This window comes from Pempheris klunzingeri, chromosome 20 (assembly GCF_042242105.1).
Source record: "Pempheris klunzingeri isolate RE-2024b chromosome 20, fPemKlu1.hap1, whole genome shotgun sequence".
NCBI classification, from domain to species: domain Eukaryota; kingdom Metazoa; phylum Chordata; class Actinopteri; order Acropomatiformes; family Pempheridae; genus Pempheris; species Pempheris klunzingeri.
Window position 1 is genome coordinate 16,598,662 of NC_092031.1, and position 101,160 is coordinate 16,699,821.

The 101,160-nt window shown below is 43.7% G+C and overlaps 6 protein-coding genes and 1 non-coding gene across 7 annotated transcripts; 4 read left to right on the top strand and 3 right to left on the bottom strand.

The window, feature by feature from the left end:
* Positions 1-25,615: 25,615 nt before the first annotated feature.
* LOC139220213 (solute carrier family 2, facilitated glucose transporter member 11) lies at positions 25,616-27,229 on the bottom strand. Its single transcript, XM_070852283.1, has one exon. It carries the CDS (start codon positions 27,221-27,223, stop codon positions 25,616-25,618), a length of 1,608 nt encoding a protein of 535 aa, XP_070708384.1. The 5' UTR covers positions 27,224-27,229.
* A 533-nt stretch (positions 27,230-27,762) lies between these two features.
* LOC139219742 (RNA-binding protein with serine-rich domain 1-like) lies at positions 27,763-31,441 on the top strand. Its single transcript, XM_070851685.1, has 8 exons — positions 27,763-27,782; positions 28,163-28,306; positions 28,539-28,715; positions 28,881-28,983; positions 29,779-29,932; positions 30,108-30,249; positions 30,460-30,567; positions 31,021-31,441. Coding segments are annotated over exons 1-7 (822 nt in total). The 5' UTR covers positions 27,763-27,780; the 3' UTR covers positions 30,560-30,567; positions 31,021-31,441.
* A 5,118-nt stretch (positions 31,442-36,559) lies between these two features.
* cox19 (cytochrome c oxidase assembly factor COX19) lies at positions 36,560-37,909 on the bottom strand. Its single transcript, XM_070852331.1, has 3 exons — positions 37,649-37,909; positions 37,461-37,572; positions 36,560-36,828 (listed from the first exon to the last, which is right to left on the bottom strand). Exons 1-3 carry the CDS (start codon positions 37,728-37,730, stop codon positions 36,732-36,734), a joined length of 291 nt encoding a protein of 96 aa, XP_070708432.1. The 5' UTR covers positions 37,731-37,909; the 3' UTR covers positions 36,560-36,731.
* Positions 37,910-39,115: 1,206 nt separating this feature from the next.
* Positions 39,116-65,589, top strand: LOC139219754 (arf-GAP with dual PH domain-containing protein 1). The gene is made up of 11 exons (XM_070851703.1): positions 39,116-39,454; positions 48,963-49,090; positions 53,043-53,134; positions 55,695-55,777; positions 59,235-59,347; positions 59,482-59,628; positions 61,341-61,424; positions 61,645-61,707; positions 62,776-62,847; positions 62,928-63,156; positions 65,479-65,589. The coding sequence occupies exons 1-11, from the start codon at positions 39,364-39,366 to the stop codon at positions 65,505-65,507; spliced, it is 1,131 nt and encodes a 376-aa protein (XP_070707804.1). The 5' UTR covers positions 39,116-39,363; the 3' UTR covers positions 65,508-65,589.
* Positions 64,168-64,240, top strand: trnar-ccu (transfer RNA arginine (anticodon CCU)). Its single transcript has one exon. It is a non-coding gene; the product is annotated as a tRNA-Arg (tRNA).
* Positions 65,590-70,663: 5,074 nt separating the features above from the next.
* LOC139219569 (transcription factor Sox-8-like) lies at positions 70,664-74,224 on the bottom strand. The gene is made up of 3 exons (XM_070851481.1): positions 73,653-74,224; positions 71,819-72,069; positions 70,664-71,712 (listed from the first exon to the last, which is right to left on the bottom strand). The coding sequence occupies exons 1-3, from the start codon at positions 74,060-74,062 to the stop codon at positions 70,934-70,936; spliced, it is 1,440 nt and encodes a 479-aa protein (XP_070707582.1). The 5' UTR covers positions 74,063-74,224; the 3' UTR covers positions 70,664-70,933.
* Positions 74,225-75,046: 822 nt separating this feature from the next.
* Positions 75,047-97,635, top strand: lmf1 (lipase maturation factor 1). Its single transcript, XM_070851672.1, has 11 exons — positions 75,047-75,257; positions 75,781-76,090; positions 77,688-77,698; positions 79,190-79,338; positions 87,396-87,461; positions 93,408-93,575; positions 93,973-94,153; positions 95,472-95,625; positions 95,909-96,092; positions 96,386-96,498; positions 97,163-97,635. The coding sequence occupies exons 1-11, from the start codon at positions 75,047-75,049 to the stop codon at positions 97,347-97,349; spliced, it is 1,734 nt and encodes a 577-aa protein (XP_070707773.1). The 3' UTR covers positions 97,350-97,635.
* Positions 97,636-101,160: the final 3,525 nt, after the last annotated feature.

Here is a 101,160-nt window from a genome sequence, read left to right on the forward strand (position 1 = left end):
AGCTGCTGGTGATAACGCTGCACTTCTTGCTGACCAGTGAGCTACAGCCCATCGATACCGAGAAAAACGTACATTATAAACCAGAATATACCATTCTGTACGATAAATCCCTTTACGTGCATAGCTGACAAATTATTTGCTCCGTTGTGGACCTAAAACTTGAGTAAAGCCAGCTCCAGCTATAACACAGAGCACGGAGGGGTTTTCAGTGCATCATAAAACACTGTTAATGTCACATGTTTTAATGCCACTCACAAAGATGTTCCCATTTCTAGATGACAGTTTTCTTCAAGAGTCTTTCAAGTGAGGCAGAAATCATCCCAGAGAGCTGCAGGGCAATCTACAGCATCCTAGAAGGTGACTGGTTCATGGCAGTTTCTGTCCTTTTGAAACCATCGCTTATGCTGTTCAGTCCAAGAATAGCCTTAGGTCAGGGGCACATTTTGTGTTATTTTTTATCTTTCTGATTGTTTTTTCACCCACGTATTTGCAGTTGTATATCTGGGACTTGTGCAAATGCAATAGAACTTAAGCAACTATGATAACCTGAAAGCTTGAAATTACCTTTATAGTTCTTCATCTGAGGGATTCAGTTGTTAACCCTCAAGTCTTTTTGCTTGCTTCAGTCACCTTCACCCTGTACCAACATGTGCGAGAGTTCTGCTGTTCAAAGTACAGTGTCTACATTCCATTGGCGGCTTTTGAAAGTAAAACATATGTATAACATTCAGTTCTGATTTATTTTTCAATTAAATCTAAATACATATTAAAAACATGAAATGTTTTAATTAAGTGTAATTAAAATAATAATGATGCATATAATGGCTTTGATTTCTAAAATAGGTGCCTGATACACTGGGGAGCTTCCTGCTGTTCCATTTCACTTCTCTTTTGTTTCTTGGCTAGAATGAAATCAAGGTGGGTGCTGCTTCTCCCTCCTTCCAGTTCACTTCTCTCCTCCATCTCCTGCCTCCCAGCCTCTTCTAGCCCATCCTCATTCTCCCTCTCTGCTTCATCTTCCTGTAAATAACAAACAAAAATCAATATTATATTATATTCCATATCATATAACGTGGTCTTTTTATTTTTCAGTGCCCCAACACCACACATCATTGGAAAAAAAATAGCGAGGGGAATCGAGGAGCAAATTGCCTTGGAGATTTGGATGGGAAACACATCACCATCATACTTCCACCATCCTCTGGCTCAGCGTACTACTGTAACAAGCACAGCTTCTCCATTGTGCTAATGACCCTGTTTGACAGAAACTATAGATTGCTATACACTAATGTTAGTTGCAATGGCTGAGTGTCAGATGGGGGGTGGTTCCGGAGATGCTCACCCCAGGAGTCTCTTGAGCAGAAGACTAACAAACTTCCAGACCCCACACCACCTCCAGGAACCCAGCAGCTCTCACCATATGCCATAGTTGCGGATGAGGCATTGGAGCTGAAGGAATACAGCCTCAAACCGTACCCCAGCTGAGATCTCTCACAAGAGCAGAGAGTCCTCAGCTACAGGCTGTTACAAGCACACAGGGTGGTGCAAAAGTCCTTTGGCACCGTGTTAAACCATAGCATGTCTTTCTGGCACACGTCCACCGTCATCCTGGCTTTTTGCACGCTGCACAACCTCCTGTGATACAAGTGTGGCAACACCTACCTGCAGGTCGCCTCTGATAGCTCAAGCGCTACCCTTTCCCAAGCTACACTATCAGGCTGCACAAACATTTCGACCCAGATGACCTCACTCCGAGCTGATTGGCTGTTGAAACAGGTGACGTGCCTTAAGGTCTAAAACCAGCCACTGGCGAGTTGACAAGCTGAGTCACTGGTGACGGCATCAGCTGGTTTGAGTCGAGATGACTCAAAGTTCACCAGTTCTCTGCAACGTTTCCCTGCAATGTTAAAAAAAAAAATGGTTTCATCTCATCGCTAATCTTGGGTCAGAACTGGTCTTTAGTGATCAAGGAATTGGTTTATTGGTTGCACTCAGTGGTACCACTGTATAAGTACACTACCTAAATACCTGCAATGTGAAGGCAGCAGGACTGCCTTTACTACCTTGTTGACTTTTCTCCAGGTTAAACGGACGTAAAGCAAGGAGCTTTCCTTGAATTAAATGTCAAAACCTCAATGACAAAGTTACCAAATTAGAAATGGATTAGCTGTTAGCTCCAGGCAATCACAGAAAGTGCTCAGTATTAATAAAACAATAATCAGATATAGTGCTACTTGACATTTCCTGTTATTCATTTTTGCAAATTATGAGGCTGCTGTTCATATTAAGTACAATATTCCCAAAAGCGTAATATATTCAGTACAAACCTCTCTCTCCTTTGCTTGCGTTGGGGCTTCAAATGCACTTCTGTCTTGTGGACCCATTCATTGACGTCAAGCCGACAGTAGTTGTAGTGATGCCCACCCACTGCCGTCATGACAGCATTAAGACCATTTGTGACTGAAACCATGTCTTGCATTAAAGAACTGGGAGTAAAAAAGCAGGGTGAGGGTATTATAAACTAGTTATGGATGCGGATATTTATCCTAACGATTGCCTGACTCAACCAAATGGACCAGTAAATGAAAACAAAGAGCTGACTGTGGCTTAAAGCTGCAAGGCTCTACAGACTTTGATGTTGATTCTCAGTGTGAATGGTAGTAGCTAGCAACCCTTAGCTATGTGCTGTATTAACCACACAAGGTGTGTTCAAAGGCATTATCACTAATTATTATATCACTAACTAAAACACAAGTTGCAAGTCTGGTTGAGGGAAAGTGTTTTTGCCAAAAAAGTTATCGCCACATTTAATCATAAAACATAACATAACATCTGTAAACTTTAGGGTTATGAATTGGTTAGTGAATAGCCTGTACACGTCTATCACTACAGAAGGAAAGATTGTTGCTAATGTATTGTCTTTGAGTGCCTGTTGCTTGCAGTTATACACTGCTAATTCTGACTGCATTTAACTTTTGCTAAAATTATTGTTGCGCTTGATTTGTTGCCAATAAATTCTAGTCAATATTACATAGTCGTTTTTTTTTTATTTTTATTAAAGTCCGTTTTTCTTGTAATGAAAGAGTTTTAACCAAATGCTGTTTATCCTCCTATTAAAATCTCACCAACAAACCATGAGTGGTTTGGCTGTAGTAGCCTGCCAATAGATTAATTGTATAAAGTAAAACATTTCTCCAATTTTCCTTCCTGTCTTGTTGGCCTTTAAATTACATTTGCTATTTATTTATTTATTTATTTGTGGGTGTAAAAGTCTGGCATCAGAGGTTGGATTTCCTCTTTAAATGTTCAATGGTAGTTTTTCAGTAGCTATTGGTGCACAAGTGTGCTATTCATAACCCCCCCCTCAAGCGATGACGGTGATGTAAGTGATGACGTAATTTCACACAGTCAATAGAAATTCAGAAATATAACTGCCTGCTTGAGTCAAATATAAGTCCTATTGGACCATCTGGTGCCTTTCTGTTTTAAGAGCTGTTCAAAAGGTTGAAGTGGGAAGGTTGCCATGGATCCACCAGTGTGTCCGTGTATCCAGACCTCTCTCCCCACTTCTTCTCTCTTTTTATCTCCACAAAAGTATCTCCCTGACTCGTTAGGAGGCCCTCCTCTCTTGTTTTTGGTCACTTCCTCTTCATTTTTCTCCACGTGATTCTGATATACTCCTCTCCGCTGTGACCTTCCTCTGACAGCCAGTTCCATCCTCTGCTCCGGATATGACAGTTTACCCAGGAGGAGGCCACAGGGGTCAGTGCCTGGTAGCTAGCATCTGTGTTGTGTGACACACATACACACATCCTGGCATATGGGCAGAGTGTGGTTCTGACAGTATATTGTCTAGAAGGCTGACCTCCACAGTCTGCAAATAACACACCAGATGCATTCATAACTTTGAGTTTGTACGACTGTGCTGTGTGGAAAGTGTGGAATTAAAGAGAAGCCAATCACACAAGCATGCCAACATATGCAGCAGTTATTGCCGTGGTGTTTGCTTTGACTTATAGTAGTACTGATGTAACAGGACTACTCATTGCTGTAAGTTTTGACCCACAAAAGAGAGCCAGCTAATGCCAGCTACCTCCCCCTCCTTTGTATAATATGGGACAAACACATCGCAGTGTGTTGGAGCTGCAAATTGCTGGTGTTTAAACAACATGAACAGAAAGTGAAGTCTAGAAAGAATTCGGTGACATAAGCTTCCAATTTCAGAGCAGAACCTAGTTAGCTTTGCTTGTTACGGCCCATTTTCCCACTGAAATGCAAAGATAACAGCAAAATATTAAGGCTAGGCACTAGACCAGGAAGGACCCAAATGCAAGACACTGGATGCTCTTAGACAGGTGAACACTTTAATCAGGACTGGCAGGCAAACAATACTTACAGACTTGGGTAATGACGAAATACGTAGCAAGATACAAAGAATTCCTATGGCTTGACGAGATAGTCGGCAACTTGAACGCATGACAGGACAAGACGATCTGGCACAGGGCACAGGGAGACGCAGACAACTTAACAAACACGACGAGACATAACACAAAATAGCCCTCCCAGATGTTCAATGTCGAAAAGGGACAATCACAACTGTGCATAACTAACTCTAAGTGGTACGAAAAACATAGATGATTTCAATATTTGTAGACTTCATTGTTTGTAAACTACACCACGTGGCAGTCAGCTGCACACTTCGGAACTGATGAGAGTCTCCTAGCAACAGCGACTCTCAGATGTCAGTCAATGTCAGTCATTTTAATGTTCAAAGGGTTTGTATTATATTATCTGGTTTCATTGCAGGCTTTTTTTTTTTAAAATAAAGCTCCGGTGCTACATGTCTGATATCAGCTCATGTGACACTCTATTTCTATGAAAATGTCACACTTTATTACTTTAATTGCACTTTTGCTTCGGCGTAGATCCGTGCACACACTCAGGCTGATGTGTGGGTGGGTTGGATGTGTATTCCTGGTTTGTCTGGAAAAATGTCACAGGAGACAGAAAGAGGAATGGAGAGGAGGAAACAGCGCTGGGGTTGACATTGATCTTCCTTTTATACTGATGTATATTGCATGACTCACTCATTTGCAACGGGGCGTGTGCGAGTGTGGGTGAGGTGTGTGGTCTTGTTTCGTTTTCTTTGTGCGTCCACTGTACAGGTGTGTGTTAGCGTTTAACCTGATTTTGTTGCTTATTATATGTCTAGTTTCCTTTGAGGTTTTCTTTTAATCATCTCAAGTGTCTCCCCTGAGCTTAGGTTGTAAACGTGTTCCATCTTCTGCAGAAATTAACTTCAGTCTCAGGAGCAACATGCACACCTTGTGAGTACTCAAAATAAAACACAATGAAAGGATGTGCGTGACCTTAATGCTTGCAAAAAGAGAAAAAAATAAAGTCAATAGCCTCTCCACATTGAGCTGAAATTCATGAAAATGTCCAAGAGCTTCACGTCGTGCATGCACAACCTCATTGGACCCTTCCATACACTGATCTGGAGGGAAACTGTGCAGGTCATTGGCGAAATAAACCACTGTTGCTTATTAACACAACAGAGTTTGAGTAGGCTCCATCTCATGTGTACATGTGCGGAGGAAGGTGCTGTGTGAGTTGTGTAATGAGAGCACTTTATTAAAAAAAAATGAAGTAGAACAAATCTCCTTTCTTTGTCTGTCATGAAGTACCCTTGTCTCATTTGCACCTACACTCTCACTGCATCATCTCATGCGGCAGAGGGGAATGGCTTCCCTCATGGTCCTACAGCGTTCTTAGCTTCTTCAGTGGGCCGCCCACAGCCGCTGAGAGCAAGGTGTGAATTAACATCAACAGTCATCACCACTCTGGTCCCATTCTGCCTGGCCAGCATATGTGTCAGATGGTGCCTCCATATGCGGAGTGTGAGCAGAATCGAAGGAGAAGTTGTTTGTGAAACATGGTGGCTGTCTCACTTTTGTGTGGCGATGGGGGCCGTGGAATGTATGGTTCAAAAAGTTGCATTTCTGAGTCTTCTAGACTAACTTGTAACTGGTTTTGGCAACAGCAGAGAGATATAAACATATTCTAATAGAGCCCCAAATTGTGTAAAAAACTAAGGACGAGGCTTTCAATCTGCCATGTTATCCGGGTGAGGAAAAACTGGAGTTAGTGAAAGGTGTAAATGCATAGTGATCAGGATGTGACTTGCCCAACCACAACAGGAGGTAGTCTGTATTGCATTTTGTTCAGATCCTAAGTGTGAATTAAATCCATTCAGTGTGCTGGTATCTGTACCTAGATCATCACTCTGTCGAGACACCCGCCTCAGGCAGCCACTGCTGTCATCTTGCAATAGAAAATTGCTGTATGTGCCAACTGTGCCTTTCTATGTATGCTGATTGTGCCTGTATCAACTGTAGGTAACTACAGAAGGTGGGAATAAGAAATAGACCCACTACAGGAGGACTGTAGTGGGTCTTATTTCTACCCAAACTGTACTGATAAGATGTTTTTGTGCATGTCCTGTTGATTAACCCCACACACCGTGTTCTATAAATATCTTGTGTGTGAGACTCTCTGGAGCTCACACTTCAGCAGAGACTACTGTCTCTGTGTGAACTGTCCGCTCTTCTTGTGCAAGAATAAAAAGACAGTTTGGCGTTTTGCTGCTTATTCAGAATACGTTTTTCCACAGCAAACTTGGCCACGAGGATGGGATCCTGTGAGTGATCGTCTTGGACATCGGACAGAAGGTGTTTGGCCAACCGGAAGGCAACAAAACCTTCAGCCTCTACCCCGACCAGAATTTAGTGAGGAGAGGACCTTTGCCAGTGTTCAGAACCCTTTGGGTTTGAGTCCCAGAGGTGTGAAATAGATGGCATTCCTGGCCTGTGAATTATAACTCGCACTTTTTTGCAGCCTCCTCCAGTGCCTGCTGCTCAGTCTGCTTGTGAGGGGACTCAGTGGGCAAGTTGGACCACGTACAGGCCGGCCTCTTCCAGCGAAGGCAACACATGGTCCAACACATCTGTCGAGTCCCCTCACAAACAGCGGCGACAATGAGAGGATGCAGGGAGAATGTGCTTTTTACCAGAAACTGACGGACAGAACAGTTCTTTTCAGAGCCAACCACTGGATAACTTGTCTGGATACAGATTGCATTTTTATACCAGGTGTAAAAGGGGTCTAAGTGATCACATTACTTGACTTAAACATGCCCAACACTGCTTTTGTATCACAATACAAGCCTGCCTCAACGAATATTGGATCAGACAGTTAATCCTTTTATTTACCTATATTTATTTAAGGACCAGTGTTCTGTGTACACATACTCTTATTCAGTAACTTGGCACTACTGCTGCTCAGTTTAACCTTTTGCGTTCTACTACTGATGAGTGGCTGTGAGCTATCCTCTCATATCGCTGCCTCCTCCCCACCCACTCCCTCTGCTTCTTTGTGATACCTCAAGTAGCTCTTATGACCTGTGAAGGCAGGATCATTTGTCTAAATGGTAAAGCCAGGTGTGGGAGGTTACCCATGGCACTGAAACCTTCTTTGTGCGGCTTCATTACACTCATTGTTGAGTCATATCTCTTGTCCTTGTTTCTGCCTTTGGTTTTCATTCAGCCAGCGAGGGATCAAAGGTACCTGCATGTCATTAAATGGACACTTTCATCCAGCGTGAGTTGTATGATGTTTGCAAAATGTAGGTAAGAGTCATTTGAGCTGGAATTGACCTTCTGTGCACTTAAGTCAATGGATTGGCGACTCAGTGAGGACTCGAGCAAGCTTTTGAATGGCAGTCTTCCCCATAATGATTAATGCTCCTTTGGCATGCACATAGACTACTCACAAAAAGTTAGGGATATTCAACTTTCAGGTGAAATTTATGGAAAATGTAAAAAGTGAATGCTACAGTGATATTATATCATGAAAGTAGGGCATTTAAGTAGAAGCATGCAATGGTAGTTTCTTCATCTTAAACAATTTATTGAAAGAAAATCTAACAACAGTGGTAGGTAAACCACAACAAAACATTTTCAGTGTCTCAATAAATTGGGATGTGGCCAAATGACGTCCACTCCTCTCCTTTCTGTGACTCTTCCAGTCTCTGTATCACTGTTCCAACCTCCTGATGACACTCTGTGACCCTCTAAGCTCAGTGAACACCTCCGTCTGAGGACTTCCTGTTTGAAGCCTCCAGTGTTGAGGTGCTGCTGATCAACTGTTAGGTGTCGTCTTGGTCTCATGATGTCAGAATGTGAACAGCAGGATGAGGAGGACTGTTTAAATACCAATTCTAACTGAAGCAGGAAATGTATTGGTGGATTCATGGATCAAACCTGTTGTGAATGTTGCTGTTAAGCTTCTTGTTAGAGAACAGCAACTTGTGCAAAAAGTACTGAGACACTGAACAGTTGGACATGTGCATTCAAAGGTTTAGAGAAGGTCACATTAAGTTCACCTGGAAAGTTTAGAATGCATTTTAGGTTCATCCTGAAATTTCACCTGAAAGCTGAATATCCCTAACTTTTTGTGAGTAGTGTATAACACATGCTAGCTACTAAGACTCAAAATATAATATAATAACATTTCATTTTTAGACTTATCCAGACTCTGAGGGAGCTCTCAAAAATCCAAGCAGCAACAAGGACTCTGCTGGGAGAGCGAATCTGCCCACAAAGGCATGCATGTACAATAGATCAAGAACGCAACAAGCGTCATCAGGGACCTCCAGCAGCAAGCGGCATTCACAGGAGTGTTTGAGAAGTGTGCCAGTTTATATAGGCTGCATACCAGAATGATTAGGACCAGTATGACAGTCAGCTTGGCTATCCGCATGAGTCACTGATTGTGGAGCATAAATGAAATAGCTAATGCCAATTAGTTAATGCAAACATGACCCCTGTTCTCTAACTGAGCCAGAAACATACCCCCTTAAACCAGTCACATGGCATCAGTAATGTTGGCAATGTTCCTAAAGTACATATGTAAATGTCGAGGAAGTGAAATCAGAGGGTGTTTGAAATCAAGGTTTTTCCAATTTGGTTGGGATTTAATTGTCATTAACACAATGAAAAACAGGAGCTGCAAACAAATGGTCCGTCTGGTGTTCCAGGTGAGGGTGAAAGAGAGAGGGAGGAGGAACAAAAAAAGATAGAGAAAGCAGTTGGCTTTGTTAATCTCACCTCCTTCCCAGTAAGACGAATAAATATGTGACCAGGCTCAGTAACAACTGCAGGCTGCTTCTCCTCTCTCCATCATCTACACCCCTTTACTGTCTGGGGCTCCTTCTCTCTCTTTGTTTTGTTTTCTCTTCTTTACTTTGAAAGGCCTAATATGACAGGAGAAAATGACGAATCTAATATTAAACCCAGGCCTTAACTCTAAATCTTGGTCTTCATGTTTAACTAGACAATCTGAGAGGATAAAGCCAGAAAAGTGCAGTCGCAGGATGTTGTTGTTGTTTTTTTTTTTTATTACCACAGCCACAGCTTCTCACTATTATTAATTTCCTCTTTTTTGTCTGTGACAAGAATTGGTTTTGGGAATAGATTTTGCCCTGACAGAGACATACTCAATAAAAGAGAAAAATAGAAAATCAGAGACAGAGACATTTTTTTTTTCTGCTCTTTTTACCAGATGCCGTGAATAATTCATTAAAATGGTTTTAGTGTTCTTGCGTGTGAAAGGAAGAACAAGAGAGTGGGGATAAGGGTCGAGAACGGGAAAAAGCTGCATGTGCCCGTTCCCCTCGCCCATTCTTAACGTAATGTATTATCAAAGTGTGAAATCATGCACAGGATTGGACGTGGTCATTGTGTTGTGCCAGCACAGGACGTGCTAAATAACATCCGTCTGCATTACACGTGTATATGTATCTACTTACATACAGAGTGTGTTGTTTGAGTAAGCCTCTTTTCACATTATCTTTTCCTGAAAGCAATTTCACATGCGGGATCTGTGCATAGGTTTCTGTCCAGGTCATTCTATGTGAACTAAGATGCACTGAAATGAACAGACAGCCTGATGAACATGAACTTTGAAAGCAGTATGTGGCAAAGCCTTTTCATACAAACAGACTGGACTGGATCCTGGAATTTTTGGCCCAGACCAGCCCCCCCACCGTCAGTCGAAGCCTTAAATGTGCGTTATGTACTTCCCCCCCCCAAAACACTACAAGACCGAGTAGGAAGTGGTGTGTACAAATGGAACAGTGTCCTCACTCGCTCTTGACTGACTCCCTGGTTAACAGAGGTGACACTATCTATACTCAAGTATACTTTGACAGGGGAGGGCTCACAGAAGGGCTAAGAATTCGGTGCTACGTCCCTGCTCCCCTCCCTGCTGCTCACCTCTCGGCCCTCCACCTGTTGCTGCATAATGGCGGCTCCTGCCATGGATGATGAAGCAACACATCTGTGGTTGTTCCACATCTGGTGCATCTGCATCTAGCTTCATTTTCTTGGCCCAGAACTTCTCTGCAACAATTGACAGAGACGTCCTCCTTCGTCTGCAGATGTTTGACTCTGAGTCACGGCCCATTCAGAAACGTGACGGGGCCAGCCTGTTGTCATTATAGAAAACAAGTGGGCCACTGCCCCTCAGCGCTGGACACAAAGGAAGGCCTTTGTCGACAAAGAAGTAAAAGCAGCACAAACGCATTTGCTGAAAAATGTATGAAACAGCCACCTTTGTAGTTAAAGGCTGTCCATCCACCAAGACATCCCGGAAATGTTATTTGCGCTGTGGCTCACATGAAAGTCCCCATCGTGGTTGCATTATGGCAAAGTGCATTTCCTCTTTGATCTTTAGACAGGATGAAGAGAAACATTTGCTTCAGCGCATTGCCTTTTTGAGAAAGGAAGCAACAGAGTTTGAATAAACACTGCATGTATTCTTTGTGAAGTAACATTTTAGCATAATGTGTAAGATTCATTCGGGATTCATAGAATATCTCGCATGGGTTTGCATAATATAGAGCACTCTCACTAAAAAAGTGAGTGTAATGTGAAAGATCCCCAAAGATAATTGTCAACAGACTCTACAGTTTCCCTCAGCTCTGTGGAGCTGTTCAGCATCTTTCATGTCATTGTTTTGGGTCTCACCCGATGCCAAGCTTTCAGTTTTGGTTCTCAATGCTCTCATCAGCATGGTTTTACTACTTGCTGCACTACCCACAAGTGGCCAGAAAAATCACTTTCTTAAACAGAGATCTTCTGCCACTGCATGTTATTAAAGATACTTTCATGTCCACTGAACCCATTCTCTACACAGCCCCAGCAGATTTGAATGCATTATTAAAATGTCACTGTCTTAGAAATGCCACTGTCTTATGGGGACTGGTTGGATGTTAAACTTATGACTTTCCAGTTGGTGACCATTTTTTGCATTACAGAGATGGAAAATAAAATTGTTTTCAACCACTGTGTCAAGGCAAAATGCATGTTGGTTTCACCAACATGTATTTTGATTAATTATTCCAGCACATTCAGAGGGTTAGAGGGCCCTTTTAGGCCTTCCTTTAACACAGGGCCAGGACAACCGACTCTATGTTCCCTGCTGTAGGCAGCACTGACTGCTCCACTGGGGAGACCGTGGTGCCAGTCCTCTTTTAAAATACCATGTTAGACTGCTGCCTCTAAGAAACTGGGCCAGCTTTGTTTCATTTATCTTAAGTTTATTTGAATAGGGATGCATTATGTAGCATAAACTGACAGATACATGCCAGCATTTATAGCCGAAGCTAATCTGCAGAGCAGGAGGTTATTGCCTCCTGCCCTTAAGAGGCTCAAAGATTTGCTCCAGTGCTTTCTGTCCTCCTTGAACCTCACTGACTGGAGCACAGAGATCATTTTGTATAGAGCCTGATGGACATTGCTCTGCTCTGCTCACTATGTCAAGTAGAAAACCAACAAATCTGCCCTGAAATGCTGAAGGACTTGCTCTTTTCGAAATATATAGTGTTTGAATCAGACTCCCTATAAAAGCCTGCAAAGAGTCTCATTGATTTGTAATGCATCAGCGGTCTGTCTTTTTCCTCTGCTCCTCTCACTCAGTGTTCTCTTGCACACCCTTGCCCTCTCTATTCATATCGCCATGGAAATTCAAAGAATTCAGCTAATTACATCGCCAATAAAATGAACTGAACAGGATGATGAATCCATTATGTGTCTACTTTGCCCAAAAAACATTTTCAACAAAAAAACAACTGTAAAAATAATCTGAAACAGAAATTTGAAGGTTTTCATGGTCATGGTTTTTGGTTTGTCAATATATTTATCTCTTTGGTGGAGTCTGAATAAACACACACTATTTATTGGCTTATCAAGTTGCACCAGGCTGGTTGGTTGAGATGGGTTTCACGCTCTGTTTCTATTTCTACCCATGAGGGAAGAAAACAGCATGTTCTCCAACCCATGTTAATATCCAGTATTATTTTCTCTTTTTTCGATGGATACAGCAGCAGTTTGGATGCAGGTACATCGACCTCTTCTGAGCTGTGATGATACGTTTAATCACAATGTGCCTTTCTCTCCATTCTCTTCATTACCAACTCATATAGAGGAGCATAGTGTTAGTGTACTCAAGTCACGTTTTCGTTAGCTAATTAAACCCCATCGAAGAATGTCAAAACACATGAACGTTATCAGGTCTGTGGGATTCTGGAAACAGGATGCACTATTTCCAACATACTTCCAGCGATGGCATAGTATGCTAGCACTGGACTTAAATATTTTGAGGTGCAGATTTGGTACACAGGTAGGCAGTCGGAGAGAAGGCAAACAAATCCAGGAGGGGCAAGGCAGAGACAGAGTCGAAGGCAAGAACAGGAATCAAAAAAACAGGAATATAGTACACAAGAAAAACTGCTGGAACGCTTGTCACTGGGAACGAAGACAAACTGGCACAGACGCCAGGGGAGACACAGACTAAATAGACTGGGGCAGGCAGGTAACGAGACACAGGTGGAAGGGATGGAGACACAATCAGTGGTGGCGGGAAAACACACAATGGGAAGAAGTGAGTCTACCAGAAACGAGGGGAAAGGGAAGAAACCAAAATAAAACAGGAATTAAAGGAGCAAGAAGGACAAACAGCAAAACCCAAGGACGGGTCATGACAGTCTACAAGAAAATGAGCCTGCTTCTTGATTTATTAACTCAGTAAACATTTTCCTAATGAGTTTATGGTCTCAATTTGTAGTTTAAAGTCTTCTTCACTACAGCATGATGGCCATTTAGTAAACTACGGTCGCATTTAGAAAAAAATAGACAATAAAGCAGGGTAGGCTTTAGGGCGGGACTACCCTTGGACTAGCCAATCAGAGGTGGGTCACGCCTAAACCTAACCAATCAGAGGTGGGTAACGCCTTAACCTAACCAATCAGAGGTGGGTAACGCCTTAACCTAACCAATCAGAGGTGGGTAATGCCTAAACCTAACCAATCAGAGTCTTCACAGAATAAACGTCTGCGCTGGTTTGGAAACCAAGTTGGCGACGGCCCAAATGCCAAACTCGAGGCTTCAAACCAGCAGTCCTCAAACCAACTGGTGACATCATGGTGGCAACGTCCACTTCTTATATACAGTCTTCTGTCTTCTGTTATTGATCTGTCTAACTTCCACTTTGCCACAGCCATTCATTTCATTCACCACCTAATCCGCCTCACTATGCGTTAGGCCTTTGTTAAATTTGGTTTAGCTGAGCTACAACATTTCTCTATGTCTTGCTTAACAAGCAATAAGCTGTCTCAGGAGGATCCCAGCTGCTGCTTGGATTCTTCAAGAGCTCCTTCAAAGAGCAGAGCCTTTTCCCCTAAATCGAACTGCATAATCATTCATTCAAATGGGTCAATTCCTTCACATAAGTGTCTCCGACTGCAAAGGTTGCTAATGGATAATTCAACCTAATCTGTGCACAGCTTTTTAATAGTGTTTGCAATTGTAATGAAGTTATTCCAAATTAAAGCCCTTTTCCACACGGTGATCAGATTTGTTTTTGTCCTCCTGCTCCATTTCTGTTTGTTTGCTTCGCAGCAGCACATTTCGGTGTGTCCTCAGATATACTATACCAGGCAGTGTTTCACACATCAAAAGTAGTCCCTTTTCCATCATTTTTATCAAATTTCTACCCGCCTTTTCAGTGCAGCTGAAGGATGACAGTGGAATTAATGAATGGCTTTCTGGTGACTCATCCCAGGACTTCACGAGTGTTGTTTTTTTCCCCCTCAGCCGCCTCATCCTCTCCCTTGTTTCTACATCGATGCCCAACAGAACAGGCTAATTTCTCATCCCCAGTCTTTCCTAGTCATTACTTTCATCCCTCTCATCACTCTTTTTCCCCTCTGCGTCCCTCAGCCAGCCTCCCACTTTATCCCTTGCTCGTTTCTACCATCTCCTGCCCAAGTCGGCACGATGATATGTCTAACAGGGATAAATGCTTTCAAAGGGTCCACAATGACACAGCGCATGCTCCTCCTGGAGGTCACTGCTAATGCATACCAATGGTAGTGGAGGCCAGATGGCCAGTGTCTGGGCAAGGAGGATGACACAAGGGCAACAGCAATACACAAAACCTGCAGACAGCCTCTGCTCAGTGAGGGTCGAGAGAGAGGAAAGGGCAGAAGGAATAAGAATAATTACAATTGCTATGAACTGAGACATTTATAAAAAGCCTTTTAACCCACCATATTAACAAAAAAGAACATGAAACAAGGCCTAACTCCAGAAGATAGATGATTTTCACAGGACAGAACTTTTGTCTATTTTAGCACAGCTTATTCATTATAATGTAGAGTTAGAATAAACAAAATGAAAGTTGTTATTTCATTTTATCTTCAGACTGAACAATAAATACCAAATGTCATTTTCTGACAAACTGCTGTGTCCAATCTGGGACACTCTACATCTGTTTACAGCTCATCCTTAATGCTTTAAAAAAAACACTGAGTTTGTTCACATTGACGTGAGTGTACTGGTTATACATACGGCTCATGCAGGTTTTGATCCTAATCTTGGTTATTCATATCTCCGTATAGATGATAAACACTGATAGATACTGATTACTGTGTGCTATTTGCAAAGGTTGCTGGGAAAACAGGCAATTTTGAAATCCTACATGTTGGGAAACCAGTCGCCTGTAACCTGTGGACTTGAATAGGTATATTTAACTCTTTCATTACTGACAGAGGACAGTATGGTGGTGCGGTGTGGTGTTGCCTCACAGCAAGAACGTTCCAGTGTACTGGTTCTGTGTACTCCGGCTTCCTCCCGCAGTCCAAAGACATGCAGGTGACTCTAAATTGCCCGTGAGTGTGAACGGTTGTCTGTCTCTATGTGTTGGCCCTGTGATCCTTTGGGATGAGCGGTATAGACAGTGGATGGGTGGATTACTGACATGGCTCCAGAAGTGAGACGCTTTCGCTGCCACCACTGTTTGTGTTTCTGTTACTGCCCACGTCATCAGCAGCGGCCAGAAACCTGGATGAGATGTAACCATGCAACAGTCGCCTGACTCCTCTCGGAGTGCCGCATAGTGCTAGCATATTCGGGTCTCTCTTAACCAGTATAAGTGCTTATCCAGGTTTCTGAAATCAGGATATGATGTTTACACGCACAAAAAACAGAATACTTCCAAAAAACCACATTACACTAAGCCTGGTATATTTTTTTACAGCGATACATTTACGATTGTATCAGTAATCATACCACCGGGTGTAACAGCCTGTGCCAGCCGGGGCTGATAGTTAGATGAGAGGATTGATCCAGCGGTTTGAGAATAACAAAAGCATCTGTCATTTCAGTAAATGGCCAAAAATGGTCCTCTCAGTCTTGAGGCTAAGGTCAGCCACGTTAACCAGCTGCTAGCTGAAGCGTCATAACCAACATACAGACATTTGAGTGGTCTTGATCTTCATTTACATCATGTCAAACGATTCCTATTATTACCTCAGCAGTTCATAACAAGTAATAAAAGCTAATCAGCCGCTGTAACTTTTAACAAGCCAGTCGTCTCCTTTGCACAGTTCACATAATGAAAATATACAGTAGATGGGCTGAGCAATGAGTCACCACATCTAGAAAAACTTATCTAACTATGTCTTTCTCACTTTCTCACAGAGTTAAACAGAAACCGAATTCCCCATTTCCTGTCCCCCTCAATGGGAACTGATTAGCTATATTGCTCCTACGCATTTCATCTCTTTCTGGTTAGATGTTTTGCGTAGATTTGATTCTTTCATAATCTCATAAAACAATGCAGCGGTGCAGCGATTCGACACCCGGGCCACAATTATCAACACAGTCATGGTGACAAAGGTGATTTAAAAGTTTTCGTGGAGTTTGTGGGAGACGGTTAGAACCAAGAAATAGATGTGAAGGAATTGAATTTCTTCATAAAACAATTTAAGTAAATGATGACTGTAAAAAATACAGACAATGTTCACATTTCAAGATGGCTTTAATTTACCACACCTCATCTGAAGCAGCGTCACATGTTGTACTTGACTCTCTGGGCCCTATTTTAAATTACCTGCAGCGCATGCTCTTAAGTGCACGGTTCAAGTATATTTGGGACGCGTGCAACTCCACTTAGGTGGTTATCCAGCACATAATCTGGGCCCAAAGTAAGGAACAAAGTGCTTACTATCTGAATAATTCATTCATGAATAGCTGAATAATAGCAGGAAAACACTGTGCTATTGACTTTAACCTGGTCTAAAGCCAATGGCACAGTGTTTCCCTGCTATTATTACTACAACTGCTTGCTCTGCTGCCTCAACACAACCACCACCTCATTTTTAGGAGTATTACACACAGAGATGGGCGTCTGGACATTTACTGCCTACACAATGTGAGCACAGGGTGTGAAAATCATAACTGATTGATCGGGAGCTTGCGCTCACATTTGTGCTGCACCGTGTCCCACTTTGCTGAGGGTCTATCTACATGAGACCCATTTTCTTTTGTCAGTGCACCGACTTTTAGCCTCTCTAGCCGAGGGTAAATGTGACATTTCAATTTTGTGATATTTCAGCTTTAGATTTGCAGCATGTCCGCTCCACTCCAACAGGCTCCAATTTCCCTCAAGGTGGTGGGTTTCATTTTATATCTGTTGTGTTTGTTATTCGAGGTGGTGAGCCTAATAAAGTCTCATACTTCTTCTGCCCATAGACACACTCCCTCTCTCTCTCTCTCTCTCTCTCTCCCTCTCACACGTCCACTTATTTTCTCTCTATCTCTCTGTCCTCCTGTCGACATTCACGCCATCACCTATTGTATTGATTCTCTTGCATATCGAGGCCTTGGAGCTTTTTATGTGAAAGCATTTCGCAGGCAGAAAGAAAGTTTAAGCATCAGGCCAATAATTCTTGAGTGATGTCTTCTGCTATGAGGTCATATTATACCTCCGTCGGTGCATACTGAGTAGTAACTGCTTTGTGCCACAGCTGGTTGAGACAAACAAGACAGAAAACAGTCCCACTGCTTGCACTGGTGAAAGATTTTGATCAGTTTTTAAGCTCATTACTAACAAGGTCAGGGTGGAATTAGGGTGGAAAAATGCTCCACCCATCCATTGTATTCCTCATCGTGGATCATTGTCTGTAGTGGAAATGATAACTGTGAAGAATGATTGCGTTTTCAATAATAATGGTTCGATTTCCAGTGGAATTGCTTCCTGCTGTCACCGACAAGAAGATTACAAAAATGACAGAAAATCCTGATTATGATAAAACCCAGGCTGAGGATTCGCAAAGAAAAATGTCATTGTTTTCAGGGCTTGAAGTTCTCAGTCACCGTGCCTGATTTCAGGCATAGAGCAGCTTTAATTTAGTACAATACTTAATTCAATTCATCGCTCATTGTGCCTCCTGGACAGCTTCTCACGCTCACAAATCTTTTCTTGCTTTAAGCCCACTGTACTGTAAACCTACATTCATTAATATTCAGCTTCTGCCTCCACTAAATCTCAATACCCTTTCCCCATGTTGTCACTGTCCTGAGAAAAACCACCCAAGTTTTCATAAACTAAGAAAAACAACTATTCTCCTGTTTGCAGCTTCGAATTTTTCCGTGTAGTCCAAATGGGTATTATTGGTTTATTCACTTTAAAGGTTCAGTGTGCAGAATTTAGTGGGACCTAGTAGTAAAAATTCAATATAATATTCATAACTATGTTCTCAGTAGTGTATAATCACCTGTAACTGAGAATCATTGTGATTTCGTTAGCTTAGAACGAGCCGCTCAGATCAGGGAGCAGGTCCTCTTTCCGCCATGTTGCACAGGTATGTTTCTACAGGAGCTCAGAACGGACAAAAAAGGACCTTTTGAGTTTTTACATTGAAGTTGCGAAAGGAAGACAAAGAAGATGGAAGAGGAATACCACTTTGTGTTGTGACACAATGGAGGATCCACTCCATTATTTCGCATGAAATACTTGATCCCACGCACTGGTCATCGAAGAAGTAGCACAACTTTCTCACCCCATGAACACTTCCTATATCTGAAATATTCATCCAAACAAACAATTTGCAATTGCCCATCCAACTTTACTGCCGCGCCTCCCAAGCCATCTGTTTTAGCACGGCACATATACAGTTTATGATGAGCACAGCGGCAGATTTATCACTGCGGAGTTCTCAAACAATCGCTCCTCGAGCTCAAACAGATGTGAACAAAAGCAGATTCTCATTTCTGGTCAGTGACATTCAATCCGTCAGCTGAAATGAATTTGGCTTGAGCTGCTGGAGTGTAAACCATCATGAAGATTGTGTTTTATATGTCCCACCCTTGACGTCACAAAATAAAGTATTTTGAATTGCGCCTTTTCCAATACACTATACAGATGGTGGTTAGTTAGCTGGACATGCTAACATTTGTGGTTTATTTCAGAGTGGACACGCATAATGTTTAATATATGCCTCACAATCTTACACTTGCTATACCAAAGCGGCCCCCCAGCAAACGCCCTCCTCACTCTGTGCAGACATCCGACTCTCCATAATGCTGAAATGATGACAGCTACGAACAAATTGGATGAAAATCTGCCATCAGAGTACTTGCCAGTTGCCAGTTGCCTCATTATGGCGGCTCTTGCTCACCGCTAAACGTATTCTCTTCTGGTAAGAGAAAAAGATGAGGTGATCTTTCTCCATCATCCAGTCATGATGTCCACAGGACGGGGGGGGTGGGGGTGGGGGGTGGAGTGCCCAGAGGAGCTGCATGCTTCCTGTAACTTCCCCTTTCATGGCTGCACAGCGTTAATCATGTCCCCAGAAATGCCCTGGACCTCCCCGGGGTGTCAGTCATGTTGTGAGGATGAGTAAGCGCTGATTCAACCGCCTTTCAGTAGATTCATCCGCAGGTGACATTTAGGAAAATGTCTTTTTTATGGATTTTTTTTTTTTTGGCCAGTTTATTTCCTGTTTCATCTTTATTTGTCTTCCTGTGTTTATGTATTGTTATCTTGTTCTCATCAGAGGTCGATAAAGCCATCAGGAAATTGACGTTCTGGTTAAATAAGATTACATTTTCCCTTCTGTCCCTGAGTGATGCCTGCTGACACATCCACAGATCAGGGCGACAAGGAAAGAGATCTGTTGAAGTGTCTCGCTCTCTCCCTCATGCACAGACACACACATCACACGTTACAATGGCAATAGAGGCGGGGTCAGCCCTGTGTTCCCACATTTCTAAGTAATTCATTAGGGTTAGAGGGTTAGGGTTAGATAGGTAGACACACACACAGACACAGACATACTTTTCTCTATTATATAGTTGCATTACACAACATAGAGCTGTGGGAACATAGACACGCTCCTATAGAGACGATCTCACCTGCTTTTACAGGGAGTTAAACATCAAGACCCAGCAGCAGAACGCCTTGCAGCTAAACTGACTTCACTGATGCAAACAACAGATTTTTTTTTTCCAGCAACTACAACCTGCCATCTGCTGAGAAAGACTTTAGGTTTGATGTCAAATGGTATATGAGAAAATAGATAGGTTTCACTAAAATCCTTCATGAAGACACCACTTTTAATCTGCACTCAGAGCAGCCCGGCTGATTAGATTATTCCATTAATCAACATAACAGAAACTCACCCAGCCAGGCAAAAGAAAAAGAAAAGATAGTAGTATGTAGCTCACTTGTGTAGTGACCATAGTGTGAAGCATTTTCTCTCTCTCATACCCACTGCTTTCCAGGAAACCTTATCCATCACACTACAGTTTAGACACATCTTAGGTTTTATTTGATGTGGAAAAGCAGCTCATTAAGCTGAACGGCAGAGAGATGGAATGCGGTGGTGATGTCGGCTAATGACAGATCCTGTGGCTGCTCCCTGTAGACATTAAATAATGAAACTGCGAGCGCAGCCACGGTGACATTACCGCAGTACTGCCACATTTCTCTATATTAATCCGGGCACACTTTCAGGGTTTCACTACAAGCCTTGTATTCAGATAAGACATATTTTGTATGTGGTATCTCAAACCCAAATCTCTTTGAGCCCACAGGGTCAGACAGTGAAAGAAATGAAAAGTGGAATAGCATTAGCTAAAAGTTTTCTATTAGATGATACTCAGCATTCAGGCAGTGTACTTTACTTTATTCGTTAGTCATCTCATATTCAGATATTCCCAGAGAGAGGATACAGCTGCTGCAGCTCCGGGCTGAAGACTGGAGCAGACGAAGCCAACGTGACGGCTCACGTTAATTTGTGTACTCTCGTTTTGTGGCCTCGAGTTTGGCATTATGGACATCGGCATCTTAGTTTTGTAACCAGAATAGACGTTGGTTTTTTCATTTTGCAAAGACCTCTGCGTCTGATTGGTTTCGGCATGACCTGCCTGTCCTAGAGCATGCCCTGCTTTATGGTCTATTATATACTAGATGAGAATTGTGCTGTATTGAAAAATTACTAGTGATAACTAGTGATTTAGACGATGAACTTACTGCTAAGGTAATAAATCAAGTCAGAAGAAGGCTCACTTTCTCATAGACTTCCATACAGTCTGACTAGATTTTGTAACTAACAGAGTCGCCCCCTGCTGGCCATCACAGGGAACGACATGGGCTTCATTTTCAGACCAGGCAGTGTCAAACACTGAATGTTAAAAGTAGCAGCTGTTTCTATTGTTTTGTTACTTGTTGATCTTTCTTCCCACCTGCCATTTGTATTAATTTAAAAAAAACGTAACAAAAAAGAACAATTAGAAGCGAGATGTGAGCTTTCTGCAGGAGAAATCTAGCTGGGAAAACAGTGATTCTTCCCTCAGACCGAGTTTCACGTTCATATGAAATAACATAAATATCAGATCAATGGAGAAAAAACCAACTGTAACCCAGTACCGTGCACTGAGAGTCTGACAGAGATGCAGTCACCTGTCCTTTTCTGGACCTACAGCTGAGTGCTGATTGGTGTTGGCGGAACAGTCACACTGAAGCTATGATTTAGGATGCAAATCTCAATTTTGCACATTTTACACTTTGTTTTATAGAATAATAATAATAATAATAATTTGGGTTGAAGTTACTGTTAGTTTGCGATCCCACATTTCTTTGCATTCTTGTTCAATGACAAACTTAGCCCCATAGGTTGTTAAAGGAATAGTTCAACATTCTGGCCAATGTGCTGTAGGCCACATGCTCTCTTTCTCTGAGCAGAGTCAGGTGATAATGATAATAATTCTCAGTGGGAACCCCCCTTTCACATTTCCCTTAATTACATGATCCATTGTTAATATAAAACATATTGATTGGCAGCTTCACAGCACAGACATGAGATTGATTTCGAACCTCATTTCACACGTGGACAGAAATCAAGTGAGCATCTTTCCCAAATCTAGCACTGGGCAACACTGAGAAAATATGACACCAAAGTGCCCCCCCCCCCCCCCCCCCTTACTCCCTCTACACAAGAGGTCAAACAGTAATAATGACACAGTTCTTCCGTCTGCTCATATCAGAGGCACATAGAAGACAATGGTGATGATAGCCAGGCTCTCCAGCAGGTCCTCTGTGCCCCGCTGTCTGCTTCATAATAGCACAATCAGCCTGTTTTGTTGTGAAGGGGAATACAGACCGCACCGGCTTTTATTATGCAAACTATTCTTGTCCATGGCATACGTGTGTAGACAAGAGGTGGGGAGACAATAACACCTGATATCTGCAGTCTTCTCTCTTTTTGTGGACCCATGAAATCTTCTCAGTTTCTTTGTCTCCTGCACTCAGGTGCTTGGCATCGTTGTTTCATGTCATCATGGAAACCAACAAGTGCAATTCAGGCTAGTGCTCTTAACTGCCCCGGTATGTCTGCACTCCACTTCTGGTTGCCAAAGGAAACCTGCACTCTTCAGGGGAGGAAGACGCAAAACAATCGCACCGACGTTTCCTTTTACCAACCACATCTCCAAACCTGCTTTGACCTACAAGGCGACCAAAGACCACTTGGGGATGCGAACGGGCGAACCTCTTCGACCGAACACATCAGCAATACATTAAGAGGGCTGAATGAGATGCATCGCTTTCATGTAAAATGCATGAACCTTCAGATCAGCATAATACAGTACTGTCTGTCATGTCCAACACTGACAGAACCATTTCTCCATTTCAAAAATCCCTGGACCAACATCCTAGGCACACTGCCTCGCTGGGTTTTCCCGCCCTCAAACAAATTAAACAGAATATATGGTCTCACCAGTGGTTAGCATGATAATTCACTGAATACATTAACATGGACACTAATATTTTGCTTTTTTCCTAATACGGTATAAAGGTCATGGAAACACTTGGGTATTCCAGACTGTGCCTTCTTCTGAATGCAGCATTTTGTGATTTAGGCACGTGGTGACATAATTCAGCTTTTAGGAGCATTCTTTAAACACATCAAATTAGGTTTCCTCCTCCGTTTTAAACACACGGCCTCTGTCCTGTTCACGGTCAGCTCTGCGTGTTGCAAAGTCAACCAGCCAACACTTTGCAAGGCCGGGGCGGAGAAAGAAAAAGCCCACATTTCTGGTCAGAGGGAGAAACACACCTACTTTTAAAACATTTTGAAAGACTTGGATGTCAGCAGGTTTTTGGATATGTGCAAAAAGGGGCGAGGGGCATGCAAGGGGCGGACACAGCAGCCCAGCGCACAGCTGTTCCACTGCCACACATTTTAATATGGCAAACGACACGTTAATTAGAGTACGTATGTACGTAAATGGGAATATTATTGGAACATTCCTTTTCAGTAGCCGTGTAAACAGCGCAGTAGGAATATCGTCTCCTTCAGAATAAGGGCACAGACCAGAATAATTTGTGCATGTAAAAGCAGAAATATTTGATATTTTTACACCAATTCTCTTTCATACACACCCGGGACTTACTTGTCAGATGCACACACTTGAATATAGATCTCTTTTTTTTTTTTCAGTCATGCAAGTTCAAACAGCCAGCTGCTGCTGTAATTTAGAAAGAGTCCAATGAAACGGCGCACTTAAACTTTCCCCCCACTTTAGAGTGAGACACTCTCAAACGAGCACATCTTTCCATAAATAAACAGTACTTATCACGCTTTTAATAGGAGCAGTTTGATTAGAGTGCGGAGGAAGGAAGGAACATAGGATGATTAAATGTAATTAAGAAAGCAGCTGGATCAGCCCGGCGGAGTGAGTCAAAATAACCCAAATACAGAGAAGACGCTGGCGTAGGTCAGCACTTTTACTTTTTATTGTTGTGCATACAATAGTATTTCTCTTTCAATAAATATAGTGGCGTATATAGTTAAATAAAGCCTGAGCGAGTGCAGTTTTCTTTTGGATTGTCATAACATGCTTTGGAAAGACAGTGCCATACAATAACAGTGCTTCTATCAGCTTGCAGCATCTTCAATGAGAAATCCAGCAGGAACAGAGACGTCTTCATGGTAAATGAGAAGGTGATTTGAATCAAAAAATTCATATGCAGCGTTCAGAAAAAGCATCTTAAATGTACAAAAATAAATAAAAATGAATAGCTGCCGCCTCTTGAAGACATAATCTGAAAGGGGAACATACAGAGGCTGTGACAGATGGTCAACAGAAGGCTTGCAAGGGTTGTGAGCTGACAGCTGTTGAATTTTTAAAGTGTCATTCTGGCCTGGGTGTTACATCTGTGACTCACTCTGACTTGATGCAGCTTTACAAGGGGGGGGGGGGGGGGGGGGGTGCACAGAAAGCAGAGCAAGCCTAAAACCACAGCAGCGGTGACCTCTACTGGCCGCTTGTCAGAGCTAAATTCATAAACTCGGTGGAGGACCATCACTCATGCTGTTAGCAGCACCAGCAGGGAAAGATACATCAGCTGGGAGTCAGTCAGTCAAATACAGAGGCTCGTCGTCTCGTGGAAACAAATGAGTAGAACACGACGCTAAACCTGCCAGAGTTTCGAGGGGGGATATTCCCACTTGGATCACAGAGCAGGAAGAATATACACAAGCATGAATCACTGAGCTGGAAAGATGTGTGAACAAAACAAACAGACTAATCAGATTACACAAGCAGACATGCGCTCTTATCTACCAGGTGCAGAGGTGTTGAACTACAGTGGGTTCAATTCAAGTCAAATACTTACTCACTGTACTGCAAACACCTCCGTTACTGTCAAGACCTTCAGAGAATCTGAGCGGGTATGAATGGGAGCCATGTGTCTACATTTAAGGGTTATTATCCTTCAACTGCTTCCTTCTGACAGGAACCATGCATTAGGGTTCGACGTGTTCACTTAGTGCAGGTCTCAACGTTTCGCTTATATGCACATATTAACCACCTTTGCTGTACAGTGCTGATCCCCTCTGGGGACGAGAAAGTCTCATCTTAACTTAATAAAAGTTCTGTAATTCATTACTGGCATAAAGTCACGTTTAAGAGTACAACAATTTGAATAACAATAATAAGTAAAAACAGCTGATTGAGGTAATAAAAGATTGAATTATGCAACTAGTACAGGATAGAGCATTATGGATGACTCTTAAAGGCAGTGGCCCGAATTCAAATCCAGGCTGGACCCCTTAGCTGCAAGTCGCCCCCCCCCCCCCCCCTTCACTCCCTTTCATATTTCTTCTTTTACCTTCGTAAAGCAGAAAATGCCTAAAAACTAATCTTCAAAAAGGTTTGAGGAGGATGTACTGAATCAAAGACAGATGGAACCGTACAGTATTCAGTGCGTCCTCTCATTCTGAGTGGACGTCTGCATGCTACTCCTGGAAAGGCAATTTCATATTCAGCGGTTATGCTACGAGAGCGCCTTCTTGAAGAGGAAAGATCATCCTGTCATCGCTTCAGAGGGCATCCATTAACTGTCAGGGTGCCTTTTCTGTGTGGCTACACTGTGGTAATTAACACAGACGTCTATAAAAGAGCATCTTGAGCTCTTTTAAGCACGAGTTAACTCCCTCTTACCTGAGCAGAAAGTTAAGTACAGCGCTTCTGCTTGTCTTGGAAATTCTTATACTTTCCAGTGACTTGCTTCATGAAACCGGAATTAAATTAAATCATCATTCGTCACAGAAGAGACCATCTTTGATAAATAGCTTAGATTTCACCTAAGGAGAAATCTGAAAGTGCATAAAAAGGCAGCAAAGGCACAGCCTGCTTCCCCTCCACTTTTACTGGATGCCGTCACATTTAATGTCATTCTTAAGGTCAGGGCCGGGGTCTTGCGTTAGGGTAGTGAAGGAGCAGGCTTTACCCAGCTGGTACTGCTCCCTGATGGGCTCCTCCACCTGCACGTCCGGCCTCTCCGTCTTCCCTCCATTCTTTCTGTCAAACTCTGCCGTGATCTCAGCCAGCGTCTTGCCCTTCGTCTCTGGCAGGGTGAGCCCCAAAAAGGCAGCAGCCACCAAACACACGGCCAAGAACGGCAGGAAGCAAAAGTTCCCCAGGACGGTGACGATAAAGGGGAACAGCATTCCCACCAATAGCAGGCTGATCCACATAAACGAGCCAGCGACCATGTAGGCCGCCGGCCGAGCCCCCTGGTCGAAGATCTCCGCTGGTAAGATCCCCGTCACCCCTGCTGGGCCCATGCCAAAGCTGAGGATGTAGGAGAACACACATGCCATGCTGAGGTAAGCCATCCCAGCCACTCCCCGGCTCTGGAGGCTCAGAGCTACTGTGAAGACCACGGACCAGAAAGACATAAAACTGTACCCTCCCACAAGAAGGTACCTGCGGCCCACGCGTTCGATCAGCAGATTGCTCAGTATAGAAGCCGTAAACTCGGATGCCCCCGTGCCGATGGTGGCGTACTGGACTTTATCTGGAGGGATCCCTGCTTCAAGAAAGATGTAGGAAGCGTAGAAGTAGATGGAGTCATTGCCGCAGAGCATCATGGCACTACTGGCAGCCATGACGGTTCTGAGCTGGCCTCGCAGGTCAGGATTCTTGAACAGGGACCAGGGCGTCTGGACGGCCGCTGCAGACCCAGAATTTAAGGCCTGCTCCTGGAGCATCTCCTCCATCTCCAAGACGGGAGCCTCCCCACCACGAAGCCGTCCAAGCGCCCGCATACACGCTTCCCTGTCTCCCCGGTCAATGAGAAGGTATCTGGGGCTTTCAGGGAACCAGGGTAGGGTGAGGAGCTGGATCAACCCCGGCAAAGCGTTACTAGCTAATAAGTACGTCCAGAGAGGCTCTGTGCCCAGCAGCGCAGTGAGTCCCACCACCTGACCCAAGAAGATCCCAAAAGCAGTGAAAACAGCAGAGGAGAAAGCCACAGCGCCCCGCAGGTGTTTGGGAGCGCTTTCCCCAAAGTACATGGGCTGGACGTTCATGCTCACTCCCGAGTTCATCCCCACCAGGAAGCGAGCGAAGACGATCATCTCAAACGATTTTGCCGCCCTGCACGTGAGCACAAGCACAGCACCAACAAACAGGAAGGAATTGTTCAGAAGCAGCGACTTCTTCCTGCCAAAGCGGACTGACAGAGGACCTGCTAGCAGGGCTCCGAGCAAACCGCCCATAGGGAAGGCTGACACGATGAGAGTCCACAGCAGGGTCACTTGAGGGGTGTCCAATCCGACGCCCCAGCGCTCCAAGTAGGTGTCATTGATGAAGCCCTGGATGTAGCTGGTAGGGGCGTTGATAATTGAGATGTTGTAGCCATACTGGAAGGTGCCTCCAATTGCAGCAGAGCAGACGGTCAAAGCCAGGGTCCTGGCACTGCCTGAGGCTCTGCTGGTTTCATCTGGTCCACTATCACCTGTGGCGTTCATCTGGAGGCTGGCTGTCTCTGAGGAGGAGCTCTGTTTCACCTCTCAAACACTCACACCTCTTCAAATACTTGGCTCTTGTAAGCTTTAGATTAATAGATTACTTTTTGGTTCAATGATATATGGCACATGGACAGTGTCTTCACTGATTACTCGAGCTAATGTTTCCTGAGGTTTGAACGGAAGAAAACTGTCATTCAGCCCGTTAAAGCCGGGTACGATTATGTATTTTTATTCTCAGTTTGCCTGTAAGGCATTTGCCTGCTCTCGTCTCCAAGACTTTAGCTTCACTAACCCAGCCTACATAACCAAGAAAACTGCATCACATTGTTGTTTGCCCGCATTCAGCTACTGCCATTCAGCTTATGAGCAGAAAAAAGTATTCAAAGATACAGAAAAATATAAAATACAGAAAAATTACCCTGCCAACCTTCACTGAGGGAATACAATTCCTGTCGTGCCTCATGTCTCAGCCTGTGTACGTCCAGGCTTCTGATAGGTTTACGTCAAGGTTGCATTACGTCATATCTGAGCGACTGTTTTTGTCGCCGGTTGGAAAGATGTAAGTGAGCGCTGTAATTTTGTCTTATGTGACAGATATTAATGTAACGTCAATGTAATACTTATGACCAATAAAGACCGACGCCATAACGTCGGAGTCTTAAACAGCTAAAATAGTCTGCTTTTTAACTCGTGCACTTGAATATCAGAACACCCTAATGAGCCAATATTAGTCGCAAGCTAATGCTAACGTTGGCAGGTGTTTATGCTAGCTAACCGTTACGTCAAAACTGCGCAGTAATTTAGCAAGTTTTTGGTTTAGCGAGTGTTTGCAAACAGCATATGCAATCAATGTCAACACGTCGATTTTTGCGTGTTATTTAAGTGTCAGATTTCCACTGCTTTAAATCCTGACCTGTCTACTGTTTTCTCCCTCAACAGGGCGCCTTCACCTACAAAGAGGAAGGAGGAGGACAAGAGTAAACAGCGGGGCAAGGAGAAATCAGGAGCAGTAAAAGAAGGAGCTGAAAAAGGCCGGGGCCGAGAGAAGAACCGTGCACGGCGTAGTGCCTCCAGTGGGAGCAGGTCAGAGCCAACACAGTATAGTTTTATATATATTAATAACACTACGTGCTGTCAGGTTCCAATTAGCTTTTCCCCTGTCCTGTGGCTCTCTGCCAGTCAACACCCAGATGCTCTGTGTTGTGTTTTACATTCAGACTTTGACAAAGAGTCACATGAGTCTTTATCCTTCTCATCTACTTTGGATAAACCAGTTCAGCCACTCCTTCCTATCCTAAAATCTGCTTTCGTTCAGGTCCAGCTCCAGCTCCAGCAGCGGCTCAGGCTCCAGCTCAGGCTCCTCCAGTGGCTCCAGCTCCTCTGCCTCCAGCCACTCTGGCTCATCCAGCTCGCGCTCCTCCTCCTCATCCTCCTCACCGAGCCCCAGTCGCCAGCGCCACAACCACAACAACAGACGCCGATCCGGGTCAAAGTACGAAATTAGTCGCCGTAGAAGTTTTTGAGAAATTAAGCAAATGTCTAACTCAAGAGTTTTTGAATCGGTTACACTGCAGTCAGGGATTAAACTTGTTGTTCCAGATGAGAGCATCTCATTAGTGGCTGAAACATTGACTGGCACGTGAAAATGTCATTTAAGGTCAAAATCAGCAAAGAAGGATGACCGGGACCGACGACGTAGGAGCCCCGCAGCCAAACCCACCAAGGTGTACCTGGGCAGGCTGACCAGAAATGTTATCAAGGTGAATGCTTAACCACACTACGAACCTCGAGGCACGTTTCTATGAACACCAGACTGCTGCGGGTTTGTGCTGCTTTACAGTAGTGGTTGAAGCTGCTGTGCTGAGTGCATGCTGTTCAGGGATCAGATAAACCCTCTTAAATATTTGTATGATCCATATAGGCGTGGTGCATCAGCGCTAGTATGAGGAAACAACATTTTTCCTCCTGTGTCTTTCTTTTTCTGTGTTATTACACTGTTCTTTCTCAACTAGTATATTACCCTCATCTGGTTATTATTCAGTTATTGCAGAGTGGCTCCAGGTTCTTAAAAAGTAAAATCACATTAACTAATTAAAGGCCTTAAAAAACTTAAATTCTTCTTTATAGTCTTATTTATTGAAAGTTGTGAGCTTGATCTAAAATTCGCTCCAAGAACAAAACACCTGAACATTTAATCATTGATGAAGTCAGTTGAGTTCACTAGAACTCACAGAAGTGCTGTGCAGCAGAATGTGTGTTTTTTTGCTATTCATATTTGCAAAGGCCTTAAATGTAACTACCTGATCGATGTAGACACCTTGGAGTGCTTGTTATATTCAGTTATTATTCTTATCATTGTCCGCAGAAGTGCATCAGAAATATTTAACATTCTATTTGAGCGATTTAGACCATTTCATGATTTACACTGCAAATCTACCCGAAGCTGTTCTCATGCGGTATAAATTCCCTTCAGCAAAAAGAGACGGAATAACGATCCCCTTTCTTCATATAAATGTGTCTGAATGTTGTGGCAATTCTCTGTTGTGCCTTTTAAGGACCACATCCAGGAGATCTTCTCCACTTGCGGTAAGATCAAGATGATCGACATGCCCATGAACCGCGTCCACCCCCACCTGTCCAAAGGCTATGCCTACGTGGAGTTTGAGACGCCCGAGGAGGCAGAGAAGGCCCTGAAACATATGGACGGAGGTAAGAGGATGTGGAGCAACAAGAACATGGACCACTGCAAGTGAACATTTCACATAACGGTCATATTGTGGACGAACAGTCTAGTAAGATGGATGAGTGATGGTATAATGCACTTAGCACTGATGTCTCTTGTTGTGTTAAAAATGACAAACCTTCGTGGTTTTGTTTCTTTCAGGTCAGATCGACGGTCAGGAGATCACAGTCACAGCAGTGCTGGCTCCCATAGTGCGCCCTCCCCCCCGCAGAATGTCCCCTCCACGCAGGATGCCCCCTCCACGACCAATGTGGCAACGCACCCCACCTCGAATGAGGAGAAGGTAAGCAGTGTACAATAATGTGGATTATCTACTGTGTATCGTAGTACTCATGAATGGGCACTGAGAACCGGCTCCAGTTCTGAATCGTCTGATCAATCAGAGTCGTGCACATTTGACTGTATCACTTCCTTTTATCCATGCCGACGTGTTTTTCTGACGCTTTCACATTGCTCTCCTTTTTTCTGTCCGTCTGTCTTTCTTTCCTCCTAGGTCTCGGTCTCCACGGCGACGCTCTCCAGTACGTCGCAGGTCTCGGTCGCCTGGCCGCCGTCGTCACAGGTCACGCTCTAGTTCCAATTCCTCCCGCTAACATAAATGGTACCCCCTTTCTCCTCCAGATCTGCTCACGTGCTGCGTCCTCAGTGTAAATTAACATGACTGTTAACCATCAGCCATTGAGTGATTTTTAACACATTCTTCATATAATTGACGATTAACCAAATGTCTGTTTCCATCGGAGTTGTTTTCCCACATTTTTCTTTTTATCAGTACGCCTCAGCCAAGCATCAGTATTCCAACTTTTCCCACGCTGGTTCTTTTTTTTTTTAATGGTTATGCATAAAAACAGGTGAATGGGAACACACTTTAATGTGTTACACTCACCTGCGGTCATTTTGATCTCACCAAGCAATTCATCTACCGGGATCACGTGATCGGGTCTTGCATCTTCGCTCTCACAGCTGAACCAGTATCGAAACAAGTCCGACAGCAATCATTGTTCTCTGAAATCACACTTTTCATGCTGTCCAGTGCAATGAATCCGACCCATAGATCTGAAATGGTGCTACTGGTCACAGTTTAGGTTTAAATCAGAACTCCCCTCCGTGACCTTCTTCATTTGCGACTCCAGCATCACTTCTCACAGTCGATCACGAGCACAAAGGCAGCTATTCCAGTCATTATTACGTCATCAGGACAAAGACATCAGATGGTTAGTGAGTAATTTAACGGCTCGTCAGGAAAAATCCACCTGATTTTTTTGTGTAACACTACGACCTTATGATCCAGAAGTTTGTGGTTTGAGTATTTGGAGAGAAAGTTGTGTTAATTTTTTCTCATCAGTGGTGGACTGATGCAACCTGCCCAACTTTGTGTGTGTGTGCGCGTGTGTGCGCATGTGTAATTTTTCCTTCAAATCCTGTTTTGTATAGTTGGCTTTGTGTGATTCAGTGTATGGATGATAATAAAGTTCATGGTTGAACTGTAAAAAAAAACCTACTTTTGTCTGTCAGTGATCTAAAAACATTACACTATTATTCAAGTCAGTGCATCTATGTAAACTGTATTTTTAGGGAGGGACATTGAGGTCTCAAGGTATCAAGCCTGGAGTGATCCGTCTCAGCGGTGAGGAGTGTGTGTGCCCTCATCTAGGCTGCGTCTATATGAAAGATTTTCCACCGAGAAGTCACGTCCTTGCTGTTCCTCCTCAGTGAGTGTCGGGGCAGTTAGCGTTCAGAACATTTCCATGACCAGATCTCTATTGTGCAGAGACACAATGTTAATCTTGGACCCAGGATGCATTTCTCCATTCGCAGTGGATTGTCTTTTATGTGTAAACATGCTGCGTTTACGTCCAGCGAAAGGTGAGTGTGACTTTGGCTGCTAAAGTAAGCCTGATGTGACAAATGATGCTGTGTTAAGGCACAGACTGAAGTGCAAACACACTGCTGAATTACCCCAGTTCCATTACTGGCTGTGTGTTTTGCATTGTAGGGCAGCTTTAGTGTGCCGTGCCCAAACCCTCCATTATAGAGCAAGTGGTTCCAACCAGCTGTGTGACAGCCCCTCAGGGAAGCCATCAATCAATCACACATTTCCTTACTGTATCATACATGCTTACAGGTAAGTGGAAGTATTCAATCACACAAGAGCTTAAGTTTCTGTCTCTGCTTGTGTTGCGGTGTGTCCGACAGATGATCGGGAGCAGACGGAGCAGAAATTATGCATGGAGGAGTTTCAAATCTAAATGGCGTGTTTTCACACACATTTACTGAAAGATGGCTCAGGAGAAAAATAATGAGGACGGCCTTTACTCAGTTTGACAGTCTGTAGACACAGCGGGGACACAGTTTTTGCTGGAAAGACACTAAAAAGGGCATTTTTCATATTATAGGACCTTTGGAAGCTCGTGGAGAAATACACGTGATATATTGTGTAAAGACCTTTGGGGCAAATCAAGAGCAGATGTTGCTGTGGGATATATGGTTGTCTGCAGGCTGCACTGTCCTCCTTAGGGTGAGGATTTTCTCACAGCGAGCTTATAGATACAAGGAAAAGAGCGTGTTCCGTTGCTCTGGGGAGACGCTCGAGGAACATCAAACATCAAGTCAGCTGGGAGCTGTATGAGATTAGGCCACAGAGCACCCTCTGGTCTCATCTTACTCCTTTTTTATTGTTTTTGGAGGTTGGGTCATGCTCAAGTCTGTAACTGCTAGTCCAGATGTTTGTGTTTCTTGGCAGCCGTGCAGCAGATCATCTTATGTCATCTCCCTGAGCACACTCCCCTTCTCCACGCTAACGCTCCGCAGTACAACTGTCTTCGCGCGCACGATTCAACAACAGTTTGTTCAGTGACTTTCCAGAATCAGGCTCCCACATCTCCGCCGCACAGACTCACACGTGGACCCAGGATGCCTCCCCCCTCCAGGTGTGGACTGTGTCTCATGTATCTGACTGCGCTGCTGATCCTCCCTGGACAAGGTGAGCGTGGCTTTGACTCCTGGCGATTACTGAAGTCTTTTCTAGCTGAGAACTGCAAACTGAGCATGATACAGCAGTTACTAAGGCACAGATTGAATTTAATACCAATGAGAACTTTTATCACTCCAGTTGCATAGGTGAAATGGTTAATAAGATCATGTGATCATATAAAAAAAGTGGATGATGAGGTCATCACCTGTTGGGGCGCAGGCTATTTTCATATAGTTACTTTAGCTTTAGTGAAATTCACATGTAGCTGGAGAGAAAATGAGAAATTTCAAATCACTAAAGATCCATTTGAGTAAAGGATTTGTGCTTTTAATGGGCTTCATGCATCTGCTTCATAGACATGCAGAGACCGTATGTATACAGTCTCACCCAACCCCTACTGAAGTGGTATTTTGTGTTGAATTTGGAGAAACCACCTGTAATATTAGAGCTTGTTTGAGTTCATTGAACACAGCTGAAAGTTTGTAAATCTTGCCAACGCATCTAATTTACAATGAGGGGTTGAAGAATTCCGAATGCAACTGTAAGAAGCAGGCGTGGCCACCGTGAACTGCTGCTTTGAAGCCTCGAGTTTGGCATTTTGGCCCGTCGTTCGTTCGACGTGGAAACCCCTGCGTTTGATTGGTTAGGTTTCGCAAGACCAGCCCCTGATTGGTCAGCCACGAGGTAGGCATGGCGCGAAGCAACCCACATCTATTTTACTCTAAATGACACCATAATTTACAAAATGAACATCATGCTGTATTGAAGGTGACATGAAACTCGCGAAATGACTCCATGACTTCATTGGGGAAGTTTGTACTGAAGTAATAAATCAAGTGAGAAATAAGATCATTTTCTCACAATCGGACTAATTCCTGTTACCAGTGGAGTCCTGCTGGCCTTTAGAGAGAATATAGATTCAAGGCACTTCAGCACTGCCTTCACTGTCCTCACGTAGAGGCTGCATCGTTCTTTTCTGCAGTCTATAGGGGGGTGGCTGGTCATTGTAGATGTACTCAGGTGGACGAGCTGTTTTCCCTCATTCAGTCTCAGTCATGTTACTAACGTTGTTCTGTGCGTGTGCTGCATGTTAGTGAGTCCTCAGTGTTACAGGCCGTTGCCCAGGGCTCCACACGTCTTCCCTCCCTGCTGCCCGAGAGCCTCCAAGGCCCGCATTGGACAACCTGTCGTTTCCTGCATCGAACAGAGGGAAAACACATTTTCTCATTGTAAAATCCGTGCATTCATGTAAGTAAAAGTATCAGCTGTACCTCAAGCATCTTTTTTTTTTTGTTTTTTGTTGTTGTTGTCTGTATTTGGGGGTGTCAGACAGAGTGACACACAAAGACAGTGATGAGCAGACAAACCAGGAGTGATGTGAAGAACAGAGAGCTTTGGCACAAACACCGTCCTAAAGAGAGAAATGGCAGCAACTGTCCTTTAATCTGCTTAAAACCAGTGGTCAGGGTTGGGTAGCAATGGATCACTAATCGGGATTGTGTAATCAGATTCTATTATTCTATTATCAGCCCACATGCAATTAGATTGTAGCTACATGGTCAAAGATCACTTGATTACATTACTGATTCTATCTTTATAATGTGGCCGGTTTAAAATGAATCATTTTACCAACCGTGTTTCCAGCCGCAGCAACTTTTTTTTTTTTTACTGAAAATATATAAAGCCATCGTACATCGCCTGCACAAACAGCACACAGACAACACAGCTGAGCCTGGTTGAGACCAAAACAGAGTTAAAAAATGAGTGAATGTTGGACCTTAATCGGCCAGATAGCCAGACGCACCACTCAGACACAAGATAATACAAGATAACCATTTAGAGATCTGTGTTCACAGTTTGATCCTCCACGAGCTCAAAAGAATCCAAAACCTGCTCTTTAACGATGCTGCTCTTTCCAGAATGTCATTGCCTCACAATTTTTTTTTTAAAAATTATTATTAATACTGTTTCAGGATACATGTAATTGTTTTTGTCTTTTCTCTCTGTGCAACTCTACAGCTTTACCACTGTGGACAATACACACTGGTGTGTGGATCCAGCAGCCAAGTGGCTCACAGGAAAATTCCAGCTGTTAGAAAAAGTAAGTCTGGAGGACACACTGCCTGATAAACAGTGATAGAAAATCTGCTTGTTCCATCTAGTTTTACCCCTTTAGGGTTAGGGCTCTGACTTTATTTTAGTCAATTATTCCGTATTCCCATGATAACATTGACAGCAAATCCAATGCAGCATGATCAGGGGAAAATGTGAATTCCTTAAATGCGGGGATTTAATCTTCCACCAATGAGCCCGACTGGTTTTTCCCCACAGACAGGAGTGTGCTGCTACCGCCTCTGACGGGCCTTCAGCAGCCACAGTGAAGATGATGCAGCACGAGCCTCTAAGCAGAAATCTCCACATTTCCACCATTTTTATTCCTGTAATTTTCTTAATTTACAACTTAGATAGTCTACGTATTTTGTTCTTAATATACATGGAGACATTCACCATGTCTTTTTACATTTTAAACTACAGTAATAATCTGTATAGCTACAGGAAATGCAGTCATGGTGCCATTGGTGTATAGATAAAACCATGAAAATCTGTGAAGGGTTTTGGCATTAGGAGCAGTACAATAAAGCCTTAATATTTGGAAAAATAAATGTCTAGGCAGCAGCTGTAACATTTTAACTCCAGGATAAGACTGGTGATACTCTATAGTTTTCTAATGATGGATGAATCCCGTGAAAAGATGGAGCCGACAGTGAAACAAGTGTTACCCGTGCAGCCAAAACCTGACATACGTCTAGTCTATTCCTCCACTGCCACAGAGCTCCAACTGTCATCCTAAAACAATTAAAGACACACACAGGAAAGGAGGCACAGCGGGGCACTCGGACATGTTCCTTCATTAGGATGATTACCCTCCTGCTGCTGTCAATGCTCGCTAGATAAACCAAAGCCGCTGCTGAAAATAGACCCTGACAAAAACACAATTTCCTCCTATTTGAGCGACGTTTCCCTTCTCACTGCAGTACCCACGTGTTCCTGGAAGATACAGCACCTTTTTACAAATAAAACTTTATATTTGTGACCACGTTTTTTATTTTTTACAGCACCTATTGACAGTGAGAAAAAGATTATTAGTCCGACTGTCACCTTAAATTTCACCATTTGGGATCTTCTAATGACACAATCTCTGGAAACGTTTTTGCTGGTTCAAATCCAAACACCTCTGTGATCTGCCAGCTAATGCTCAGGTGTGGTTTAATACGAAGAGGCATCAGCATGTCACTTTAAATCCCCTTTGATTGGATGCATTCATGTCACCGCAGCAAAGCAGCATCACTTGTATTCCTCTCCCATACAGATGCAATACCAGTAAGTGAGCAGCAGATGTCACCAAATGCCTTGAAACACATTTGTAGCAATATTTTTTCTATTGCTGAATGTAATTTACTGTTGTGTCTTTTGTTGGCTACATATTGTATTGACTGCAGCTGTGTGTAGCACCATTGCCCAAGCCCGCCCCCCCCCCTCAAATAAAAAATAAGAAAAAAACGATGCAGGTCAAGTGTTGAGCTTCCAGCAGCTCAGAGGAATAAAGCTACACACACAGTTTAGTTTAAATACAAAAGATTTATTACCGCCCCACAGCAGCATCTCCATATATTATACATTTTATCTTATGTACACAAAAGGATTGATACAATTCTTGCACACCCGCACTCTCAAAGTCTTTTCACTCTCACAGCAGACCTTTCAACGCTGCTTTTGAACGCCTTGTGTCGTCAGGGTTTAGTGTCCCCGTCCTCAGGGCTGGGAGGAGGAGGATCCATCAGGTCCCTGAATCCCAGTTTCTCCAGAGGCTCCTTGGCCATCAGCTGACTGGAAACCACAAGATTACAGGAATGTTTAGCTCTGATGGAAAAATCACAATCAAATGCAGCCACCAGATGCATCCTTCTGAGACCCGGCTGCTCATATTGGTCCCCTGAGGCCTTTAACTCAAACACCATGCTGTCTGTGGGACTTGCTTCTTCTCTTTTCCAACCATTTCCCACACTGCAGGCAGCAGCACTGTGTGAGGCACAGAGGATTTGGTTGAGAACGACCGAGGGAGAGTCAGACACTCTGCTGTCAGGAGATGAGGAGGAGGAGGAGAGCAGTACAGTGATCGCTCAGAGGGGGACAGATCAGCTGAGGAGGAGCCTGAGGAAGAAATTATTGACACCGTGGCCTGTTCTGGATCGGAAATTGCACATCAGCTACAGTTCTGAAGGTTCCCTTATTATATGAGATGATTCAAGGGAGGGTAAACAGAGATACACACACACACACACACCATCATCACTACCGAACTGATGCATTGTTACATACTTTTTGAGGAAAACGGACATGCAGGAGAAAAATGGAAAGAAAAAACCTCATATAATAATAATAATACTCATTTCTTTCCGGGTCTCAGGACGTAAGGGATTGTGGGAAGTGTAGGCTGTCTTAGTAAAGAGGTTTCTCACTTGTCCATGCGACACTCCAGGTAGGCTTTGGACTGCAGTCGGCACTTGGCGTTGTCGAAGCTGTTTTCTCTGAGGCATTTCATGAACGTCTCCTTGAAGGCTTTACACTCTCCTGAAACAGAGTATGAGTGAGTGCAGAATGAGCGGAAACTACAGAGTCTTATCCAACAACCCCGGTCCCGTCTTACCCAGATGGTCCAGAGGGAACGCGCCTTTTTCCGGAGGCCGAGGTTTGAAGCTCTTCGAGCCGAAGTTCATGGCGGTAGACATGTTGTTTTTCTCAGTTTAAAAATAAAAACAACAGTCTGTATCTGTGTGGTATGAAGGAAGCAGCAGTGGTCCGTCCTGACCCTGTTGTCGCGTAAATATGACGTCGTGTTTTGCGGCCGTTTCGGCACACAGACGTGAGTAGTCGATTCAGGTACATTGATGATCGATTCAGATTTTCGATTAACTCCGAATCAGGACAACAAATTCCCATCATAAAGGAATCTCAAGAATCAAATCGGGTTTAATTTTGCTCTTTATGAATATAACAATAAACTAATAATTCTAGAAAACACTCGTATGAAAGAAAAGCAGATGATAAGAAATAACCTCATATGAATAAAGGGAAAATCTGCTAAAATGCTCATTGTGACACAACATGGTCCAAAGATAAAACATCATACTGACACCGTAGGAGGAAAAGAAACTTAAAAAATGGCGTTCCATATAAATGTTAATTCTAGTTTAGTGAAAGCCTACTGTAAGACAAAAATAACCACACTAACTAATAACCAACTTTTTGTTTTATGTCACCTCGATAAATCCGATACGTCTCACATGTGTTTCCTCTTGTGCATTAGTCTGCAATTGTTGTATCCAAATTGTATATTTGGACTGTTTTTATTATCAGACGTCCAGTCACCCAGTGCACCTTTAATTGCACTGTTTTTTTTAGCACAGACTCTGGGGATTTCGAATTAAAAAACGATTAGTGCAAGTATAGTGTTGTTACAGGCTGTGGCACAAAGTAATTAAGTGCATTTACATTGAAGTATTGATCTTAAGTACAATTTTCAGGTTCTTCCATTTGATGACTGGCTTGTGACCCCTCACAAAAAAAAGCCTCTCTTCTTCGCCTGTGTGTTGTCAGTGAATCCCCTCTAACCCCATCACACAGTTCCACTTCACAAAGAGCTAAAAAAAAAAAAAAAAAAACTCACTGCTTTGCATTAGAAAATAGAGTCTCTCCTCTCCCACTAACCCTCAAACTGATCTTGTGACCCACTGGGGGTGTGACTGTGTATTACTGTGCTCCACAAGGCTGCTTACACGTGAATGCATCAGTATTAACAAACCAATAATGTCTGATATTTCACCCACAGAGGACTCCAGTGGGATGGTGACTGCTTCTGTTATTAGTGCTTTTACTTGAACAGGAAACATGAGGACTTCTTCCACCACTGCTGAGGGATGATGGTGATGATGGCTAATTTTTTTGGTGACTGTGTTCTGGCAGTCCACCGCTGGATGTCTCACTTTCATAAGATTGGATGGAGGGGAGAGAGAGAGGGAGGGAGGGAGGGAGGGAGGAGGGTGATGGTAACATATAGGCTTGATTATTATGCAGTGAGTGAGACTCGGTAATAGAGCTATCAGTGAGGGGGGAGAGAGAGGGAGGGAGGGAGAGAGAGAGAGAGAGAGAAAGAGAGAGAGATCGGATCGTTCAGTCTCGTCCAGCCTTTTCTTCCTCTCCACTTCAGACTGGAGGTGACAGGTGATCGGTCCGTCTGTCTGCCTCCCTCTCTTGTCTGTCTGCCTGTCTGCCTGCCTGCCTGCCTGCCTGTCTGGCTCCAGCAGCGGATGTTCTTGGACAGGCTCCTTCCCACCGCGGTGAGGCTGGACGGATAAACTCACCATGGCGCTGGAACCGGAGGGCAACAACCGGCTCCTGCAGGACGTGCTGGCGAGACCGGGCAACGAGTCGTGCGCGGACTGCGGCAATCCAGGTAAGAGACACCCCCCCCATCCTCCCATCCTCCCTCCCAAACACACACACACACACACACACACACACACCCCTCATGTAAGCCGGTGCACAAGGTTTGGGGTGGGGAGTGGGGCTGGGTGGGGGGCTTCAAAACCCAACAAGTCTTGAGTGAACGTGGTCCAGATGGAGCAGGAGAGGCCTGGCAGGACACAGGCACCTGAAAACACCCTTTTTTTTTTTTTTTCCAGGTTTAATAACCTCTGACAGGATAGACTCTGGACTTAGTCTGAGCCATAAACGCATGAAACACTGTGTGTGTGTGTGTGTGTGTGTGTGTGTGTGGCTGTCAAGGTGTGTGAGGGCGCACAAAGACGTGCCAACTGTCCCCTGCACAGCTATTATGCTTGTTACTGACTGTTGTGTCATCCCGTTCTTCTCTGTCAGCAGCCTCCTCAGTACTTATTACTGCACTGAGTGTGTTTCTCTTCTACATGTTTGCTGGTCGTCTGCAGGCCCCTCACTTCACCTGGTGGATGTTGCTCTTCTATGAAGCAGCTTCATCCCTTCTTTTCTCCTCTCCTTTATATCCATGTATCAGCCCCCCCCCCCCTTCCCCTCCTACTGCCCTCTCTCCTCCTTTTTAATCCCCTCTCCTCCTTCTCCCCCCCCCCTTCCTTTCTTCTTCACACCAAAATGGCAATAAACCAGTGAGTGGCCACAGAGGCTCCAGTTCGGGCCGTGCGCCCAGCGTTTGGAGGCGAGCCCACCCAAGGGTGCCTGTTCCTCCTTCCTCCCTGGTTACGGCTCCTCTGAGGACCGGCCTTCTCTTGGAGCCAGGGGCGTTCTCGCACAAAATTAGACAGCTTTGTCTGAGCAGTGGACACTCGAAGAGGGATTTCATTTTGACTGGAGGGTGTTATCTTGTTGAGGAACAAGCTCTCATCAGCTGCTTGAAGCTCTGTGTGTGTGTGTGTGTGTGTGTGTGTGTGTGTGTGTGTGTGTGTGTGTGTGTGTTGAGCTTTAAAAGTATCTGAAATGTTCATGTGGCCTTTTGCTTCTCTGTAGCACCAATTTACAAAACACAATTCAGCCTATAGCCGGCTCAGAAAACACTAAGACATGGTTTTATCTGCTGATTGGTAAAATTCATATTCCCCAGAGGCTGAATCCTACCGACTGTCCCCTCACTCATCCTGTAGCGCCACAAAACTTGTACGGACACACGCGGTCCCCAGAGGATGAATCTTACAGTGAATTGCCACAGTATGGAATTTGGTCCAGACATTCAGGATGAACATGAACTGTAATAACTTTAGTGGTCCTTTAATTGGTCCTCTAATGCCATCATCACGTCCAAATTTGAATCCGCTCCAAATCCATCAGCGCGTTCGCATCGTCAGTGTGAGCACGCTGGCAGTGTTAGCGTTAGCATTTAGCTCAAAGCCTGCGTACGGAGTCTAAGAGCCGGTTGCAGACACACATGGCTGCAGTCTCAGTGCTGTTTGGGGAATATTTCCAATACTTACACAGCCTTATTCCACCCTCGGGATACATTGTGTGCCGTGGTCTCCTTAACCCTTCAGAGTCTGGGGTAAAACGGCATTTTTTTACTACTTTTCATTTTACCTTTGTGTTTCCCATTAAAACTGCTTAGCTTGCCTTTCTTTGTGTCTTTCTTTTCAGCACAACCTCACCTATGTGATTCTACAAGTATTTATTTATTCTGACATAATATATAGACACACTGTATGTAAAAGTGCAAACACAAAATCCGAGCAGGAACTAGTTGGATCTTTGGAGGAGCGGGGGTCTGCGCGGACACCTCCTCTCGTTCGGCTTCACGCGCAGCATCCACTTCATCCTCTGAAAGAAGTCTTCCTCAGAATCAGAACGTTCTTCCCCAGATTCAGCATCTTCTAAGTCGTAGAAGAGCTGTAGTGCGCGACTCTTCATAAATTTAGTCTTAATAGGCCGATCGACAAAATTCAAACACTTGTAAAAAGTTTGAAGTGTCCGCTTTCCAACAGTCTTTGAACTGAGCACCTGGGTACTTGTGTCACAGCTTTACGTTTTCAAACGTGCGACATGTGACTTTGACGCCGTGTGGCAGTCCTAGACTCTGAAGGGTTAAACCGCTCTGTAATGATCCCCAGTGCCAAGAGGAAATATTGGCTCTGATTGTTCCCTCGCTGAGATCGTTCGTCTGTTTTGTGTGGGCAGATTTCCCACCTTCACCCTTGCAACCATTACATAATCAAATGTAGCCCCGGTGAAGAGAAGGTGGGACAGATGTTCTGCGTTGTGCAGCAGTTGCTGAGGAGTCAGAAAGGCTGGTAACTGCAGAGTGACTGATTGATCACAGCCAGGCGAACCTCGGCTGGCCGAGTGACTCATGCTGCATCCGCTGTCACATCGCCCAACAAGTGCTGAGATTCTTTTGAGCAAGGAGCTCAAGAGGAAGCAGCGCAGCGGTGGCCAGCAGGTGATCCAACGGCGGCTCGGAAACGCCCGCGCTCATTTCATTTAATTTCAGCAGAGCACAGATGAAAAGTGTTGGGATAGCCATCCATCAACCAAACCATTATCCCCCTCCTCTGTGCTACCAGAGCAGGCATTCCCTGGCTCATAACTCACATCTCATAATGGTCAAGGTATGAATTATTGATGCTGGTTCGGCGGCTCCTTCCCAGATGGGGACAGCATCTTATCCCAGTGGCTTTTTCAGAAAAAAAAAACAGTTTCATTACAGGTCAGAATGCCACGAATCGTCTCCAACACAGCCAAGTAAGCAGACAGAGGAGTGGAGTAGGTGTTAGCTAAGGTCACTTAGGAGGACCTAAGGAGGATAGTTAAGTAGGATGTAACAGGGAGTGCAGGCCCATAGATAAATACTGGAGACTGATAGATAAGACAAATAGATACTAGGTAGGTAGACTGGTATATGATTTCCAATGAATCGGAGGGGTCTCTGAATGGTTAGTGGCATCACCACAAAAATAATAAATAAATTATATCGTATTGTTTGATATGTTTGCCTCTATTTGATCGAGCTCACAACTCATAGACATGCAACTTGTTACATGGCTTTGCCTTAAGGTGTCACGAGCAAAAGGTTCAGAACACTTCATGTCCTTTTCATTCCACTAAAATGAGTCAAAGTTAGAGGTGACAGAAACTTTAGGTGTAAATGAGCATCGCGCGAAAACATAAAATTCCATTTATTGTCCCAGAAAACACAGTTCTAGTGTGAAATGGAGAGAAAAGGCACCATAATGGTGACATGGTTAGAGATACGGCTGCTGGTTTGGCGCTATCGAGGCACACATTCAGTCAGATTTATCAGCTCGAACATTTTTAGTTACCGTTCAAACCTCAATGCTGGAAGTTAATCAGTTTCAGCCAAACAGGCAGTAGAAAGCTGAGGACCTCCAATGCGACTGCTGCATTCCATCACATCACATGAAATCCCTCCATTGTATGTGAGTGTGCAGGCTGACAGAGTAAAGACAGACCATCCCATCGTCAGCAGGGACCTGGCAGTCCTCCATCACCCCTGTCTTATCGTCCCATCGCAGAGACAACATCCACCAAGCAGACAGAAAGCCTGCTGTAGTTGGTCTGAAAAGTGTGCAACACTGCTTGTGCGTTTTAATGCCTAGTCATTCTTACTCTGCCCTTCCTTACCTTTGCGTTTATTTTTTAACATTTTTTTGGCTCTATCTTTTCTCCTCTGGTGTGCTCAGATGAGACCGCCGAGAGGCTGAGCTGGGAGCTTATACAGCAGGGTTTCTCTGTAGCTCAGCAGCGCTGTGGGTTCTGCCCTTCGCTAAGGACACACAAAGCGAGTTATTCCCTCCGGAGAGAAGCCTCAGCAGTCCTCTGAGGTGTGAGGAAGGTGTTTGTCGATCAGCAAAAACAGCGGGAGCTATGATGAGGTAGCAGGGGGGTTCAGGCTCCTGTGTCGGCCCCGCTCGTTGGCTTCACACGCTGTTTTTTTTTTTTTTATCTGGAAAGTTGGAGAAAACAAAAACTTTTCTAGTTTCATGATAAAAAAAAAAAAAAAAAAGGAGCAAACAAGAGATATAGCCCTCGCCAGCTAATTCAGTATCCACATATTTGTGGGCATATGTTATGCAGCCATAGCACCCCCACCCTCCCCATGTGGTGCACTGACAGATAGCTCTTGCTCAAAGCTAGCATTTCATACCATTCTTATCTCCATGATGCATGGATTTAGTGAGTTAACAGAATGCTTCAGGCGTCCTCCCTTCTCTTCAAAGCTAGAGTAGCAGGTTTTAATGACTGTGCCGCGCACCTCTAGGAATATGATTGGACTTTTTTTTTTTTTTCTTTGTCAGCGGGGCCATTTAGGGTAAAGCGTGCACGAAGCAGCCGACGCCAATCAGCTAATGCAAGCATGACTTCAGCACTTTGCCCAGTGCAGTAGTCCATTTAAGCTTCGCACAATCTTGGAGATTGTATGATGGTGCTCGAGTGATTTAGTATTCAAACATACTTCACGTATCAAAAAAAAGAGGCTTTTCAAACCACCACCCCCCCCCCCGTCGGTACAAATTACACCCCTACAAACAAAACATGCTGTTTGGAGTCGAGGGTTAAAGGCGGTAATGTGCATGAAAGAAATGGAAATCTGAGTTCTGATGACAAGCGGCGCAGCAGACAGCGACACGTTATGTTGAAGAGCGTGTGTCAGGGTGCAGGATAGAGCAGGTGACGCTTAAACACACAGGTGAATTTCAGCTGTTTGAATAGGCCTTATTCACGGAGGTCGCAGTAGGATAAGCACAGGCGTAAATAATCAAACGAATGAGGGCTGGATTCCATTTAGCTGCTTTGGTTTCTGGGTACTGGCATTGTGCGCGCTGGTTTATTGTCATGACTTAGTGGGACTGAGCCATCGTTCATGTTAGCAGTGACACCTGTGCTTTCCCTAGTATGACAAAGTCAAAATGTGCATGCAAATGCGGGAGCGAAGCGTGGACACACATCATTGTGAGTCAATTAGGAAACACTGGGAGCACATATCCATTAACGATTAACCTTTCCTCTCTCTCTGTGGTGCAAAAATCATTCCCTCTGAAAACATCATCCTCGAGAAATGAAAAAAACTTGATGGTTTTCTTAATAAAGCCTCGGGGCATTCGGGATATTCTACAAAACCAGGGTCCAGCTGAAGTTAAACACAAGTTAAGTAAATCTGCTGCTGTAGCAATAAAATATGGTGTCTGAGGGGTTTAGTTGAGACATGAGAGAGTCCCAACCACAGCTGGCCCCCCCGCGGCCTGGTCATCAAGGCCCGGCCGTGACGCAGCCGCTGTGTGCACACATCCAGACGTACGAACGCTGCAGATGCAGAAAGAAGTCCCCGCAAATGCTCACGGGCACAGGGGAAGCCATTGTGTACATTTTCCCCCTTCGTTCGTTCGTTCATTCATCCCGCGTCTGCCCCGCAGTAACGCCACAGGCGCTCCTTTCTTCAACCTTGTGCGGTTGAATCAAAAGCCCTGTTGTCTCTCTCTCAGCCAAAGCAGCCCCGGGACCCCCTCCTGCGAAACTCAGCTTTTCTTCGCAAGGCGCAGACGAGGTGCAGCAGCAGAGTCACACCACGTCAGGAGGTTTCCACCACCTGGTCGCCACGGCTGTGCATCTGCTGTTGTTCGCAGTAATCCTGTTGAGAAACATCTTCCACGTACATGCGGAGGGGGAAGCCCTGTACATTTGTGTGTGTGTGTGTGTGTGTGTGTGTGGCTAGTTAGTCATGCGGCCACTGTAATCTCCATGAGTGCTGTCTGCTTCTCTGTAAGGCCTGACTCAGACAGCGATGACCTCACCGCTCCATGGCTGGTCGTGTGTTTTTGTGTCAGCGGGGTGGTGTGTAGGTGGCGTGTGCTTGCGTGTCAAGAGGATAAAGAAAAGCAGCTTCTCTAGTGATTTGTGCTCGATCACAACCCAGAATGATTAAAAGATGAGTTGACATTTCTAAAATATCTGCCTGCTCGTCCGGTTGCTTCAAAGAGATAAATCGAAGGCAGATTATCGTAGATGGCCGTGACACCCTCAGGGGATCTTGCACGCTCGCGTCATCTTTCCGCACGCTCTTCCTCCCTTGCCTCCCCTCCTCCTCCTCCTCCCCCCCCCCCATAACTTGTCCTCTCCTCCACTGCTTCCCGGTCAGGCTCCGTGGCATCTCCACCTATGCTCTCTCCAGCCTCTAGAGAACAGAGAAATGCAAGAATCTCTCTCTCTCCGTTGGCTTTCGTATGATTCCCATGAGGACTACAGTGCACGCTTTGACTGCGTGCGTGCGTGTGTGTGTGTGTGTGTGCTCACATGGCTGCGGCGCACCACGCTGAGGGCCTCCTTGTTCGAGCGCCGGCAGCTGCAGAGAGCGTGAATGTGGTGACTTTTGAGTGCTGCCCGGAGAGGACATGGTGCTTCTCGGTCGCTTGTGACCAAGAATACGTTACGCATGCTAGCATGTGTGCAAATAAAACTGTACAATACACACACGCACACACACACATTCCAGCATTATGAATAGACCTCGACCGCACTTTTACCGTTTGTCAGCAGAAATACCAAAGATGTGTCTGATTCGTCTGATTAATGACGGCCATTATTCCTCTTTTTACCCGTTAATAAAACAATCCGCTGCTTCGCTTTCACCTTCGGCAACGACAATGGCGGACAGTCAGCCTGCTGCAGGGCTGGAGGAGGTCACGTGATCAACATATCCCCTCATGACATCACAGATGGAGCCTAATCTAAATGTAGCGTTTTCACACACGTTTAAGTTGGAAAAAACATTTTAAAGAATGCATTTTGCGTAATATGGGACCTTTAATATAGAGACAAAGACGTGCGTATGTACATATCTTTGTCTCAGTATTAAAAAGGTGCTTATCAAAAACGTTTATATGAGCTGTTTATGTGTAAAAAGAAGGTTATTAAAGTTAGATGATCAATCAAATGAGTCAGATTAGTAGATGGGATCATTATTGGCCCGTGGAAGTACACAGCTCCATTACTTGAGTCATAGTGGAGATTCCTGGTCAAATAGTACTCCTTCAAGTACAAGTGAAAGCTGTTTAGCCCAATTTTCATTTGAGTTAAAGTACTCGAGTATTTGCTTTAAAAAAAAAAAGTGTTTAAAAGGACGTTTTCATTTCCCTTACATCAGCGTGTTGTTGCCACAGTGCTAATGACTCTGAAACAACCCACCGAATGAACTGACTTGCTTGCAGAACCTGCAGAATAAAAAGCTTGTAGAACGCGCTATGCAGCCAAAAGAAGTGCCTGGAGACAGAACGAGACCCCGCTGGGCAAATCCATAACAATCCATAAAAAGCCACTGGAGCAAACGTAGCTTAAAAACTGCCACTACTACAAGCACACAACTTTGGTTAGAGGCTTTATGGGGAAGTAAACACATTTTTTTTTTTTTTTTACAGACGTCAGCACGCTTTCTCAGGGTCGACGGCAAACGTTTAAAACCATATGACTCTCTCTTCATTTTAAGCATCTCAGTCGTGGACTTCAGATCCGGCCGTGGGTGCTCTGGTGAGGAATCTCTGCTGACTCCAAAGCTTCAAAGTAATGAATAACATGAGCCTTCATAGAAATGCAGTGGAGCCCACCACACAACATTTGTCTTTCAACTGTAGTAGAGCACATTTTTCCTAAGTTTCCAGAAACTGTAATACTAATACTAACAGTAATAATAAAGTACAGGTACTGGTAAAATCTACAGTACTCAAATAAATGTACTGTACTGCAGATTATGAACCAAAAACACTAAAGAAGACACTTGGCCTGTCTGTGGATATTTTCAAGTCCATCCAATATTTGACATGTTTCAGTTCAATGTGGTGGATGTGTGGCTGTTCTGCTAATCTTAGCGTAAGGGCTACGCAGAAAACACTTTATCCACAACACAGTCGAATAGTCGACGGTGAGGGTGGTTGTTTTGTTGCTGTAGGGGCAGCATCATGATTTTTGGTAACTTTGCCTTCGTGGAAAAGTGTTAAGTGTAAAGTTGCAGTAAAGAGCAGTAACACCGGGCTGGGTGTGGTGATCCAGACGTGGGTGTTTTATGAATTTTCAGCAAAATTTACCACAAGAATATTTTAAAGTCATATTAGAAATGATATACTAGAATGCTAGAATTTGAAATAGCAAGTTACTAAACTGTGCCACATGTGTTTTTGATATTATAGGACTGTTATAGTGATATTATACAGGGCTTAAAATGATCATTTTTATGTCATGATTTTAATAATAAAACTCAAACATGAATCCCTTATACTTTGATTTGATTTTGAATTTCTTTCTATTTACTTAATCATTTAATTGTTTCATCACTAGCTCGTTATATTTTGACCAGGATGGCTTCTCATTTATTAGTTCCATTTAAGTGAGTTGTGCTCCAAAAAAACGTTTGTGTTTTACACACCCTCTGAGCTTTCATATCCACCAGTTGGATTATTTCTGCCTTCAGTGTAAAAACTCCAATCTACATTTTCATCTCTCATCACTCTCCTTCTCTCTCTCTCTCTCTCTCTCGCTCATTTTCTGATGCTCAGTTCTCGCTGCGTCTTTGCCCTCGACGGCTCGGTTTGCATGGACAGAATCAAAGTCTGCGTGTGATACAATGACTCAAATGTGCCTTTTCTGAACACCCACGGATGCTGCTGCTGCTGCTGCTGAATCACGATGCAGAGAGAGAGAGAGAGAGAGAGAGAGAGAGAGAAAAAAACTCTCCTTTTTTCTTCCCTTTCTGTGCACTCTTGTCTGGCTGTTGATGAGGCTGTTAGTTTTTCTCGCGCTTTAGCCAAAGTGTGAGTTTAGTCACATGCTCGTGTTGGCAGTGAGCAGCATATGGCCTGTTTAGAGATGATGCATGTTTTTGTGTATGTGCAGGCACATCTTGTCTCCTCTAAAGCATCAAATATTACATGGGCATCCAAATGTGAGTGGGGTTTGTTTTGTGCATGCATGTGTGTTCATTTTGGATTGGTGACCTGATAACCTGATAACTACCTCAGCTGAGTTCTGATCAGATCTCAGGCGGTCTGTTTCCTGTCAGTACGCTAAATAGGATTTCCCAGAAATCACATTTGGCTGCCCCGCTCTCCTTTACGATCAGGGACACACTCATCCAGAGTCCCTTGTAATATTTGCTTCATTTACTTCGCTCCTATTACCCCTTGACAGCACCATCATCAGCCCTTCCAGTATTTACAGCCTGAACCTTGAGCTGCTGTTCTCTTTGTTGCAGCGCATTTCTGACAAGATTTTCTCACCCCTCCTCCCTTTATCTCTCTTCCGTCTCCATCACCGCTCTCTCTGTCACCCTCCTGCACTGCTTCTGCCCAATTTCATTTCCTCCCTTGTCTCTCTCTCCCAAAACTCACTTCCCCTCCTTTCACCTCCACGCTCGTCCCCCCCCCCCTACGTCACCTCTCCCCCCCTCGCCTCTCCCTGCCCTGTCTTTCTCTCTCCTGCAGAGCCGGACTGGGCGTCGTTGACTTTGGGTGTGTTTGTTTGCCAGGCCTGCTCGCTGCTTCACCGGAGCATCCCCCACATCAGCCGGGTCAAGTCTGTGCAGGACACGTGGGATGCCAGCGAGGTGGAGGTAGGGCAGTCGTAACGCACATACTTTGTACTAACGTCTCAAAATCCCCACCTAAATGTATATGAAACATGTGCACATCCTAAATAAAACTGCACTTCCCACGTCTCTCAGTGGTATCACCTTACCCACCGTGTTCCAACAGTGAAATGGATATGCCAACATTTGAGATGCTTGTGCAACATCCTTTTTTTTTTTTTTTTTAAATCATTTTCTGAGGTTTCGCTTGTACAAATGCTCCTATTCAGATTCTCTCTCAAGTGCACAAGTGCGTTTTATGATACACTAGGACCTATAGTGTATAAGTGACACCTAGTGACTGGGTGCAGCAGAGGATGAGAGGATGAAGCAGCTAATGGAGTGAGAAAAGTTTTGGTGAAAACGCCGTTATGTTCTACTTAAAGGAATGGTATGACATTTTGGGAAACGCACTTAACCCGCCTTCTTGTCAGAAAATTAGATAAGAAGATTGATGCTTTGCAAATCTGAAGTGACAGCCATCAGCCCGTTAGCTCTTAGCTTAGCATGAAAATTAGAACAGCCAGCTTGGCTCTGTCCAAAGGTAACAAGACGTTGCCCACCAGCACCTCTAAAGCTCACCGATTAACACGTTACATCTTATTTGTTTAATCCGTAGAAAAAAGCAAGTGGAAAAAAAAAATGATATGTAGTTGTACGGGGGGGTTATGTGCCAGATTGTTTCTCGGGTGAGACCAGTTGCCAGGCAACCAGCAGGAAGTTGCTGGCATCGAGCTTCTTGTTTAATTCACGGCAAAGGAAGAAAGGGAATAGGCGTTTTTTCCCAAAATGTTGAACTATTCCTTTAAGAACAAATGTGTTTGCATAACGGGTTCTTGCATGAGGCCAAATATGGTGACAAAGTCTGTGTCCAAATTCTTATTCTTCATCGTGGGAAAATACCAGTGTGTGCATATTTGGTATGTGAACGGTATGAATATGCATATGATAGAGACCATGGTAACACCAGAGTCTAAAACTGTACCAATATTTTTTTGTTGCTATGGAAACGACCCAGTCAGGAGATATTTCTTTAACAATATGACAGAAAAAAAAGCAGGAGGTGGTCAAATATGTCACTGAAATAAAGGAAAAATGATGGCTTTACTTTTTGCTCCATACTTCAACGCCACTGAGGGGGATTTTGGAAGCTGAGGAACAACTTAGTCTTAGGCTTAGTTCAGGCAAAATACAGCCACCATCAGTCAGTTAAAAATCCTTTGATTTGGCTGTGATATCAGCACCTCAAGACAGGTCTAGTCCTCATGCAAGATGATGGTCTTTTATCTACCCAAGAGCGCTGCTATTCTGTTGAGCCTGACCTCCGACCTCCCTTTGGAAGGAGAGAATTTCCTCAGAGGGATCAATAACGTATCATTCCATTAGTGAGACTGTTGACACTTTCCTTGTGTGTGTGTAAAACGAAGCGGAGCTGTTAAGTACATTGCAATCATGCCCAAGAAATATCAGCAAGAAATATGAGGCCTGTGCAAAATTGTGAACATAGAAACGCATATTTTAAGGGTTGCCGTTTGTAAGACGAATCAAAACTGTGTTCTTTTCTCTGCTGTGGAAGAGTGAAGCTGTCCTTTGTATGGAGCTTGTCAGTGATTTAACACCACCACTGGGTGACAAAAAGGACTTTTAGGGAGGTGATGTGGATTATGAGTCATGAGGACATACGGAGGGGGGGGGGGCTGAAGGTGTGGGAGCACAATAATTGGGATGTAATGGAGATTTGACTTAAAGCGGTGGCTCGGATTATTTGAAGTGGGGTTGCATGAGGTGCTTATCCCTCGCCCCATCCCTGGTGTAGTGCATACAGTAGATTGTAGTTGGCGTGCTCTTAGTTTGGAGGAGCAGGCAGGAGAATGTACTGCAAACATCAGTTTGATTGTATTATTTAGAAAATATCTATAATATTGTCATTTAGAATATTTGCACAGCTTAATGTTGCTGTCAGACAGCCATTTCAATAGGGAACTGTAGCAGTTCTCTCTTTTTCTTTGCCTCCTCTTTTCTTTTTTTACTTACTTGACAAAAATAGTTATTTTACATTACGGGTCACAGGAGTACGCTGCACTACCAGCAAGCTAAAACATTAGTTTGCATCTGAACTAACCATTTAAAACACCAAAGTGACTCAATAACACAAGCAAACTAACATATCAAGGCAATCGTAAACTAGCAGCTCTCATTTTCTGTGAGGTAAAATTACCGTTTTTGTGAACAGAGTCTGGTAGCTTTGAAGCGAGCAAAGAGAAAGAGAGAACAGCCACACTTCGCTGCCAACAGGGCTCTCTGACAGCAGTGTTAAGTGGGGAGAATGTTGTAAATATAGCGTAATATAGCTCAATCTACAGCACACTAACTATGGATAAGTACCTCATACAGCCCCTCTTCAAATAATCTGAATTATCCCTCTAAGAACAGAGTGAGGAGGTGGTATGAGGCAAAATGCAAGAATAAAACTAGAGCATTAGATGATTGGGTGACTGGATTTGATTGCAGGGTAGGAAAGATGGTGGTGCTGAGAGCTTTGTGTCGTCTGTGGTAAATCTCCTCCTCTGTAATCGTTGTATTGGGAGAGTTTAGGGGTGATTTTGAGATGCCAGAGTTTATTGGCGGGACTTCCTGAGCTGCCGTGATCCTCCAATAAACCATCCACAATCAGACGAGCCACTCCTGTCTGATTCACTTTATTAGCTGTACCTGGCTGATGCTGGGGAGGGCCGTCTTGAAGTTAACACATATGTCCTGCGGGGGGTCTCGCTTCATATTGACTTACAGTGGTAACGTCACTAAATTCCCGTTTTAACCACCTTGTTTGTTACTACATTTGTCGACAACATGTAACTCTACATTAAATATTTAAATGTATGTGGTTTACCATATGCCTGAATGGGCCTGTGTGTGCCATGGCTGAATGTCATGCTCTGCAGATGCTTTCGACTCGGAGCACTTTACATAAAGAGAGTTTACCTGATAAACTGGATACCGAGCAGAGCTGGTTATACAAAATGCAGAATTTTCTTCATCAATGATACTAATGTTCTAAATGCCACATATGAGGTGTCAGGCGCATCGCATGCTGGCAGCAGACGTGTCACATGTTAATTTCTGTGACTTTCTTCAGAGGTTTGTATTTTGTTTGAATTTTCTGCTGCTATTTGACCTTCACAATAAAACGCAATGGAGTTGCATCCCTTTCAGAGCCCCTCAGAGGATGAGAGAGGCGTGTTGAGGGATTCAGCCAGCTCGACTGGGCTCAGGGATTATCCTTGGATGAAACGCACAATGGAGGGAACGAGGGCAAAAGGCAGATACGTCCCATTGCAGTGTAGCCATTTCCATGATTAATCCTGTAGTAATGCAGGGGCCTTAAATTCTGTTAAACTTAAGATTTCCTGTGCTTTAGCCTATTTGTTGTCTCATTTAAAGTAAAATGTTATTTTCTGGTTGCCTACTGGTTTTTCCTTGAAATGTCACATCTGCTGGTTTTGATGTAAAAAGTTTTTCCTATGCAAAGATGCAAGGATGCAAAGTTGGTGCTCTTCTGTATTTAATCTGATTTTATTTTGAAATTCGAGTGACAATACAAGGAAAGGAGAAACATTACTTTATTAGGATCACTTTCTCTAAGACTATAAAAATATAGTCCGTTAGTATTTCATATCACTATATTACTTGTATGTTCACACGTCCCTAAATTCACCTACATCGCATTATTTTACTTTATAGGGGGATCTTCAAAGTAAAATACCTCTAAACTGTGGATGGCTAAATATGTTGTTTGATCACATTTATCTGCCTTCTCATTTACACTGGACATCCGAAATGCAGCGTTGTGGAAACTACTGCGTGTTCAGTTGAAGTGAGTATTGAACTGTGAACAGTATTTAGATGACCAGGTTGTGTTCTTTTGTCTCCCTTTCAGTTAATGGCTGCTATGGGAAACAATGCAGCAAAGGCGAAATATGAGCAGAAGGTTCCTGCTTTCTACTACAGACCAACACACACTGACTGCAAGTGAGTACTCCTTCTTTCAGGTGTGCCTTTCAACACGGGAATACTGGAGGTGCAGTCATATACAGCACAGTCCTAATGGGAATTTTATACAAACTGAGAAAGAGAAACAAAAAAAAAGAAAATACATTGTAAAGACAAATAGTGTTACAGGCAGTACAAACAATTCAGTGCAAAATCTAACTTATAACAGTATTCCCATTACTCATAACTATCTTCTTTTTTACAATGGTTATTAAATATTTGGCCAGTCAGTTTTCCACTGAATTTCCATAACAGCACCAGTATCACTCAAAGGTCAGTGTTTGTGTGTGTGATATAACCTTTCTTCAACAAAATATCAAAGGTGTCTATTAAGTTCACTTATATTTTGACTACTGCAGAGAAGCTGCACAGTCAGGTGCTTATTATCTGTAGGTAAGTCACTAGAAGAGTAAACCCTTTTAATTTGCACATATTCATTTGTTGCTAAAGGGAAACTTTGCCACATTTCATGTGCATGTCCAATCATTATTGTTGGTAAAAGTAGTCAGTTAATGAAATGAATATCTCACTGTGTGATATATTGCCTGAGAAAAGTGAGATCTACTGCAAAATCTTTTTGTACTTCCTGGTCAGCAGTCGCTGGTGACCAGGAAGAACTACAGGCTCTCTCAGCTCGGCTAATCGGCCCGTGCTGCTGCAGTGAATTTCAGCATGGGTGGTTTTGGAGTCTTGTGTTTGCTTTCTGTGGCCAGCCTTAACCTAGAGAGAGTGAAGAAGAGAAGAATTGATAGTTGGGAGTCAGAAGCTCATGCGCAGTGTATCTTGGTAAATGTAGGCACTGCCAGGAGCAGGATAACTCAGCTTTCTCAGTTAATGTAGCACCTGCTAAGGTATTTATTTCTTCACTGGACTACCTTTAGCATGAACACTGACTGGACATCCACATGAGAAGTGGTTAAATTCCCCTTTAGAATAAAAAACCATAATAATTGATTAGTGCAGCTTTAAAGTCTTACTTCTTTGTGTATTATTGGGCCTGATTGAGCGCCACAGCACACGGCCTGCAGCTCGATGATAAGAAAACGCTGAATGCAGAGGCAGTTGCAAGTTGCGAGGTGTGAATGTGGTGCAAACGCCATGTGCAGTGGAACTTTGCTATTGTGAATCAAGATATAAAATACTGATTCACACCTCTTCCTGTGTATATCACTTGAATATCACTTCCTCTTCCTCTTTGTGTGTAAAAAGTATTAACACCCGTGGACTATCTCATGTTTTATTGTTTTAGAGCAGTGGATTATTTGAAGCATAAGCCTTTTTTTTTGTAAGCATACATTTGAATTTGAATAAAGGCTGCACACTGTGCAGTACAGGCTTTACTGTACCGACACATTTCTGAACCTGCCTCCACGACCGCTTCTTGTGTTTTTTTTTTTTTTTTACAAGCAGAAGTAATGACTTCTGATTCTTTGGACATTTCGGGCTCGTCCATCTGTCTCCCCGCGTCGGCCTCCCTCCAACAGAATTTGATTAAAACAGACAGAAACAGGGCTGAGGTAGAGTGAGAGAGCTCGGATGAGACAGAAGCGTCTGTCTCGGTGTCTGTGCCACGGTGTCTGCTTGTGTTCGCCCACTCTGCTCCCCTGAGAACCACGGGGCTTAGCTTTTAAGATCCGCTGTCACCAGAAGGCGTCATTCAAAGAGACATCTTGGCAGAGTACGACATTGTACCTGATAGCGATAGGATGGTTGTTTTATTTCTATATAAGGGGCAAATAAACTGAGAAATGGAGAGGATGAAAGCGGTTCTGCAGCCTGAAGGGGAGGACTGAAAGGTTGGAGACAGGTTGAGAAGGAAACGGGATGAGAGAGATTGTTGGCATGGTGATGTGCCAATCGTTGCCATTTGTTTGTGCTCACACTGAAGAGGAGCGAGGTCTAAAAATTTAGATCGCTTCCTTTATATGCAGCTTTGGTAGAAACTAGAGACAAAGGCAGTGATCATGTTTGACACTGAATGAGTGTTGTCGAACATAAGCTCAAGGGCTAATCCATTACTCAGTTTAATCAAGGCTAGGTAGGAAAGGCAACGTAACAACAGGGATAGTTTCCCCCTGTTTCCAGCCTTTACTCTAAGCTAAGCTAACCAGCTGCTGGCTGCATCCTTATGATAACTGGACGGATGCGAGGGTGCTATTGATCTTCTCATCTAACCCTTTCCACGAAAAGCAAGAAAGCATAGAAGCCCCAAGAATTCCTTTAAGAAGCTGAGTGAATAAATCAATCAATAAATACTAACGTGTCCATAATTATGGGTGATTTAACCCTCAAATATTCTTTGTAGTTGTTAATGACAATTTCAGCTTTCCTCTATTCATCTCCTCAGGAGGACACATCATGACATAGGGTACTTACTTTAGGTCAAAATATAAGTGCATATTGACTTGACACCGGTTATTTTCATGTCATTATTTGTGTGCAGTAAAAAGTGTGTGTGTGTGTGTGTGTAGATTAGGGCAGTTAGTGAGTGTGTAGCTGATGTGAAGGATAAGCGTGTCTGTGCTTTGTGTGTCTCCAGGCTGCTGAGAGAGCAGTGGATCAGAGCCAAGTACGAGAGGAATGAGTTTGAGTTCATCGAAAAACAGGAGCCCTACTCTGCAGGTACGCGCACACTTACATGTCTGTGTTGTGTGACACATGTGACGACCCTCATCCGGGCCGACTTCACCCCCAGTTCCCCATCCGATTGAAAGAAAAAGCTGCCTACGATCACCTCTAAAGCTCACCGATTAACCATATACCTTCTTTTGAACTATTTTTTTTGGCCTGGCCTACTTCCTAAAATGCATGAAAGAAAAATGTTGACATTTCATGTAAATGCTCAGCATCCGGAGACATGACAAAGCCTAAAAAACACCGTTTGCAACAGTTCAAAGATGACCGTGAGCAACAGCGAACACCAGTGAACACCAGGAGAATATGCTCACTCATCCTGTCTTCATCTCCTCCACTTAAAGACTGCAACTTCCACCAATGTGTGGACATCTGGCAGTTCACTTTTTCCACACCGTTTTCATTTCACAATTGTAATAGTAATAGTAATTAGCCTGTAAATATAGTGAAACATCTCATGTTCATCATCATTTTCTGAATACAAAGACACTGAATATCAAACGGAGACAGTGTCACCTTGTTGCTACATGACATTAACACCACTGTCCTCTACTGTCGCAAGCTCCAAATGGGGGGAAAAAACGGATGCAATTGGGGGGAAAAAAAAGAAACTCTGTCATGTACTGTTGATGTGATAGCGCAGTTAGAAGTAGAAGAAGAGCACAAACACACGCAGTGACTCATGCATGCACTAGCACCCTCATTTTCAACGGTTTTTTTTCAGTCTGAAAGAAAGCATAAAACGGCTAGTCTGTTGTCCTGTCAGTCTTCTCAGTGTTGTTTACCCCTCGATAAGCAGAACCTTGAAAACTCCTCGGACAAACATTTCCCAGTGGATGCCAGTAGCTGGAATTCAATTATCCAGAAACATCCATCGCCGACTTCCAAACATTCATCTTCATCCTTCTTCTCATAAGTGGTTGGATGTGTTTGCAAGTTTAAAGTGCCGTCATCATATTCAAGCAGTGACATTGTAATTGTCACTGCCTGAGAATAGACCTGCCATTAAATCAGTAAGTGTGTGATTGGTTGGTTGTGTGTGTGTGTGTGTGTGTGTGTGTGTGTGTGTGTGTGTGTGTGTGTGTGTGTGTGTGTGTGTGTGTGTGTGTGTGTGTGTGTGTGTGTGTGTGTGTGTGTGTGGAGGACGAGTGCACAGTATTTGTGTGTAGGCTACATGTGTGTCCACTAATATACATTACACATGCTGTTAAAGATGGAGAGTTCTGATTGGCTCACAGTGACCTCATCCATTTATTGTTACAGTGGAGAGCCGTGCACACACACACACACACACACACACACACACACATGCAGACAGAGTGTAATAATATGAGTCATTCTGTCATCTCTATTTGTGCATTCATGCTCTCTTCATCACTCTTCATCACAGTGAGCTGCATGACATCTGTGGACGTGTGTGTGTGTGTGTGTGTGTGTGTCGGTGGGTGGGTGGGTGGCTGAGTTTGACTAACGGCAGTAACCTAGCCTCCACGTCGGCCAATGTTAATATTGATCCAGTATGCAAAGGATAGGAGGAAGAAAAAGAGTGACGGGGAAGGAGGCAGGGGTGGGGACAAGGAGGGCGATTGATCGATGAGGTAATGCCAGTGTAGGTGAATGTTTCATGTCAGAAAGTCACAACCACAAAGACGCACACACACACACACACACACACACTCACACGGACCGGAATGAATGCAGAGGACAAGATGACAGAAGAGAGGTAATCAATGGCAGTGGGCAGTGAATAAGGAGAATGTAAAAGAGAGCATTAGAGTAAAGAAATTGTGCGTGAACATGAAAATGAGGGAAGTGAAGGATTAAATTATTATACAAGGAATATTGTATTTGCACATACTGTAGGTTACAGCACAGGTTTTGGCTTGTGGTGCTCTTTAACAATGCCAACCCCTCACACGAGTTCACACTGTGTCCACAAGCACTGGGCGAATATCACCTTAAAGCTGCACTAAACAGATATTTTTTACATCAACAACGGTCCAAGTGACCACGTGTGATGCCAAAGTAGTGACAATAGTGACAAAGTGCTCATAGTGACAAACTCTCAGAGAATCATCGCCTAACTCTGCAGTTCTTAACTCTAGGGAGCATTTTAGTGTCTTTTTTAGCTCACTGTTTTGGTTTGAGGGCCACACAACTTTTGTTTTGATTCACTCTCACTTCTCTCATTTATTATGTTTTAATAAAAAAAAACAAAAAAAAACAGACAAAGTGACTAACTGGTGAACACGGTGGAGCATTTAGCAGCTAAGGAGCCAGATATTTCCTCAGGAACTGGTGGAGACTAAACTGGAGCGCAGACCTCCGCCAAGACCAATAGTGTAGGTCCAATATTAACTGCTTAATGGTGAGTCTGATCTGGATCCCTTCCAAAATCTTCCATGCTTCCCACCGAGTTTCATGAAAATCGGTCCAATAGTTCACAGAACACATAACCTCCTTGACGGATGTACTGAATGCTAAAGCGTTTCACTGGATGTATAAATAGGCAACTGTTATCAGGTTATCACATGTCAGTGTTGTGTGTGCAGCTTGTCCTGTTAGCCCCAAGTGGCTTCTCTGTCAGCACAGAACTGGACATCTGATGAGAAAATAAAACAAAAAACTGTCTCCAGTAATGGATACCACCTGAAGTATTGTATTTGGGGGCGAACCGGCCCTTTAAGATTGTGTTACTTCATTGATCTCCCCTCTTAACCGCATCTTCCTCTCATAAAGATGAGAAATCTTCTAAATGTATTATCAAATTTCCCTGTGAACCCCATTCTACAGTTGGCGCTCAGTATGATGTCATCATTCAAATGTCTCAAATGTAAAATTAGTCACGTATCTGGAGCACCACCTGATTAAGCTTAGACATCTTTCTCCCACTAAGCCACAAAAATAGATCCAGATTAGAAAGAAAACACTCCACAGTGGGACTGTGATAGAAGAGCAAAGAGAGAAAGGGAGGCAGTGTGGGCAGAGCGTTTCACCAAAATAGACTGAAGAAGAAGAAGAAGACATTACAGGCTATAAATAGACCAGCATATCATTAAGATGGAAAAGAATATTCTTTGGTACAGAGACAATAAAATCTCCCAGTGTGCTGTCTCATGCTGCTTTTCCTTCAAAACCCTTCCCTCTCTGGTGTGTTTGCTTCTTGGATGTTGTGTTTTCTCTCTCTCTCTCTCTCTCTCTCTCTCCGGCTCCTTTTTTCTCCCTCCTCTTCAAAATGAGATTTGAAACGATCTTTGATTTCGGCTTAACTGAAGTATCACCTTACACCAAGCAGTTACAACATCGCACCGTTACCGTTATAAATGCCTCCTCCGCGTAATCTCTCATCCGCTCTGATGGTTTTTTTTTGTTTGTTTTTTTTTTTTATACCAGCTCTCCAACTGCACACACTTTTTTTTTTTTTTTCTCCTCTCTCTCTGCCCAGGCTACAGAGAGGGGTTTCTATGGAAACGAGGAAGAGACAACGGTCAGTTTCTCAGCCGAAAGTTCATCCTGTCGGAGAGGGAGGGAGCGCTAAAATACTTCAACAAGCAGGACGTAAGCGGGATGAGGCAGCTGATTTTACAGGGCGCAAACATTCCACTGTGGTAAAAAAAAAAAAAGGTGGCAGTACTCGGGAATGTGAGACTTTTTCTGTGTCCTGTCTGTCGTTCATGTCCTCCCCCGCCAAGGCCAGGGATCCCAAAGCGGTGATGAAAATCGAGACCCTCAATGCCACCTTCCAACCGGCCAAGATCGGCAACCCCTGCGGCCTGCAGATCACCTACCTGAAAGACAACAGCACAAGGAACATCTTTGTCTACCACAGTGACGCTAAGGTACGCTGTCAAACACCTGCTCGCACACACACACACACACACACACACACACACACACACACACATACACACACACCTGTGCTCCATGTCAAGTGTCAGATTACAGTAATACAGGTTTAGTGGCACATTAAGCATGGTGCCTGCTTTACTATACATACTTGGACTTGGACATGTGCTTTAATAATTCATTTCCTTTGGGCTTTTTCTGTAACTCTTCATTTGTCATGTCGGCGCTTTCAGCAGCTACACTGCAGTCAGATTTTTATTTTTTTTTCTTTGGGACAGTGACACATTTTCTGCTGTTTTGACTTGAAGACGTTACCTTGAGATCACCATCGTGCGAGAATCCGTCTTGCCAGGCTCCCTGGTCATGTGCTCACGGCCGAACCACGGCGGTTCTGACCAATCAGCGTTAAGGTTCGGTGGGGTTGAAGTGCGACCTCAGCGAAAATCGACTGTTAGTTGGAAAACAGATGCTGCTAAAGCACCGGTGACATCTGCACCGGAGAGTATTTCTTCACTGAAAGAAGAGCAAAGAACAGCACTTCTCCAGACTGGCTTCGCTAAGAGTTTTAGCTTCATTACTTGGTTTGTTGATCTGATTGGCTGAAATTAGTTAGACACCGATAGACAGATGGTTCATCTGATCACCTGCTATTATTTGTATTATTCGTACGGACGACTTCCCAGATGGTTCTGTGTGACAAATGAACCTGGGCTATCAAAGACATAAATGACTTTTAGCTTTAATTCAAGCGTGTCTACATCCACGTTCAGTGAAAAGGGAAGGAATCGTCCTAATGTTCAAAAATCAGGGTGCCATGGAAGAGAAGCAGGGCTGTGATCGCTGCAGCGTCCAACCAGTAAGAATAACCTCAAAAGCTGAAAGTCAGCACTTAAACCTCACAGGCTTTGTTCCATTATTATCGTCACTGCCCGCTCTCTGCTGTGCTGAGCTCAGTGCTCCCCTCGTGGGGCGTGATAAAGTCAGAGCCTGGATGCCAAATACCAGGGCTGTACATATTCTACCCTGACATATCAATAAACGAGCTTCACATGAGCTGGCTTTTATCAAAACTTCATTCTGTCCTCATCTCCACCGTAAAGCAGCGGTAAAAGCATTTCATTTTATGGTTCCTGTAATTTCCATGTGATTTTCTTAGAGATTTCCCAGAAAGATCATTGTAATTTGGTACTAATGGTGGAGAAAAAGAGGCTCTGAGCCAAAGTACCCACCCGAGACTTTTGACTTTTGAGAAAGTTGTATTTTGTAGACTTTTACTTTAAAAAAAAAAAAAGTCATCATCACTGAAAAAACTGATCGAGATCTACTTCAAGAGACATCAGAAATGAGAAGATCAGAAGAGGGAGGAGACAGATATTAATAGCGTTTAGGAGAGAGACAGTGGAGACTGAAATGGCGCTGCTCCCTCTGCTGGCTGAGCCGCGCCACTGACGGCTGTGACAGAGGGAGTTCACCGGGTTCAGTCTGTGTCACCGTCACTCCCGTTCTGTGGAGGAGTTATCGACAGCGCTGCAGCATCCGCGCGGCACAGACGCCTTTGGCTGCACCTTCGGTGTGCAGAAGAGACACCTTCACCGGCACCAGAGGGGAGAAACGACTGTGCAAATACCACAATACACACTGTGAATAGATGCTGTGTGAATGAAAGCAGGACACGGTACCACTGAGGATGTCTGTGTTTTTGCAGGAGATGGTCGACTGGTTCAATGCTATCAGAGCGGCCAGGTTCCACTACTTACAGGTGGCCTTCCCTGGAGCAAGTGACGAGGAGGTGAGGACGCCTGATTCAATCACACAACACACCGTCACAGAGCTTGTTGTTAAGAAATTGCTCTGAAATTGCTATTGATTGTTCCCAAAATTGAGGAGTAACTAAAGATGACTCTGAGGGGCTGACCTGTGAACATTCCTTCATCTTAAATGGCATTATTTTCATCATGACGTGCGCGCTTTCATCTCACATGTTTCTCTTTTGACTCTCTCCTCTCCAGCTGGTGCCCAAACTGACCCGAAACTTCATGAAGGAGGGCTTCATGGAGAAAACCGGTCCAAAGGTGTGTGCTGTTGTCATACTCACTGGACCCTGCCAGCCCCTCTAAAGTAAAATCAGGAATGCTACGATCGTCACACCTCAGTTTCACAGTTACACATGCCCCAATCCACCCAAAGTGTCTGCAGGTCAAGTGTAGTAAAACGAAGCAATGTAAACCCTCAACACGTTGCACTGCGTGATCCCTCCGTCTCACGAGGTTCCTACACAGGATGGAAAAGTATGGAATTTGATTTCAGTAAGGATAAGTATGGAAAAATATTTCCAGACTATTGGCCCTGTTCTTTTTTCTAAAATCTAAAATTCAGAATTTCTAAAAAAAACTGAACACACAAGCGGAGTGTTTTTCACGGTGCAGCCAAAGCTCGTTCATCGATGTGTGAGAGCGCAGGCCGGAGCGTCACGACAAGAAGTGCGATCAGTCGTGCAGTGATGTAGTTATTACAGAAGAAACGGACTCTTTTCTGTGGAAGGAAAAGCAATCTCTTATGGCCGCATTCACTTTTGTTTCCGTAGATAAACAAGGCTTCACAAACGGTGTGTAAATGAAATTATTTGATATTTTTTCAACTCATTATTAGCTCTTATTTATAAAAGATACCACTCAATATTGAGGAGAACAATAGTATAATCTTATTTGTTAGTGTGACCTCCTGTTCAGGCGGTGATGTGATGGAGAGGCTTAACAATCCTAAATATAAAAGCCTGTTAACAAACATGTCAGCAGTTGGATTTTAAAATCATTTATATAATACTGTAATACTTGTACTCAGATGTCGACCGTGTTCTGAAAGATCCACTGAGAAGAAGGAAATTTGGATGTGCACATGTATACAAATAAATTCACTTTGATGAATTGATGCCTGAAAGGGAGAAAAGAATTTGATTTGGTTTTTGTTTTAATGCTCATTTCCACAGCCAAGGCACTGATATTTAATTCTTACCTACATTAACAAAGAGGTAAAGCTTCAGTTAGTTAGACACCCTGCGAACCTCCCGGACAAAGGATCCCGTCCGCAGTGCCCTGACTCTCATTCGCTTTCTCTCTCCAAACTGTGACCGCCTCTCCCAGCACACAGAGGGCTTCAAGAAGAGGTGGTTCACCATGGATGACCGGAGACTCATGTACTTCAAAGATCCTCTGGTAAGAAGACACCACGACCTTCCCTTTCCTTCTGATCGATCGCTTTAGTTTGCTCCCAGGACTTCCTCTCTGTCTCCCAGGATGCCTACGCCCGCGGTGAGGTGTTCATCGGCAGTAAGGAGAACAGCTACACCGTCCTGTCCGGCTTGCCCCCGTCCACGCAGGGCTACCACTGGAACCACGGCATCACCATCGTCACGCCAGACAGGAAGTTCCTGTTCGCCTGTGAGACCGAGGCCGAGCAACGGGATTGGATAGCTGCCTTCCAGAGGGTCATCAATCGACCGATGAGGCCGCAGGAATATGCAGGTATGGAAAAGTCCAAACATTTGAATACTGAAAGGGTTTATTTGAAGCAAGGCAGCTCTTTTTTTTTTGTTTTGTTTTTAGTATTTGTACGTACACGTCTAAAGGTACCTTGTGGAGTTTTTGACCACTAGTAGAACATTAGTAAAGGACACTTCCCTGCAGGGCTACCTACATTGCCCTTTACACATTCTGCCTTTAAAAATGGTGGCTGAATTAAAATGCTGCATGCACCAATCAAAATCAGCGCTGCGGGCCCTACCCAGAAGATTCCTGTACTGTGAAAAAAGTACTACCCTGCCATAACAGGGACTTTTCGGGAGGGTTAAATAAAGTTCCCTGAACTTAGTTTAGACCCCAGTCTCTGCGGTCGAAACACAGAGTTCCTGCAAAGGTTCCTAGTCTCTGGGGAAAGGGAGCGCTCCAGGAAATGTGGCTATAGTCCACATTGTTATGCATTAGATGTCGTATCTATTCCTCCGTTTGTTAGATGCTCTGTTTTTAAATCAGAGTATAAATGGAAAGGCAGGAACAGTAAGATGAATTTACTGACCCTTACAAACATGTATTGCTCTTAATTACTTGTCACTTCATCATTAAGTCAGTACTTTTGCCCCTGTCAGGATCCTGTAGGAATGACCAGTGTGATTGGTCAGGTGTCTGATTGTTGCCAGGTTAATCCCGCTGGTAAACCATGCAGCATAGGTTAGCATTCACTGGTTAAAAGTCAGCCAACTATGGGATACAGGTTAAGCCCAAAGATATCTGACTAACCCTCTAATCTCTCTTCATGGGAGAATGTTCTCATCTACTTCTAGTGCTTCTGTCACAGTTTTTCCCTCTAGTTTTCTATGCTGTCAGGGTTTTCCTGTGTCCCCATGTGTGGAGGGGGGTGGGGGGGGGGCTCTTTGTGTTCCTCTTACTGCTACAGTAGCATTAGGGGCCTTTGTTATGTGAAAACCACACATTGTGTTTCCCTTGTTGTTGCAGAGCAGTCAGAAACTGTGGCGTGAAGCCCCAGTGGCCTAATGGATAAGGCACTGGCCTCCTAAGCCAGGGATTGTGGGTTCGAGTCCCATCTGGGGTGATTGACAGCAGAGTGGCGCAGCGGAAGCGTGCTGGGCCCATAACCCAGAGGTCGATGGATCGAAACCATCCTCTGCTAACAGGCTTTTACTGGCAGTCTGACACAGTGATACAGATAAAACCACATTTGTAGTCACTGCGGATGGGTAACCAATGATTACAATGCAGCCTCTTCTTGGGGGTCACTCTCCACTCTGGTCCAATTGAGGGTGGTGGCTTTGTAAACTTCTGCTTTTCCCCTTGATGCGGTGTGTTTCCACAAAAGAAAAATCCAAATGCATCACTAGAAACCATGTGAAAACATTCACTCCTTTTATTGAGCAGATTTTTCTGGGGCAAGAGCAAGAGAGAGAAATGTCACTATGCAAGTCATGATGGACCTCAGTTCATCCATCCATCCGTTATCTATACAGCTTATCCGTCAGGGTCGAGGGGGGAGCTGGAGCCAGTCCCAGCTGACTTCGGGCGAGAGGCAGGGTACACCCTCCTAGACTGGTCGCTAGCCAATCACAGGGTCGACACATAGAGACAGACCTATAGACACCTATGGGCAATTTCGGAGGCACCAATTAACCTGCATGTCTTTGGATTGTCGGAGGAAGCCGGAGTACCCGGAGAAAACCCACGCAAGCACAGGGAGAACATGCAAACTCCACACGGAAAGACCCCATGTTCAAACCTGGATTAGAGCCTGGAACCTTCTTGCTGTGAGGCAACAGTGCTAACCACCGCACCACCGTGCCGCGACCTCAGTTCATTCTCCATCTATTTGCCACTAATTGAGCACACCTGGTAGTACACCTCGGACCGAGGTCGGATCACGTTCTCAGAGTTTCACCTCCTCTAAAAAAAAGTCTCAGCGTGGTTGTTTTAGTTCGCACCTGAGTGTGACGATTATGTTCACATCCTTCCAGACTAACAAGCACTGGTTGAATACACCCTAAGACAAGCCGGCGTCCACTGCAGCACGCAAGATTGGTTTGCACCTTGAGAAACAATGGTTGTAAATAGAACTGTTGTTCACAAAAAACTTCACAGGGTACCTTTAATTGTATCTCATGTGAAGCACCTGGAATGGTATCTTTATTAAAAGTGTTACATAAATAAAGGTTGTGATAGTTGTTTAAATGCGTATTACACATGAAGACGACTCTGACTCTAACTGGTGCTGTATTAACACATGAAAACATGTCTAGTGTTTCTGTGTACTTACCGTAACTATTTTCTTTGTCTTTCCAGTGGAGGCCCATTTTAAACACAAGCCTTAAGGACTGCGGGAAGCCACAACTCAGCCGGTCTCCTTCCAATCAGAGACAAGCCCAATGTGCGACCACAGGCCATGGCGCAAGGTGGTGGGGATGGGGGTGGGGATGGGGATGGGGGAGGGTGGGGTGGGATTTGGGATGAGCCGAGATGAGAAAAGATGAGTCAGAGGGACTCAAATGTATGTGTTTGTAGAAAAGCGTGGACTCTTTAACGGGACTAGGGGCCCATCATGGGGCCAAACGTTGGCGATCAGAGGCCAAAGCGTAGATGATGTCATCACTGTCGCGCCTACCAACCTTTGTGCTATACATTATCGTCCTTCCTTTCCCCTACAACAACCTCCCCCCCCTTCCGATTTCGTCTTGTGAATGGTTCATTCTACCTGTAATCTAATGTAAGTATGTAATCTAGAGTCATTTCACTGGTTGCTTAACAAAGACGATGCATTGTTAATTTATTGAATGTACAGTTTTGATGACAGTGGCTTACCGTGTGTGTGTGGAATCGTGATGTTTTTCGTTGAGGACGCTGTGAGGTTGAACCTCTGGCACTGAAACCCTGTTAAACCTGAACCTACAAAGTGCTGTTAACAACAAATATGCATAAAAACACACAAACTCTCAGTGATCACCGTCGCTGTTAACGTAGCTGGAGGTGGCTGATCTGCATCCACAGACAGGGTTCTTTTAAAACCTCAATCTGACAGCTTTTCTCTTATTCATTTGTACTGTTGATCATACTGAGTCATCGTAGACAGTTATTGCTGCTTTAAAGGATTGTAATGTGACAGGATTGTAATTTATATAACACTTCTACAACTATTTTATTTACGTTTTGCATCTCGTTTTAAGGACACATTGTTGTGTTGACCCTTAAATCACAGTGATAGTTTGTTTCATTCTAAAAATCTTAACATGAATACAGATGAACCTGAAATCAAAGTGGCAGTGTTGGATTTCATTTCATTCGTCTTTGGGACTACGTGCTGTACAAATGTGATACTTTTCAACTCAAGGTAGGTTGATTAAAGGCTAATTCATTGTTTTATTTATCACAAGTTGGGTCTAATTTCCATGCTTTTGGCCCTATTGCTAATAGTAACTTATTTCTTTAATTTGTATTTTTATATGGACATGTATTGCGGCCTTGTGCCACAAACAATGCACAAGCACTTAGCCTTCAGATTAACCTTGTGTTTCTTGCCTTGTCAGATTTGGTTGTGATGTCATTCTCGGATCTCAGCAATTACCTTGCTAAACTATAAAAGTAACACCCAAATTGAAATAAACCGCAGTTATCCCCTAAAGCCCTTGAAAGCTTCCTATTCTTTTCAAGTGTGTACGGTACGTGACACCACCTTCATGGAGGTGCAGTTAAGTCCGTTTGTCCAGCAGATGGAGATCTTCTGCCACATTAAAAAGGAGCTCAGGTCTTGTCACTGAGGTCAAATCTACACATGGTGAAACGCTCGAGTCAATCCATGCAAGAACATAAGCAAACAGGTGACAAATTAAAGGAATAGTGTGATATTTTGGGAAACTCTTCACTGTCTGGGTCTAGTTTTTATTGTTTAAAAATGTTTAGGTAGTTTTAAATTAGTGTTTATTAGTCTCAATATTAGTTTTAGTTTTCTTCTTATTATTATTATTATGTCAAAGCTATTTAAGAAGTTCAGAATTAATATTACAATGCAACTACAACACTTTGCGAAGACAACTGACTCCCAGTCATGAAAACATCCCAGTCTTAGTGATCATATGCACCAACGCCTTCTGAAGCGAGTTGTGTTGACAAATTTGACCAAATTGATTGATTGACAACTAAAGATTTATCCTGTACTATGTTTATTTTTTTAGTCAGTTTTTTAAGTACACAATATTGCTTCAGTTAGTTTTTATTATTTTGTACAAAACATTAGTCTTTTTTATTTCTGTGAACTTAAATGTTTTTTCAAACCTACTTTTAGTTTTTAGTTACCTATAATAACCTTGCTCTCCTGTCTGTGCAATAATAATAATAATAATCTATAGCACTGATTTAGCTCCTATAATCATGTTGGACTCGCAATGGAATAAAAAAAAAAAAAAAACACATTCTTCTGAACAGTCAAAACTTTGTGCCTACATTACCCACAATGCAGCTCAACCCATAGCACTTCACTCAAGAGACTGGGGCGTGTCATCCTAGTAGTAGCGAATGTAGCCTCTAACTGCTAAACTCAAGCAGAGGTCTGGTAAGCTCACTTCTGTCTAACTCCACACCCCCACATTTCTTCGTCTTCAGACATGTTCTCTTCACCGACTCAAATGACATCACTTGAGGCAACTGATCAGACTTCTTGCAGCTCCATCTGGAGACACAACTTTTGCTTGAAGTACAGTTTTGAGCCCGGAGGCCTCACTTTGCATAAAGACTGGAGGCTTTCATAAATCCTTATAGAGTACTGTCTTAACATTCCTTTTTGTTTACAGATTAAAGACACAAGATATTTATCGATTAATTCAAGTAATTATTAAATCTAATTTTGACGGTGTTGTATATTCATGCAATGCTTAGCTAATTTGACATCTGGCTGTAGCTTCAAATCTAACTCACAGGCATGGGAGATTGATCTTCTCATCACTTAGATAAATAGTGAAAAGACATGATGAATTGTTTAGTGCATATGAAAACAATCACACATCCTCACAGTCACTAGATAGTAGCCCAGCTGAACGCCTAGAGGAAACCACCATCATCAAGACACTGAATGAGGAGAAATCTTGAGGAGGAATGGTGTTCATCTGTCCAGAGACTTGGAGAATCTATGTTCAGGAGGACTGAAGCTGTTCCACAGGTACGTGGTGGCCAACCATCATGGTTTTTCCTTTGATTTGTCATCCATGTGTATGGACAGGGCCATTGCAAAAGGTGTGGTGCTGAAATATTTGTGTTACTTAAAAAGCCTGATACTGTTCACTTATTCTATATTACAGTAGACAGCACTCATCATCAGTCACTTGTAAAAGGAGATCACCATGTGTAGAGCTGCACACTCACAGCAGGAGAAAGTGTGAACTGGTCTGGTGGTGTAAATGTCACCTGATGATCTCGCCACTCTTACATAAACTTCCACATGCACACACTGGCTCTCCAGAGCCTTACGGAATTATGGGTAAATCAATGTTGCTTCTGTCTGGCCGTCTTGTTGTCGTTGGCAACCAGGTTGTCATGTTAAACTGCTCAGACAGTGAGCCACTGAGCTGCAGCAGGCAGGTCATACCCACACAGGAAGCGTTTAAAGGCGGGTGGGACCTCGGCTCAGTTTATCCTGAAGATAATATGGTCAGTGAGGTGCTAGCAAACATTTATTAACCGTTATTTTTATATTCTAACCATTTGGGGATTACATGTTCCCATGAGTTGAGAACATTATTTTAGTGTCGGACTTGTTCTTTAAAACTTTTAAACCCTTTCGGTCATTTTAAAAAACACATTAAAGTCAGAATCCATTCATGTCAATAAATCAAAGCCTTTTTCCGTTCCATAAGTCATTGGAGCATTTCTTATTTACAGTGCCTGGAAAACCCAATCCACCTGTCCTGTCCATCAGGCCCTGCAGCTGACAATCCAGCCAGAGCTGGGACTGTGAAATTAGCTAATCTCCTTGCAGGAAACATAGCAGGAGCAGCTGTTGGACTGAAGCAGGCTGGACATTAAGCAGCGGGGAGGAACAGGCCAGCAGTGAGAGCAAGAAGTCCAGCCCCAGGGAGAAAATGGCCTCATTGGTGCACCCCTTTCTTTTACGATTGTTCTATAGTTACGCTTTGTCAAGCCCTGTGCCTAAAGTCACCTAAATACATGAGAAAGAGGAAGGTATAACTGGGATGACTACCAGAGACTTTATTTACCTCAACTGCAGAGGGCACCAGGCCTTCATTTGAAAAAGCCGTATATTGGAGACAGGCCTTTATTTCTAATCCCTCTGTTTGATAAGTATTTAGAAGATACAGTCCGGCTGGGACATTAACACGCTGCACTGATTGAAATGCAGGTAATAACACTTAAAATGAATGATCAAGAAGATGATTTGCTAATAAATAAAAAAAGCATTTTTATATTCTTGATTTTTTTAATCAAGGTGATGGAATTGTAAATTATGTTTAACTGGCATGGACATTGTATAACAGGCACCGGTTTATTCACCCTAGTTTTTTCCTCTGGTCTTTACAGGGGCAGGTTTTTATTTGTTTGTGTTGACCACACCCCAGGCCATTATTAGAAACCTGGCTTTTATTTGACTGCCGACTTTTTTTTGAAGAATTATAGTAAACTATGCATGTAAGCACAGTATGTGACATTTGGATGGAAGTTCTCCTCGACACAGAAGTGATACACCACTCTCACTTGTCCCATACTGTTGTTTTTGGTCACAGCAGGCAGCTGTTTTCAACCAAAAAAACCTTAAAAACTAACTGTACACTACCTGTTCAGCAACCAAATGGTAGTCAGACACTAGTTGGCAACTAGCTGGTGAACATAGTGGAGCATTTAGCAGCTAAAGAGAGATATTTCCCTTAGGAGTCGGTGTCGACCAAACCGGAGCTAAAAGAGAGTGAATATTGGACTTAACTGTTAGATTTGTAACAAGGAACTGTTAAACTAACAAGTTATATGCAATATGTCAATGATGTGTTCACAACTTGTTTCTGTGGCCAAAAAATGCAGGTATTGCAGGTTGCAGACTTGAGGCTAAGCTTAATTAGCCATTAGGTTGGTTTTGTTATCTCTGGACAGAGACAAGAAAGCTTCTAGTCTTTATGCTGAGCTAAGCTACCTACAGACATGAGAGCAGTATAAATCTTCTCATCTATCTCTCAGCAAAAGAGCTACACTGATAACCTACATGGTTCATGTATGGTTCAAAACACTTTCCTGCCAGCTAAAAGATACTAGATAGAAGATAGAACCAAAAAGAAAGAAATAAAATACCTTCAGTGTTAGACTTTGGACCCCATTGATGTGAAGGTGGAGGTGCAGCAACCATTTTACTCAGCAAGATTAAGGGTGGAAAAACTGCTATTAAACCTGTCTTAAATAGTTGCACTCACATACCAAAATGTCATTAGTGTGGAGTTTTAATGGAACGTTTTCCAGTGCAGGTTTGTCACTTCTCAGTCTTTTTCACTCAGGAAAAGAGTCAAAACACTGAATCTTTGTTAATCTTATTTACACAACAATGAATGAATATCACAATATATTGATGCACAATGTGAGTAATTTGAATCTTTGGCATGGCAGCTGTTTCCTTCAGAAATCCATACTGGTCAAAACCTTAGCAATTGACTTTTAAGTCATCAAAGCTCCAGACATTGTCTTATATAGCGTTAAAGCAGGCCGCTCTTCTGTTCTTGTCATTAAAGTTAAACTTCTGGGGGTGTCCTCCTCTTCAAGGCCTTGTGAGTGTTGTGTAGATAGGCTGCTCCCAGCCAGAGGGAGGACTGTGCGGAGGTGGTGCCAAGGCCAGGCTGTTGATCAGCGGCGTGGCATAAGGCCTGCGAGAGGAGTGAAAGTACGGGTACTGATACAGGCTAGCAGGGTACCCAGGGAAAACACTGTAGAAACTGGAGCTTTGAAGGTCAGTGTAGTCAGATTGGTTGGTGGAGGATGAGGAGGATGTGGAGGAAGGGCAGACGCCCGTACTGAGGGCGGTGTACTCGGGTTGCGGCAGTGGAGGAGTGGAGGTGGAGGAGCTGCTGTAGTGACCTGGGCTCATCTGCTCAGTTTTAATCTGAGGTTTTTGGCTGGTGTCCTCGTGGAGCCCGAGCGTGTCACGACTGCAAGAGGATGGTGGGACTCCGGTGGGAGTCCCACTTTTGGGCGTCCAGGTGGGAATGCCATGGGAGTGAGAATGGATGCTGGGTAGGATGAATGATCCAGAAGGGTTGTTATGTCCATGGGTGGTGTCTGATGAGGTTGGTACCGCGGAACTGTGGCTGTTGGGAGGGAGGTACTGGTCGAACTCATGGACATCGAATCCGTCGATGGTGCTGATGACGTCAGTGCTGAGCTCTGAGATGTCCACGTTACTAAAGTCAATGTTCTGACGGATGGTCGGAGGAACGCAGCCGGAGCTGCTGTCCACAGGCCGTTGACCCTCATGTTTGTTCCCCATGTGGAGGTCGGTTTTAGGGGTAGTGGGGGGTGTTGGAGGTCCGTGAGACTGACCTGGAAAACCAAAACCAAACAAACACCAATCGATATTTGCATGCTGAAGCAATAAAGGTAAAAAGTGTATTAAAACGGAAGGTCTGTGTGGTATTAGTCATCTCACCTGTCCTGTCTGGATGGTAATGATGGTGCACCTCCCCTGTGCCGGGCAGCCTGGCCACCCCTGGTTCTGTCTTATACAAGCCCTGCAGATGCTGCTGCTGGACCAGTCCAGGTCTGCAGTCCCCCTGTCCCGGTTTGTTGCTCTTGCGTCTCCGAGGCTGATACTTATAGTCTGGATAGTCTTTCTTGTGCTGCAGCCTCAGCCTCTCCGCCTCCTCGACGAAGGGACGCTTTTCTGTTTCAGAAAGAAGTCTGAGGACGAGTGGAATGAGAGGAACAAATTAGAATCACATGGGATTTCTCAGCTGCCGTGGCTCTGTGGGTAGACAGACCAAAAACTTTTAGAGCATCCATCATCTGTTGGAAGTCATTGGCGCCTCTTTTTTTCTCCAGCCATGGACTCAACCTGTGGCGGAACCAGGCCGTCAGATGGGCAGGGGCAGACTGCACGCAGTGGGGCACCAGCATGCACATATTCGTGATGCATTCATGGTGAAACTACCTGTTCAGACTCTGCCCTCTACAGTTATGTAGACCCCATCTTCACGTGACCCACACAGACTGTAGTCACATTTTTGTTTGTTTTTTATCTCACGCTAATGTAAAATGAACTGTGTCTATTTGTCCATTATAAATCGGCGTTGGATCCTTCCCAGGTCAATAGGGGGGAGTAGTAGTAGTAATGGCTTTACCCACAGACTGCTAGCTTCTTATCATTCTGTGGGGAACGATGAGTCCGAGCAGTAACAAACCTGCAACATACGCATGCTGGCATGGCACTCCTGATCTCTGATAAACATTCACATTGATTAACTTCTTATCTCAATAACAAAGCTTGTTTTCTCTAAATTAATTATGCAAATACAGCTGTTCTTGGCTTCTGTATGTAAAAGTTCCAAACCCTGGTTAACACTTAGATTGTTTTATTATGTGACTAAGGTTTAAACTACACCAGCTTTTAACCACTTTCAACCATTTTGAAGCACATACTGTAGACGCCAACTAATTTTTCAGCTTGTGGGACAGCTAATGTGGCACAGCATCACATTTTCTGCACTGGAGGGACACCCTAGAGGGCACTTCATTGTTCAAAGTGCACTTTTTTTAACACTGGAGCATAAAATGCTTTTTGCTGGAAAGCTATATGTACTTACTGGTTATTTTGCAGATTAAGACTTTACACACAAAACATATGATGAGCTAATACGATATGATCAATTGTTATAGATTAAGCTAATATGGTAAATGAAGTAAAATAGAATGTTATAATGAATTATTATTACTGAAATGCATTTTGCTGATAATACTCACATGCTTTCACTGACAATTTCAGTGCAGAGCTTTACTTGTAATGGAGGTTTTTATATATTAAGGTATTATTAGTTTTACTTAGTAAAGGATCTTCCTTCTTCCTCCTTCACTGGCTGCATTTTAAATTCAGTCAGATAACATTAGAAAGTGACCAGTTGTGGATTCAGCGACACTTTTATTGAGCAATGTTTTAGTACTAAAAGTAATTACTTAAAAGTGTTTACTGCACATGCTGGAAAAGCACAATCAACACTCTTTGAATGCCACCCCCACTGTATTCTTTTTTTTTTTTTTAGTACTCCCATCGATCTTTTTACTTGTATTTATGCTCAATTTGAGCGATTTAGTCATAATTTGAATATTTAATAACTTTATTAGGTTTCAAAATTCTCATTTTAGAAATAAATTCACTGCGAGAGACCAGGAACTCTAAACCTGAACTGTGGCCTTCAGATTCAGCTGCATGAAATACAAACTGCTCTCTAGTAAAAGCTGAGAGTCTCTAGTTGACCTCCAGCACCCACCGCCACAGTTTGCCCAGCGTCTTGCTGAGCTCCGCGTTGTGCAGATGAGGATACTGGTCCGCCAGCTTCTTCCGCGCTGCCTGCGCCCAAACCATGAACGCGTTCATCGGCCGTTTCACATGAGGTTTGTTCTTCAGCCCTCTGCCCCCCTGGGAGGGCATCGGTACCAGCGACCAGTCGTAACCTTTCAGCACTTGCGACACCGCGTCGCGGATGCAGGCGGGGAAGCGCTCATCCTCCACGCTGCTCTCCGGTCTGTAGGTAGTCCCGGGCGGGCGCGCTGCCTCCTGCGCGTCAGGCCCTGCTGGAGAGGTGGGGGGCTCTGAATCCGATCCATGCTGGGTCATGGAGCTCTCGCTGTCTGTTGGACTGTGCGGATGGTCTGTCAGTGACTTGTTCTCCTCTGTCATTCTTGTCGGTAAAACGTTGCTTGATGGATTCCCGAAGAACTCTCCAAGTGCGTAATTGCGCACGCGTGTGGGAGCCTGTAGGAACACTGTTTCACCCCGAAATCAAGTACAGTCCCAAATGTCTTGTCTTGAACTTGCCATTCCTCTCTCTTTAATCCTTCCTCACAGCCAGGCAAAGTTTGAGGAGCCTCTATTTTCTCTATAACACTTTTCGCTCTCTTCATAACTTGCGTCTCTCCACCCCTCGTGTCCTATTGGCCTTGGCAAAGTCTTTATGCCTCCTGGTTTGGCATAACGAAGCAGGAGGAGTCAGCGGATTGGTAATAATCAATATTAGCCTGCATTTAGAATTTTAAACAAAATTTTACGACTGCATGAGTGGAGAGAGGGTAGTTATACACAATAAAATACCCCCCACGACTGGATTTGATTTGTCCAAGTTCCGTGGCGGAAATGAAGTACTTTACACGTTATGCTATTTTAAGATAAATAGCCTACTTGTGATTCACAACTCTTCACAGAGAAATTAATCTACAAAAGAAGAGCTCACAATGTATCATGCTATACACTAAAGTTAATATGTATAAATACGGACTTCAAAATTGCTGCAACTTGAGCAAGCACAACATTAATATGCTGCTATACTAACCTATATAATACAATATAATGTAAATAATATTACACTCACCGAGGGGTCACTGCGTTCTCTATGAGTTCTCTTGTGAGTGTGTTTTAGATTTTATACAAAGGTTTTGTTACTATTAATATTAATATTATTATTATTATTATTATTATTATTATTATTATTATTATTATTATTATTATTATTATTATAGCAGTAGTAGTAGTAGTATCGTGTTTTTGGATTCGTATAATCCATATAATAATACTAATAATACTACTACTAATAATAATACTACTACTAATAATAATAATTACGCACTTCCGCATCTGCTCGGTCACGTGGCCGTGAGGTCAGCGAACATGGCGGCCGCCGGTGACGGTTCGGAGAGCTCCGTTAGGAGAAGACGCGTCGTTGGCGGCAAGGCGGAGGCGAAGTGTGCGGACAGCAGTGAAGAAGATGGAGCAAACCCCAGCGAAGAGCCGGCCGGAGAGAGGAGCCCTCCGTCCCTCCACACCGGGACTTTCTGGCTCACTCGCATCGTGCTGCTGCGCTCCGTCGCCTTTATTTACCGTGAGCATGTTGACGTTTCCTGCTGCCCAGCAAGCTTTCCAGTCAGGGTCTCCGGTCCTCCGAGGCCAGAAAGACACATGGAGTCACTGTTGCGTTTAGAGATAAAACGTCAGCTGAAAGTTTGTTCATATCCTGTTTTTAGTGAAAGCGTGTCTCCCTGTCTTCAGCCCTCACGCTCACTGTTTGTCCTGTCACTCATCATGAAGTGAGTCCAGCTCTAAGCTGCTGTGGCCTCTCTCTGTCCACAGTCTGCACTGATACACCATCTAATGTTTAATATGTAGGAAACATCTCAAAACGTCCAGTGACAGTGAGTGTTTTTTAAAATTAAAGTCATACCTCTTTCTATTTCAGTGTATTCAGTATTTTAATGATGCAGGAGGACGAGATGGAGCTTATTAACTGCTTTATATATTGTTGGGTAGTTTTGTAGGTTTGTGGGGAAACCACCTCAACTTCCGGTGCAAGTGATCTGCCCTCCACACTGACTCTGCCAACCTGTCTTCTCCTCTCCTTCCTGTAGTTGTGGCGTTCAGCGTTGCCTACAACCAGAACAAGCAGCTGATCGGCGAGCGTGGCCTAATGCCCTGCAAGAGCTACCTCAGCAGCGTCAAGCGCTACGTGGGGGGGAAGATAGGCTTGGCAGCCTTCGCGTACACACCCTCCGTCCTCTGGTTGTTGGACTGGAGCGACATGGATGCCAACCTGGATGGCGTCGCCCTGGCGGGGATGGCGCTGTCCGCGTTCGTCCTGGTGACGGGAATGGCCAATATGGTGATCATGGTTACGCTGTGGGTGCTTTACCATTCCCTCGTCAACGTGGGGCAGCTGTGGTGAGTCTGGAGTGTACACATGTGCAGGAAGGGGATACACGTCAATGACAAGAACTATGCAGTTAAATGATCAGAGTCAGTTCTCACAAATGTTCATCTACATATTATCCTGTACATGTGCTTTTATTCCCTTATATCATAGGGATAAAGCTGCAATAGTTAACATTTTCTACATAAGCAAGTGTGAAAAGGATCACTCAGGATCCCACAGAGCATTATGACCCAACTTTGGAGTTGTCCTCAACTTTAAGGACCCTTTGAGTCTATTTTCATTATTCTGGTTTCCTGGCCCACATCTCTCCTCTCTTTGGTACTGCGTCCAGCTGCAGAAGGAGTCAGAAAAAAAAACAAAACTCTGATCAACCCACTGCACAATAACTGCCCAGCAGATAGCAAATAGATGAACACAGCGGAGTGATATTTTTCTCAGGAGTTGGTGGAGACCAAAAGCAGAGCTGAGAGGCGAACGTGCTAGACCAGGGGGTGCTCACGCTTTTTCGGCTTGCGAGCTACTTTTAAAATGACCGGGTCAAAATGATCTACCTACATTAAAAATGCTAAACATATATTTATTTATATATATCCTGAGTATACTTTATATATCAGAATCAGAATCAGAATTACTTTCATAATCCCCAGGGGGAAATTGCTTTTTGTTACACACAGCTCCAAAAGAATAAGAATAAACTTCAAACACGAAAGTAATAATAATGATAATAATAATAATAATAATAATAATGATACAAATAATACCACTACTACTAACTATAATATATAACAACATGTACACTCAGAGTGAGCTGTATTATATAACAATAATAATAATACAAATAATACCACTACTATAATATACAATATATGTTGGCGTACACTGCATAGCTGCAGCTAATGTAACCCTTGGTATTACACATGAAAACTGACAGCAGTAATGCACATAGGTGACAAACAGTGATGTAACCCTCAATATTGCACGCAAGTGACAAGAGGAATTGGAACATTCAGTACATTTATGGTCACTACCTTCCTCTGATGACTTGCACTGAATGGAGTCAAATATCCCTTCCTATCCCAGAGTATCCCTTCTTACTAACTAGGTCACTAGCTGGAGTTTTGCAGTAGTTACCGCGTTTGACCGCGCATGTCCCTGCCCGCGACCCGTAGCAGAGAAGAGATCTGAGACTGGCCGCCCTGTACGTCGATCAAGTCGCAAATGCCAGAGGGAGGATACATCCATTAATTTATTTTCTAAACCGCTTAGTCGTAATAAGGGATGATTTTTACTACCGGTCGATCGCGATCAACGTATTGGGCACCCCTGTGCTAGACAATATGAACACATAATTTCAAAAACAGTTTGATAAGTTGCTTTAATTAAAATGAATAAATGAATATCTGCTTTGCCATAATTTCCTTTTAACTACGTCCTACTAGTGAGGATCGAAAAGTGTAGTATTTTCTGCCGCCCCAAGGTGCCAACAAAATCAATTATCGCAGCTTTAAATGAATAAAAGAATCTTCAAATTTGTCAAAATCAGCCCTGTGTCTTTGTAGTCACTTATTTAAACGTTAATCAGTTTTTTATTATTTCTCTTTCTAGGTACTCCTTCGGTGAGTGAACTTCAAGGTCAACACCAAGTGCATCACAGTACCAGTTCTTTTGTTCTCCCACATCAAATAGAAGAAGTGGATTTGAGGGAAAGCGTTTATGCGAGACACTCAGGTTTGGATTGTTTATAGCGAAACCGACGTGGTTAAGTCCCTCAAACCAAACTTCCATATGCACTGACCTCTTATGACATAAGGAGGTTTAAGGCGGGCCGAGACGGGTACCCAGTGTGATTTTATGGGGAACTGGTGAAAGCAAATCTTATCCTTGAAGGCGTTTCATCCTGGGGCCGCAGGCAGCTGTAGCGTGATGGATCATAGCAGTAATACACTACAATCATTGCACATAAATCTGCTCTTATGTCTATGCTTCTGAGTCTCATTGCCAGCCTTTCTCGTGATTGTTCCCCGATGCATTTACGGTCTGTGAAGGGGTGAGAACACAATCACTTCGGGCTTCAAACTGTCATAGATGTAATACTAAAGAAGGGGGGGGGAGAAAGGAAAGAAGTTAGAAAGGATAAATAAAAGGTTACACGCAGGGCTCCGGCCCAGATAAGTGGTGAGGTCAGTGGCAGCTCTGTGATTGGTTAATTACACTTTGTAGTCGCCGACGCCAGGCTAATGTCTGTGGTTGGGAACTGCGGCTTCTATTTCTCTTTTTTAAAAACAGAATTTTCTTTTTCTCTCACTCTCACTGCCTTTCTCCACCACTCTGATTTTCTTTTGGACCTATTATCAACCTATAGCTGACAAAAACGAGCTATTTGGGACCAGGCTATTTCTGGGAACAAAAGCATTTATCCTCTTACGTCACAGATGCTTTAAATGTTTGACTTCGCTGCAGAGTAACATCTTCATCATCGAGCAACGGAGAGCAGGCTGTACCCAGAATGCCTTATGGCGGTGGAACAGTTGATAAGCGTCACCTGTCAATACACTCTAATGAATCTGTCCTCTAGACCTCTGAGGGTCCTCAGCAATACAGCCGCCGAGTGTGAAGTCAACAGAGACTCTGATTCATACGTAACATTTGGCACAGATGTTCGCGCGCCATTCAGGATGAATTAGGACCTGTACTGATCCTTACCTATTTTCTAGTGTCCCCTAGTGCCAATTAACCAATGTCAGTATTCTAGCATAACATCAGCATGTGAGCATACTGACATTAGTGTTTATCTGTGAGCGTCTAAGTAAACATGGGCAAAATAAGCGAGTAAGTAAGCACTTTGAACCATGTTTTTAAGATGATTCATTGTTTTAAGCAGCACCAAGCAGATGTTTCTGTGGAAAAATGAGTCAGAATCACTGCATGAGGCTAATTCAGAGAGGTCTGTCCGTCTCTGCTGACCAGAGATTTATCCTCTTCTAATCTATCAACCTAAATACACAAGTGTGTCCTTATATGTATGAATTCAATTGATTTCATCTGCTTGGCGTCGCCTTCGTTAAGAGAAATACTTCCTACAAATGATATCCTGCTGATTTGTCCAGGTTGGGAGAGTCAGCTGCTGGAGACGGGCTTTCTGGCCATTTTCCTGTGCCCGCTGTGGACTCTGTCCCGGGTCCCCCGACGCTGTCCCCCCTCCCTCATCTGCATCTGGACCTTCAGATGGCTCATTGTTCGCATCATGCTGGGAGCTGTGAGTAAAACACTTACCATACACAAACATAGAAGGGTTCGCTGCATCTCTCGGCCCATCAAAACTGGAGAGCACGACTGCTTTGACGGAAAACCACAAAATGTTTGCACGTGAGCTCTTGCAGCGGCTGTTACACTTGTCAGACACAATAAGAACTAATTAATTGGCGATTAATTAGAAGCTAAAACCCATTCACTGCTGCCAGCGCCCTGACTAACACATTTCCTGTGGGGAGATCCTGCACAGACACTGATAATATTTCTGTCTTGGAGGAACCAGATTTGTTGTAAATTGTAAATTCAAGCCGAAAGGCTCGTACTGTACATACACACCTGAGCGCATCAAGCAGGCCACTACGGAGAAAGAAAACCATTTTGCTACAGTCTAATTTCCCAGGGATATTCCAGTGTTTGCCCTCCCGAGTTTAGATCGCCACTTTTGGAGCTATAAAACGCTGCCAGTATTTGGAATTCCAACCCAAATATACGGTCGGCTAAACAGCACGTCCGGTTGTTTGACAGTTTCCATGGTGACCACCGGCTCGGTTTCAGCTGCCAATCATTGCAGTTACCACAATCCCTATTAGGACCATGAAGAGAGCTGAAACATGAGGGGGGCCAGTGCAGCCCCGTTTGACTGTGAAGGTTAACAGTGGTGAAAATCCCATTTTTATTCAGCAATATGCGAAGTCACTACGGTGTTCAGAGTTTCAAAAGTTTGACAGATCACCTCATCTGCACTCGCTCTTACAGAATCGTCGATTGTTAGGTTGTTTGCTGTGTTCTGAAGGGTAGACGGAAATGTAAAATGTTGGCTGTCATGATTTTTGGCCCCTGACTTAATATGTTAGTTAGCACAAATCTTGGTTACATTTTGGAACAGAACATTTGATACTGTAGTGTACGTATTAATGCATGAATCTGGTGTTTATATTGAATTAGAAGCTCACAATTGGAGAGAAGCAATTTCTAAAAATGACTTTCAAGCAAAGATGGCTGATGGTTCCAGCTTCTTGAATATCAGAATGTACTGCTTTTTTTTTCTTGTTTTAGATTGCAGTAAACTAAACTGATAATCAAACAGGTTTTATATATTTAATGTCCACGACAGTTGGCTTCTATCCTACTTATTTTCTAGTTTTGTCTTCATTGTTGAATAGATATTGCATTACTGTGTAGGTCCTGCTTGTGTGTTTGAACGTTTGCATGGCTCCTTCTCCTCCTGTGACATTAACAGGAGGTGTCGGTGTCAGACTGTGTGCAACGGTTTCCAAGGAGTTACCATAATATGCTACAATCTTCAGAACAGATCACTTTCAGCCCAACTGGATGAGCAGATGAGATTTTGGTGATAATCCAGGTCTGGAATTTTCACAATGAGATTTTCATTTTTTGCTGTAGTTTAAATCAATGCTGCATTCAAGTGCTGGCAAGAATGTCAGACATCCAGAACCTAGCATTCACATGCTATTTTGTCACGAAATCAAATCCAGACGTCAAACAATAAACAATGAAAACTGTCACACAGGCTCAGGTTTTCTCTCAACTACTAAGCCACGCGTCTTTTCCTCGTACTTGCTCCGTGTGAGGAGTTCTGCGGAGAGTTTGCTTCACGTGTGCGATGAACACACAGGTGATTCTTGGATGGTATGTTTGCACATACCTTACAGAGACAAATGTGATGCAGCAAGACTCCTCTGACTCCGTCACAGTGACTCTGTTGGCTTAGCAGCTCAGCAGTGTTAAGTCCATCACAGTCCTGCCACAGTCCCTCAGTGTTTTGACCCACCCTTGATCCACCACTGCTGTGTGACTGCTACAGGGGTGCTGCTGGTGAGGACCCAGGACCCCTCAGTTGTAGGGAATGAGCGGGAGCGGGGCTGGATGAGCCCACCCATCACGTTTTTTTGGGTAGCAACACGACTAAGACGTTACCCAAGCTGCCATATGCTGTCTGCAGTGTGTACATGCTTTAATCTCTGATGCCCCCGTCTCTGCCACAGCATCATGGCACACACATCTCAATGAGGGAATAAAGTATTTTTTTTCTAAATGTATTAAGAAGAGTAGCTTATATTACTACTTGGGTGGCTCATCATATCATGTGTCTTTAAAGAGCGAACAGTACCGAGAGTGGATCCCTTTTAATATAGGACTCTGTAGATTAAAAGAGAAATTCAATATCCTCTTTGCTTCTTTTGATAAAACAACAGCATGAGCTAAAATAGATGAAGCACTGCCTCATATGGGATGTAATTGGCTCACTACGTCAAAAAGAATTTCCAACACACACACACCAGTGGCCCAGCAGGTTGCCCAAACACAACCAGTTCCAACATATGGCTGCAAAAGTGAAAGAAATGTGAGATGACCATATGTTACGCTTAACAAGAGTTCACATTGAGAATATTTGCCGTTTGATGGATTAATTAGCTTCATTAGTGTCCTCATTAACGTGGCTGGATATGTCTAATATATCACGAACATGGCTCTGGAACGTTAAGCAGCCATTGGGCCTCCTGACTTGAGCTGCGGCAGCTCTCTCACATCAGCGGCCTGTGTGGGTAATCGGGCGACACGCTCCGAAATGTGCAGCTAATGCGATCTGATGGGACCGTGTTGGCTCATAAACTGTGAGATACAGTAAATATTCTGAAGAACAATTAACCATGTTTACGTAAGGGCAGGGCAACAAGCTGTATTTTTAAATGCTGATTAATATGCAGCCTCATTTCTTTTTCCCTGTAAATAAATCAGCTCAAGGTTTCAGTTAAGTTTAGTCTTGTAGGATGTGGTTATGCTGTTTGATCACTCTGTTAGGGCTTACTTACAGCCTCTCACCTATCCGCCACACCACTGTCTTCATCATTTTAAAGACCATGAGCCTCTCTTCAGATCGGTCCTTTTAACGCTACAGCCTTTTAGTAGTACTTTCTTACCTCCTCTAGTCTGTCGTACCAGGGCTTCATTTCTAATATGCCACCAAAATGTTTAAAGCAGGCTAAATTAATTGATAAGGGATCACTCCTCTTTACTTGCTAGCAGCTTTCTGATAGCACAGCGAACACCTGCCTCAAAGAAACATCTTAGGAAATAAGATGATATTGTGGCTTTTTCATGATCACATGAGAAGATTAATTGAAATCCTTGTTCATCTAGCACACAGATAGGTATTTGATTTATTTTTTTTTAAATCACAGAATGAGTTGCCTTTGCACATTTCTTGAGAAGAGTTTTTAAACGGTTCATTTTTCTGTTTTCCTGCCGACGTTTACGAGCTTCCTGTTTAAAGTGCTGCCATGGTGACCGTGAAGTGGATTTCACTGCTGGCAGGAACATCTCTATTAAACACTCGGGTTGGAAAGGCTACGCTAGGTGTGGAGGTTTGGGTGTTGGGCCTGGGATTAGAGAGGTGCTGTGAGAATGTGTTTTGTGAGTGCAGATCAGGTCGGTTTGCCTGTTGCTAAGGATTTTGGGATATACTGTAGCGCCGCTGGCGCGCAGACTCGTCTAGGGTGTTACCTGACCGGCTGGAGTGGATAGGTATGATAAATATTGGTGGTAACAAAGACTTTGAGGTGTATAAGTGTCGCTGACAATGAGGTCCTATGATCTTGCTTTACTGCTGCTGCACAGTCGCTCTGACCTATTTAGACAAATACAGTTTCCACCTGTGAGAAGTTTTCTGAGAAGACTTTTGTTTTGTAGTGCTCCAATTAGATTCTACTTCCTAATGTTTATGGAGAATCATCTGTAATGCTAGAACAGGACTGAGCCAGATAAAAAATGGTGTAATAGATGAGGCTTTCATGCAAATTAGGATAGCTAATGTCAATTTATGTAATTATTTTTCTGAAACCTAATCTGCTTTCTTACCCCTATGTCTCTTCTCCTTTTTCAAGTTTTAAAATATTAAACCTAAACCTGGAGCCTCAGTCAAAAAAATAATCAGAAGTGAAAACATTTAATCCGGAGTAACAATTTAAATCAGCACCAGAAGCGTGCTGTAAACACATCACTGACATATTGGGAGTTAGCCAGTGCTTCTTTGCACAACTAAAAGACAAGCAGCAACATGAGCTCTGATCTGGAGTCATGCTTCTGTCTGTCTGATGAATTGCTAACTGCTCCACCGTGTTCATCAGCTAGTCGCCAACGGCCTGCCCGCTGTTAAAGCTGGGCTAATACCGTACAGTCAGCTTATCACAGCCGTTTTGCCGAAACCTGCTGCCTTCTTCAGCTGAAAGTGCAGATGAGGGCTGAGCGAGCGGACCGTAACGACAGACAAAACCAGAACGATGAGCTGAAAGACGCTGAAAGGAGCCTGACTGTGTCCGTCAAAGCGCTGAGTCTAAGAGCAGGACGGTATGAGTGAAGCCCTGCTGTGGTGCTCCCACCCTGGCTCCCGCTTTCTTTTTTGAAACCCTGTTTTTCTTTGTTGGGATCCAGAGTAAAGCTTCGCTTTGCCAGGCCCTCACACTGAAATGCCACGGTTAGCCTCATGTCATACGCATTTTTATATCAGTGCACCTGGAAGACAGAACGTGGTCTTTACCTCAGTCGTTTTGGAAAAGCACAGAGCTCCTCTTTTTGATGCTGGAGCACTTCTCACTGTGGCTTATTGGTGTAACATGCTGACACAATGTTTCATCTCTGGTCTGGTGTTGAAGCTGATGGAACATTCATCATTCCGGATTATTTCTTTTGAAAGACGAGGAAGTTGTCCACAAATTACACAGGTCTAGCAAACCCTGGCCATGTTTTTTGATATACATTTTGAGGAGAGTGCGAAAACGGTGTAGAAAAGTATTCCTTAAATCGCTCGTAATTAAATCTCAGTGGTCTGCTTCCCCAAAATGTGCTGAATCCACATCAGTGTCCTCTCCCCGGTGGCTCCGGGTCTCTACATCAGGTTGTAGTTGATGACATTTCAGGATCTCATGACTGAATTGGATTATCGGCAGCATCTTCGGCCGCCTTATCTCAACAGCCAACAGCTGCAGCCAAGCTCATAATCAGAATGAAATGTCCTGGGTTTTCTAAATCTGGTTAGAGGCGTTAGCGGGCGATTTATTCCACATTCCATGCCAACCAAATGGTGGGCTGATGTGTCAATATTGACAGGCTCGTGTCCTGGATAGCAGAGTATTTGCTTAGTTCATGGTGAAAAACAGGCCGGGGAGCGGAGGACACATTTCTCTGTGTTTCTGGTGAAGTTATTTACTATTTCTTGTGTGAAAAATCCCTTTCGCAGGCACTCTGTCTTTTTAAATTGAATTTATCCATACTTTTGTGAATAACTATTACATTCATCATCATTTTTATCATCTGCCTCATCTATCTCATTTAGAGATTTCCATCACTTCCTGTAGGTCAGAGCAGGCCTAGAGGTACGGAAACATCTCTCTATTCTCATTTTTAGGACCAGTGCTCCTGCTTAGTTCCTAACAGCCTCAATGGTTAGATTCATCAGTGCTTATTGAGAAGCTATATGTGTAGGTCTCTGCTAGTGAGACACAGAGCTGAGACCGAGAGTGCTGAAGGTCAGAGCTGCTAATGTGTTCAGACGCCAAGCGAATTAGATTTGGTCCTTTGTGATGCACTGGACAGGTGACTGAAATGGATCATCATGGCAACATGTGCTAAACAGGAGTGGTGCAGGGCCAGCGATATACTATAAAAAAGGCCTCATGAATGACAGCAGGTGTGGTGGAGTCACGTCAATCACTAATAACGGTGGCTGGATTGTCACTTCTCTTCTCTCCCTCGCCTTCCCATCACAGCGCTGTTTCTATAGTAACAACATCCTCGGCTATAAGTGGGAACTTTCTAGTAAGTGGTGTAGTATTTTACAGTTTTTTAATGTTCGGGCCGTGGGCAGCGTTCAGTGTTTGCCTTTGCTGTTTACAGCGATATCAGAAAAAAGCATCTAGTCTACAGCTCTGTGAGGCTCTACAAAAAGTGATGATTTGTGCTAAATGATCACATTCAACTTCTTTACGTTTGCCGTGTTCGCATGCTGCTGTTTTCTAATTAGCACTAAAGTATGGCTGTGGCTGAAAGGAATCATTAATTTTGTAGCTGTTTGGTTAGCGGGTGAAATATTTTTCAAGCTGGTTTGATTTTAAGCCATTTAGGGGAGACCGGGGTTTGTTGTCACATTTTTTTTTTTTACTCTCATGTGAATTGCTCACCAACCACACATCTTACACTGATCAGTCCTTCATTAGAGGGAGGCTCGTTTTCAATCACTTTTCAATTGAGTAGAATCACCATCGCTGTAAAACTCAGTGTATCTGTTTGATTTGTTAAAAACCACGATGTGAATCAGGATTATGTCTTTGAATTATTTTCTGTAATGACAAGTAGAATGAAGGAATTTACAGCGTTGAAACAATCAGTGTAATAGTTTCTGAACAAGTCATTATGAATAGAACATCTAATGGATGTCACAGGTGTGACAGTCAGCCTCACCTTGACAAAAGCTGATCGTTGTTTTTAGCCTCGTAGGCTAAAGGCAGCAAGGCTAATGTTAGCGTCTGTCATCTGCACACTACATCTAAAGTACGGTCGGGTTACGACGGAGGGTTTTAGCACATAAACGTTTTCAGGTTTTATCTGGTGGATTTCTCCATTGTTACTAGACTGGACTTAGGTCCTATGCACACATGATAGATGCTAGAAACAAAGTTCAGTAACTTTCAGACACTAGTGGGTCGGTCCATAGCCTAAAAACAAACATAATATCTTAATCACATTGTCTTTTTACTAATTCTTATTACTAATGTCCCCAATGCAACCTTCAGCGTTGCTGATACAACGATCACGTGAAGAGTCCATATGAATGACCCCATCCTCTGGTATTCATAACATCCAGGTCATCCTTTTCCAATAGGTCCAATTGGAGTTGCAGAAAACACATTCACAACTAATTTAAAACAATTTAATGTGTTAATGTGCACACAAACGAAAAAAAAAACCCAAAACCTTGACTCCTGAAAGGAAGACTGTAATTGCGTGGAGGGAAGAGGAGACATTTTTTACATTAGCAGAATTACATTATTTTTTTTTTTTAGCTGTTATTAGATTATATGTAATGTATAAATGGCAGAATGGTGACTGATAATTAGTTGCTCATGAATTGGCCCTGACCTTCATCAACACTCTGTGCCCAAAATCACTCCCTTGCTAACTCAGTCGCTACCTCCTGTATAGAAGGATATACAGGGATATAGACACTTGGTAACTTAGTCTGTAGCGGGCGGTAAGTAGAGATTTTGGACACTATTAAATCATCATAATATAGTGTCATCATTCACAGGTGTAGTGTTGCTTGACTATTTTTTCACACCTATAACCATTACACTGATGTTTATATTATTTATACTAGTGTCTGTCTTTGTCTCTCTAATATTACCTGCTGGTATGAACAAGTGTACTGGTTAATTCAGACCAGAAGAAATAGCACAGTCGCACCACACTGCAGCTCTCTCCCTTCCCTCTCTTCACCTCATCCTTCTTACTTTATGCCCTCTCAACTCATTTAATCCGCTCAGCTTTGATGTGGTTTTCTGTATGGATCACAGATTCTTACCTAGAAATGATCACGCCGCCGCCTCTGCCCTCTGTGTCTTAGCTAACAGTGCAGTAGCATAATTGGGAGTTGAGTCATTTATTAGAGAGGTTAGTGCTGCTATAGGTCCTCTTTTGAATGCTCTTCATGTCTCTATTTTCCTTTAGCTGTTCTCATATCTGAAATGTTATCTGTCACGTCTTAAACAACAGTTTTATCAAGGTGCGTTTGACAGAACGTGTTCCATTCATGTCTGCATGTGGACGAGGGTAAATCTTAATCAGGTTTTATTCCTTTTGGTGCATTTGAGCTGAATATGAGATTTGAATGACTGCAGCCTGTAATCTGATTTTCTAATGAACTGTTGATGGTTGCTTATTTGACCTCATTTACAACAGCACAAGTCGCTGAGTACAGTGCAAAGGTGCTTTATAAATAGTAACATGCTGGTATGTTTTCTGTGTCCTTGTTTTTTTTTTTTTCAGGGTCTCATTAAAATCAGAGGCGACAAATGCTGGAGAGACCTCACCTGCATGGACTATCACTATGAGGTAAGTGTACTGTGTGTGTGTGTGTGTGTGTGTGTTTCCAGTGCGTAGCATGTTCCTGCACTGTGTCTCCTGCTATTGAGTTGGCTGGTTACAGGACATAAAGCAGATGATCGCTCTCAGTCTCTGGCCCTCCATCTATAGGTCAGTTAAACTGATGAACCTGCTCATCAGCCGCTGAGCTTTGCTTTCTGTCCTCCTTGACATTTTGGAGTTTTTCCAGCTTCCCTTTCAAAAGCTTCCTCAAATTCTAGACTACAAATTACAAAACCTGATGGCAGTCAATTACTTAATATTACTTTTCATGAAAAGGAAACTATAATTTGTTATTGAATTGAATTGTATTATTCATTATATGATGAATAAAACAATTCATGAAAGCAGTGATCCTACAGGGAGAACATGCAAACTCCACACAGAGAGGCCCCAGCCAGCTGGTGGGCTCGAACCCAAAACCCTCTCACTGCCGCTAACCACTGCACCACTGTGCCGCCTCACAATGGACAGTCTGCAAGCTACACAGCTACTTAGCATAGTCATCTAATCAGCTGTTAATATGCCAATTTTGATTAGTGTAGCTTGAAGACATACAGTTGCCCCCCCCTGTATGTATTAGTAAAATCTAAAATCTCTTTCAGCTGTGTTCAATGAACAACTGAAAATAGCTCAACACAACTAATCTCACAGGTGGTTTCTCCAAATTCAACACAAAATGCCACTTTTAATGACAAAATGATTCAACTCCCTGAATAGAATCCCTCACACGATCACTCATTTGCAAATCAAGTGTTGTCTCAAGCACACCTGGGCCTCATTAGTTGCATCGGGTGTGTGTGAGATTGAACACATCAAATACTCAGACTGGCTGTGGGCTTGTTCACAGAGATCTGCGGTCGCATGTTAGAAATATGGGTTCAAGTCAAGAGAATTGTCCAGAAAGTTACGAGAGCTCATCGCCTTGCACAAAGAAGGAAAAGGATACAGAGAGACAGCAAAGGCACCGAATGTTCCCAGAGATGCTGTTAGAAGCAGAGTTCAGAAGTTCAAAGCTAAAGGAACAGCGGCGATTGGACCTTCCAACGAGACAAAGATCCCAAACATACCTCAAAGTCCTCCAAGGCTTGGCTTCAGAAAAAGTCCTGGAAGGTACTAGAGAGGCCGTCACAGTCGCCTGACTTGATTCCCAAAGAAAATGTCTGGGGGGATTTGAAGAAGACGGCTGCAGCACGCAAACCCAAGAATATTAGAGAGCTGGAGGCTGTTGGTCATGAAGAATGGATTCCTCAGGAACGCTGTCGGAATGCTGTCGCTGTCGGAACCCACATTTGCCGCCGGTCATAACAGCAAAAAAGGTGCTCTACTAAGTACTGAAGATGCTTGTCAAGAAGGGGTCGAATAATTTTGAGACCGCTCTGCCAGTTGTTCTAGTTTGAGTTGTTCATTGAACACATCTTAAAGTTTGTACATTTTTCCAACACACCTAATTTGCAATGGGTTGTTAAATAATTTTGAGTGCAACTGTATTTAGTTCATGAAAGGTTTTATGTTTTTCTGTGCAGAACAGTTGGCCTTTCATGGGAAACATCTGCTGATGCACAAGTAATTATGCATTTGGCATTTTTAGACACGACGACAGTGAAAGAGAACAGGGTGGTTATTATGAGTGACAAAGAAAATAAGAGAAACTCAAATTTTCTAAACACAAATTCCCAGGGCTGTTCTCTAACTTCTGGGAAGTGCAGTGCAGAAAACACCACAGCAATGAGCTCTGAGCCCCCCCAAGATATCACTAAAGTTATCAAAATACCAGTTGAGATGACACTTGTCATGTAATTTTGAATTATTCTTGCGGGCCGGTGGCCAGCACAACATAAGGAAGAGCCTAAATCAGTCTCTGACACAACAGTTTCTCAATTTCCCAAAGGCCCGTTTTCTGTGACAATCAAAGTCTGAGACGGACCCACATGCACACAAATATTGCGCCTTGGCTTCGTCTCCTGAACGCTGACAAGACGGCAGGGAACTCGCATCAGGCTAACCACACCAGGGCAACACATTACAGTAACCGCTGTCAAGGCTTTCAATAAATCAGCCTCTTACACAGACTGTGAGGTTGTGCAAATCCTGTGTTTGTTTTTCCCCTGTGAGACGCTCAACCGCCCTGACCCACACTGCTCTGTTTCACCAAGCCGCAGAGGGAGGAGGGCCGTCTTCTGTAATTAACATAGACAGGAATACACTGGCTCCTATGGGACTGGATGACTGGAGATGACACTCACACACGGTTTAAGAATACAGTACAGATACGCTTACAGTCAATACAATGGGAATGTAATACACTGGCTCCTGTGGGACTGGACACTTTGTGCAGTTGGAGATTATGTAACCGTGGGTGACTAAAGGAAGTGAGTCAGGAATGTTATACTTCATATATGAACGGTCGCAGTTATTCTGCCTTTTCATTTAGTTTGGGAAAAGAAAGCTATTTGGGTTTCTGGTGCACTGCATCGTGCATGTTCTGTAATTCATCCCCCAATTTGTAGCTCCCAGGGCTGGAACAGTTTTAGCATAGCTAATGCAAATGGGAATAACTAAGCTAGTGGTTGTCGAGGCTGGGGGGGGGGGTGTAAGATTAATATAGGATAGAGTACTTCATCCACTGTTCTAATTTATCATCTCTATGCCTTGTACGATATCGAACCATTTCAGAGTCCCTATCCTCTCTGATAATTAATCAAATGGAACAAGCTGAACAGGGGAAATCATTCTTTGGTTCAACCACTCTGCATCATGTAGATTCACCCCTGTGCATTATGTAGATTATCAGAAACAGGTTTATTGCCCAGTGGGTTTCCACACCTTGTTCTTGTGGCGCAGTCAGTAAAAATAAACAAAGTAAGAGAAAAGAGATCAAGAACTATAGAAGTTAGAGATATGAATATAAAACTGAAATTTACAGTTTTTTTTTAAATGAAAAATGCATATATTTGGAAATTTAGAGCTCTACAGTGTTTAGAGGATGGAATTGTTCCCAGTGTAAAATCTGTACAATTTGTGTAAAAAAACGTGGGTTAATGTAATGTGGAGTGTCTGGGGGTGGGATAGGGGCCAGTGTCAGGAAGACACTGCTCTTGTAGTGTGACATTTTGGTCTCGATGGCCCGAGTTGAGAGTCACAATCTTTCCCGCTCGCCTCGGGCTCCCGGAGGCGTGCAGGTCCTCTGCTCATCACAGCGAACGATGCGCTGCAGTCTGCTCCTGTCCTTGGCAGTGGCAGCGGCGCACCAGATGGCGGTGGAGGAGGTGAGGGTGGTGGCGTAGAGGTGCACCACCGCTGACTTTGGCTGGCTGAACTTCTGCCACAAGAAGTACATCCTCTGCTGGGCCTCTTTGGTGAAGAAAGTGCTGCTCACTACAATCCATCCAGTAGTTGTCGGAGCATTTCTTTAAAAAACAAAAATCTCATTCTCATGGCTGCACTAGAAAAAAAAACATGGTATCAACAAACAAAGTGGGATCCATCCTGTGGGGACCATGAATATCTGTACAGAATATCAGGGTGATCCATCAAATAGTAGTTGAGATGTTTCAGTCTGGACCAAAGAGGTGGACCGTGACCGTGAATAAATCCAGGACGCCGTGATGGTGTGATGCTGGAACACTGCACAGAGGTTTATAGTATTATGGCCTGTGTCAATGTAGTGGCCCCCTTGAAATGAAGGCTGTGTTGTTGTTTTTTTTCACACTGCTGTTGTCCATCTGAACATATTCTCCTTTAGTGACTTACACTGAACCTGCAAGCCACATGAATGTAATTGTTACACAGTATAACCAGAGCGTTAATCACCAGATTAGGATCTGACCAACAAAGACGTGGACAGCAGCCATTATTGTGTGCCTCTAGGTATAGGTATGGAGAAATGTCAGGCAGAGGACATTAACTCTCCTCAGTGTAGACTGAGTGACCCACTGTGATTATGCAGTGGTAGAGGAAACTCTGGGGGAAAGTCATCGAGTCTTTCTCTGACAATCCACACACAAAAACAAAATGCAATTTAGACTTTCACTGATGCATGACTCTACTTTCCAACTGCTAAAAGGAACCAAAGATTGAATTATGTTTATGCAGTTCATATTTTAACGGCGCGCAGGAGCAGCAGTGGTTTAACAAAAATGTGGAAACGTGGAACATGTGGCAGCATGTGCACTTGATGACCCTTAATGAGGAGAATCATCCGTAACATCAAAATGTCAGCTTGATATTTTCACATGTAAACAAGCGTGGCGTGGCTTCCAATTTACTGCCCTGTGATTAATATAGATAGCCGCGTCTCATGAAGTCCTTACTTGTGCTCGTGTGGGTGCACCCTGCCTTCGCGGTTGAAATTAATTCTTGTTATGCGGTTCTGTAGACTGTGAAACCGACAAGAACGGGACTGAAAGATGCTGAAACTCTCCTCGGAGCTGACGGGATCTGCAGAGCTGGGTGACGGCCCTCGGTAGGATCATCAATACGATGATCCTTCAAAATAAAATTGTCTTTACATGTTATCTTGGCAGTTTCTTGTGATGCTTTAGCAAACAGATGCCTTCTTTCCCATCCAGCTGAACCAAAGCAACATGAGCATCCCAGTTAAACTCCGTCCCTTTGGCACCTGTTTGCAGCTTTTATGTGCTCGGCCAAGTGTGGCCACAGAGGCTGACAAAAGCTACATAATCTCACTTTCACTGTTCCTTGTGAGGCAGCTGGATTCACAGAGATTACCATCATGCAAATATCCATTTTACCAGGCTCAAAGTTATTGTGTTTGTGGGGAAACAGCGTAAGCTACGGGTGGGGTTTATGTATGATGACAGCAAAACAGAACGACACTTCTCCTCACTGGCTTCACCAAGAATTTTACATTATATGTTTCGTTTATCTGGTTGATGTTAGCCTGTGTGTGTGTGTGTGTGTGTGTGTGTGTGTGTTCACTTGCCAGGTTTTTTTTTTTTTTTTAATGTGCCTGCCACTTTACAAACAGTTTGTATGGATGACTTACATGGTTCTGGCGCTTCAGGTTGACTTTAAGTGAAGCCCAAATTGAAGTCCGAAATGGGAGAAATAAATGCTTGCAAACAGGAAACTCGTAGTTACATGCTGTCGGGTATTTTGGGCTGTTTAAAATGAAATTAAATGGATTGTATTAGAAAAGCTGTTGTCACCTGACACATCATACGAATCATATTACAATACAGGCCTTATTCCGTGTTGGGTCAGTTTCCCTGACCTGCTTTAACCTCAGCTGTCAACAGCCTTCGGGGTGATGGAGATTTACACACACACACACACACACACACACACACATACATACATACAGAGCACCGGAAGCCACTGGCGCCAGGTGAAGCCTTATTAACCCCTCTGACACAGTGCTTTCTTTCAGCCCTGCAGAGGAACTGCAGATCCCCTCCTGTCCTGATTCTGCGTAGGTGTGGTTCGGCATAGTTGGTGTTTTGTTCGCTCCGGCCTGTTTGTTGTAATGCAGCTAGTTTGCAGGCCACGTGGGGCTATTTGGTTGTCTGAGGTTACGGGCTCCTTGCCCTTGGATTTCCAGGAGTGTTTTGGTAAGCTACATGTTAAATAACCCCAATCCCCCCCACCCCACTATACAGCAGACCAGTGTGGCAGTGTCTTGTTTTCATTTCCCCCCAGAGTGTAGGTGTGAGCTCCATCTTTATTTAGACGTGGAGATGTTTCCCCTAAGGTGTGGCACAATAAATTACTCTCCATCCGGGACGCAGGCAGAGAAAGCAGAGAAAACTCTTCATTTTAAGGAGTAGAGGAAGTCCATGTTTAGAAAATGTTTCATTGATTCAGTGATTACGTCTGCTGCCACAGTCCTGTTTCTAACATCAGCAGGCAGTCTGGGTTTCACATGTCCTCCTCTGTCTGTTCTCCTCTTCCCAGACTCAGCCAGTTCCCAACCCCATGTCCTACTACATGCATCGCTCCCCGCCATGGTTTCATCGCTTCGAGACGCTTTCCAACCACCTCATCGAGCTCCTCTTCCCGTTCTTCACCTTCTTGGGCAGGCGGATGTGCACGGTGAACGGAGCCATCCAGATCCTGTTCCAGGTAAGGGCCGCTGTTCACCAGCTCACAGGACCAGACGATAGCAAACGCTGCTGCTGTTTTTGTTTTTGTTTTTTTCAGATCGATCATAGCCTCACTCACCTGCGGTATGTAAGCACGCAGATTTATTCCATTTATCTGGGTTTCATTGCGTTATGTGTCACCGTGCACTTTAATTTAATTGGTGCATCATGTGCAGTCTGAGATGACATTACTGTAAGTCAGCTTACCCTGGCTCAAAATAAGTCCGTACTCACTGTCCCACATGTTTGGTTGACCTCCTTAAAATGCCTCAATTTGCCAAAGTGATGGAATACAGCCAGTCCAGCAGTAGTTTAAAGATAAACTTTATAATAGCAGCCGTCTGTCTCTTCTCTGCGCCTCGTCTCCTGTGCTGTAGGTGGTCCTGATAGTGAGCGGGAACCTCAGTTTCCTGAACTGGCTGACCATTGTTCCCAGTCTGGCCTGTTTTGACGACGCCTCGCTGAGCTTCTTGTTTCCCTCTGGAAGTGGAGCCAAGAAGGCAGTGCTGCTGATACAAAATGAGGATGCAGCTGGACGCACCCCCAAACCCACCAAAGGTACTCAGTCTAAGAGTGAAAGTGCATTTTAGCATTGAAAGCAACTTTCTTAAAAGAACTTTCAGATCCATTTAGGAGGATTTCTAGTGGTAAGGTAAGATCCTTTGTGAATCAGAAACTTGTGAGTCATCGTGAGTCATCGCCAAGTACACTCGTCTGTGGTGTAGCAGAACAATGTACATTTCCGCTTTTTTCACTTTTTTTTTTTCCAAATGGTTGGTACCTTCTTTTTGAATTAAACTTGAATACACCCAATGAGTCCAGAGACGCTTGTGAGGAATTTAATTGGGGGAAAAAAACATTGGTATCACCAACAGTCGAGGCTAATGGGTACAATCTAAGTAAGTAGCGGGTCTGGTCATACTGGAGAGGGAATAATGGGGGGAAAAAAAGGATTAGAACTTGGACAGCTGAGTAGCTGGGAAAAGTATGACATATGGTTTATTGGGATTTAATTCAAGGTCACTTACATTTTTACAGTACAGACCGGTTAAAATGTGGTAAAAGCAAGAGTTACCCCTCTCTAATTGGTCTCATTGGACTCATTAGTGTCTTTGCTTTATTGTAGGGTGTTGAATATGAAATGGGCTTCTACCTGGAGTGTGTGCATGTTTGAATCATTCGATCTCACCAAGAAAGTCAATCTCGGTGTGAGAAGTTTCAGCTGGATTATGCTGATGCCTTTAACATGTGTGGGATAAGCAACCAGACACAGGTAGGAAGGAAGTCATGAGGGCTCGGCCAACACCAGCAGCCGTCCCATGATCTAACGGGTCAGACCTTTCCCACTGAGGAAGTGTCGAAGTGGTCACACACGCGTATATATATATACATACAAAGACAAGCGCTTAGTAGCACTAACTCTGTACAAACACATGAGACATAAGTCCCCAGCAAATGATGCCCCCCCCTTCTAGGCCAGACAATAATACGTATGTCACCCCGATCCAAGCTGTAATTACAGTTTTCACCGTGGGCCAAGCAGTTTCATTTTGACATCCTGGAATGGAGCCGTAAGGTGCATAAATCCTCTAAAAGTCAACAAAATTTAATAAGTCCCTGAAAGCTGCAGCAGCTCCTGCAGGCTAAACAGGAGCAATGACACGCGCTTTTCCCTGCAACTTCATCAAATTTGCCCAGGAGCAGTGTGCAGATGGAGTGGCTAATGCAAGGACAGACAACACACTGTATCCAAAGTCCCCTGTAGTCAAAAAATCAACACATTGAACATTGATGTAGCACTTTTCCATCACTGTTTCACACCATTCCACTCTTACTGTGTGTGTGTGTGTGTGTGCACATGCTGTGTGTGTTACAGGTATGCTGATGCGTCGGGCGCTGAACATTTCTTTGGGCGTTCTGATTGGCTACCTCAGCATTCCTGTCGTGATGAACCTGTTGAGTTCCAAGCAGGTGATGAACACCTCGTTCGACCCGCTGCGCATCGTCAACACCTACGGGGCCTTTGGCAGGTACAGCATGGGGTCACGAGGTTGGACAGGGCACTGTACCTGTGGATCCTGAGCACATCTCCAAAACGGCAAAATTCAGCCCTAAAGTTGTTTGAAAATGCGCTTGAAGGAACTACGACTATATTTCTTCGATTATTCTGCCATTATACATTGTCTTGTTTCCAAACCGTGGGTGTGATTGTCCTGTTTCTTTTTCTTTTCACATTCACACCTATGAGTAGAAAATCAGCACTTTCACGTCTTGTCGAACACCGAAGATCTTAAATCCCCCCTCTGTCTCCAGCATTACCAAGGAGCGTACCGAGGTGATTTTCCAGGGCACTCTAAGCCAGGATCCCAAGGACCCCGAGGCGGTTTGGGAGGAGTACCAGTTCCTGTGTAAGCCAGGAGACGTTCACAGACGGCCGTGCCTCATATCGCCGTACCACTACCGGCTGGACTGGCTCATGTGGTTCGCCGCCTTTCAGGTTAGAGAGGAGTATTTTATGACAAAGTTAACGTTAACTAGACTGAAATACATATAAAAAGCGGTTCATAAGCAGAAGTCACTTCATTTTTTAGGGTTGTGTTGTTATCTAAAGATGTTTAGCACTTGCACTAGCAGTGTTCACCTACTGTGCGTAGCCACTAGGGGTCGGTAGTTTTAAATATGATGATTTTGCAGAGTGTCTCTCCCTGTTAGTCTCTGTCTCTGTTTCTTCTCTTCAGTCAGTCTCTCCTCTGTTAGTTTCCAACCTCCTGTCTCCATGTTTCCACGCAGACCTACGAGCAGAGCGAGTGGGTGATCCACATAGCGGGACGTCTGCTGTCCAATGACAGCACGGTCCTGTCGCTGCTCGACCACAACCCCTTCCACGGCCGAGAAACTCCCAGGTAAGCCCGGAGCATATGGCCTCAGCAAAGAGCCGAGCACTGCCACCTGATAACGCTGCGTAACGAACTACGATTCGCATAAAGCACGTGCTCATATCTTTAAGTTTAAACAAAGCGTTTCTACCTTTAGTTTTCAGCTGCTATTTCCTGAAACAGCACTTATTTGTCTTTTTTAATGATAAAACATTTTGTGACCAGGTTTGTCCAGCTGAGGTCAGAAGCTCTTTTACAGGGAAGACCAGGCCAAGAATTTAAGCAACACATAGTCTGAATACAAATGAACCCGAAAACACATAAAAACACAGATTTAAGTGACATTAATGTGTTTAAGAAAAAAACATCTGGACGCAGACAACCTGGATTCAATTTAATGTGTTGGCAGGGATCAATCCAACGACAATCCCATACTCCCATGAGTCATCGCTCTCTGAACTCTCATCCACTCCGGTGAAGCCGTGAGCAGGGAGTTTGTGTGTTTTGCTAAAATCCATAAATTGAAGCATGTAGAGGCTGTTAATGTGTAGTCGCTCACTGGAGAATGAGCTGTAGTCGACAGAGAGGAGTGAGGCGCAGCACGTCTGGCTGATTTGACGCTGAGATTTAAAATGACTTCTGTGTAACTGGACTACACCCCTTTTTCCACGTCTGCCTTGCGTGTTCTCAGGTGGGTTCGAGGGGAGCATTTCAGGTACAAGTTCAGCCAGCCAGGCAGCAGCAGCGCAGCGCAGGGGAAGTGGTGGCTGAGAAAACGCATCGGGGCCTACTTCCCCCCCGTGGATCTGGAGGGACTCAGGGGCTACTTCCAGTCCAGGAGCTGGCCCCACCCGCACATACCACCCAACAGGAACTGAAGCCAAGAGATCACAGGACCTCGTGGGGCTGAGGTTGGAAAGAGTTTGTTCTTAAGTCAGTTTCCGTGACATGCTGCCAAAGGGACCAAGTTTCATGAAGAACTGAAAACTGAAATCAAACGTCCTGCCATTTAGTCACGGAGCGATGCTTCCTACTGTGTCATTCTGGGATGTTACGTATGTATCACAAATATTTACCGCCCTTCACATCTCATAAGACGGCCTCGGTGAAAGCCCAATATTGAATGTGACTAAAATATCAATATTAAAACTTATTTTAATTAAAGCGTTGTTGTTTTTTCCCCTCTGTGTTTATGTGTCCGTGTCACTTAGCATTTGGTGAAATGACGCTGAGCCACAGGAGTGTGTGTGTGGTACTGCCGACGGCATCGTCACATGGAAAGAGGTAGATTTTTTAAAGCCAGTCGCAGGTAATCGTCCTCAACCTTGCCACAACACGCGGGAGTGTCACACCAACTTTACCTTTTAAACTGACCCAAACATCTGTGGCACCCTGGAGCCTGAATTGCGACGTGTTATTCCCAGAATCTGTTTGTTAATCAACTTTTTCTAATCAAACATTTTGATGCATACTGAGAAAATGGAAACTTCCAAACCAGTCGTGATGGACAAGCTGGCTAAGAGGAAGTGAACTCGGGCTGAGGGAGCGATGGAGGGGCTTATTGTGGCAAAGAGGAATGAGTGAGTAAAGCAGTGTCAAGCCTGACCGCTCATTCTCAACACCATCATACCGTCACACTCTTCTGTATTTGTTGTATCATCACATCCAGACCAGGATCAGTGCTGATGCTGAGACATGTCCAGTTTTCTTTCTTTCAGAAGGGAAATTTCTGATACACTCGGCCTTTGTCATAAAAGCAAACTGATGTTTACTAATGAAGGGGAATGTTTCACACCAACCATAATAATAATAATAATAACTTTATTTATATGTAAAGTGCTTCACCAAACAAAGTAAAACCAGTCAGAACAGTTAAAATGAGGATAAAACCAAAGAATAAAAGCACATAAAAACAATTAAAAGCATTAAGATAAATAAGAACGGTAAAAATAAAAATATATCAAGCATTACTGAAAGCTCTCACAAAGAGAAACGTTTTAAGATGCGATTTAAAAGAAGCCAAAGACTTGATGCGTCTCAGTCCAGTAGGCAGAGAGCTCCACAGTGTGGGGGCTCCAAGAGCAAAAGCCCGTTCCCCCTTTATCACCTACTGTGACCTTGGAATCACCAGCGGGGCTCCATCCGTTGACGAACATACATCTCATGTGCAGTGTTTCATGAGCAGCTCTGCCTAAAATCTGCTTCCTGCGCTTACATTTCTATATTCTATACGTGTTCCCTTTGTGCTCAGCAGAGCTATAAAGCTCTTATGTCAGTCTTCCAGCAGTGTGTAAATTAGTACTGTTGAAATGGATGCTGTACAGAAAAGGTGCAGCCTTGTGCATTTTTCAGCCATTGTCACTCAAACCTTCACCACAGCTCACATCAGAAAATACAGTCAGGCTGAGCATTTAGACTATAAAGCTCGGAAACAATGACACGAGGACGCGTCTCTCTGATGCCTCTGACATGTTCATTGACGTAATTAGTTACTGTGGAGAGATAAATGAAGGATTTTGAAGCTACGGGCTTTTGCGTGTAATCCATCGCTTGAGGGAATGCACTTGTTTTGCAAATGTTGAGGCTGATGTGATAATCGTACCAAAGCGACAGAAAAACTGCAATATGACAAAAGATTATTTACTTTATTGTGCATTGTTTCTTAATTTACATAATTTAAAGTCTAAAGGATTTAGTGTCACTCATTGACATGAAAAATAAAAAGCGGAGAATATACTATGTGTTTTACTGTCTAATTAATAGTTGTTCATGTCTCTCGTGTATAAATGAGACCAGTTGCAGTTAATCATGTGTTTCATGCAGTTTCTTCGTGCAGAGATCAATGCATGGAACTCACGCTGGATTTAAAATCTATGGTTGGAACAGTTTTTAGGAGGATCGATCAGACATGTTGTCATATTCGACATATTCGTCTTTTCATTCATTTTTCCTTATTTCATCCAAGTCCATTTGCATGTTCTATCATTTTTGTTACATGCAATAATCAAGCAGCAGACTGATCGAGATGTGCCACGTTCAGTAGTCTGAACAAGGAGCACAGTGCTGAGAGTGTGTAAATATTCCCAGGAGGCACACACTGAGTCTCCAGAAGCAGAATTCTGACTTTAGATTGACCCGCTGGATCTTTTTATTTTTTGTCTTTTGGTTTTGCTAAACAAAAATGTATCTTCCTCATCCATCTGCAACTTGAAATGTTGTGCTCAGTCAGGTCCTCTGTCAGCTGCCTGTTCTCACAAACACACTTTACAATGGTTAACTCGACACACACACACACACACACAGATGGTGTTTAATCTGACATTAGCACCAGATATCATATAAAAAGTTTCAATAGTCCTTTTATTGATTCTGAGATAAAATGGAAATCTGTTGGTCCCTCTTCTCTGGTAGCTTCCTCGGGCTGTTCCTCATCTTTGTTCTCTTTCTTGGCCTCCTCCAGGGTGTTTTTTTTTTTCATCATTCGGGGTCGTGGAGTCACCTAAATATAATCCTGAAGAAACAAAAACAAGTCTGACTTTCACTCTGCGATACATAAATGCATTTTCTCAGTATGACTATAAACTGTCTGAGTCATTTTGTTCGTGAGGCTGTTCCTCTCTCTCCTGATCCTGCATCTGTTTCCTATTTTTTATTCCCCCCCGTCCTGGGTCCATGAAGACGTTGCTGCCCTCTGATCCTTTTCCTGTTCATTACACATTTGGTCCTTCATCTCTTGGCTCATCCAGGGTCTCGTTTTCCTGTTTCCTCACTCACGGGGAACATTTTTCCCCTGTCCCCTCTCTTCGTCCACCTGTTCCGTCATCTCCGTTTGCCTCCTGGGACTGTCCCTCATCTTGTTTCTCTTGGGGTCTTCTGTGGTCTTCTTTTTCATTTTGAAGAGAACAAAGGGGGAAATGACACAATCAAACAATCCCAAGGAAAACTTCTCTCCTAATGTTCCCCACTTTTCCTACCGACAATTGGAATGATTAATCAGGGATCCATCGTGTAGTGTTAAACCCAAATAACATCTGTAATCATTGCTCTGGTTATACAGTGATATTTTAGAGATGCCTGTAGAATGAGCCTCTGCTGACTGTGGACATTACAGCAGCCGAACACAAGCTTGTGATTTTGTCTTTCTTATAGGAGTTCCAGTAGCACAAAGAGGCCACTAGATGGTGCTGTTTTCCAGCTAATTCGGCCTGTCCTCTTTCCCAGATTCATTCATCCCCTCAGCAGCACCTTCCTCAGAGTTAAGCAAACTACACGGACCTGTGTGTCCTGACATGTGTGGCGTGGTGTCTGAATGACCGATATGCCTTCTGTTCAGCCATTAACATTAGTTAGCTTTTTTTTTCTGCTCTTATTGTGCTGGAAGAAGTGAAAAACAGAGCAGCACAGACTGATCAGTGTGGCTGTAGGCTACCCTCCACTGGCTGCTAAAACCATTTGTCTCTGTCAGGTCAGTGACAACAACAACGTTTGCTCGGGGCTTTTTTTTTTTTTTTTTGCCAGATAATATGTCTGCAAAATCAACTGTAACACATATTTTATTCCTCCCGTTCTACACGACGGATCAAAACCTCCTTTAACTACTGTTTGTCTGTGAGTTGGATTAGTTGAGCCTGTTTTTGGCTTTGGATTCTGCACAAACGATGAAGATACTTCCAGCTGCCTGAAACACGT

What these genes read in the sequence shown, in the direction of transcription:
- LOC139220213 (XM_070852283.1), bottom strand. Translation starts at nt 27,223, where the DNA reads ATGAACGCCACAGGTGATAGTGGACCAGATGAAACCAGCAGAGCCTCA.
- LOC139219742 (XM_070851685.1), top strand. An exon ending in AGTGCCTCCAGTGGGAGCAG is followed by an intron (nt 28,307 to 28,538) that starts GTCAGAGCCAAC and finishes GCTTTCGTTCAG; the next exon opens with GTCCAGCTCCAGCTCCAGCA. An exon ending in AGACGCCGATCCGGGTCAAA is followed by an intron (nt 28,716 to 28,880) that starts GTACGAAATTAG and finishes ATGTCATTTAAG; the next exon opens with GTCAAAATCAGCAAAGAAGG.
- cox19 (XM_070852331.1), bottom strand. Translation starts at nt 37,730, where the DNA reads ATGTCTACCGCCATGAACTTCGGCTCGAAGAGCTTCAAACCTCGGCCT. An exon ending in GTTCCCTCTGGACCATCTGG is followed by an intron (nt 37,573 to 37,648) that starts GTAAGACGGGAC and finishes ACTCTGTTTCAG; the next exon opens with GAGAGTGTAAAGCCTTCAAG. An exon ending in CTGGAGTGTCGCATGGACAA is followed by an intron (nt 36,829 to 37,460) that starts GTGAGAAACCTC and finishes TGTGGTTTCCAG; the next exon opens with TCAGCTGATGGCCAAGGAGC.
- LOC139219754 (XM_070851703.1), top strand. Translation starts at nt 39,364, where the DNA reads ATGGCGCTGGAACCGGAGGGCAACAACCGGCTCCTGCAGGACGTGCTG. An exon ending in TCTACCACAGTGACGCTAAG is followed by an intron (nt 59,629 to 61,340) that starts GTACGCTGTCAA and finishes GTGTTTTTGCAG; the next exon opens with GAGATGGTCGACTGGTTCAA. An exon ending in CTGGAGCAAGTGACGAGGAG is followed by an intron (nt 61,425 to 61,644) that starts GTGAGGACGCCT and finishes TCTCCTCTCCAG; the next exon opens with CTGGTGCCCAAACTGACCCG.
- LOC139219569 (XM_070851481.1), bottom strand. Translation starts at nt 74,062, where the DNA reads ATGACAGAGGAGAACAAGTCACTGACAGACCATCCGCACAGTCCAACA. An exon ending in ACGCTGGGCAAACTGTGGCG is followed by an intron (nt 72,070 to 73,652) that starts GTGGGTGCTGGA and finishes ACTCGTCCTCAG; the next exon opens with ACTTCTTTCTGAAACAGAAA. An exon ending in TTACCATCCAGACAGGACAG is followed by an intron (nt 71,713 to 71,818) that starts GTGAGATGACTA and finishes TTGGTTTTCCAG; the next exon opens with GTCAGTCTCACGGACCTCCA.
- lmf1 (XM_070851672.1), top strand. Translation starts at nt 75,047, where the DNA reads ATGGCGGCCGCCGGTGACGGTTCGGAGAGCTCCGTTAGGAGAAGACGC. An exon ending in CCATCCAGATCCTGTTCCAG is followed by an intron (nt 93,576 to 93,972) that starts GTAAGGGCCGCT and finishes CCTGTGCTGTAG; the next exon opens with GTGGTCCTGATAGTGAGCGG. An exon ending in CACGGCCGAGAAACTCCCAG is followed by an intron (nt 96,499 to 97,162) that starts GTAAGCCCGGAG and finishes GCGTGTTCTCAG; the next exon opens with GTGGGTTCGAGGGGAGCATT.